This window comes from Molossus molossus, unplaced genomic scaffold (genome assembly GCF_014108415.1).
Source record: "Molossus molossus isolate mMolMol1 unplaced genomic scaffold, mMolMol1.p scaffold_m16_p_15, whole genome shotgun sequence".
In the NCBI taxonomy this organism is placed as follows: domain Eukaryota; kingdom Metazoa; phylum Chordata; class Mammalia; order Chiroptera; family Molossidae; genus Molossus; species Molossus molossus.
This window is the reverse complement of record NW_023425350.1, coordinates 1,665,074-1,809,252: the sequence shown is the minus strand read 5'-3', so window position 1 is coordinate 1,809,252 and position 144,179 is coordinate 1,665,074.

The window sequence follows — 144,179 nt, the reverse complement described above, 5'->3', positions numbered from 1 at the left end:
AGTACAGGCCAATATCCCTGATGAACATAGATGCCAAAATCCTGAACAAAATATTAACAAATCGAACCCAGCAATATATCAAAAAAATTATTCACCATGACAAAGTGGGATTCATCCCAGGGATGCAAGGCGGGTACAATATTCACAAATCAATAAATGTGATACACCACATAAACAAAATGAAGAATAAAAACCACATGATCATATCAATAGATGCTGAAGAAGCCTTCGACAAAATCCAGCATCCGTGTCTGATAAAAACGCTCAGCAATATGGGAATAGAGGTGTCATATCTCGATATAATAAAGGCCATATATGAAAGACCTACAGCCAATATCATAGTCAATGGGCAGAAACTAAAAGCATTTCCCTTAAGAACAGGTCCAAGACAGGGATGCCCACTTTCACCACTCGTATTTAACATAGTACTGGCAGTCTTAGCCACAACAATCAGATATTAAGAAAAAATAAAAGGGATCCAAATCGGAAAGGAGGAAGTGAAACTGTCATTATTTGCAGAGGACATGATATTATACATAGAAAATCCTAAAGACTCCATAAAAAATTTACTAGACTTTATAAATGAATTTGGCAAAGTAGCAGGATACAAAATTAACATCAAGAAATCGATGGCATTCTTATACACCAATGATGAACTCACAGAAAGAAAAACTGAAAAAATAATCCCATTTACTATCGCAGCAAAAAAACTACGATACCTAGGAATAAACTTAACCAAAGAAGTATAGGACCTATTTGCAGAAAACTACAAGACATTGAAAAAAGAAATAAAGGAAGATATAAAAAAGTGGAAGCACATACCTTGTTTATGGATTGGAAGAACTAACATCATTAAAATGTCCATATTACCCAAAGCAATCTATAGATTCAATGCAATCCCCATCAGAATACTAACAACATATTTCACAGAACTAAAACAAATACTTCAAAAGTTCATATGGAATCAAAAAAGACCCTGAATAGCCACAGCAATCTTGAAAAGAAAGGACAAAGTAGGTGGGATCACAATACCAGATATCAGGTTATACTATAAAGCTACTGTAATCAAAACAGCCTGGTACTGGCACAAGAACAGGCATATAGACCAGTGGAACAGAACAGAGAACCCAGAAATGGACCCAAGACACTATGCTCAATTAATATTTGACAAAGGAGACAAGAGCATACAGTGGAGTAAAGACAGCCTCTTTAATAAATGGTGTTGGGAAAATTGGACAGCTACATGCAAAAAAAAAAAAAAAAATGAAACTAGACCATCAACTTACACCATACACAAAAATAAACTCAAAATGGATAAAAGACTTAAATGTGACCTGTGAATCCATAAAAATCCTAGAAGAAAATGTAGGCAACAAAATTTCGAACATCATACACAGCAGAATTTTCACTGATACATCACCTAAGGCAACAGAAACAGGAAAAAATGAACACATGGGACTACATCAAACTCAAAAGCTTCTGCAAAGCAAAAGAAACAACCATCAAAATGGAAAGGCTACCCACTGTATGGGAGAGCATAATTGCTAATGATACATCAGATAAGGGATTAATTTCCAAAAGACATAGAGTACTCATACAACTCAACAAAAGCAAGACAGAGAACCCAATTAAAATGGGCAAAGAACCTCTCCAAAGAAGACATACTAATGGCCAAGAGACATATGAAGAAATGCTCAACATCACTAATCATCAGAGAGATGCAAATTAAAACAATTAGATATCATCTCACACCTGTCAGAATGGCCGCTATTAACAAATCATCAAACAACAAGTGTCGGCAAGGGTGTGGAGAAAAGGGGCTCTAGTGCACTGCTGGTGGGAATGCAGACTGGTGCAGCCACTAGGAAAAACAAGATGGTGTTACCTTAAAAAATTAAAAATTGAGCTGCCATTTGTCCCAGTGATCCCACTTCTAGCAATATACCCTAAGAAGCCTGAAACACCAATCAGAAAGAATATATGCACCCCCATGTTTGTAGCAACACTATTTACAATAGCTAAGATCTGGAAACAGCCCAAACGTCCATCAGTAGACGAATGGATGAAAAAGTTGTGGTACATATACACAATGGAGTACTACGCAGCTGTAAGAGAAAAATCTCTTATCCTTTGAGATGACATGGAGGGACCTGGAGAGTATCATCCTAAGCGAAACAAGCCAAACAGAGAAAGACAAGTATCATATAATCTCACTAATTTGTGGAATATAATGAACATAACAGTCTGAGGAATGGGGTAGTCCCAGAGATGTGAAAGTGGGGTACAGACTGACAATCCCTAGCAGAGGGAGTGGTGGGGGAGAGATAAACCACAGAACTTATATGCATGTGTGCATGAACAATGGACATGGACAATAAAGCTGGTGACAGGGCAGGGAGGAGGAGAGGGGAGAATCGGGGGGGGGGAAACATCTGTAACAAAAATAAATAAATTAAATTAAAAAAAAGAAAAGGCTGAAACCGCTGTTTTTGTGAGTGTAGCTGCGGTTACCGTGGTGATCAGGCATTCCTGGTATCAAGGGCAGAACTGAAGGGATGATGATGAATTTAAATACATCCATCATGGGAGAGGAGAGGGTCAGACCCCCTCCACCCCAAGACGGTGGCCCATTCACCTTGGTTAATTGCTTACACGGCGTCCGGCGTGGCTCCTGTGTTAGGGATAGGAGAACACATCTGGACGTGAGAAGCTGTCCTATTGGCTCTGTAGGGACCTGAAGGTTTGGGGAGGCCCCAGGGAAACAGCCCGTGTTAAGTCTCAGTCATGTCCATCCTGGGGGGCCTGTGAGTGAGCTTCCGTAAGCGCTCGGTGAGCCACCTTCGTGTCCAGCCCCTCAGGAGGCCCTGGTGCTGTCCACCTCAGCACCGCTGGAGGCCGCGGTCACCATGTCACCTGGTGTCCACCGCTTCTCTCTTCCGCTTTGCGTGCCACACAGACCCCAATCAGAGATCAGCCTCAGGACAGAGAGGGGACTTGGTGATGTTTTCAATGTCCTGGGTCCATTGAGATTCTCACTTATTTTTCTGCCTTGTTGATGGAATAGGTGGTTCTTAGTGCTCTTGGTTAGATGTCCGGGAACATCGCAAAAAACTATCCACATTCTGGACCTCTTATGGACAAAGCCTCTTTTCGAATGACTCCTACCTGCTACTGAACTTGTAAATTATTCATCTTTTGATTAACATGCTAATTAAAGATGGGCTGTTAAAAGGTACGAATATCTTCCATTGTTTAAAGTAATTAGGATGAATAATGACTTAAACATCGATTCTGATGATAAATAATTACTACTGGAGGGAAAAAAAGATATAAAAATATGTTTGATATAGTTTCAGCCCTTGAACCAAATGGCAACATTTTGTGTTGTTTATACAAATATATACATATGTTTGGAAGACTCTGACTTGTTTCCTTTTATATAAGTCATTTTGGCTTTTATTTCATTGATAACCTAGAAGAGAAATTTTGCTCCCCTCGTCTCTTAAAAAAAAAGGAAATCTAAGCTACTTCAAATGTGTGTTCTGTAACTGTGTATTTTATTTTAACGTTTATTCATTCTTAAACGGCTGTTATTACCAGGCACAATGCATGGCGTTAGGAATGCTGACTCAGTGCTGAGTCAGCGCTGACTGCGGCTTTGGAGTCACCGGACCTCTTGCACTTGGGGCCATTGCGGTCACCTCTAGAGGAGAGAGTCCTGCCCATCCCTGTAGACCAGCGATTTCAACCGCTGTGCCCAAGTATTTTAGAAGCCTGCAATACCCGGCTATTTAGTCAGGGGCACTGACCTCTTTGCCCTTAGACTGTCACGTTAAAAAATGACAACGGCCATCACGACAGTAGCCATTCTCTGTGCACGAGTCAAACGTATACCTATTTTTGTCAGATTAGGAAAAAATATATTTCTCAGCATGCCGCAGAATTTTAGTAATTATCTGGTGTGTGCCTTGAGGTGAATAGGGTGGAAAATCGGTGCTTTAGACACTAATCGAACGTCATGCAACCTTTTCGTCAACGTGTAACTTTATTTGTTAAAAAATGTGGTTCACACCTTGTAATGCATGCCCGTGGATTCTTAAAATAAATATATGTGCTATTATCATGAGCTAACATTTTTAAACGATTGTTGCTATACTAGTCTAAGTCTGGACACTCTTAAGCCTGCACTGTGATGGATACAAAGTTTCAGACTCGAGTCTTCATCCTCCAAGTGTTTTGGTCTCTGGGTCAGAACTACTTAATGTTTAGACTTAGCTTTACCTAGATTGCAAAGAAAAACATAAATGCTAGGTTTGAACAATTCATTGATCCATTCACCAGTGCATAACACGCCTATTTATTCATAAGTTCAGTACCGCAGTGCAAAATCTTCATACGAACCCTCGGACCCCTCTGAAACCAACGGGATCCAAAGTGATTGGGGCGGCGTCCAGCAGCCTGTGCTGATGAGCCCTTCCAGTGACCGAGGCACAGGCACACTGGACAGCCCCTGACCCATACACCGGACACGTCTGAAGTGTGACTTACCACAGTCCCTTTCGCACCACACAACTCCGGGACCTGCGGGTACCAGCAGGCAAGGACCCAGCCTGTGGTCGATCCAACACCTTCTCTTCTGACCCGTCTTTAAATGTTCAATTTCAACATGCATTGCTGTGTAGGTGGACAGACAGACAGGGATGTAGATGGTGTTAGATACAGAGAGGTATAGATCTGTGTCCCAGATTCAAACTCTTCACGTGTCCTAGACGATGCTGAAGCTGCCATCATGGGAGTGGGCAGGACCAAGTGGAATGTGATTCTCACAAACGTCACTCTTTCTTCTCTGCTGTCCCCCAGCCCTCCCCTCCCCACCCCTCACTGCTGGTGGCCGCTTCTCGCCGCTGGTGGCCGCTTCCTGAATACAGAAGAGACAAAGATGCAGATGAAGGGACCTCTCAGATGAAGGCCTCATACCCCTCACCACTCCATTTCTTTGATGGATGAGAAGTCCAGGACTCAAGGGTCATCCTCTTCCTCAGCTGGGTCTCTCCCTTCCAGTGTTCGGTGACCTGGAGCATGGCCACTCGCCGGGGAACTCCAAGCAAAGAGCGGCTGCCGTCCCCACCCGCTTGGCCTCCAGACTTCCTGATGCCAGACGGGAAGCCGTTACTCACAAAGGTGAGAACGGAAGGCTGCCCTCCGGCTCCGGGCTGTTGAATTTCCATCATGAATGAAATGCTTTCTGCATCCTGAGTGAAGTGCACTCCCCAAGTACCTCTTTCCAAAAACAAACGCACACTGTTCACACCGTTATTCTGGAGAGTGATTACATTAGAAATACTAGCCAACCTGCACGGTGAAAATTCACCAATGAAACATAGTTGTTGCTGTCCAGCCGGTGTGGCTCAGTGGTGGAGCATTGACCCTGCACCAGAGGTTGCAGGTTTGATTCTCAGTCAGGACGCATGCCCGGGTTGTGGGCCTGATCCCCAGTGGGGGGCGTGCAGGAGGCGGCCAATCGATGTTTCACTCTCTCTCTCCTTCTCACTTCCTCTCTCTCTAAAATCAATAAAGGAAAAAAAATTATTTAAAAAATAATAATTGTCGCTTTCTCATACGATAAAAAAAGAAAATATTTTCTGCACCAAACTTAATGAATAGAGTAGGAAACCGAATTCATGTTTTCCTCTCCAGAGACTCATATGACGTAATAGAGTGGATGACTGACTCCGTGAATACAGAATGAAGCACCCACTGGTTACTAGTTGAGTCCAATATCTATTCAATGTCCACTCACAGCTGCTTACCCCCACCACCTGTGACAGGTGTTATTTGAATCAACCAGTTACTATGGAGCGTCCCCTATAAGTGAATCCATGTCAATCAGCGGTGATAAATGTGACTAAGTAGCACTTACAGGTACTGAAACAATCCAGTTGGCTTGCTTTATTTTTTCAGGGGGGTCAAGAAATTCTTCCACCTGCAAATGAAATCGAAGCTTGTGCAGAAGGGTGGTGTGGGGTGCGGGGTGTGGACGTAAGGCTTGTTAGGTCTCCGAGGCTGCGCCCTGCGTCTCTCGCTGTGCTCATCGAATGAACAACATTAATCCAATTTCCAGAATCAAACCCAACAGGTGCACTTCTCGGTAGGTGTTCTCAGGAGGGTGCCCATAGATGCAGCACTGTGTCTCCCCACGCCGACTTCTGGATGTTTCCTCGGACCCGGTGCATAGGTGCCCTTGAAGGGCGACCCCTGCAGGATCTCATCCAGCCCTCGGGGAGCACGGGGTCCCTCGGGCAGACTGAGCCGACTTTCAGTGATAAGCAGCCTGGGATGTTCCCCTCCCAGACTGCCGGGCCCTCTCCACGGTGATGCAACACTATAGTTCTAGCACCTTCCACTGTTGCTGCTGTTGGCAAGGGGGCAGGAGGCTTCCCATGTGAGCACCCCGACCGGCAGCATCTCATCTCAAAGTCAACGTGGAATTGTTAGATTGCCGTGATGGCCACTTTGGGGAGGGAACACGCAGATGTGAGCCAGACTAAAGGGATACCCCTCAGCCAGACCCGAAGCCTGGAGCGCCGCTCGTGGGACATCCAACAGGTGCTGAGGTGAGTGTCCCCGGGGAACCGCCTCGTGCAAGCACGTCCTGTAAACATCCAGCCTCATGCTGAACGTGCGCTCGGACCAGGTGGCGAGGAGGAACGTGTGATCCCATGTGTTCGACACCGTGGGTTTGCGGGGTTATAGCACCGCCAGTGTGGGAGGCGCTGGACGAGGCTCGTTCTGAAAACCGTAAACACGACGCCTTTCTCCAGAACACCGGGCTCTCGCGTACCTCGACCCCCTTAGATTGGTCGGTTGGTGGGTCACATGACATCCCCTAAGATAATGTTTCCTGTGACAATAGACCAATGTTCCAGACGACAGGCCTAGTGGATACTCTATATCCCATTTATGTAACACCCTCTGAAGCAAATATCATCTCTTTTAGTGAGGAGCTGGGGGAACACAGGGTGTTTGAGATTTGTAATCCCGGGTTGTCGGGGAAAGTGCTGTGATGGGAACTCAGGCCATGTCAAAGCTCAGACGCCCGTCCTCGGGGTCCAGACCCGCAGGCAGAGGACACCTCGCCTCCTCGGCACGCACGCCCGTCCTGGGACTGTGACACTGGGCCACCCTGACCCTCTGTTTCTTCATTTACAAAATGGGGCAACAGCGCTCACTGCACGGGGTCATTCCGCGGGTGGACTGGCCAACGCCTGCCGAGTGCCCTGGGCACGAGATGGCATTTCTCCTCCTGCTTCCGATCGGCCCCTCGGTCGTCACAGCCTGGGATGGGCACGTCGGCGCTGTTTTTAATTCTCCGGTTCTGTTTATGATTCGTGAGGGGCCACCACCTCCCAGGCGACACACTGGGTTCCGGCTACAGAAAGAGAGATGGGGAGCAGTCCGTGACTGCAGGGTCTTCAGGAATCGAGAGCACAGGCGCCCACCCCCCCCAAGCTCCTCCGTGTGCTGAGGTCACGCAGAGGACAAGGCATTTGCACGCCAGTCCTGGGGCGACGGTGGCTCTGGCTTAACCCCTTCCTTTCCCTCTGCATTGCCTGATGCTGCCTCCATTCAGCTCACAGCCCAGAGATGCGGGTGAGATACAGTCGCTGGGTCTTGAGGGGTAGAAAGGGGGTCTCCTGTCACCATGGGGACACTGGCCTCCCCTCCCTTGGCTCAGTGCAGTGCAGAGCTGGATGCCTTTGGGGTCATTTTTCTCAAGTACAACCTGCCTCGTTCCCTTTTCGTGTGATTTTATGAAAGGCAGCTCCTTCACATGAGCGCTGGACTAGGTGGCCCAGGGGGATGGCAGCCCTGCCCTTGTCCCTTCGGTCCCCAGGCTGGGTCCCCTCCCCTGTGAGGCCCACAGACGCACTGTGGGTAAATGCTTGTCAAGAGCCCAGCACTCGGAGACGTGATTGATGGTGATTTTCTGTAAGTGAAGTGACTTCATTATTAAGTTAGTTTTAAGTGCAGTGAGCACAGACCTCAGCAGATGACAGTGCCACCTGGCTCGAGTCAAAGGAGGTGATGCCCATCTGGTGTGGCTCCGTGGTTGAGCATCGACCCTGCACCAAGAGGTCGCGGATTCGATTCCTAGTCAGGGCACATGCCCAGATTGTGGGCCTGATCCCCAGTGGGGGGCACGCAGGAGGCGGGCAATCCATGTTCTCTCTCATGGATGTTTCTCTCTCTCTCTCTCTCTCTCTCTCTCTCTCTCCCTCCCTTCCTCTCTCTCTCTCTCTTTCTAATATCAATAAAGTAAAAAAAGAAGGTGATGTTTGTAAGACTCGCCCATTGGTCAAGGAGCACAGGCAGCTCCCAGGAGAAAACAGGCTGATTCTCAAGGAGGGGGCTCACGGGCCCTTCTGGGGGGACACCGAGCATCTGCGGAGCGTTGGCAACTTACAACAAACAGCCGATCTCAGCAGGAAGTTGGTCCAGACAGACAGATAGATGTGTTTTTATTGATTGATTGATTGATTTTTCTTTACTGATTTTAGAGAGGGGAAAAGGGAGGAGAGAGAGAGAGAAACATTGATGAGAGAGAACATCAATTGGCCACCTCCTGCATGCCCCTCATTGGGGACTGTGCCCACAACCTGGGCATGTGCCCTGGCAGGGAATTGAACTGGTGACCTCCTGGTGCACAGGTTTACGTCAACCACTGAGCCACACCGCCAAGGCCAGATGTGTTTTTATCCTCACCTGAGGACATTTTTCGATATTTTTGTTCAGATAGAGTGGGAGATAGAGATATAGAAACATCAATGTGACAGAGACACATCGAGTGGCTGCCACCCACACAACCCAACCAGGGCCAGGGACAAACTGCAGCCAAGGTGTGTGCCCTTAGTAGGAACCGAACCCGGGTCTCTCTGGACCGCAGGCCAATACTCTAACTGCTGAGCCAAACCGGCCAGGGCCCAGGTGTGTTTTTAAATGAATCTGGAGTCATGAATGAGAACTGAGAGCATCCTACTCGGAAAGGGTCACTCAGGAGCCATCTCGGGAGAATCCGTCTGCAGAGGAGGTCAAAGCAGCCCGGCCCTGTGGCTCCCACATTAGCAACGAGAGAGCTCACCACGAACAAGAGTTGCAGCTGTTTGGAGCCCACTAACCTGCTGACAAGCCCACCGAGGACAGATGGGACGCAGAACCCCGTTTATCTCGGGTGGAGCTTGGCATGTCAACGCGACTGATAGGATGTGGGCCTCGGGCCCAGGGACCCGGGGACCCGGGGCCCAGGGAGGCCTCACTAGGGGCGCCCCCTGCTGGTGCAGATGCTGATCCGCCACGGCCCAGAGACCAGAGCTGCGTGAGCATCACTGAGTGGCTCCAGCATCAAGGCCACGGCGTGTTATGAACACGCGCAATGAGCTAAGGTGCCGTCGCTTTCCCAGCGGTTCTGAGAATCATTGTTTCTTTGCATTAGCTAAATATCGTCCTCGCCCACCTGGTTCTCAATCACCGCTAACGAGACGTCCCAAGGCAAACCGGGCTGACTGAAAATCAATAGAAAACAGAGAGGAAACGCTACGGCAGTCCTGGGGAGACCACACTCCTATGAATTACGCCGGGAGGGGCCCACAGAGCACGTGGGCTCCATCTGGGTAAAGCGCAGCGGACGCCTGAGGGGGGCCAACCGCGGCTCCGTCCTCACGTGACGCCCACGGGCACTGGTGGTGGTGTCTTCACAGGTCATTGATGGGTGGTTTCGGACTCTCTCCTGTTGGATAAGAGAGAATTAGACTAGTGAATAGAAACCGGGAGGACTTGCTTGAAAATATTCTGTCTGGAAGTGAGGCTTCGAAGGAGGTTGAGAGCCTTGTTCTGAGTCAGGAGCAGGACCTGCCGTCCGAACACGCCCCACGGGCTGCGCAGGTGGGGATCCCGTCCCCGGGGAGCAGCGTCGTCCCCGCAGACCCGAAGCAGCTGGAAGACACCCCGGTGCCCTGCCGTGCACGCAGGTGACAGGCCCACCGCGTCCCATCTCTTCAATGGGGACGACGCCTCGCTTCCTTCCACCGAAGACTACGTGTGTTAACAGAGGGAACCCCTCTTCCTTGCCATGAACTGCTGGCTTCAATGCCATCAGCCAGCTCCCCCTTTTTTCCTGCTGCTGTCAAGGCCACTTGGAGGTGACCCGAGGTGAGGACGGTTATCTGCAGAGCCGCAGACAGCAGGTGTCAGGACCCGTAGGATGGGGGTGGCCAGGCTGCTCCCTGGACTGGGGGGCGGCCAGGCTGTTCCCTGGATTTGGGGGTGGCCAGGCTGCTCCCTGGACTGGGGGGCGGCCAGGCTGCTCCCTGGACTGGGGGGCGGCCAGTATGTTCCCTGGACTGGGGAGCAGACAAGCTGCCAGACAAGTGTCCTCACAGTGTCTGAGGAGCTGACAGCAGCCACCACGGAAGCTGCCCGTCCAGTGCAAACTGTGCACAGGGTGTGCCCGCCACGTCCACGGGACACGTGCTGGGAGCTGTAACCTGGGTCCCCGGCCTGGCCCTGAGGAGGCCACCCACCGCTCGCCAGGAGGACTGCCCAACAATATTCTAAAAACAACCATCCGGAGGCTCTGGAAATGGTTTGAAGGACAAACAGCAAATAGGAAACATCTACTCCACACGATCTATACTTCAGGGTTAGCCGGTGTCAGAACTGAGGTCCTGTCTCCGCAGACGGCTCCCAGCCAAAGCCCAGGCCAGACCCCCTCTGCCCACCAGGGGCTCACTCACAGCCAGCGCCCCCTGCTGGGTGGCTGAGACTTGTGGGAGCTGCAGGCACACTCCCGCCCGGTGCCCCTCCCCCACACTCCCTTTCCCAGGGTCAGGTCCTCATGGGGCCCTGGGCTCCTCCGTCCCTCAGGAGCTCACTCAGCACCTTTTCCCTGCTGACACCATCTTGGCAACTGTTCCCCTTCCTCTTTGGATGTTCACAGGTTCAGCCTCCGTCCTGTGTCTACAGCTTTACCGAGATCAAGTTCAGGCTCACGCAATTCACCTGTCTAGGCGTGCAGGTCAGTGGGCGTCAGGACACTGCAGATGGCGCGACCATCACCACTCTCTGTTCCAAGACATTTTCATCCCTTTCATCCCAGGCCCAGCCATAAGCAACTACTAACTTATCTGCTGTCTCCACAGAGATCTCTGTGCTGGACAGTTGCTACCAGTATAATCACAGAGCGTGGTGTTTGGTCACTGGCTTCGTCCGTCCAGCGTCACGTGTCCAAGGTTCATCCCCGTGGTGAGAGGCATGAATCAGTCCTCCAGTCCTCCACGTGGCCAAATGAACTCAGCCGCATGGACATGGCGCCGTCCGTTTGCTCGCTCATCTGCTGACGGGCAGTTAGGTTGTCTCCACCTTCGGGCTCTTAGGAACGATGCCTCTCCGTGCATCCACGTACACGCGTTCTCGGAAACACGTTTTGTTTCTCTCGGGGCATCGCGGAGGAATTGCTGGGTCTCCTGGCACAAGGGAGGGGATTCTTAGGGAAGAATCCGGAGGGTGGAGTTTCTAATTTGAGTGACAGGGTTAGAGCCACTCACCGGTTAGTTAGAAGTGAGGTTTGGACCTGTGACTTCAAGGGGGTTTTGCATATTCATGGGCAGTGGCTCCTGGAACTGAGTGACCGAGGCAGAGGTGGGCACCTTGGGAGCCTTGGCTGTGGGTAACGCAGGCGGGTTCTCCCGAGCCGAACAGGGCGTTTTCCCTCCAGGGCACAACGTGCACACGGCTCCTTGTTTCCGCACGAGGACATCGCTAGCAAGGAGACGGCGCTGAAAATATCAGACACGAGGGGCGCGTGCTGGGTGCCGATCCCCAGCCGCCAATGACCTGTCCTCCTGCTGTGGGTTCCCTCCTTTCAAAGGTGGTTCTGGCGGGACTGTGGTTACAGGGCTTTGGGGATTGGTGGTTCTCAGCACGCACCCCCCAGTGGGCTGAGCTTGTCTTTGCTGTAGGGTCCGTGGGGTGGGCCAGCAGTCTGCTTCTCGCCTGTGGGGGACATCGGGGTGTGTCCGGTCCTCGGCTGTCATGAACAAACCATTGTGAACATTCGTGTACAGGTGTTTGGGTGGCCACACCCTGTCAGATGCCCCAGAGCATGATCACTGGGCGTGTGGCGTGTTTGGTTCAAGAACAAGACACACTGCAGACCTGTGCTGGGAGCGGAGGTGCATGTCACCTCCCAGCAGCGCATCGGGGGGTGCGGTGTTGTCACTGTTTTAGCTGTTTTTGTAGCTGTGCAATAATCTGTCTTTGTGGTTTTCCCCGGCTTTCTGGAGGTGTGACTGACAAGTACATCCTGAATCTGCGTAAGGTGTACACTGTGGTGCTTATATTTATATACACCGTGAAATCATTTCAATCAAGCTATTAACAAATCCACCGGCCACAGTTTCTGTGTGTCTGTGTGTCTGTGTGTGTGTCTGTGTGTGTCTCTGTGTGTCTGTGTGTGTCTGTATGTCTGTGTGTGTCTGTGTGTGTCTGTGTGTGTCTGTGTGTGTCTGCGTGTGTGTCTGCGTGTGTGTCTGTGTGTGTCTGTGTCTGTGTGTGTGTCTGTGTGTGTGTGTCTCTGTGTGTGTGTCTGTGTGTGTCTGTGTGTGTGTGTCTGTGTGTGTGTGCCTGTGTCTGTGTGTCTGTGTGTGTGTCTGTGTGTGTGTCTGTGTGTGTCTGTGTGTCTGTGTGTGTGTCTATGTGTGTGTGTCTGTGTGTGTGTCTGTATGTCTGTTTGTGTCTGTGTGTGTGTGTCTGTGTGTGTGTCTGTGTGTGCGTCTGTGTGTGTGTCTGTGTGTGTGTCTGTGTGTGCATGTCTGTGTGTGCGTGTCTGTGTGTGTCTGTGTGTGTCTGTGTGTGTGTCTGTGTGTGTGTCTGTGTGTGTGTGCATGTCTGTGTGTGCGTGTCTGTGTGTGTGTCTGTGTGTGTCTGTGTGTGTGTCTGTGTGTGTGTCTGTGCGTGTCTGTGTGTGTCTGTGTGTGTGTCTTTGTGTGCATGTCTGTGTGTGCGTGTCTGTGTGTGTGTCTGTGTGTCTGTGTGTGTGTGTCTGTGTGTGTGTGTCTGTGTGTGTGTCTGTGTGTGTGTGTCTGTGTGTGTGTCTGTGTGTCTGTGTGTGTCTGTGTCTGTGTGTGTCTGTGTGTGTGTCTGTGTGTGTGTGTCTGTGTCTGTGTGTCTGTGTGTCTGTGTGTCTGTGTGTGTGTGTCTGTGTGTGTGTCTGTGTGTGTGTGTGTGTCTGTGTGTGTGTCTGTGTGTGCATGTCTGTGTGTGTGTCTGTGTGTGTGTGTCTGTGTGTGTGTGTCTGTGTGTGTGTCTGTGTGTGCGTCTGTGTGTGTGTCTGTGTGTGTGTCTGTGTGTGTGTGTCTGTGTGTGTCTGTGTGTCTGTGTGTGTGTGTGTCTGTGTGTGTGTGTCTGTGTGTGTGTCTGTGTGTCTGTGTGTGTGTCTGTGTGTCTGTGTGTGTGTGTCTGTGTGTGTGTCTGTGTGTGCATGTCTGTGTGTGTGTCTGTGTGTGTGTCTGTGTGTGTGTCTGTGTGTGTGTGTCTGTGTGTGTGTGTCTTTGTGTGCATGTCTGTGTGCGCGTGTCTGTGTGTGTGTCTGTGTGTGTGTCTGTGTGTGTGTCTGTGTGTGTGTGTCTGTGTGTGTGTCTGTGTGTGTGTGTCTGTGTGTGTGTGTCTGTGTGTGTCTGTGTGTGTGTGTGTCTGTGTGTGTGTGTCTGTGTGTGTGTGTCTGTGTGTGTGTGTGTCTGTGTGTGTGTGTGTGTCTGTGTGTGTGTGTCTGTGTGTGTCTGTGTGTGTGTGTCTGTGTGTGCATGTCTGTGTGTGTGTCTGTGTGTGTGTCTGTGTGTGTGTCTGTGTGTGTGTCTGTGTGTGTGTGTCTGTGTGTGGGCTGAGAAAATTTGAGATCTGCTGTCTCAGCAAATGCACTGTGGTTGTCACTGGCGTTGCCTAGCAGCTGCCGAGGGCGGGATCGTGTTGTCCCAGAGTCATGGGCTGAAGTCCTGGCTCCCAGCGTCTGAGAACGTGACTGTACTTGCAGACGAGGACCTTGAAGAGGGGACGGAGTTAAAACGAGGTCTCAGGGAGGCCCTGACTCAACCTGACCGCTGTCCCTCTAAGCAGGGACCCCAGAGACGCCAGGATGTGCCCTCGGAGCACATCCGAGCGCTGGCTACAGACGCGGCGTTGATCTGTGTCGGTCTCGTACTCTGGACCGAATTGTTTTATTTTTGTTTTCTATCCCCTGGCATGTTCTACATCCGCAAGTGGGAGGAGCTCACTCTACCTCCTTTGTGCCAGCCTGTCACAGGGTGACGGGGTGCCCTCAGGTAAGTGTAAGGGGGACTCCTGAATGAGTCTCTGCTCCTTCCGACGCAGAATCAGAACATCGTGCGCTGAGAGTGAGCGCGGTCCTTCGTCATGTCGAAGGGCAGAGACCACGGTGTCTGCAAGACGCTGTCAACGTGACGTCGACGGACCGAGCACCTTGCGTCCACAGCATCTGGGACGGACCAGCGCCCTCCTGTCTGTGGGGATCGGCAGCCAGCAATTCCGAACCGGGAGAAACTGCCTAAGACAGGGAACTTCCTCCACGACATTCTGAACCAGCGAAACCAGTGGCTCCTGTCCAAACCCAAGTCCCCAGCGAGAAGGACACGGGCCCTGGGGACAGCTTCGAACCCCAACCTGATGGGAGACCTGGGGACGGGGACAAACAGCTGGCTCAGTCTTGATTCAAAAGCGGGATCTGTAACTAACGTGTGTCCGTCAGGACTCTTCATTGCAGGGACATCAACCGCTCGATGGGCTTCGACAAAAAGCAAAGCTCCCCTGCGGTTCAAGTGCCCCCCCGCCACAGCACCCACAGCACCAGGCGGGGCTCCCCGTGCCTCTCCCTGTGTTTCCGCAGAAGGCGCGGGGCCTGCTGGCCTGGCCTCGGTCTCAGCTGCTGTTTCTGCGGAGTCCGGTGCACTCGGGGGACTCACTTCAGCTCCAATGAACCCGTGAAGCATTTCCTGACTCCCGGCAGAGCCCGGCCTGGAGAAGGCGGTGACCCCCCCGAGCTCCTGTCCTGAAAGGGCAGCAGCGTCCTCCTCCGGGCAGGCCTGCGGGTTCTGAACCGGAGGACCAGCGGCCGGGGATAAGGAGGGACGTGTGCAGAGACGGAAGCACAACCACCCAGTGTGCCCGCTGCAGGCAGGGAAGCCGAGCTCAGGGCCACGGGCTGGCCAGTCTCCGCCAACCACCGGGCACACACGTGTACTGTGTTTACATGTGCATGTCATAGCAGTCCCAGGAGGTCTTGTTGAACCAAACCGACGAGGAAACACTCACGAGCACCTGTGCTGATGTCCAGGGTCCCTGGTCCCTGAGTGTCCCGTCCCTCCCCGCCCCGTGGGCCGTCTTCTCGATGTTTGCTTGTGGGACAGACGGCGTCGGGTTCTCCGGGCTGTGCTGTTCTGTCCATCCTGGCCTCAAAGAGCGCGAGAGCCTGTGCCTGCACGTGAAGATGGAATGAGGGTCTTGCCTCGTTTGCTCTTGTCATTCAGACCCCCCATCGCTGTGCTGAGCGTTGCCCCGAACCTCGGAAACTGCACAGGCCTTCTGAACCCGCAGCAGCGAAAAGCAGACGCCCCGGCAGTCTGCAGGGGTCGGGGGCCTAAACCTGCATCTGAACGCAGCTGCAGAGAGGGGTGCAGCACCCCTGGGCCCGCTGTGCCAGGGAGAGCATGGGGGCCGAGCCGGAGCGGGGGAGCAGAGGGAAGGGTGGCTGGGGTCGGGTTTGAAGTCTGAGGTCCTGCAGTAATACTTGCGCTGCGCTGCTGTATGTTTTTAAAATTTGTACTTAATTATGTGGCTGCCGTAATTACGGGGAGCTTTAAGTGCCTGGGTGGTTGCAGAGGCCTGCCTAACCCCGACTGCGTTCCCAGGGCTGCAGCTCCCCCTCCTGGGGGAGGGGGAGGGGGAGCGCAGGGCTGCTGGCTCCCCTGGGCTGGGGCTGGCTTGCAGGGGCTCCTTCCTTTGAAACACGCATCTTCCCGGCACCCGCACCCTAGCTGAGGGCCACCCATGGGCTGCGGCTCTGTGCCCAAGTGGAAAGGCCCCGCCGACCGCAGGGCGTCATTCCAGGCCAGACCCGATCCGCTTGAACTTCACGTGAGACGCGGGCAGAACGCGGGGATTTCAGCCCCTTGGACAGGAGCCGCTCTTCGCTGGGGAGGAGAGCGCTCTGGCAGTTAGCAGACGGGAGCGTCCACCTGTGTGCTGGTCGCCAGGGGCTCCGGGTGGAACAGCTGGCTTTTCACAGGTGCCAGGCTTCGCTGGGTCTTAGATCAGCCCGCTGCGCCCACACACCGCTCTCACGGGGTCAGCGTGTCCTCAGCCTGGGGGTCCCGGAGAAGCCCCGGGAGCTTCGGGGACCCCGTGCTGGGTCCCCACCCCAGTGAGCTCACAGCATCTCCCGAGGGGCCCAGGTGGCAGTGGTTTCGAGGTTAAAAATGAGAAAATGTGCGTGTGTTTGGGGGCTGTGTACTGCCGTCCACGCAGACGTGTGAAGCTGTTCTGAGGTCTTCCCGCCCACAACCTGAGAACCGCAGGTGCCTGAGGAGAAGGCCGGAGGAGGAGGGCACACGGCAGGTGGGCACGGAGGAAGCCCCGCGTGGGGATGTGCTGGAGCATCTCCATGGGAACGGAGTTTTCTAAAGCATCGCAGGTATGCGGGCGGGTGGACCGAGCAGCTGGTCCAGTGCAGAACTTTACAGGACCAGTCGGGGCATAACTGACCAGGGGAGACGACTTCAAGCACGAGTTCGCCCGGGAAAGGCGTGGGCATCTGAAATGGCCGGACAGGGTCAGTGACCGGCCCTGGGGCCCCCACTGAGGGTGTGAGGACAGCGGAAGGGGGCCAGATTCCTCGTGAGCAGAGAAACCTGTAAATGGACAGGAACACGTCTTCGGAGCTAGAGTCTGAGCCGGGCACATCTCGATGCTTCTTCCTGGGAAAATGTGGCTGTGGGGCCTCACGTCCGTCATGTGAGAGTGTAGAGCAGCCCCGGCCGAGCGCCGGGATGGAGCGAGTCCCGGCGGCTGGGAGGTCCGGTTCGATTCCCGGCCAGGGGGCCGGGGCACATGCCCAGGTTGCGGGCTCCATCCCCAGGAGGGGGCGGGCAGGAGGCGGCGATAGATGTTCTCTCTCATCAATGTTTCTCTCTCTCCCCCTCTCTCTATAAGCAATAAAAACCTACTTAGAAAAATAGAAAAGAAAGTGAAGTAGAACATAAACCTCTCCGTGTAATCAGGACGAACAAAGGGGAGAATGGGTGGAAATACTGTCCCCAGAAGCACAGTTCCCCGTGTCAGTGACGTCTGACCTCGCGTCACGTTGGCTTGTCCTTGTGGTTGAATCACGGCGAACGCGCCTCGCAGTGCCCTGGGTGAGTGGCCGCCAGGAAACTAGAATGACATTCATGCTACTGTCCTCTCGCAAAGCACCAAACGCAAAATCGTGGCGTGAAACTAACTGAGCATATTCTGGGGTGTTTTAAAAAAAAAGGATCTATGAGAAATGAAATTCCACCATTGTGCCCCGAAAAAACCTCATTCCAGAAACACACTTGTAATTAATTTAGGTAACTGTTAATTGGCTTTTCACACTCTACATTCTTCTTATTACTAAAGGTTGCAGGGGGCACCCAGAAAAATGTTGGGGGACTCATAGGAGAAAATTAAATACTTGTATCATAAACTTTTATTATTTTTACACTGAAGTCACCTGCGATCTTTTTTAAATGCACACGTTTGTGTTGCTGTTGGTGTTGACAAAGTCCTGTTGGTTTGGACCCCAGCTCAGGGACCTCTGGTTGGTCCCCACATTCAGCGTGGTGGCTGCCAGACAGATGTCTCTGGGTTCCCGCTGTCTCTGAGGCGACAGACAGCCCCACAAGCTCAGCCATCCCTATTCTGCTCACGTGTCACATAATCAAAACAACGACCCAGGAAGGGGCTAGTTCGCGGATGCACAATAGACGGAACCAACTCCTCACGCTCTGTTACGTGGAAAAGTAACAGCCACAGAAGTGTCCGTGGCATTGTTCAGCCCCTGACGGGTTTCACGGCCCGGTGGCCGCACGCAGGCTGACCGGCAGTGGCCTCGGTCCCGAGCAGCAGGACACCCTCGGAAATGGAAGGCACACCCCCGGCGCCTGTGACGAGCACAGACAGCTGTGCCCACGCGTTCACATCCGGACGAACACCCTCGATCGAACTCCGCAGGCCGGGCGTTTCTTTAAGTAGGTCAGCTCGTTAGACACAGACTAGACGAGGTGAGTGGGGTGTTCCCTGGGGGTGCGCACCGAGTCCACACGGGAGAGCCGATCCGATCCCATGGGTATCAGAGGGACGGCATCGATCGCGTCGGAGGGGAAACGTCAGACCGTCCCCTCCCTGCTGACTCGCGCAGTTCCAGGCACGAGGGCCAGTTCTGACCACTGCCTGTGCCCGGCACGGACATCTGCTTCGCTCTGACGTCCGGTCTCTCGGTTCCGCCGTCTGGGGTCAGACAGCAGTTCGTACCCTCGGCGCTCAGACATCTGGAGATGCAGAGCCGAGGTTATGTCCTGGAGCTGGACGCTGCCACTTTCTCCTCCGAAGGGCTGCTGCCTCGCCCTGGTCATCCCGGGGGGTGGCGTGGACATGGAGGCCTCTGGGCTCTAAGACCAGTGCTTAGTAAGTGGGGGAGCAGTGGGGGCGCCCAGAGAACGAGGGGACCTGGTTTCTGTTTCCGACTCGGAGCAGATGAAGAGAGTGAGACAGGAAAACGGTGATGCAGACGGAAGACGCCCTGTCGGCGGGCGGTTCCCTCCCCGGGCTGGCGATCCTGGAAACCAGGCTGTCCCCAGTCCCGTCCCTACGCTCTGGCCTGCAGGGTCAGAAGTGAACGTGCGCCGCCTGGGCGATGGGGCGACCTCCAGGCAGGTGCTCGGAAGGTCGCCCGAGGCAGCGCGGTGCAGTCTGACCCAGGCTCCCTTCTTCCCCTTCCTGCATGCAGCTCTCGGCCACTGAGCACCGTGTCCCTGTCCTCGCTGCTCCGAGCGGACCTGGGGCCAGAGGCCAGCACCCTGGCTGACTCCCGAACCCTCCGCCCTTCCCGGCTCACCTCCAGCATGGGGACAGTGCTCGCTGCCCGCTGCCCCGCCAGCCCCACCCCCTCGTGCTGCCCACCGCTGCCCACAGCTGCCCCGGGCCCACTCTCCTCTTCCCTCCAACTCCTTCTCGGAACCTCACACCACAGCTGCTCACACAACTTTGCGAGGTCCCCTTTCTGCGCCTGCGGTCCTCTGTCTTTGTGCTGCCGAACACGGCTCTCGGGCAGCTGAACCCTGGGCCGAGACCCGGGAACGGGTTCTGTGATCCGACTTGAGGAGGGGGCACGCGCGCCCCTGTCACAGAGCTCGGGGTCCCGGTGACGCAGGCCCCACCGTGACACAGCAGTCACGGATGGTGTTACCATGGGCGCTGATCCAGAGGGGCATCTGGAACACAACCCCAAAGGGTGAATTTAGAGAAAGTAGGAGCACAGCGGGTGGGGGTTGGCGGCAAGCGGGCCAGAGATCTTAGAGGAAAAACGGTGAGTCACACATTCAGATCCTCAACTCAAGGTGCACTAGGGACCGGAAAGTCCGAAAAGGAACCTGGTCTCCACCCACAGCACTGAGATGTCTGCAAACCACACTCTCCGGGCGAGTGGGGGGCTGAACCACCTGCAAATCCTCGTGTCTGCAGACAGGCGAAGGGCAGACAGTCTTAAGGGGCTGGGACCCTTGAGTTCCTAAATTAGGGACTATTATTCAGGCGTAGAAAAGAAGGAAACCGCTCGGCCGGTGTGGCTCAGTGGTTGAGCGTCGACGCTGCACCAAGAGGTCGCCTGTTCGATTCCCAGTCAGGGCACATGCCCAGGTTGTGGGCCCGACCCCCAGTGGGAGGTGTGCAGGAGGCGGCCAATCGATTCACATCAATGTTTTTATCTCTCTCTCCCCTTCTCTTCTCCTCTTTCTCTAAAATCAATAAAGAAAAAAAAATTATTTATTTAAGAATAAATAAATAAAAATAAATAAGAGCCCTGGACGGTTTGGCTCCGCGGTTAGAGCATCGGCTTGCAGGCCGAAGAGCTGAGGGTTCGATTCCGGTCAAGGGCACGCACCTCCGTGTCCCAGCCCTCGTCAGGGTCGTGCAGGAGACAACCAATCGGTGTGCCTCTCTCATGTCGATGTTTCTCTCTCCCTCCCGCCCACTCTATCTGACGATGGGTGGAAAAATGTCCTAGGTGAGTATTTAAAGGAAAAAAGCATCTGGCCCTTACTGTTTATCCACCCACAACCACCTCGCATTCCTGCGTTAATGGCCACGAGCTCCTGTGGGCGGGCACAGCGCCCGAAACCTTGCAACCAGGCGTGGACACTGCCCCTCACTTCCTAGTACCCGCCGGTGTTCACCTGCTACTTGCTTTTTACCCCAGCAACTGACCCCAGTTTTAAAATAAGATAAAACATCCCTGAACACGTTGCCCCAGTGTCCTGTGGCCACCGTGATGTCCTTCAAGGTGGCACGGCGTCTGGGAGAAGCTGAGATCTGTATTTCCCTTCGACTGCATCGCGGCACCGTGTGCAGGTACGGTGGTGCCCGGGGCACCTGGGCACACAGCGTGGGGCCGGTACGTCTGCACCCACAACCGGAGTCAAGCCCAGTGGTTTCCGGAGAAGCGGGAAGGAGGCAGCACCCATGGGGAGATGTAATGTAAGCTGAGGCGTGGGCGGGGTCGCCAGGTCATTTGAGAAGCACGCACAGGAGAGGACCCTGAGGGATCCACGTGAACCCCAAACAGCAGGTTTGGGTGCAGAACCAACTACTGCTCTTGTCTGAGCCGCTGAGTTTGGGGGGCTTGTCACCCCTCAGCAGGTTACCAGAAGCATTACGAGGCCAATCCTATCGCTCAGTTTATGTTTCAGACGGACCACGAGCTTCAAGGCAGAACGTGGATTGAGCGAGAGGTGGCGCGTTGCGGGGACACCGGGTCTGGGCCGCTCGGATGCCACGCGCTGGGCGTAGCAGGAGTGGGGTGCAGTCAGCTTAGGCCTGTGCGCTGAGTTTGCTTTCGGCCAACAAGCAGGTGCCAGTCAAGCAGTCAAATCAACGTGGGGACCTTTTCATGTGGCAAATGCGGGGGCCCAGCCTGGGGTGTCAGGGGGTCAGCATCGGTGATGTTTCTTCTCCGGGGTCAGGTGTGACCTGAGGTCGTGAGGACCTGAGGACCCAGCTGCTGTGGGGCGCTGGGGGCGCGGAAGAGGTTCAGAGGGGCGAGTGGTCCCGCATGGCTCACCCCAGGTAGGGGCGGGCCTCCGCCTACGAGGTTCCCTCGCGTGGGTCCTCCCCGAGCCGCCGGGCGACGGAAACCTGCGGCTCTGGCGCATGCGTCTCGGGTGGAATGTTGCTCCGGAGGCTGCGACCGGCAGTCTGGGGAGCGGGCGCACGTTGGCTTCGCCTCCATCTGAGCGAGTGGGGACACCCGCTGCCTCCTGCCCGTATGCCTGCTTGTCATATCAGGGATCCTGCCGTCACTTGTCGGTCTCAGCAATCCCCCTCGGTTCACCGGAGCTGGTGCGAGAGCAGATGGGCAGAGCTGCTTCCCGGAAGCCAGTCTCGTCCCCACGACGGAGCAGTGTGGTCCCCAGAGCGAGTGCCATTCATCACCACCCAGTGCACTGCGGCCTGCTGAGGGGACAGCGGGTCCTGGGTCAGTGTTCACAGGTGTGCGAGGGCGGGAGTGTTCACAGGTGTGCGAGGGCGGGAGTGTTCACAGGTGTGTGAGGACAGGGAGTGTTCACAGGTGTGTGAGGACAGGAGTGTTCACAGGTGTGTGAGGACAGGGAGTGTTCACAGGTGTGCGAGGACAGGGAGTGTTCACAGGTGTGCGAGGGCAGGAGTGTTCACAGGTGTGCGAGGGCAGGAGTGTTCATAGGTGTCCACGCAAGCTGCTGGTGAACACCTACCACACCCTGGTTCGGACCGGCAGAGCACCCCACTTCACCCCCAGCACCCCAAACCTCCGCACTGCTCTGTGAAGCCCACAGTAGCGTCCATGGCGGGGTCTGCACTTCGATCCCGGAGGCCGAGGTCCCCTGTCCCTTGTGCCATCTGCCGAGTGGGAAAGCAAGACCTGGCACCTCAGTGTGTCCAAGCACATTGCTTTTCAGAGGAGGTATTTAGAGAGCAGAGGGTTGATTCGGGCTCCCCAGGGCTCCCTGCCGCCTCACAGCAACAAAGGAAGGAACAGTTGTCCCAAAACGCTGGGGAAGCTCGGATGACCCGAAGTAAAATCAGGACTGTCTGGCGGGAACGAGGTGAGTCCCTCTCCTTTCTTCCCTGCATCGCTCCTTTCTTGCTCCTCTTAGCTTTGCTTCCTCTCTTTCCCCTCAGGGAATTCCAGAGACTTGTCGCAGCCGGACCGTCCTGCCAGCCCGTCGGGCCTCGTGCTAACACCGCTCCTCGAGCACTGGTCAGACGACAGGGAAGGGCCGGGCCTTCACCCACGGGAGCACCGATCACATCTGCTCCAAGTGAATCCGAAACTGTGGGGGCGCAGAGTCCGCCGGAGGCGGGAAGCGGTCGGGGCGCAGGTCACCACCACGGCCCGCAGCCGTCCAGCCTGGCCCTTCTTGGCCTGCTTCCCTGCGCGGTCATACTCACGGGTCTTTCACGCGTCACCGGGCCGACTGCGCCCACGCAACAGGACCTCCTGCGTGGATTTTCCGTCATTCTCTTCCTGTAGGTCCGGGTGCAATTTCACCTGACTTGCCGCCTCCTCCACGTTTTTGTCAGAACTCTGGCTTCCTGGCCCTTCAGAAAGTCGCGGGAGGCTGGGCTGTGTTCGCCCTGAGGAGGTGGACAGGGCAGGGGAGCAGGGGGCGCTCGTGAGGGGCAGGTCCTGGGAGGTCGCAATGAGCTCACCAGAGCACCCACGTCAGAGGTTTGAACTGAAAAGGTCTGTACAAAAGCGTCCCCTGCGCCACCACATGGCTCTGGCTGGTGAGTGCCCGGGGGACGGGAACCCATTAGACGCCACGAACACCTCGGCCCTCACATCCACGCGGCTCCAGCAGTCAGAACGGAGTTCTGGGGAGATGACGACGTCATCGTCAGCACTGCGGAGGGGAGTGGTACCTGTGCCTCCCGGGTATAATGGTAATGATAGAAATAGCCCGTAGGGTACTGGAGGCCTGATGATTAGTCTCCCGCCTGAAATCACGGTCGAGAAGAACACCAGCAGCTTTGAAGCCTCCTTTTAGGCTCTGCCTTCCGAGCTACTGACTGGAGGTTCCAGGCCTCACCATCTGGCTCTGCATCTCCCACACGTGGGGAAGACCCTGCTGCTTCTCTTGCAGCTACATCAGAGCCGCGGGATCCTCGTAGCCAATGGGTGCATCTCTCACACGTGGGGAAGACCCTGCTGCTTCTCTTGCAGCTCCATCAGAGCCGCGGGATCCTCGTAGCCAATGGGTGCATCTCTCACACGTGGGGAAGACCCTGCTGCTTCTCTTGCAGCTACATCAGAGCCGCGGGATCCTCGTAGCCAATGGGTGCATCTCTCACACGTGGGGAAGACCCTGCTGCTTCTCTTGCAGCTACATCAGAGCCGCGGGATCCTCGTAGCCAATGGGTGCATCTCTCACACGTGGGGAAGACCCTGCTGCTTCTCTTGTAGCTACATTGGAGCCGTGGGATCCTTGTAGCCAATGGGAAGTGCAGGGAGGCTCCCTGCTTCCTGTCTTGCCAGAGGCAGTTAACTACGAGGCCGACATTTTACAATATGTAGTGACATCCTTTTATTTACCCCCCCAAAAAAATGTTTTTATTGATTTTTTTAGAGAGAGAGGAAGAGAGAGATACATGGATCAGTCGCCTCCTGCACGACCCCTGCTAGGGATTGAGTCTGCAACCCGAGCATGTGCCCTGACTGGGAATCGAACCCCGACCTCTCAGTCCACGGGATGACGCTTCACCCACTGAGCCACCCCGGCCGGGCTGCAGTGGCTCCCTGGATGGAGTGGGGAGCTGGGGTCTCCGAGCTGTTCTGGAGAAGATCGGACCTTCTCTGGGTTTTACAGAAGCAACAAGCGAGCATGACCTTGTGAAGCCCGCAGGTCCGGATGTGTTGACCGCGGCAGCACCGCCCCCTGTCCTGAGTGAGACCATCCTGAGTGAGACCAGCAGGGGGAGCCGTGGTCCGAGACATCCGATGGCGGGTCCTGGGTCACACAGCCGGGAACCAGGAGACCAGGATGGGAAATCTCTTCAGCACCCTCTCCGCTTCACTCGGAGGGGAGCCAGCTCTGCATCCAGGACCAGAGAAGAGCGGGGTCCCCCGTGAGCAGGGCTGCAGGTGGTGTCCACGTGGTTCCCGGCAAGGCCGCGGGGACGTAGCTCCAATGTCCCCCTGCGCACGGTGACTTCCAGCATCAATTCCAGGCTACGTTTGTATAAGAAATAACTTTAAAAATATGAATTCACATCCTTCGCTAAGCTGATAGGTTACAACAAACCCGAGTACTGTTTTTTATGTTTATTGTTGCTTAGAAGCAGCAGTAACAGTCAAAATACTTGAGAAACAGTGCAGCGGAGGGGCAGCTGCTCAGAATAGCCCTGGCGTGACTTGGTCTGGGAGGACTGGTGTGGCCTCGTAGGCCAGGCTGGCCGGGCTCACGTCCCTCCGAGCCTGCACATACTCCTCTGGGGACCTTCTCAAGCTGAAGATCTAAGCAAAGGTTGGGAACCGGGGTAAACATGATTTGAAAACTTTGCTTGCTTTTGAAAAAAAGTAGTATGAACATGGAATAAGAGTTTCTTGTAATTTTCTTCTTTCTAAAAGATTACGGCGAGAAAAACTTTCTGTGTAACTGACCATTTTGGTTATTTGGACTCCTGATCATTATAATGTTGCCCATATAAGATAGGTTGGGAAAATACTACATCTGTATTCTTCGTGTTGATCCTAGAAAATTTGAGGAAAAGTCTTACTTGCTGTGTAAACATGCATGAACATTTAAAGCTTCAAAAGTGTGTGTGTGTGTGTGTGTTCACATGTACATATATACAATCGGTATACTTTGCAGATCGGGTACTTGCAACTTAAGATTGTAATTAAGCATTCATTTACCTTTTTGCCATTGCAAGAGGCTCTTTAAGTGATGCACCCAAGAGTAACATTTCACCCAAGAACGAAAGGACAGTTTGAGTCTTCCCAGTGGGGAGCTATGTTCCAGGGGGTTAGTATCAGAGTGTGGCTGACTTCCCACTGCAACAGAATCACTAGACACTTCCTGTGGTGGCTGGAGCCGTCCGTGACCGACTGTTCAGTTCTTGCCATGTGCGCTATCAGCCTGGCAAACCTAGCTGGGAGACAGGCAGGTGGCGCGGTTGGTGACATTGTCTCTCCAACCTTGGCTCTCGGGAGAAGGGGACAGGAGTCCTTTTCCGTCTCCCAGACATCACCTCACGCAAAGAGAGTTTGGCTGCCCTCCAAGCGCACCTGCTCCGTGGACGGTCCCTGGCGGGCCACTCTGTTTCATCGTAAAGGAGGAAGGAAGGAAGGAAGGAAGGAAGGAAGGAAGGAAGGAAGGAAGGAAGGAAGGAAGGAAGGAAGGAAGGAAGGAAGGAAGGAAGGAAGGAGGGAGGGAGGGAGGGAGGGAGGGAGGGAGGGAGGGAGGGAGGGAGGGGGGAGGGAGGGAGGAAAGAAATAAGAGAGGGGTGGGGAGAGAAATGTCAAAGGGGTAGATCTTGGTCAATATCCCACTTTTTAAAAATATGTGGTATTTTAGCAAAAGTCCAGTGGAGGACTCAACCTGTTCATTACACTTGAGATTTTTGTGGGTTTTTTTTTTTTTTTTTGCTTGTTTTTTGTTTTTTTTAATGTAAGACTAATAACTGCAAAACTGCAAATCCCCTTGGGGAAAGAATTTTTTTCTTACCCTCTTTCTTTCTATACTTCCTTTGCACATTATTCTTTTCATACATTTCCACCTTTTCCATCGTACTGGCATTTATTACACACACAGAGGTGAAGCAGGTGAGGTTTGGGATCCGATGAGGAAAGTATGTAAATAAACGTCTGCCTCCTACTAGTGCCTCCTTCTCCCACGCCCAGCGGTTAAATGCGGCCCCGCGGACAGGGCTAATTCATAAAGAGACAGTGGTATCATTGGTGATGCCCAGACCCATCTCCTTGGCGACGGCGGAGCTGTGTGGAGTGACCCGGTGGGGGACGGCTGTGCAGAGCCCAGGCCTCCAGTAGCCGAGGCCCATCCCCTCCCACGGTCTCCGTTGTTTCTCTTATGGTGATGGGCTCAGGTTCACGGGCTGATCTTCTGCAGGCGCTCGAAGTGCCCTTCTGTCCCTGTTGCAGTGGGTGTCCCAGCTGCTCCCCTGCCTGGCAGGGGCGAAGTGATGCAGGCGGCGGGCGTGGGGGGCGACGGCATGTACTCCAGCACCTCCCCTGGGCTCCATCCTGCTGCCCCGCTGGCCCCAGAGGAGGGGGCCCACCTGCCCAGGTGCCCTGCCATGTCCAGCTGTGCCGGGGCCCACCTGGGCTCTGATGCTTTGAGGCCCCTGGAGGTACCCACATTTCCAGTGTCAGCTTTGAGGATCACTGTCTTCATGATTAAAACGACCTATTTCAGGGATGATGAGCTGAAGAGTTACTTTGTGAGCCTGCATCATAGCAGAATATAAAATCCTTCTACAGCTGGCCTGAACCCCGTTCTGTGTCTTCTGGCTCCTGAATTTTTCCCCCAAATACTTGAATTATTTGCGCTACAAATATTTGCATTAAAAAAAAATCAAAGAAATCACTCAGAAGTAGGAGCTCAGTTAGAGCCAGTAAGAAGGGGTCCTGGGTGTCTCCTTGCGCTGGGTGTCTGGGGGTCTCTCCTGTCAGAAACGCTGAGAGGAGCACTGTTAGACCACAGACGCCGTGGACCGCGTCCGTCAGTGGAGACACGGCTCCTGAAGGACTCACCCCTCCCGCTTACGCGCGTCACCTAATTCTCCAGAAGATTTTTTCTATTTTACTAGATTTTTTTGAGACCTCGACATGAATTTTGTGGCAGTTCTACTGTCGAGCGGGGCCTTGTCCACCGCATTTGAGCGCGTGGAGAAAATGCCACCGATATGCGTGTGTTCCGTACACTGAACTTCTAAATTCTGGTCCCGGATGTTCTTCATGGGTCGTCACCATTTTTCAGCACGATTTCCACACCCGGGTTATGAGTTCTTATTTCGCTTCTGCTTTTCATCCACTGCCACACGCAGCGCGGATTCATCGGTGGCCCCTGGCCGCTGGCCTGCGCGCCGGGAGCCCCTCCCCCGGGCGTGAAGACCACGGTGCCCCTGGAATAAGGATGGGAAGCCGGGAAGTTTCGTTTCCCTGCCAACGTGGGAAGTGATGAGGGGGCCAGGGGGGAATGGAGAATGACTTCGAGTTTCCAACTCATGAGCCGTCTCCCAAACTCCCAGAGTCATGGCACAAGTTACAAATGTGATCTCTCAGAGCAAGTGATCGGTGCATTACTTATTTTCTTTATAAAACTCTTCCGGGATTTAAAGAGAAGCACTTACAAGAAACAACAGCAGCTTTTGTTTTGTTGGGCTGATCACACTTATTCTCACCTCCTCTAGGAACGGCAGGGAAGCAGCCAAGCCAGCTCCTCTCCGTTCTCGGAAGAAACAGCTCACCTGGCCAGGCGGTCTGTCCCGGGACTGTCCCCTGACGGCACCTGCTCTCGCCCAGCGACCGGACGAGCGCCCTCCGGATCCGCCCAGGACACCAACGAGATGGAAGGTGCGGGCCCAGGTTGCTCTCTAGGACACGACCTCCCCAAAGAGACTTCTAAAAGCTTCCTCGTGGGCACACCCTTCACGGCAGTTTCCTGGGCTCGGGACGTTCAGCTCAAGATTCCAGCTCATCCCCTGGAGGGGTGTTAGTCACACGCGGAAGCCACGTGGGCTCTTTCCGTCCCCCCCTTTCAACGCGGCCGTGGGCGGTGAGCTCACTCATTGGTCGGACGCTCTAGAGATAGCTGGGGGGTGGGAGCTACTGTTGTTCACACAGTTACCATCTGGAGACGCAGGACGCAGGACCCAGGAAGCCAACAGTTGCACCATCCTCCCCGGGGTGTTCCCCGTGGCAACAAGCCCGGCCCTGGGGGTGGGGAGGAGGGCCAGCGCACCCCTGGGCTCCAGCCACCGTCGGGGTGTCTCCAAGGAGGCACCTGCCCCTTCCAGGATGACAGAACCCACATGGTTTCCTTCCTTCATTTCATCTCCCCGGCGGCGCAGCCCTCGGCGGAGGGAGGGTGGGCTGAGGGCAGATGCCCGGCCCAGGGTCCCAGGAGACTGAGGAGCAGCATTTCCTGGAGAGCAGGCTGGCACCTGGCAGACCCGGCCACAGCTGCCACCCCCAGGGACCGCGCCCTGCTGGTTCCTGGCGCCCGCTGCCTGGCCCCTCTTGCTCTCAGGAGGACCCAGCTGTCTCGGCAGGAGGAGGAAAGGAAGACGGGGTGCCAGGCCCTGGGCAGGAGCCTTCGGCGGACAGTGGTCTGCTGACATCAAAGCGGTGTGGTCACGTCGGCCTGAGGCCGCAGCAGGGGCTGGGAGCCGAGACGTCGGGCAGGGTGTGGGGTCAGCGTGGAGGGCAGCGGGGCTGCGTCATCACCGCGCTGGGGACCAGGCACCCCCACCCTCTCACCTGGGCCCCACCGACAGCCGCTGGCCTGGTGGGGGCCGCCCTGCCCATCACTGGTGCCAGCAGCACCCACTGTCGTGACAACAGCCGCCTCGGGAGAATTTCAGTTAAACGCAGAGAGACCGCGGAGGACAGCCTGGAAGGGAGGACACAGTCATCGGGAGCGACGGACATCACCCCAGAAGCCACAGGGGTGACACTGCGTGTCCCAGGTACAACGCTGCTGCCCTCTCGCCCTGCCCTCCGCCCCCCCTCAAGCGCCATGGGGACCACAGCCCAGGACGCACGTCAGCACGTCCCAGGAGCTGATCACGCCTTGAGATGCCGGCTCCCCACCCCAGACAAACCGGAATGTCGGGGGGCAGGCCGGGCCTCCGCCCTCCGCGCTGAGCCTGGCGAGGGCTGGGGACCCCGCGCTACCTGCTGTCCCTGCCCACCAGGCCGGGCCGGCCGTTCCGTGCTTCCCAGTCCTGCCCGAACAGCAGAATGGCAGGGCCCTTGCCGAAACGCGACCTCTCAAGGGTCTCCCCAGAAGGAGGTCTCCCCAGAAAGACTGCACTCTTAAGAAGACCTCCTATGTGATTCTTAGGATGGTGAAAATTTGAAAATAACTGAAAAACGCAATTAAAACTTCAAAGTGGACTCCCGTGGCTCTTAGTACCTCGCCCCACACACGTAGCCGGTGGCCCTCGCTGGGGGCTCACCCCAGGAAGCTCAAGGAGCGCCTCCCCCTCCTGTGCCCTCCAGACATCTGGGAGAGTCCTGGTTCCTCTGTCTGAACATCCCCTCTCACAAGAAAAGTGGGGAGTCAGCGCCCCCAGCTGGAGCCGGCTCCTCCCAATTGCAAGTCCGTCCCGTTGGCGGCCTGAGCTCAGCAGTGGTGGAGTCTTTACACCAGGGCGAGAGGCAAGGACACACCGCTGAGCGCTTGCCAGCAAACTGCTCGCATCACCCGTCCCCGGAAGGCAAGAGGCGCGGGCCTTGCCGAGGTTCGGCCGGAGTGTGGAAAGACTCCACTTAGAGGATGCAGACCAGTCGGGAAACGGGTGTGGCCACAAGAGCCAGACATCTTGACACTAGCAGACAGACAAGTGCCAGAGAGGGAAGGTGTCCAAGCAGGTAGGCCCTCAATCTGAAAGGTCCCTCTGACCGCAGGGGCACCTGCCCCTCAGCCTTGTCTCCACCTTTACAAAATGCTTCCGCATCAGGCCCGGCCGGTGCGGCTCAGCGGCTGAGCATCCACCCTGCACCGAGAAGTCACCGGTTTGATTCCCGATCGGGGCACATGCCCAGGTTGTGGGGGGCATGCAGGAGGCAGCCAGTCAGTGTTCTCTCCCATCAAAGTTTTTATCTCTCTCTCTCTCTCTTCCTTCCTCTATCCCTAAAATCAATTTTTTTTTTTTTAAAAAAAGGAAAAAATTAATAAGAAAACAATGCTTCCACACTACATTTTACAGCTACTTCGCTTACATCTGGGTCATGTTTGCTTCGTGGAAAATGTTGATTTTCCTGCTCTGAAGGCTTAATTGAAACATTATCTCAGCAAATAGTTTATATTAACTATGTTTACACGCAAACTGTATCTTCACCATTTGTTTCTCTTTAATCCTTATCAGCAATGATAGCTACTTTGTGATCGAACTGTTCCATTTGGAGGGTTGGAGTCCTGAACATGTTGTTTTAGACATAAAGAGAAAACCCAGCTTTGAGACTTTGGACCGGTGGGCCCACCCCTGGCACCTAAAATGCGTGGGTGGCTGACGGGGGCAGGCTGTTGCCTCCTGCCCCGTTAACCTACCCACTCTCGAAATCTTGGGAAGATCATTTCTCTTACATGCCTACAGTGGACCACTTGGTACGGGTAAAACAGTAGTAAATCTTTACTTTGAAGAGTGTGGCGTCTCCTGGTGGTGACTGTCCCTGCAGGGGAGGTGTCGTGGGAAGGAGGTGGTTCCGCTGTGTGGCTGCGGCCCAGGAGAAGGCTGACCCTCACCCTGTCACCACAGCAAACACTCAGCGGATGAGCCCGTGTCGGCACCAACTCCATTCACCCGCGTGTGTCCATGACCACGGAGCCTCGTTATGCTCAGGATCGAGCGTCGAAGGCGCCATTCCTACCTTTGTGAGGCCCACTAGTCACGACATTTGGACAATGCTCCTCTGATCCCAATAATAGAGAAAATATTTTTAAAAATATTTTTAAAAATATTTAAAAAAAAATATTTAAAAAATCCTCCAATATGCTCTGTGCTGCTTTCGCCCAGTGACGACTACAGAGACGCCTGCAGCTTTTTGCCTGCTGATCAGGACCCCTCCGGCCTCGGGGACACCTTTGCATGGGACAGAGACCAGGAGGGCCCATGGGCACCCCCATCCACAAGGCCACGGGCAGCAAACTCGGATTCCTGAGCCAGGCGGGCACCCCCCAGTCCTCTCGCCGTGCTCGGTGAGGACGCAGAACCAAACGCGACCACTCGTGCAGTAGCAGGCGAGTCAGGGGTCCGCCCAGGGAAACACGAGGTATTCTTACTGTTATTGAAATGCCCCATGAGTGACTGCGCTTGGAGAAGCCTGGGGACTCAAGCCCCCGCCTCCACCCACCACACCCCACCCTGAACGCGGTAACAGTCCCTGGCGTGCAGATGCGCTGGGGCGTGTGTGCATGTACACATGCGTGCGTGTTGTGTGTGTGCGTGCATGTACATGCTGTGTGTAAATCTGCAATGGCCTCGTCTTCTCATTCGGCTTCTACGACTCAATTGAAGGAAACGGGAGCTTGAAGAATGATGAGTTCCATCACCGTCCCCTGAGGCAGTGTAACCAGACTGCAGCGGGCCCGGGTCCCCCGCGGACATCTGTGCTCTATGTCCGTGACGCTGCCTCTCGGGCTGAGACACGAGCGACACAGGAGAAGCTTTCGGCCCCCTCACAATGGGTTAGAGCGTCATCTAAACAAAATCCAGCGTGAAAGGGTTCTCGGTTCCCCTTTCAGGATGGAGATCACCCCAGCACCTCGCTTTGAGAACCTTTTCCCTGGGCTCTCTGTCCCCGGAGGCAGCACCGGGACAGTGAGCACAGCCGCCCGCCTGCTGCTCCTTCCCCCCGAGGCTGCCCCTCGACCGGTGTCCCGTGGCGTCCTGCCAGTTACTTTACACCAACTGTGTCTGGACCCCGGCAGGGCCGTGACGTGCGCACATCTCCACCGCGTCCAGTCACCCCCAGTTTGGTCTCAGAACAGTTACCTGCTCTCTCGTCCTTGGAAAGGAGACACGCATGTTTAAGGAACTGCAGTTCATTGCGTCTGTGAAGCTACACCCCTTTCTCTGTATGTCTGATCACTGTATTTCTGACATCAGCGATCAAATAACTTCACAGCAGTCGCAAACCAAACAAGTTGAAATCGTTAAACACGTTGCATTTCATTCGATTAACCTTTCCCTGAAGATAGGAGGCAGGAATAGACTGTGTGACAAGTTCGCGGATTTGCTTCTGTAGACAGCTCTCCGTTTACCACATTCTTGAAGCTACACATCACGTCATCTAATTCTTTTCTACTTTTAATACTGACTCCGTCATCCAGCAGCGATGCCGTGTTAATAGCACATGAGCCGCAGCCTTTGCTCCAGGTGTGCATTTCTTTGCCCAGGACCCGAGCAGGGAGGTGGCCCGTGGAGCGAGCTGCGGCTGTGTCGTGTGTTGGCGTCTGCAGGGTGGCGTCTCCGGCGCTTCCTCCTGGCGGGGCGGGGGCAGCGTTTCGGGTGGGCAGCTCACCCGGGCGTGTTCTCTGGGCTTCTACACCCTCGGAATGTTAGCCCCTCGGCATGTTGGCCGCCGAGGAAACAAAGGGCTAACAAAGGTGTGAGAAGTGTGTTTATATTCACGCCCGACTCTACTCAGCCACATCGTGGTTCCTGGCCATTCGATGCACGGGTTCAAGGAGCGATCGTCTAAGGTAGAATTTGATAAATAGCATATCCTTCAAACACTGTGTTGTAGGAATCTCACGTACTGTTTCTAAGAGAGTCAGAGCCGCCTTATTCTTTTAAAGACCATAAGAACGAGAGGGCAGAGCCTACGCATTTATTTCCTTGAATTTCTTCCCTTTGGAGTACTTATCTGCATGTGCGTACACACACACACACACCACACCCCTCATATATTTCTTTGTTTGGTTTCGTGATTCCTTCCTTCTTAAAACGGCCTCAGTGTTTCAAGTCCCCCGCCCCCCGGTTCTGTAGGACAGGTCATCACCAGACGGACCCTCGTCACGAGGCTTCACGGAGCATATGGTCGCTGAGTGTGTGTGGACGCCCTGCCTACCCACCTGCTAAATCACTTCTAAGGAAACGGAGGTTCTCTCTGACAACATAGCTTGTATTGGTTGGACGTTTACGCCTACTTGACAAAGAAGCTAAGTTCGTGTTTATAAGCAAAAAATATCTATTAGCAAAATCATCAGTGAGGGTCATCTTGGCTCCTTTGCAAAGGACGCCGCCGTTGACTGGCGGCTCCGCTGCTGAACCGGTCACGGTGGAACACTGAGCTGAGCATGTTCTCTGCCGGGATTTCCCAGGGGATTGAAACCCACGAGGTTTGACTCTTGCTAATAGGCCGCGGTGACTGCAGTAAACCAAGGGCTTAGCACCTCCGAGTCCGGTTCCAGCGAGCACCGAGAGATGTCCGTGAGCAGCGGAGGTGCGCACGCAGCAGCGTGCCTGCCGGGCTTCCCCAGCAGCCAGAAAGCAGGCGCTGAGCGGTGGTGTGTCGGCCCCTCGGCCGCTGGAAGCGCTTGGAACAGGCAGGCTCGTATTGTTTGCGGGATGTGACTTGGGCAAGGTTCGCGCGATTTTTCTTACGTAAAAGAAATAACAGCAGCGACGACCTCGTGGGTGGCCCGGTTCTGTGAGTGGTCAGGATCACGCCCCACACTGTGGCGCCTCCACACAGCCTGGCTGAGGTTAAAAGCGGTGCCGGAAGATGACCTGTAACAGAACTCGTGCCGTGTTTTCTGGAATAACTTTCTAATACTCATGGTTTCGAAACGTGATTGCCTGCAGGGAGCGGAGACGGCCCAGGAAGATGCTCCATGGAGAACTCGACAGGCTGGAATCCCACAGGCAGGCAGCGTGCAGAACCTGCCGAGACCGGGCAGGATAAACGCCAGCTTGGAGTTCCAGGGCGAGACAAGGACGCTCCTGAGGAGAGTTCAGGGGACATGGACAGCTCAGAGGAAGAAAAATACAGAGGTGGAAGTTATTGAAAAACAGAGCAACAGTGACGGCTGATAGAAGTTGACGGGCCTGACAATACCACTGCCGCAGGGTCCCCGATGATCTAAGGGAGAACTGGAAGGACAGATACTTTGCAAGCCAAGACCAGTGCAGCTGGAAGCGGGGGGTCATGGGGAAGACCCTGAACAGAGCCAGAAAAGTGGGAGTCGGAGCCGCGCCAGAGGAGTTGAAGGGAGGGGCCTGCCCCCTAGCTGACCTGTGCCTGTTTGCACCCAGAAATAGCACCCCACCCCAAATCCTCAAGTGGAAAAACGCAAGAAGGCTGAGAACGGGCTTGCCAGATGCAGCGAGCAGAGGCGCAGAGCCCAGCGCCGTTCGAGTCCGAGCAGACCACGGGTGATGTGCTCAGAGCCTGTCCCGAAGAGGGAGACGCGAGAACAGATGGGAGAGGAAAGAGATGTGATCACGTGAAAACAATATCACAGCCCGGCCGGTGTGGCTCAGTGGCTGAGCGTCAGCCCTGCACCAGGAGGTCACCAGTTCAATTCCCAGTCAGGGCACAGGCCCAGGTTGTGGGCCCGATCCCCAGTGGAGGGCGTGCAGGAGGCGGCCAGTCCACGTTCTCTCATCGATGTTTTTATCTTTCCCTCTCCCTTTCTCTCTCTCTCTAAAATCAATAAAGAAAAAAATCAAAATAAATTTTTAAAAAACAATATTGTAGGTGAACCACGGAGGCCAAGTCAACCAGGCGTGTGCAGGCGACGATGAAGAACCCAGCTCACTGACGGGCCTTTTCTATGCATTAGATACATTGTATCCCGTCCGCATTGACTCTTCCCATCAGTTCTGCTTGGTCAACATTGCAACTAAGCCCCGTTTCACTCAGAGGGAAACAGCTGCAGCAAAGTGAAGTCCCCTACCCCAGTTCACGCCAGACGTGACAGCCAGGCACACCCAGGACCGTCCAGCTAGAAGGGATGCCTTCTGCGGGTCCTGCACCTCCACGGAAGGAAAGGATAACCGGTAAATGAAAGACAAGATGTGGGTAACTAGCGTGGGCTCAGGTTCCAGAAGAATCCAAAGCAGAACATAATACATCAGCCAATGTGGGAATTTCTTTTTCCAAAAACAAACACATAACCATGTCCTCCAGCTTCTATCGCTGGCACTGGCCCCCAAATGGTCTCTCAGCAAATGCTTTCGGCTCCCCCAATGACGAGACGGCTTCTGGGTGTAGGGAGGCCGCCCAATGATGAGACAGCTTCTGGGTGTAGGGAGGCCCGTTCTGAATTCAATTCTCACTTCCCCACAGGTGCTAACTCCCAAATCCCTGATCAAACACAACTGTTAATTACGAATACCCCATGCAATTCTCGCCTCCAACACAGTTAACCCCAAACCCTGATCAAACAGAAATCTGGTACGATCCCCCCCCCACCCCATAACTGTTTACTCGAGAAGCTCTCACTTCCCCGGGGAGAGGTGGACGAACACTTCACTTTCTCCATTTGGGGGTAATTGTATTAGTTGTGAAATTCACCATAACAGTCTACAAGGAGATCAATTTTATGGAAAATCTAACGATTATAAAGCCGTGAAAAACACATTTGGGCGAAGCACCCTGCAGGATGAGGCTGCTGTCCCCTGGACGGCTCGGCCAGCGCCCCTGGTGGTGTGTCGGAAGTGACGGCGGGACCTGAGCGGAGCTGGGTTAGATCCGCGGCGGAGAGTACGTGCATGAGGACAAGGGCGCCACAGGCGTCTGCTGCTGCTGTTGTGTCCAAGGAACTGGACAACACAGCATGACGACAAACCGATGGGAGAAACACAGAGACGCTTCTGAGAAACTGCAAACGGAGAACCACTCGGGGTGTCAGCTCTGTCGGTTTCTTTCAGCCCTTTGACTTGAGTTTGGAGAATTACACGCCGTGGGGCCTTCTTTGGCGGACAGTGGACGGTGTGGCGGTAAGAAGGCGGGTTTGGACTGAGGCGACCTCGGTGCGAGCCTCCAGTCCCTCCTGCTTCTCCACGGAGTGAGCGGCTCATCGACTTCCCGCGGCGGCCGTGTTCTCTGCCCCGGGTGGGCCCGCGTGTCCGACCCCAGACTCCCTTCACCGCGGAGACGAATGCTGTTCCGCGAAGAGCGTTGTGAAGGGTCTAGGATGTGGACGTGCCACGTGAACCGGGCGGGCACCGCCGGGCACGCGGGCGGACTGTCTGGAAGCTTCCCAGCGGCAGATGTGTGATGAGGGAGACGTCACGGATCGGGCTCCTCCTGCTGCCGCGGCACAGAGGGCCCCTCTTTCCTCCCCGTGGCCCGCTTTTGGGGAAAATTCCACAATCCAATTTCCTAGCTTCCCGTTCAATCCTGGATCCACAGACAACGGACACTCAGGACCCCTACCCGGGGCTGTGCCCACAGAGGGGCCAGCTGCCAGGAACCACAGGGGTGGCTCAGCCAGGACAGGGAGGGGACAGGGCTTCAGCTAAGGTAAGGGTGTGATCTCCACGCTGCTCTTTGAAACGACGAAACCAGTGCCCACAGGCCCAGGACCCGTCCGGGCGCACTCAGGACCCTGCCCTGCAGTCCTCAGCAGACCTTTGGCTGAGTGGCCTGGGTGTGTACGTACAATGACACGGCCCACCAGGTTGGCCCTGCCTCGCATGTCTCCAACCCCCATGTTAGCCCCCCCCCCCAGGCCTGCGAGGCACTGGAACCCTGACAGAGGCCCGTGGGTTTCACTAAATCAAGGGGTGAAGACCTCTCTAGGGGCCACTGGAGTATGTCATCTAATAGGTTTGGGGCAGTGGTGTCCAAGTCATTTTAAATCTCAATCCCTCAGGCAAACGGCATGTTCTGTTTGCTATTATGTCCCAGGAGAGCAATCGGATGGGATCTCAGAAGAAAAGGCGACACTTTTGGATGTTGTGATGACTATAAGGTACAGCTGATGTGGTTATCAGAGGTGCATGTCAGTTTTTTCTTTTCTTTCTTTTCTTTTCTTTATTGATATTACAGAGAGAGAGGAAGGGAGAAGGAGAGAGAGTTAGAAACACTGATGAGAGAGAACATCGATGGGCCGCCTCCTGCACGCCCTCACTGGGGGTCAGGCCCACAACCTGGGCGTGTGCCCTGACCAGGAATCGAACTGGCGACCTCTTAGTGCAGGGTCGATGCGCAACCACTGAGCCACACCCACCGGGCACTTTTTTCTTTTTTTTTCTAATGTATTTTATGTCAGTTTCTGATTTCGTAGCAATAGCGTTGCTGGAAAAACCGGCTTAAAGCAAACAGCATTTTCTCTGAGTGTGTGCTCACTTGCCAGCCATATTTTACAGGAAAGAGAAATACATTTAGAAGGAAATACAAATGCAGAATGACACTGAAATCTCAGTGGAAAATGTACTTTTCAGAAACGCTTAGTAAATACTGCGGGTCACTGGGAGCTCTCCCAGAACTGTCCCCCAGTCGCCGCCTTCCCAGCTGCTTCTGAGCCTCCAGAAGGAGACAAGTTCACAAAAACGGCGGGATTTTCTCCTTCGGTCCCTGTTGTAAGAGATTTCTGCAAACTGCACATACTAGAAGGGTTTTAACGACGTGTTTCCATAACTGGTTTGGCTTTTTTCTCAAGTGTGTGAGCAGAGGCTGCAGTCGCTGGCTGCGTTGCAGCATGTAATTGTCCCGAGAGGCAAAGGACAGAGGAGGCTTCGAGAAGGGGAAGTTGTGCTTTAAATTTGAGGATTTCGCCCTGGCCGGTTTGGCTCAGCGGTTAGAGCATCGGCCTGCGGTCCGGAGAGACCCGGGTTCGGTTCCCGCTAAGGGCACGTACCTCGGTTGCAGTTTGTCCCCAGCCCTGGTTGGGTCGTGTGGGTGGCAGCCACTCGATGTGTCCCTTTCACGTCGATGTTTCTCTCTCTCTCTCCCTCTCACTCTATCTGAACAAAATATCGAAAAGTGTCCTCGGGTGAGGATAAAAAAAAAAAAAAAAAAAAAATTTGAGGACTTCGTAGATTGAATGCAAAGCAGCTCGGGTCCCGAGGGTTATTACACCCCTAAGAGGGGCCGCTCGCCCGAACCTCATGCCTGTTCACAGCAGTGGTCGTGTAACGAGAAGGAAGGGTCTGGAGCCGCGGTAACCGAAGGCGCGTTTGGGGTGGATGGCGAAGCGGGTGGCCAAGAGCCCGGATTTACAGGTTCCATCAGGCGACCAACTCTTCATGGCTTTTCTCTAGAAAACTTTCGTTTTCTTGAAAACTAGGTTTTAGTCCTTGGATAACATATTAAAATAATGAAAACACAGTACTGGCCCCTTTCCCAGGTTTTGTTTCTCGCGTTTGTCTCCTGTAGTCGGTCCCCTGACAACTGCCCTCCCCCTCCCCCACTGCCAGGGTGCCGGGCCTTCCTGTCCCCACAGGCCTGACCCTCCCAGAGGCCCAACGCCTGGGCTCACTCGGTGTGTGGCCTTGGCAGATGGGCTTCTCTCTCTTTCTTTTTTTTTTTTTTTCAGTTTTTTTTTTAATTGATTTTAGAGAGAGAGGAAGGAAGAGGGAGAGAGAGACAGAAACATCAATGAGAGAGAACATCCATGGGCCGCCTCCTGCATGCCCCCCACTGGGGGTCGGGCCCACAACCTGGGCATGTGTCCTGACCGGGAATTGAACTGGTGACTTCTTGGGGCAGGAGCTGATGCTCAGCCACTGAGCCACTGCCGGCCATGATTTATTGATTTTATACGGACGTCCAGGGCCCCACGGGGACAGGCCCACCTCCCAGCCCTCAGACCCTGTGCGGCTCCGCAGCCTCTGGGTCTCCGGGTCACTCGCCTTCCACGTGAGGCCTGACATGGCCACCCCACCAGCGAACACCAACACGGCACGATGAGCAGAGGCAGGTCGGTAAACAGGACTGCGAGTGATGAGCTCACGGCTCACACTGTGAGCACGAAGATCCTTTTGAGAGTTAAACATATGTGCTCAGCCCTGGCCGGTTTGGCTCAGCGGTTGGAGCATCAGCCTGCGAACCAGAGAGTCCCGGGTTCAGTTCCCGCTAGGGGCACGTACCAAAAATATATATATATATTTGTGGTCAGAATCGTGATTCAATCTGGACAGAGAAAGGAAGGGCGGGCTTTGGTGTGACTAGAGGACTCATTCAAAATCCCGTCAAGTGTTGGCTCCCTGTCCGCATCCACACGTCCGGGTGACCAGCGACCTCCACGCTCCGTGGGTCCATGAGCCTCTGCGGGGATCACACGTCCCCGGGACACGCCCTTCTCTGAGCTTCAGCCAGAGGACACGGGCCTCCTCACAGCCACAGTCCAGACCACTGTTAGCCACACGGCGGGAAAGCAGGGTACGCGCTCTCCCCACCCCAGAGACCTCCCGAGACAGAGGGAGCCCCCAGGACCCCGGAGTGGGGGTAGAAACCAGGGGACGGGGTCCCAGACAGAGGCTTGTTTGCGTGGGGTTTACTGACAAGTGAGGGCAGGGGACAGACGGAACCCCCTTTCTAGACTGGTTAGGTACGTGAGACTCTAGCCTTTATAAAGGTGATTGTTGAAAATGCATTTTTGTTATCAATTGATCACTGTTTTCACTCATTTATTGAATAAATATATGTGTTTGCATCTCCGCAGTGAACCTGTTTGGAACGAGCCGAGTACACTGGACAAACCGACAGGATGCACACCTGACATCCGGACTCGCTTCGTGTTTGAGGGTCCGACTCTCACACTGACTTACGTCATGATTTTATTCTGTTTCTTAGGAGACATTCAATATTAAAACATAGCCATTTCCTACTTGTGCACTAAGACACATTTCTAATATTTTATTTGCCATTTTAAATTTGAATTTGTTTTGCTTGAAAGTTTAGACAAATAGATGGTGTCATCGACGTAGCAGTCAAATTCTAAACTCAACAAGAACAGATCAATTAGAATTCATCTTCCCCTTTCTTTCTCCTGTTCCATCGTAGGTTGTTTCTTTTATATTTTTCTCTGACGACACACTTCTAAAGTATTTTCTTCTTAAAATATAAATAAAGAGTGCTGTTTCTAAGGACTTTAGATTATTCAAATACGTATAAAATGAGCATTAAAACTTATTAAAAATACCTTATAATCTTCAAACCCAGTGATTTTTTTTTATTAAATGCTAATGTGTATTCTTTTCACAGATACAAACACTACAACTTTGCTTCTCTCATGACTTCCAAAGTCATCTCTATGTTTCTGACTCCCCAGCGTGTATCTCCAGCCCGGACTCTTGCCTGGACTCCGCGTGCGCTTGCCCAGCGCGGACCTGGCCTCTCGCGAGCCGAGAACCGCACAGGCGACAGCCAGCCTCTCGCTCACTCCCCGTCACCAAATGCATTTCCGTGGCCACCTCCCTCCTCTCTGTCTTTCCAGATTCGTCTCTCAGGGTACATTGTTGTCTCTGGAGTCCCAGAAACCCAGAAGGTGACCGCTGAGCTCTGCCTGGGCTGCTGGCGGGGTCCGGCCCGCACCCTCCGGCCTCTCTCGCCGACGGCCCTGCTCCCGCTCGCTGCCTCTGCTTCAGGGCAGAGCGACGCGCCCTCCCGTTCCTCAGGGCAGAATTCCCCGACCTCTGCCTCCCACAGAAGTTCTAAGCGAATACGCAGCTGAGAGAGGGGGGTGGGGTGACAGAGGGCTGTGAACACCCCCAGAAAGCAAGTCATGGGAACGAGCCTCTGCAAAGCTCAAGGCTCTGCGCAGAGGCTGCAGTAGTGCGTCAGGAGCGTCCGCCGGGGCAGCCTCGCCGTCCGACGCTGGTGCACGGGAAGCCGGCTGCCGTGTTCCTACGAACGCGTCTCGGTCTGATACGGGCATCGCTTTACCTGCGGTCCCGTTGCTTCTCCCTGCTCCGCTCCTGGGCTGGTAGCAGGATTCTGTCTGACTCGGGAGGTAAGTGATGTCGAGTTCAAATTTGGAATATTTCTCTTTCCTTAATGGTGAAGACAGGTGCTGCCCAGATGCCTCAACACTAAGGCTCTCCAAGCAGTGGGTGCCAGAGACAGTCTGGGACTCGCATCCTCACCTTGGAAGATATACTTGACCTGTTTCCTCTTGGCCATGGGTCTGGAGGCTCGCAAGCCACCCACATGTCCTCTGTAATCCCACTGAACTTTGGAGTCAGTGTGACCTAGGTCAGAACACAAAAGGCGGGCGGGGAGCCACTAGTCACAAAGTGATCTCTGCCAACTCACCTTGTTGCTGAGGTCTCAGCCTCCTACCCAACTTGGAAACTGACAATGAAAAGAATATGTAGATGCAGATGCCTGGAAAGAGACACACGCCTGAGCGATCGGCAGGGCAGCAAGGAATGAGGACACCACCTGACGTCCAGGTCCCGGGACAAGGTGGTCGCTGGTCAGCTGCCTTTTCAACCTGTGACCCGGAGGAGGGCACGTTGGAGGCCAGCCCTTCCCTTGCTGTGTTACGGACCCAATGTTTGCGTGTCCCCGATTTCTAGGGTGCAGCCCTGACCCCCCCAGAGCATGATATTAGAGGTGGGGTCTCTGAGAGGTGATTAGGTTAGACAAGGTCATGGGGGGGCCCTCATGAGGGTGAGGACTTAGTGTCCTAACGAAAGGAGACCTCACACCTCTCTCTTCCTCTGCCATGTCAGGACTTGGCGAGAAGGCAAGATCATGACGGGGAACGGGTCTCTCATCCAATACGACTGTGAGCTCATAAAAGGGGGATTTGGACACAGGGAGAAGACAGCCCTCTGCAAGCCAGGAGAGAGGCTGGGACAGACCCTCCCGCCCCTCCGAAGGAGCCAGCTCTTTGGACGCCTGGATCTCAGACGTCTACCCCCCCCCGAGCTGTGACAGAAGTTCCTCTTGTGCAGCCCCTGAGCCATGGTTCTGCTCATACGGCCCTCGGAGACCAGTCCAGCCTACCCAGCTTTCACGGATTCCTTGGTGTCACCCTAACCCCACCACTGGGCATCACTAGAAGCTCAGGACTGTGTCCGACATCTGAGAAGCCCAGGGCGAAAACACCCGCTTCCACGTGTAGTTAACTATACTGTTCGTGTGCATTGATCTCCCTGTGTAGTGTTGCTTATGGAAGCCCTGGAACCTGCCGGAACAGTGCTTCCGCTCCGAATGGGCTTCCTGTCGCCACCTCGCCTTGGCCAGGGAGACAGCGCGAGTGTGATTACACTCTCGAGACTCGCTCTGACTCCTCCGCGCCCGCTGAGACTGTTTCCCTGAGAACCGTGAAGCACTTCTCCCTCTCACGATTCTCTCTCTAAGCCACAGACACGCACGTTGTGCAGCTAAACCCTCTGCCTCTCAGAGCATCCAAGCACCACCCTTTCATGTGATTAAATACCGCTGAGCAGCCGGCCGGTGCAGCTCAGTGGTTGAGCGTCTCCCTTGCACCAAGAAGTCTCCGGTTCGATTCCCGGTCAGGGCACAGGCCTGGGGTTCAGGCTCAATCCCCAATAGGGGGCGTGCAGGAGGCAGCTGATCAATGTTTCTCTCTCATCGCTGTTTCTATATCTCTCTCCAAAATTCAACGGAAACATATTTAAAAAATTGCTTCTGAGCGACTTGCAAGGTTGGACCAGCACTGAGTCCACCATGCTCCTGCCCGGTGCCCTGAATGGGACCACGTGGTTGATGCTGATACAGAAGGGCGCACCCCTTAGACTGAAGAATAAAGACATGTCCGTGGCTTTGAAAATCAGAAGAAGTGATCAGTGATGCAGTTTTGGTTGAAGTCACTGAATCGCGCAGACACACCTCTCCAAACGCTCACCAGCTCCCTCCGGGGGCCTCACCCTGTGGAACCTGCTGCTGTGGGCGGGCGCCTCGTCTTTCTGTTTCTTTACTCACCGTCACCGAGAATTTACAGCTCGGGACGTGGACGCTCCAGTTCAGGCCATTTATCTATTTATTTGGGGGGGGGAGGGGTTATGTCATGTACCTGCTCGCTGGCTGGTGGGTTTCGGGGTCCCGCAGCCCTGAAACTTGGTGGCGGCCCCACGTGAGCTGCCGCAGGTTCATGCACGGAGACTTCCGTGGTCCCCAGGTCCCCAGGGGAGACGCTGTCCTTCAGGGAGGCCAGCGGTGTGCCCCGTGGGTTGCCGCGCGTGGAGGATCTATGTCCGGTGAGTCTGAGCAGTGTCATTAACGTCCCTGCTGTTCCCAGGTCCTCACCATGACCAAGGTCAGAGACGAAGACTGCACTTGACCGTGGCAGGCATCACTCATACACGGTGGTTTCTGATTCCCTTTTCCTTGCAGAGTTGTCATTAACGCCCAACGAGACCCCACGGGAGGAGCACTTCACCAGTACCTCCGTGAGGATGGTTCTCGGGTGTTCAGGTCCATGCTGAGCAAGAGAAAAGCAGAACGCGATTCTTCCCAGCCTCTGCACCCTGGGGACCCCGCTATGAGTCACTCCTGCTCCGTCCTTGCAAAGTCCTCTTCGGAGCAGGCTGGGTAGAATTTCCTCACTCAAGCTACCTCGGGTCTGAGCAGAATGGCTCTATCAGTACCAACAGAATTCCGTTCAGACGAGGTGCCCGCATGGCATGGAGGACACGTACCCACTCTGTCAAAACCGGGAATTCCGCCTGTGTGTGGACTGGAAGCCGGACGTGTGGATGCAAGTTTCAATTAAGCTAATTATCATCTGCGCCGTGTCCCAGATCGTTAGTCCCACTTTTTAAAACAGCAAAGCTGGCAATGGCCACCGCTGTGGGGACTGTCATCACCGAGACATGTCCTCGTGTCTGGGGCTTGTTCCTTCGTTCCGCACAGCACAGCGTCCAGGACCTTTACGGACCGCCCAGCCCACACCCACCCCAGGTGAGCCAGTGCTCGTGGTGACGTTGGCATTTCCGTGATTCCATGTTTTTTCCAAAAACAAAAGTCATGATTTCACAGAAGGATGTGATGACTTCACGGCCCACCTTGGGGTGTGGCCAGGAGGAGACTGTGGGTGGGTGTAGAAGTGGCCTCTAGAACCAGCGATGTTGTGGACATACGGCCACCTCCCTGGGACTCATCTAAGCCTCAGGCGTCTTGTTTCCTGGGGCCCAGTTTTTCTTCCCTGTGTGCACCATGGAGATGTGCATTGTGGAGGTGTGCACCGTGGAGGTGTGCATTGTGGAGATGTGCATTGTGGAGGTGTGCACCGTGGATATATGCACCGTGGAGGTGTGCATTGTGGAGGTGTGCACCGTGGAGGTGTGCATTGTGGAGATGTGCATTGTGGAGGTGTGCACCGTGGAGGTGTGCATTGTGGAGATGTGCATTGTGGAGGTGTGCACCGTGGATGTATGCACTGTGAAGGTGTGCATTGTGGAGGTGTACACCGTGGATGTATGCACCGTGGAGGTGTGCATTGTGGAGGTGTGCACCATGGATGTATGCACCGTGGAGGTGTGCATTGTGGAGATGTGCATTGTGGAGGTGTGCACCGTGGAGGTGTGCATTGTGGAGGTGTGCACCATGGATGTATGCACCGTGGAGGTGTGCATTGTGGAGATGTGCATTGTGGAGGTGTGCACCGTGGAGGTGTGCATTGTGGAGGTGTGCACCGTGGATGTATGCACTGTGGAGGTGTGCACCATGGAGGTGTGCACCATGGAGGTGTGCATTGTGGAGATGTGCATTGTGGAGGTGTGCACCGTGGAGGTGTGCATTGTGGAGGTGTGCACCGTGGAGGTGTGCATTGTGGAGGTGTGCACCGTGGAGGTGTGCATTGTGGAGGTGTGCACCGTGGAGGTGTGCATTGTGGAGGTGTGCACCGTGGAGGTGTGCATTGTGGAGGTGTGCACTGTGGATGTATGCACCATGGATGTATGCACCGTGGAGGTGTGCATTGTGGAGGTGTGCACCGTGGAGGTGTGCATTGTGGAGATGTGCATTGTGGAGGTGTGCACCGTGGATGTATGCACTGTGAAGGTGTGCATTGTGGAGGTGTACACCGTGGATGTATGCACCGTGGAGGTGTGCATTGTGGAGGTGTGCACCATGGATGTATGCACCGTGGAGGTGTGCATTGTGGAGATGTGCATTGTGGAGGTGTGCACCGTGGAGGTGTGCATTGTGGAGGTGTGCACCGTGGATGTATGCACTGTGGAGGTGTGCACCATGGAGGTGTGCACCGTGGAGGTGTGCATTGTGGAGATGTGCATTGTGGAGGTGTGCACCGTGGAGGTGTGCATTGTGGAGGTGTGCACCGTGGAGGTGTGCATTGTGGAGGTGTGCACCGTGGAGGTGTGCATTGTGGAGGTGTGCACCGTGGAGGTGTGCATTGTGGAGGTGTGCACCGTGGAGGTGTGCATTGTGGAGGTGTGCACTGTGGATGTATGCACCATGGATGTATGCACCGTGGAGGTGTGCATTGTGGAGGTGTGCACCGTGGATTGTCATCCAGCTTCCAAGAGCTGGGGCTGGGGCACCGCCACCCACACAGGCAGATATTTGCTCCGTGTCTGTGGCAGCCTTCCCTGGGGCTCCACTAATTTCTGAATTATTCTTCCTGGAAAACAATGGAGAACCTACCGAAGGGGGCACCTGCTTCCTCCAAGCGCCAGGATGGGGATGAAAGACCTGAGGAGCCCATTCTGACGGTGGCCCTCGGCTCCCAGTGGACGGATACCCTCTGAGATAAGGGGCCGAGGCGCTCACAGGAGAAGAACATCTGATGTTTCCGAGAGCGAACGTCCTGTCCTTTAGACACGGAAGGAGATGAAAACCGAGTTTCAGACTTTGATCCCCAGTGGCTGTCTAGAAAAGCTAAAGGCACAACACATTAAGCCAAGACAATCAACTTCGGCCTGAAATCATTGATGGTGTCACACAGAACACATACCCGTCTCCATCGAATAGAGTCACAGTTCAACACAACCCGGCTTTACCGACAAGGCATTTTAAATGAGTCTCGGTCATCAAGGCCCAGCTGTGACTGTCTCCCCCCAGAGGAGAACACAATCTCCCATCTCCAGCAAGAAGCAATTCCATTCCTCCTGCGCTGGTGCCGCAGAGAGAAACGGGGTAGCACAGGGCTGGTCTGCGGCACCTTTACGGACCCAGCGCCTCCAGCTGTCCGATTTCAGAGCTGCAGCTACAGCCTCGTGGCACGGGGGTGTTTTGGTGACTTTGGGAGGAAGTGCTGACCTGGGACAAAATGGGCCTTTTACAGCCAATCCAGCCGTGTACAGAACGGCAGACCCTCCCCCGTGCACGGAGAGCCCTTTCGGAGCACCTGTGGGAACACCAGTGCCCTGTGCGCACACCGACCTGGTCAGACTCGCTCTGTGGTTACCCAGTGGCTGCCGGAGGACCTGCGACAGGGCACCTCAGCCCTACGAATTGGTTTCCTTAGCCGAAAAAGAAGAGAATACTTTCTGCGAAATAGCACCACACGCAGTACTGAGCAATGAAAAGTACCAATGCCTTTTTTTTCCTTTTTAAAGTAACTGAAGAGCATTTTCTCTGCTATTAATATTCAGCACAAGCCCCACGGAGACCCTGCTCATGCGTTATCAATTGAAATAAATGCAAATGGTCAAACAGAGGCACACAAAGGCACCCCTGGATAGGCAGGGCCCCCACCGGTGCTGTCACTCACTGCTCAGTACAATCAACACGTTTGAAAACTTGGGGTGTTTCTCACGCCGGGGGAATATGAATCCATCGATCTCACCGGATCTCCAAGATCACGTGTATCCATGGCCACAGACAGACGCCTGACACTGCTTCTCTGGGACCCGAGGTGACGCGTGCAGGCCCGCCACGCCCTCCCCTCAGCGCCCTGCACCCCTGACCAGGGCCAGGCCTCCAGCAGATGTCGGGGCCTGGCTGGGCCGGGGCCTCCTGCAGTGACCGTGGACTGTGCAGAGACTCCCGAGCAGAGCACTGTCCCTGCTCCTCCGCCCTGCACAGGACCACAAGGTGGGGGACAGCCCCCGAGGCACGTCCACAACACAGACACTGTCATCTCCGGTAAACCGACCACAGACATCGCAGAACCATCTCAGAGCTGCTGTGCGAACCACACTGACAGGTTCCCACCAGAGAACGCTGCTCAGCATGATGGCGTCACCAGGTGGCTGTTCCCAGCATGACTCAGCGGCCTTCTTGTCTTCCCTGGGAAGCTGCTCCACCTTCCTGAGGCCCACCTCCTCTGAGGCCCACGCCCCCCCAACCCCAAGCACACCTTCCTGTGCACACCTCCCCCCACACACCTTCCCATGCACACCTCCCCGTGCACACCTCCCCCTGTGCACCCCTCCCCGTGCACCCCTCCCCCCACGCACCCCTCCCCGTGTACACCTCCCCCCACGCACCCCTCCCCGTGTACACCTCCCCCTGTGCACCCCTCCCCCCACGCACCCCTACCCCTACCCCCCCCAGGCCCAGTGTCCTGTCTCCAGCCACCCCTCCCACGTGGGAACAGCTGGAGCAGGTTGTCACCGGCTGAGGACAGGAATTTTAATCACGGAGACAGGAGCTGTCCTTGTGGGGGGTGGAGCGTGCTAGGGGCCGGCTGTGTGCCGCACCAGGGGTCACCGTGCACTGGGACACTTTGTTCATGCCTGGTCAGCTCATGCAGTCGCATCTCCATGAGCGTCCTAGCAATAGAACCTTATTTGTTTAACAAAAGACGAAACTGAGGCTCGGGCAGCTGAGGTGAGTCACCCAACTGAGCGGCGCCCCCATGAAGCAGGGCCGGGGGTCCAACACGGCCATGTGCCAGATGTCACCTTCGGTTCCCTCCTCCCACGAGGTCCCAGGAGGGATTCTGCACACACATCAGTCTCCAGTCAGGACACACCACTGTCCTTCTCATGTTTGTCTGGATCTGACATAAGCCACAGGTAGCCGGGTGTTGGAGGAGAAGGTGTGAAGGACACAGGGAGGAGCTGTGACTGAGGTGGCCAGGGCGGGGCTGCGAGGAGGGGTCGGAGCTGGAGGGGATGGCGGGGGCGCTGCTAATGCTTGACACCCAATGCAGACTGTGTGTGCGCGTATGTGCGCGTATGTGTGCGTGTGTGCCCATGTGCACATGCATATGTGTGTGCATACATGTGCATATGTGTGCCCGTGTGTGTGTGCATACATGTGCATGTGTGTGCAGGCGTGTGTGCTTGCATGTCTGCTGGTGTATATGCACCACAGTACAGGGGGAGCTCATAGGTGTTTCAACCGGTTTTTTTTAACTTCTTGGAATTTCAGTGTCCTCTCCCAAGAAGGCAGGTACAGAATAAGAACATGCGGACACACGTGTGTGGTTTGATCCACCTCCTCTGCATGGTTATCTTTCTACGTCCGTGCTAAGATGGGAAGTGAAGACCCTGCATACGTTCTTTTCCTCATATCTGAGCTCTGGCTATTCGGATTCCCGTCCCCACCAGATTTAAACCTGCAAACCCGCTACTTCGGGGTCTCCGAGAACTGGGGGCGGACGCGGGCCAGAGCGCGGAGCAGCGGAGATCCAGGCGTTTCCCACCCGAGGCTCCACCTGCTCTCCCAGAGCGACGGGGCTGCTCCTGCAGACGGCGCGCGTGGACCACAAGGACAGTGCCGCGCACACGCGATTCTCCAGCAGCGAACGCGTGGTTCTGTCTAAAGCCACACTGACAACGTAGGCTGATCGTTTGGTGAGTTCCACAGCATAGCGGGGCTTTCACTCTCTCGCGTGTGAAGCAGACGCACCTCTGCCGGGTGTGACGGTCACAGGCAGTGCGTGGACACGTCCTAGATGTTTCATCACCTGCGGTCGCAGTCCTTACATCACTCACGGGGGGAGGGGGACGCTGCAATGGCGACAAAGAAACGAGAATGTTGCTGGACGTCGGGTGCAGGATACGCGGAGGACAGCGCGGGTAGAAGGACGAGGGGAGGGGGACGGTGAGGTAACAGCAAAGAGGAGAAGGTGAGACATCAGCTTCCGAGGTGACGTAATCGATCGAAACAACAAAGGTGTCTTCCTCTCTGTGCCCGTGAAGCGGGCAGAAGGCCAGTGCTCTGCTCTGGTCCCGTGTCCCGCCGTCCACGGAAGGCTGGCACCAGGCGGGCACAGAGGCAGCGGCCTCCGGAGGTGTGAGGACTCGCTGATGACGTCCAGGCGGGGCCGGGGGGTGGGGCGTGTGACTGGGCTCTGCGTTCTCTGCACTGTCATCAAAGCGAGCAAATGACCTGTGCGGCCTTCAACAGTGAGTACAATGAAGGCAGCACTGTCTGTCCTTCACACGACGTACTTGGGCCCCAGAGGTTCAAACCAAGGCTGCTGGGACAGTCTGGTGGAGGTGGGGTACCCAGCACACCTGTCACTTGACAGTCATCTGAAACCATCTCTCCAACACTGAGGTGACCGCGCTGAGCACCCCGTTCTGGGAGGTGCAGCGGGGTCCAGTTTCAAACCTGCCCTCGAAGAAAAGTGCCCTCAGTCCCTTGGATGCTCTGTCTCATCTACAGAGTCGCTGGCACCACCACCTCCCACGGTGGTATCGAGGAGCCAGTGTGGTAAGGCTGCGTGGACAGACCAGGGGCTCACTGTGTGTGGGCTCTGCCACACTCTGCAGGAGACACACACGTGAGCCAGGCAGGTGTGCACCTGTCCCAGGTCAAGGAGGCATGGCCCCAGCAGGTGTAGGTGTAGCTATACATGTACGTGTACCTATACATGTACGTGTACCTATGGACACTAGACAAACGTGGACACACATAGATGTACACAGACACAGACATAGATGCACAAATACATCTGAGCACCTGGCCATCTTAACTCATGTCCTCATCCCACATGGACATGGATGCAGATGCAGGTACGGATGCTGGGGCAGGTACGCACACACCGACGTGGGTACGGATGCTGGGGCAGGTACGCACACACCGACGTGGGTACGGATGCTGGTGCAGGTACGCACACACCGACGTGGGTACGGATGCTGGGGCAGGTACGCACACACCGACGTGGGTACGGATGCTGGGGCAGGTACGCACACACCAACGTGGGTACGGATGCTGGGGCAGGTACACACACACCAACGTGGGTACGGATGCTGGGGCAGGTACGCACACACCGACGTGGGTACGGATGCTGGGGCAGGTACACACACACCAACGTGGGTACGGATGCTGGGGCAGGTACGCACACACCGACGTGGGTACAGATGCTGGGGCAGGTACGCACACACCGACATGGGTACGGATGCTGGGGCAGGTACGCACACACCGACATGGGTACAGATGCTGGGGCAGGTACACACACACCAACGTGGGTACGGATGCTGGGGCAGGTACACACACACCAACGTGGGTACGGATGCTGGGGCAGGTACACACACACCAACGTGGGTACGGATGCTGGGGCAGGTACACACACACCAACATGGGTACGGATGCTGGGGCAGGTACGCACACACCGACGTGGGTACGGATGCTGGGGCAGGTACGCACACACCGACATGGGTACGGATGCTGGGGCAGGTACGCACACACCGACGTGGGTACGGATGCTGGGGCAGGTACACACACACCAACGTGGGTACGGATGCTGGGGCAGGTACGCACACACCGACGTGGGTACAGATGCTGGGGCAGGTACGCACACACCGACATGGGTACGGATGCTGGGGCAGGTATGCACACACTGACGTGGGTACGGATGCTGGGGCAGGTACGCACACACCGACATGGGTACGGATGCTGGGGCAGGTACGCACACACTGACATGGGTACAGATGCTGGTGCAGGTACGCACACACTGACATGGATATGGATGCTGGGGCAGGTACGCACACACTGACATGGGTACAGATGCTGGGGCAGGTACGCACACACCGACATGGGTACGGATGCTGGGGCAGGTACGCACACACTGACATGGGTACAGATGCTGGGGCCGGTACGCACACACCGACACGGGTACGGATGCTGGGGCAGGTACGCACACACCGACGTGGGTACGGATGCTGGGGCAGGTACGCACACACCGACGTGGGTACAGATGCTGGTGCAGGTACGCACACACCGACGTGGGTACGGATGCTGGGGCAGGTACGCACACACCGACGTGGGTACGGATGCTGGGGCAGGTACGCACACACCGACGTGGGTACAGATGCTGGGGCAGGTACGCACACACCGACGTGGGTACGGATGCTGGGGCAGGTACGCACACACCGACGTGGGTACGGATGCTGGGGCAGGTACGCACACACCGACGTGGATACAGAGGGAGATGGAGACATGAGCACGGCTTCCAAAGAGGAAGACACTCTATTAGGTGAAAATACCAGGAACAACTTGACGGGGTTTGTGAGACAGACTTTGAAATGAATCTTAAAAGATAGATGGCATTTTGAGGTTCAATAAGGAGGTGGAGGAGGGGTGGAGGAAGGGGGAGCATTTCAAACAGAGGAAATGCTGTGAAGCTTGGTTCCTTTGGGGCCCGGGACAGCGTGTTTGCAGTACTGATCCCGGTGGCTCTGATGGTAGGAGACAAACATAAACTGCGTTTGTATCTCGAAGGGAGTTGATTAGCAACTGACGCACTTGTAGGGTTGTATTTGCTAGAAAACACGTACTTGCAGGATTTCGAGTGGGGGGGGTGGAGGCCACCATCACGGAAACCAGACTCTGGTTCGAGAGGAACAGACTCGGTGAGGAGGGGGGGTCCTGTGGCCCCAACACGCCTCAGGCCCAGGGGAGCCTGCGCCCCTTCTCCTTAGCTTTCCCCGAGTGCTCACTCGCTCTCAGACTCGGCGCCGCCTCCGAAGAAAGGTGCGGCCGCATGTGAATCCGAAGAGGAAGTGAGAGATGAGGAAGATTCCTGCGAGTCCTGTGCCGGGAGACAAGGAAATCGCGCCCATAGAGGTGGCGCGCCCGGGGCGCAGCCTGTGGAGGTGAAGGTGCGAGCAGTACTTGTGCAGCCTGCGGGCTGATGCCGAATATTTGAAATGTTAAGTCGTGTTCCATAGTCTAGGGGCTGGCCTTCCTCACCACGCGGGTGTCTGCACCCATTTTCCTATTCCTCTGGCTCCTCTCCCTTCAACGAGGGGCAACTGCGTGAGGCGTTGCCTCTGGGGGGGTCTCCCTGTGTGTGCAGAGCCCCGCACATGCCTCTGGCCGGCCCGCAGAACCCAGGGTGACCGAGGAGTGTCCACGGAGCCTTCCTGGGCAGGTGTGGCCCCTGTGGTGGCCCGTCCTCCGTGGGACTCACGTCTCATCCCCTCCACAGGCTGCACGGCGGAAGACCCGTGTGCTGGGACCGGGTCTGAGTCGTGGTTTGTGCTCCGCCAACATGTTCAGTTGCATGTTTGTTAAGTGAATGTCCACTGGCCTCCCTGCTCCCCTCCCCCACTTACACCTGAAGACAGGCGTCCCCGTGAGCTGTTGTGCCTGGGCTGGCGCAGGGCACAGATGTCCTCTCCGTCCACAGCTGATTCACCTGGACGACTCCTCAGGCCTGCGGAGACGCAAACCTCCTGTCTGGGGGTCTGAGGACATCCGCAGTGAGATTCTCGCCTGAGACACCAGTAGCCCCGAGAGACCCTGCCTGGAGCTCAGAAAAGGCAGGGGACCAGCTGCCTGGTTCTCAATCCGGCTTCTACCAGGTTCTAACTCGGCAGCTTCCGTTAAGTCTTCTTACGTCTCCCAGGCTCGGGTTCACTGTGCCGGGGAAACCAGAGAGAGGGGACCCCGCCACGTCTAAAGCTACAATTTGCATCTGTACGTGTTAAAACACACAGTTTGCCTCGTGGCCGGGTGGTGTTTGACTCGCGTCTCCCGTCCCTCACACCAGTTTGAAAGTGATGAGTCACAGCTGTTGTATTTCTCCGCAGCGGACAGAGGTCTCGTCCTGCCCTCGGCCCCTCCCCTGGCCGGGACACGGCCTTCCCGTCTGCGCCGCGGACACCTCTCCGGTCTGGACCCCGCCTGGGGAAAAGTGTCTTCGCGTGAAGCTGACCATTCAAGCCCAGCCCGGGAACAGAGAAAGACTTCCACTTCCGCCTGCCGGTCTTGACGACACTTACAGCCTTGGGGAAGCCAGCTGCCGGCTGGAGAAGGAAATGAGCTGCCAAGCGTGTCCCCACGGAGTCCCCGTGTCCAGGGAGCCCGCAAGCCCGTTCCAGCGGCACACGGAGCACGTGTTTGGTCTCACAGGAGCCACGCGCTGCATCAGCTTCCGTGTGCTCACAAGTCTCCCCACATCAGTGAATGCCATTGCCACGGGTTTCGTTCGATGACCGTCGTCCCCAAGGCAGGCGCTTGTCACCTGGCCACCGTGAATCACGGGCTGGCTTGTCGTACGCAAATGACAGAGTGATTTATGCCCCTTCAAGCCCGATCCATCTCCAGAGCCGGCTGCACCATGATCGCAGCGTGTTCCCCTCTTTCCTTGATGACGTGAGCGGGTCCGCGGGGGAGGGAGGGGCGGGCAGGGGAGGCTTGTTGCTGGTTAAAAGCCACACGTGACTGACATGTGGGAGAACTCCTTGCTGGTTGCGCCCATCCCGAGGCGATACTCACACGCAAACAGGAAAAGGTCTCCTGAAGCCCACGCCCCGCCGGAGCGCGCTTTCTGCGTTTGGAAACGAAGGCCCTCCAGCCGCAGGGCTGGGACCCAGCCAGGCTCCGCGGATCCCCCCGCCTCCCGACACCGCACCCGTCTCCACGACATTTTATTGGTCCAAGCTCGATGTTTGCAATAAGCACCCTTTGAGCACACGAGTCCTGGAAGCAAAGCCCTAAGGCGAGTCCTCCACGGTCACCATCCCGGCCAAGAGCAGGGCTGCTGAGCGGAGGGAGGGCGGCCGGAGACACAAGCAGACGTGTCAGGACTCCCTGCCTGGGACGGGAGGGGTTCTCCGGGGAGAACTTCAGATCACTGGTAACGGGACGTGTGTGCACCTCGGGGGTGCGAGGGGCCAGCAAGGGGACGCTGTCTCGCAGGACAATGCTCTTTACTGGGCAGCACTAGGACAGGTTCCCCTGGTGAATCTTCTATCTCCTCCCAGGCTGCACCGCGATGTCCTGCGGCACCACTGGGTTTGTTTCATAGTAACATGTCATTGCTACAACGTGTTGTCAAAGCACGGACATAAAAACCGTACAGATTTCTTTGAAACATCACCAGGTTCTGAAGGAGACAGTGTATCGAAGCAAAACGAAACCCTGAAGAAATCTCTGTAAAGGTCAGGAGCAGAGTTCCATGAAGCACGAGGTACATTGTATATGCTCTTGATGAAATCATACACCAACATCCTTGTTCGCAGTAAAATATTTTGAAAGCACACGTAAGTGAAATGTAGATACCAGCCATGTATTCTCTTTACAAGACCTTCGCAGCTCCGGGCACACAGCCTTCCGGACGCCGTGCCCGGGTTGCAAGCAGAGGCTCGGAGTGTACGGCCGGTTTTATGAGCTGTTTTTATTCCGCTCAATATCTCCAGGTGTGGCTACACCTGCAAATATCCTCTGCCTCCAAGTGGCTGCCTAATGTCCCGTGTGAAGGATGTACCACCACTGACTTCGCAAATCCCTTATATTGAAAGTGTATGTTTCCAGTCTCTCATCATTATAAACAGTGAGTATCCTTGTAGGTAATTCATAGGTCGATTCTTACTTGTCCCTGGGATGACGTCCCGACCACAGAGACATCGCCACGCGCTGGCGTGGTCCATGCTTCCAGCTGGGAAGTCGAAGGAGCATCAGGTGCTCACTCCCCAGCAGCCCCGGGCCGCCGGCCTCTCCGGCCCTCCCCCAGCGTCGCATCACCTCAAAACCCGGTCACTGCAGTGTGTACAAGTGCAGTCGTGTTTGGGTGACAAGCTTTGTTGAAATGTACGTGTGTGTTTCTGTGTGTGCATGTGTAGAGGTGGGTATGTGTATACATCTGTACACTGCCGCGTACATACCATGTGCACAGGTGTGTATGCACACAGGTGCGTGTGTGTACATGTGAGTGAACTGTAGCATTTGCAGGTGTGCTCCCTGCAGAGCAGCGCTCTGTGGATCTCCACGTCACGGGGGTGCTGTCTCAGCGTGGCGTGAACATCGTTTCGGAAGCAGCCACTGAGTGGAGGAGGAGGAGGCCCACCGCTCCCGGCCCGGGGGGAGAAATCTAGATTGTTCCACCTGACAACATCCTGTTTGAGAGATGAGGGCTTTGGTTACAGCTGCCAGATTCACCCTCACCCTGGCTTTCCTGGGAATGTTCCACTTTTCCCCTGAGAGGACAGATGTCTTTACTTTCACTGTATTCCTGCTTTTAGAAATGTGCCCCGCACACGCTCCTGCCCAGGTTCTTGCCTTACTCCAGCTCTTTCCTGGCTAACCCAGCACACAGGCGTCTCATGTCACCTCGACACAAACTGGTGTCGCCTTAAGGTGTGGGGGAGGAAAGGAAGATGTACTTAGATGGTTAATAACTTTGACAATTACAGAGTCCTTTAAACTTATCTCTGCTTTTGCAAATGATCTTCCCAAGGCTGTAAGCACCTCTGGCCTCGCTCGCCACCCGAGCCCTCAGGCCTGCAAGGGCTTCGCCCCACTTGGCACCCCAGCGCCCGCCGCCGCCACCTCCCGCCGCCACCACGGTCAGGGAAATGGAATCCCCTGGGTCATCAGCGCGAGGCCGGGCTGCCGTCCATCACCACAGAACCGTGTCTTCTAGAAGACCGGTTGTTACATTGAATCAGGACCTGCTCTCATCTGACACTATGTCCATAATTCTCATTTTTTCCTTCCGATTTTAAATGTTGTCTTGCCAGCTGTGCTAGGATGACCCGAAAGAGGGATGTCAGAAATGCTCCTTCCCCGAGGTTAGGCTAGAGGCCATCTCCTGCAAGTGCGCCCCCTACTGGCTTGTCCTGATGCCCCAGGTCCTAGGCTCGGGCTCTGAGGTAGGATAGTGCTGGTTTTCGGGGTTTGCTGTACACACATGTGCAGGTGTGCGTGTGTGTGTGTGTGTGTGTGTCCAGTGCAGTAATGCGCCTACTCCCACATTCTGTGCACAGAATGGGCACCCCTCTATTATAGGGGTTTTGCCGCCTTTTGGGGTGCAGAGTTCACATTCATGCGGACGGAGCAATGCTCAGGACCGTCCCCCACGAGGCTGCCGTCATCTGGACTGGATTCTCCGTTAAGTCCTGAATCTCCAGTTCCAGTCAGGAGACACGTGGAGGGGTCTTCTGTGCCCTTGGGGGAGGGCGTGGGTGTTCAGGAAGGCCAAGGGGTGGCCCGTTCTGCACTTTGTTATAATTCTCCAAACACAAGGCCACAGCCCGTCAGGTATTTTCATCAGGGAGACACTCACAGGTGTATTTATCAGGGTCCACGTCTCGCTTTGATCTTTCCCTCCCTTTTCTCCCTTTTTTTTTTATCCTCGCCCAAGGACACTTTTTCCATTTTTTGTTCAGATAGAGCGGGAGGGAGAGAGAGGAAGAGAGAGAGAGAGAAACATCGATGTGAAAGGGACACATCGAGTGGCTGCCACCCGCACGACCCAACCAGAGCCGGGGACAAACTGCAACCGAGGTACGTGCCCTTAGCGGGAACCGAACCCGGGTGTCTCTGGACCGCAGGCCGACGCTCCAGCCGCTGAGCCAAGCTGGCCAGGGCTCTCCCTCCCTTGTGAGCCCCAAGGCCCCGTTCCCTGCCGTGTACAGACTCACAAACTTCTGCAGCTCAGAGGTGTTCCCACAGCACAACACTGCCCGTCACCCGGACCTGGACTTCCTGCCTACACTGGCCTTTCCCACGGACAGGCCACGTGACGGCCGGGACCCGTCGTGGTGACCGTGCTGTCAGCGCCGCTTCACGGAACAGTCCTCCTCAGCACCGTGAGCACAGATGAACAGACCGGTCCTTCTGAAGCATCCACCTGACCATGCGACCGCCGTCTCAAACCTCACGCGACATTCCAGCCCCACGTGACAGGGGACACATTCAGTCTGTGCGTTTTTCCCTTCCAGTCCTCTTCGTTTTTATTTTAACAAAACTCACATTTCATTATAACTATTTCCTTTTGCACCTTCACTTTGTTTGATTTCTCCCTGGAAGGCCCTACTTCTCGAAGCTCCTGCCCGGATTTTTCTTATCGTTCAAGGATACTTCCCGTGACCCATCTGTTAGACCCTCCGTGGTCCTCAGCATTAGGGCTTCCTGCCCTAGTCAGAGCCAGCACCTCTCTTTCCTTAGTGTGGAAATGCCCGCGTCTCCCCGGACGCCAGCACCTCCAAACCTACAATCTGTTAGCTCAGGAGGTGGGTGCTGTAGTGATGTGGACGTTGTAGTGACGTGGACATTGTAGTGACGTGGATGGACGGGTAGTGACGTGGATGAACGTGTTGTGATGTGGATGGATGGGTAGTGACATGGATGGACGTGTAGTGATGTGGATGGATAGTGTAGTGACGTGGATGGACGTGTAGTGACGTGGATGGATAGTGTAGTGACGTGGATGGACGTGTAGTGATGTGGATGGATAGTGTAGTGACATGGATGGATAGTGTAGTGACATGGATGGACGTGTAGTGACGTGGATGGATAGTGTAGTGACATGGATGGACATGTAGTGATGTGGATGGATAGTGTAGTGACGTGGATGGATAGTGTAGTGACATGGATGGACGTGTAGTGACGTGGATGGATAGTGTAGTGATGTGGATGGACGTGCAGTGACGTGGATGGATAGTGTAGTGACGTGGATGGATAGTGTAGTGACGTGGATGGACGTGTAGTGATGTGGATGGATAGTGTAGTGACATGGATGGATAGTGTAGTGATGTGGATGGACGTGCAGTGACGTGGATGGATAGTGTAGTGACGTGGATGGATAGTGTAGTGACGTGGATGGACGTGTAGTGATGTGGATGGATAGTGTAGTGACATGGATGGACGTGTAGTGACGTGGATGGATAGTGTAGTGACGTGGATGGACATGTAGTGACGTGGATGGATAGTGTAGTGACATGGATGGACGTGTAGTGACGTGGATGGATAGTGTAGTGACATGGATGGACATGTAGTGACGTGGATGGACGTGTAGTGACGTGGATGGATAGTGTAGTGACGTGGATGGACGTGTAGTGACGTGGATGGATAGTGTAGTGACGTGGATGGACGTGTAGTGATGTGGATGGACGTGCAGTGACGTGGATGGATAGTGTAGTGACGTGGATGGATAGTGTAGTGACGTGGATGGACGTGTAGTGATGTGGATGGATAGTGTAGTGACGTGGATGGACGTGTAGTGATGTGGATGGATAGTGTAGTGACGTGGATGGATAGTGTAGTGACGTGGATGGACGTGTAGTGACGTGGATGGACGTGTAGTGACGTGGATGGATAGTGTAGTGACGTGGATGGACGTGTAGTGACGTGGATGGATAGTTTAGTGACGTGGATGGATAGTGTAATGACGTGGATGGACATGTAGTGACGTGGATGGACGTGTAGTGACGTGGATGGAGGCAGCCTTTGACGCACAGTCCCACGTGCTGGGCATATAGCAGATTCCCTCTAGACAAGCTTTTTCCAAATTCGGTCCCTTCTGTGACATCAGGAGGACAACACGTACCGGGTCCTGCTGGCTGGTGGCTCCAACCTCTTCATGGTGGAGACTCCAGATGCAGTGTTGGTGGGTCAATCAGAACGACTCAGAATTGTGAATCTGCAAACAGTCCTTTGGGACAGAGGTGGCGTGTGACACACTGTCGTGTTGACGGGCTTCGGGTGCTGCAGCTGTGTGGTGACCTCACCACAGGCTGTCCTGGTCCTAGTGGGGCCAGCGGCTCCCTGGACGGAGGGTCTGTGCACAGTCACAGTCGCCCACCCTGACTGCAGTCCGGAGGTGTCACTCCTCAGGTCTCCGACAGTCCCCAGCCTACAGTGAGTCCCTGTGATCTGTGCTATCGACACAGGCCACACAACCATCTCCGGGAATGCCGGTGGCAATGCCCTGAAGTAACGCGTACAACTGCCTCTGTTGATCATTTGCACATCACAAACGCATTGTCTTTTTTCAGTTTAAAACCACCTTACTGCGTGAGCCCCACTTTTCTCGGATGTGGGGTCCTCCTGGCACAAGCTCATGGACAACAAGACCCGTGTGGCATCATCGCTCCGTTTCTCTCAGCACAAAGGATTTCTACGTGACTGTGTCCCCTGGCACCGTTTAAAACAAGAGAGAGAGGACGGGAAATAAGGAATATTTTCCATGCAACGAACACATTTTTATATTAACGAAACCCTGGACCAGTATAGGTTTTGACATGTTTAAAGAAGAAGCAGAGAAAGCCTTGTTGGTGCCTCTTGATTTTTGTAAACCTCAGTGACCAAGTAAGAGGCTAAGTGCCAGTGGTGTCCGCAGCGAAGGGTTAGTTTACTCCCTGGAGGCCTTGTCCTCGAAGGAACACCTCAGGGCAGGAGGAAAAACCCAACCCCTGTGTGACTTTGTGTTTCAGGAGGTTTGCTCTGCAGTCTCATCTTAAGCTGTGTTCTGAGGATAAACCAGAGGACATCTGCCCTCTGTCTAAATGTGCCACAAGCCAAGGAGGGGACAGGCCCTTTCTGTGGCCAAAGCAGGGACAAGGGCAGACGACTAACACAGCCCCGCCGCCCGTGCCCGGGCTCATCTGCCGGCCTCCCCGCCTCCCCGAGGGCTAGTTCACCTGCACACGCACAAGTTGTGGAAGCTCTGGTGGAAAATCAGCCCGATTCCTCTCCGTTTCTGGTGCTCTGGAAGGAATTATTTAGTGCTCTTACGGCAGCGTGCTGGCCTCTCACACGGAGCCTGAGCTCTGTGCTCCTGAATGATGATAATCCATTTCTTTCCGCACACACCGCGGAACCCGGGGTGACCCCATCTGACCCAAGTGAAATTGATTTTGTTGTTGAACTCCTAGCTGGTGCAAATTAATCTTAGATCCATACAAGATCAGGGAGGCAGGACAGAGAGGACAAAGACCTCAAGTCCTGGGGGAAATGAGTTCCGGAGAAGGCATTTGGAGTTTGGGGAGATAAATGGTCACCATGACGTGATAGGGTGCCTGTGGAAGGGGGAGAGGCCGGGCTCGGAGAGAGCCTGTAATTTAATAGCCTAATTTCCTGCCCAGTGCTGCACAGATATCTGCCCGCTCCGGAGAGCTGATGGAAATCACCGTGGGTTTGACTCGGTCCCCAGGGTGGGACAAGTTGAGACCCATCTCTCCCCAGACCCCTGAGGCAACGGTACCTTCACAACGGACAAGGTTTCTGCCTCCTTCTCATCATAAAGTAAACAACTGATCATTTTGCTAACTGTACCCAGACCCCTAGGTGGGATTGGCTGTACCTGTTTCCCGAAAACACCTACATTCACCCCCTTTTAGTGGAAGAAAGCCACCTTGTTCTGGGGTAACTTTGCCAACGTACAGCCGGGCTCGCTAACGGCTGAAGCAGGCCTCTCCCTGCGCAGGGTGCCCTGGCCCAAGCCCCAGCTCTGCCCACCCGACTTCTGGGATCTGTGGGGTCTCCTCGGACAGCGCACTCTTGGGGGCCTTGAGGTCCTGCCGTCCGTGTGGAGCCTCTAACACCCCTGACTCTGGTTCCCATGCGAACAGCAGGCAGCCAGGCCGACGGGACCCCGACTACAGACCTCGCAGCCCTGACGCGTCAGTGGTCAGAGCGGTGAGCTCAGAAGTCATGTTCTAACGAGATGAAATCGGGGCTCCACTCTTAATCACCCCGAACTTCATCAGCACACAGAGGCCATTGTCCTTATATTTCACTTTCGCTTCAACACTTTTTACACAAATCATTTCCAGAAACTTGTTAGTGGTATAATGCCACGTTAGAAGAGATGATGCGGGTTTAAAAGTGCTTTAACCTGTTTCATAGGAATGTTCAGCTGCGAGATGAGAGGGTGTTAGCACTTCTTTAAAAACATGACTTTATTTAAATTAAAAGCAAGATATTATTTCTTAAAATGCTTGATGTAATGGTACCAGCTAAAGACAAGAATTGTCACCGAGTACGTATATGTATCAAACTGAAGAGTTGAAATCATTGTAGCATATTTATTCTTTTCTTGGAATCATATGTTATCATTTCCACTATTCTATATGGATTTTATAATTATAGTTTGAAGGTGTTATAATATTCCATATCTTATTGTTATTTATAGTATTGGAAGAACATATTTATATTTCTCTCAAATGATTAGCTTTGAATAAACTACCAGGAGTTCATTAATAGATTGTTAAAGTGTAAACAAATACAAGATTCTTGCTATTTGTAGATATTTTCTTTTCAAAAGTTACATCAGTTTGCACAACCAACAACAAAAACCACTGGTTTATGCAAGCGTGTGCACATGTGTGTGAGTGTGTATGTGCATGTGAGCATGCATGCATGTATGAATGTGCATGCATGTGTGTGTCTGTGTGTATGAGTGTGTGTGCATGCATGTGAGTGTGCATGTGCGTGTGAGTGTGTGCATGTATGTGAGTATGCATGTGTGTGTGTGTGTATGAGTGTGTGTGCATGTATGTGAGTGTGCATGTGTGTGTGAGTGTGTGCATGTATGTGAGTGTGCATGTGTGTGTATGAGTGTGTGTGCATGTATGTGAGTGTGCATGTGTGTGTGCATGTGTGTGCACACAACCAAATCACAGTCATTTATATCAGCCCTAAAAATAAGGGCCCGCAGCACCTTGCACATCCTCGGCCACAAAGGCTCCACAGGGTGTTCAGGGGACTGTTGGTCTATTCAATGTTCCACCAGTGAAAACGCAATTCACATGGAAAAGTGCACTGGAGTTGGGGAGGTTCTGAAATAAAACCTCCAATTTGCCGGAGAGCAAGTCTGTGATGTCCTGATTCACAGAAATGACACCGTCTGCGAAAGCAGACCTGAGCCCCAACCTACATCGCTTGGGTGGATCCCTCCTGCTTCCGCGCGGGTTGCGTGCTAAGTTTATCCGAAGGGCTGTTTTAGAAGAATGAGTGAAAACATGTGAATTTCAGACACATCATAACCGCTAGGACATAGAGTGTGAAGATGGGGCCATTTGAAGAGAAACGTATTGTTTGGCTCCTAGAATTCTGCATAAAGGACCCTGAATTATAGGAAGTTTGTTCTGCCTAAGAGGTACCCCTGGGTTAACTGCCAAATTGACCTGCTTTAGTGGAGACGGTTCTGTCCTCTGAAAGAAAAAGTTTTTTAAAAGCAGCTAAAGATGAGGGAGCATTCTTTATGCAGAAGAACAGTAAGTAGAAGTCAGACCAACACAGTCCCTAGTGGAAGAAGGTGAACATACACTCCATCCGCCTGGAAACACTCATTCGGGTGGGACTTCAGGTTCTGCGTCATTCTTCTCAGAAGACTGAAACCCCAGCCCACATGCCTTGCACCGAGGCTGTGCAAGCCAGGCCTCCCTGGAGGTGCTCCTCGGGAAATGCTGGGGTGCAATGCTGAGCAAATTATTGGAATTGCGCTGGGGGGGTCAAACGTGTTTGATCGAAGTGGGACTGTGAACCCCCAAACCGGTTCCTTTATATTCGCCCTGTGTCCCTTTCTTAGCAGACACCAAGCCCCACTGTTGACCTTGGCAGCCTGCTCGTCCTCACCCACCTGCATGGAAAGAAGAACCCACAGGAGCCGGAAGCGACGCCCAGACACCCAGCGTCTCCGAGGACAAGCTCAGAAGGTGCGACCGGTTATCCTCCGGTTCCTCCTCGGACCGAAATGTTGGGGATCGATCATGGACGATCTTTGCTGACTTAACCGGCCACACGGGTTATGTTCCCTTCGTCACGCACTGGTCCGTCGGAGGTAATCGATACTGTGATCACAGCACATGAAGGAAAACGAGGGCCCGGGAGTCGTGGTGATCCACTGTACAGGATGTCTTTCTGCTGTCTCTGGAACATTTCCCAAAACAATTACGGCTCATTTTTCTACACTGTGTTTCCCTGCAGACGTAGGGCATGCGTCAGAGGGTTATCTAATTAGGTTTTGATTCTTTCAAAAGTGGCTGAGTGTCTCGTGTGCTCCTCGCAGCGTATTTGGGCGTCACGGGGCGTGAGACGAGGGCTAGGGGCCTAATCAGGGCTCCGGAATAGATCATGGGTACATTTAACCTTGGAATAGGAGGTGTGTACTTCATCATGTTCCGTTTAACCTTGATATTAAGGCCAAATGAATAAAATGCTTGCTAACAAGGAAAAAAATGAGTCATTGTTCTCCTATAAAACAGCGGTTCTCAACCTGTGGGTCACAACCCCTCTGGGGGCCCAACGACCATTTCACAGGGGTCGCCTAAGACAGAACAGTAGCAAAATTACAGTTATGAAGTAGCCACGGGAATAATTTTATGGTTGGGGGCGACCACAGCAAAAGGAGCTGTATTGAAGGGTTGCGGCATCAGGAGGGTTGAGAACCTCTGCTATAAAAGATCCACAAAATTAAATGTATATATACTTATAAACAAAGGGTTTTTTCGTTGGCATCGATCAATAATACATTTTGGGGAGGCCCATTGCTCTGTCACGGACCTTCTGGGTCACCTTGACGAACCCTACGGGTCCATCTCGTCATTGTTTCTTCAGTTCCGCAGGGAGTGGGTAAGTGACCCGGCAGGAGCACACGAAGAGCTTTCGGAGCTGTTTGGGCGTTACCGGGGCATAGTGTCCACGCCCTCACTGCAGGGGCGCCCGGAACACACAGCCAGCCCGGAGCGGCCTCGCCCAGGTGGGGTGCCGCTGCCCGTCCTGGGAATGTGGACAAGAGGCGTCCACGGACCCGTCTCCAGGCTCGGATTCCCTGACTCAGTGGTTCTACGTTACTGCCGACTGCTCTTGTGTCTCCTTCACTGTGCCTGGTGTATCCATTGAACTTTGTCCCGGCTGAGCCCACGTGGCCGTTCTCGTCCGGGAGCCCGTCCAGAGCACCCAGCCAGGGATGCCCTCAGCACACGCTGGTCGATAAACACGGGGGACCAAGGGGAGGCACAGGCAACACACCTGCTTTCAGGGGAATGAAGAAACCGGTTTACAACCACGAGTGTTCTGAGTGTGGAAGCAGCGGGCCCGGGCCTGCTCCCCATGCGCCTCTGCAAGCAGGGCGGGCTCTCTGCACCCCCATCACTGTGATTCCACAGCCTCAGAGAAGTGCGGCTGGTGTGCCGGTGCCTGCAGCCGGCTGTGTGTGTGCCGGTGAGGCTGTGTGTGTGTGCGTGCAGGTGAGGCTGTGTGTATGTGTGCGCAAGTGAGGCTATGTGTGTGTGTGCAGGTGAGGCTGTGTGTGTGTGTGTGTGTGCAGGTGAGGCTGTGTGTGTGCAGGTGAGGCTGTGTGTGTGCAGGTGAGGCTGTGTGTGTGTGTGTGCAGGTGAGGCTATGTGTGTGCATGCAGGTGAGGCTGTGTGTGTGCTGGTGAGGCTGTGTGTGTGTGTGCGCAAGTGAGGCTATGTGTGTGCGTGCAGGTGAGGCTGTGTGTGTGTGTGTGTGTGTGTGTGCAGGTGAGGCTGTGTGTGTGTGTGCGTGTGTGCAGGTGAGACTGTGTGTGTGTGTGTGTGCATGTGAGACTGTGTGTGTGTGTGTGCAGGTGAGACTCTGTGTGTGTATCAGTGTGTATGTGTACAGGTGAGTCCATGTGACAGTGTGTGTGTGTCTGTGTGAGAGTGTGTGAGTATGTGTGTGTGTGCGTGTGTGCATGTGAGACTGTGTGTGTGTGGAGGTGAGTCTGTGTGAGTGTGTTTGTGTGGAGTTTCTGGTGCTATCAGTCATTCTTTTTTTAAAATTTGTTTTCTTTATTAATTTTAGAGAGGGAGAGAAAGATAGAAACATTGATGAGAGAGAACATCGATTGGCCGCCTCCTGCATGCCCCCCACTGGGAATCAGGCCCACAACCAGGGTATGTGCCCTGCCCGGGAACTGAACCAGCAACCTCTTGGTGCAGGGTCGACGTTCAACCACAGAGCCACACGGGCGGGGCAGCCAGTCCCTGTTTATGATCGAGTTCTCTTTCTCCTGAGAATCACACATGAGGACACAATTCCCAGTGAAACCACTGCCCTCTAACATGCCGACTCGGGCGTGTGCGTCGGGCTTTGACGCACAGACACCGTCATCCCCACGCCTGTCCTCACGGTGTAAGGAGCCTGGGCTCAGCGAGGTTCGGGTTGTGTCTAGACTTTTTCCCGTTTCATTGAGCCATCACCCTATGTGCGCTGAAGGTGTACACGCACTGGTTGACGTTTACCTGTGATGCGCCTTGATTACCCCGTAAATGCCGTCGACGTCGATCACCTCACGTAGGGAACATTTTATACTTTGATTTCAGAAATGAGTGAGAAAGAGGCACTGCAGCCCATCACAATAAAGACAATGACTTCCCAAGACTCCTTTCCTTAGGCTGAAGATGACGCCAGGGGGTACGCATCATCGCTCACACTTCTGAGCTGGGGCTGACGACGGGGTTGGGGTTGGTGACCGTCCTGAAAGGCCCCGGACCGAGGCATCTCCCTGCCGTCTGGGTAACAGCAGCCCGGCCCCACCCGCACCTGCCAGGGCCCGGGGCCAGGTGCCCGGAGACCCTGCCGGGCAGGTGGAGGAGGACAGTCCTATCTTCCCACAGCCTCGCTGGAGGGTGGACGGCTTCACCAACACCCCGCCGTGTCTTCATGGCCTTAATGTGGGCAGTACGGGGCCAGCTGCCTCCTCATTTTCAGAGACAAACATGATTTTAATGCGAAGGGGCTTTGGCCGTGGATTGGACGTTTTTATCAGGTCCTCTCTGCTGTGAATCTGCACTTGTCTCTGCGAAATACAAGAGTCCGCCTTAGAGTCTTGGCTCAAACAGGAGAATGTGGTCTTGACAGTGATGGCATTTGCTCCCCATGAAAGGCATTTGTCACTCTCCCAGCTTTGCAGTTGGCGAAAGAGGCTCACCGACCCAGTGAAGGTGCGTGATGGAGCCCGGAACCGAGCGCGGGGACCGGAACCGGGTCCACCGCGTGCTGTTCGGCGCTTTGGGAGAAGATGTGGATCATGTTCTGGAAATGTGACCACAGGCTGCACCTGCACAGTGAAAGGTAGATCCTCCACCTGCCGACTTGAATTACTTCTGGTTTTTCATATAGGTCTCTAGGAAATAAAGCAGCTCCCTTCCTGAAGAGGCAATTTTGTCTTAATTATATGGAAATTAGGGATCAATTTGTTGATGAGGGGCATGAAGCGAAAACGTTGAGCTTCATGGTCGATTGATCGTTAAAAATATGTCTGGAGCCGGCACACGGGTCCAGAGCAATTAAATCGGCAGCGCGGGCCCACGGGGAGCAGAAAGTCGTCTGCAGCCTCGCCGTCCGCGGTCCACCAGCGAATTTCCCACTCACCACCAAAAGCAGCATTTTAGGAGGAAAAACATGGTGTAAGGTTTCACCGCTCACCACCAAAAGCAGCATTTTAGGAGGAAAAACGTGGTGCAAGATTGTTTTTCCCCAAAGTAAACTATCCTGTAGCAGTTACCATTGTAGGAAGTCAGAGGCGACGGAAAATGTCCCCACATCACGTTCCTCTATAATCTGAAGATGATACCTGGTGAAGTTGCTGGTCTACCTGAGCGTAAAAACCAAAACGCAGCTGAAATATTAGCTAAATCATCCAAAAGTGCAGCTCACGAAATGCCACCAAAGCCTCTCACGTGAGATCCACGGGTCCAGTTCCGACCTTGTGCAAACATGTCACGTGGTTAAAGGTCACACTTATCCTAAAATCAACACGTTTTCGTGGTGTTTCAAGCTACTGCGGAGCTTTGATGAGCTCGAGGCGCAGACAAGAACTCATTTTGGTGGGAGGTTGCCTCTCACGAGAACGGGAATCATACGTGTGTCCGGTCCCTCGGCACGAGGACACCCACCGAGCTCCTCCTCCTGCTACAGGCAGGTGGTTCTCTTGGACCTGCGCAGGCTGGACAGTCGTGACCGAGCTTGTGTGGACCCCGGATCCACGGTATCAGCACGTGTCACAGAAACTCTGCGTCCTCTTGTCCAGGCGCCGTTCAGCACTGCGGAGAGTCCGTGGGGCTCTGGGCTCGATCCGGGGCGCCTGCCGAGCCGCCGTGAGGAGCTGAGTCACTCCGACGCCACAGCGGTGCCTGGGGATGGCCGGCATCCCTGGTGCCCTGTGTCGTCACTGTCTGGCTTCTCTCAGTAGCGGCTCAGGGCTTCGGACGGGACGGGCGCCTGCCTCCCACGCCCATCCTCCCACCAGCCCCCAGATGCAGGCCGTGTCCTTATGCCCACCGTGTGAGGCCACGGTGGCTTCCGGAAGTAGCCTGATGCCCGTGGCCACACTCACAACCACAAGGACTGGAACGATGGAGTCTGGGGTCCCACCGGGCTCTGGGAGGGGTCCCAGTCTGAGCCGTCCTGCCACAAAGGCACACTCACACCCAGGTCCCTCTCTGAGTGTCATGTCCTCAGGGCCGGTGGACGAGGGAGTGTGTGTCAGATTCCCCTGGGGTGCAGGTACCAGGTGTGCTTTGCGTGAACTCCGGGGAAGAGGCCCTGGTCCCCTGGTGCTCTCCGCACCCCGATTTTAGCCCCCAGATGTCACCTAGCAACTTGTTGTCCTTGTTGCTACTGCTGAGGGTGCAGCAGGAACCTTGGTCCAATGTGTTTCCTCCTTGTCCTGGGTCATCAAAATGAGTGTTGCCCAGCGGTCCCTCTGTAACTCCACACTTCTGCAGCCTCTTATTTTTTTATTACTATTTTTTAATCCCCACCAGAGGATATTTTTCCATTTATCTTCAGATAGAGTGGGAGGGAGAGACGGAGAGAAATATCAGTGTGAGAGAGAAACATCGACGGGCCGCCTCCTGCACGCCCCCCACTGGGGATGGAGCCTGCAACCCAGGCATGTGCCCTGACGGGGAATCGAACTGGGACCTCTCAGTCCGTGGGATGACACTGTCCACGAGCCCCACTGGCCTGGAGGGGCTGCCTTTCATTTTTTACGGAAGTGACGCCAGCTGTCTGGCAACTATGAAATGATCCAGGAGAGAACCTTTGATCCGATCGGGTCGAGGAGCAGGCGGGCTGAGAAGCAATGAGGTGAGTCACGGGGCGTCTGTGAGTGGTCCGAGGGCAGCGTCCAGCAGGTCAGACATCATAAATGTCACCGTGAACTGTGAACACAGGTCTCCTGCGCTCTTTCTGTCAGTGATATTTGTCTTTTAAAGGATCGGCCCTTCTGCACACACCCCCCCGGCAATCCCCAGGGTCCTTGTAGTTTTCTGACCTTTGAGTAACTACCGGAGAGGAGGCTGTTGTCCCCGAAAGTGTCGCTCCGAGGGAAGGGCCGAGGCAGGTGTTAGGAGGTGGGATTTGAGGTACTTTGTCTGCAGTAAATGCTTCTAACTTGGGAGCAGAACGTGGGCGGAGGGCAGGCCACGGTGGCCAGCGAGGGGCGGGCGGGCGGCCGAGTCCAGGACACTGTCGAAGGCACACTGCGCGCTGGCCGGTGATGGTGCGGCTCCTCCCCGGCAGGGGTGTGGTAGAGAAGATGACGAGGGGACAGGAGCACCTCCAGGAGGAGAGAACGGGCCCCCTCCCGGAAGCAGGTGCCCGGACGGTGGCTCCGGCAGCTGACCCGACGAGCTCCATGTACACACCCGAGGGTCTCCCTGTCCAAACAGCAGTGAGAGTCTGACGTCATGTGAACTCTATGTGCAAGGACTTCTCCGTGTCGCCCGGGAACATAGCACATTCTTCTCTCACACAGTCAGCCCCTTGGGACAACCTCCTCCCGGCCGAAACCTAAGATGACACGAAGACCGGAAGCAATGGACAAACCACTGGCGTCCACCTCTTCCCAACGCGTCACCTCGCCGGGGCTTAGAGACATTCCCCAGCCGTGTTCCCTCCATTGCAAAGCTCCAGGGGCCCAGACAGCTCACGGGTTCGAGTCCTCTCAGTCCTGGGTATGAACGCACACCCACCTCGCTGCTGAAGGCGCGTTCGGGGAAGCGGAGCGTGAGGACTCGTGGGGAGACAGCGCCGGTGAGCCGCGGAGGCCAACAGTGGCGCCCTTTGGAGACTGGTAGCAGTGTGCTGTGCGGGTCTGCTTCGGGGTGCGGGCACGTCCCCTCCTTTCCAGAAGCAGGGCCCCATGACAGTCTTCCAGGTCTGGTCAGGCGCCCCCTGCTGGTGATGTTTGATGAACCCGCTATCCCTGGCGCAAGCTTCTTTTTTGCTAAGATTTCTTTTTCGAGAATTTGAGAGAGAATGGACCTGGCAGGTGATCTCAAAGGGACGACTGGGGATCAGGAGGAGAGATTGTTCCAGGAGCCGATGGGCCCTGACTTCAGGACATGGATGGCAACCAATGCCAAGGACTAGTTGTCACACGAGAATCCCTCACAGGAAAGGGCTCCGATCACTGGACACTTGTCAGCAGACACCACCAATGACGGGACAGAGGTGCTTCACCTCCACTTGGCAGAGTGAGGGAGCAGGGTGCTGCATTCGGGATGTCATCGCGCACACACACACAGACGCGCGCACACGCACACACCCACAGTGCACACCTTCCGCCGTGTCCTCCGTCACGGATGCTTCCACACGGGCCTGGATTCTCCTACATGCGAGAGGAGACTGCGTGTCCCCCCTTCACGCTCAGTGTTCCACCCCACAGTCACCCCTGGGGCCGCTCTCTTCTGTGCTGATTCGCATCAGCTGAGATCAGGCAGGACGAGGACTTGGGGAGTCCTCTTGAGGAACACGGGGAACCGCCTGGCTTGGCGGGGAAAACGAACAAAGAGCCCTCTGCCTGGAACCCCAGACGTGTCTGTAGTCCTGACGCCACCCACCCGCTCCGCATTCCGGGGCCGCAGCCTCTCGCTGTGAAGTGTGGGTGGCGGAGGAGTCGAGGGTCACGCTGAGATGTCGCAAGGCTGTGGCTCAAGGAAACACGACCACTAACAACAGGACTCCGGAAGGTGGAGGCCCCACGCCACAGGAAAAGAGGAACATCTAAGGCCTCTGACGAACCCTGACTCACTGCATAAGAATGAGAAAGGCCCAGCCGGTGTGGCTCAGAGGTTGAGCGTGGACCCTGCACCAAGTGGTCGCGGGTTCAATTCCCGGTCAGGGCACATGCCCAGGTTGTGGGCCCGATCCCCAGTGGGGGGCCTGCAGGAGGCGGCCAGTTGATATTTTCTCATTGATGTTCCTATCTCTCTCCCTCTCCCTTCCTCTCTCTAAAATCAATAAAGAAGATAAAAAGAATCGAGGAAGGGTGCACACATAAGTCTGAGCAGCATGAAGGGGTCTGACCGCCATTCTACAGGAGGTGGTATCTCCAGAGGTTTTACGCATGTTGTATAATATATGAAGTTCCACGTTGATAGGTTTAAAAATATGCTGAAAAATATTTCTCTAGGAAAATGCAAATAATCAGGTAGGAGTCTATGAAAAAGTATTTGTTTTTTATGTTGTAGGAACTCTTTGTAGTCTTCAAGGGACATTCATTTTTAAATCATTTCAAGGTTTAAAGCAGAGAAAGAGATCAAGACTTTAACAAGGTTGATGACCTAGATGCTATACTTGCATAAACACACACGCGCACACACATGTGCAAACGAACACACTCAGGGGCCATATCAAGGTTACAGGGATGCTTCAGTACTGAAAAAAATGAATGCATATTTCAAATAAATGTATATAATTCATCTAAATAATAGGTTGGAAGAGGCAATCCATTCATATTTTTGAGTGGCAATAAAACTCATTGTAACACGGAAAACATTTTCCTGATTAAAGGCCATGGCAGTGAGTTTGATAGGAAAGGGAAACATCTTAATATGATAAATGAAATACAGCTCAAACTGAATCCAGCATCCTCTTTAATGCAAAATGCAGTAGAATTCCTGTTCAAATGAGGGACCAAAAGCCTCATCATCACCATCGTCACTCAACATCGTTCTGCAAGTTCCGGCCAAAGCAGGAGGCAAGCAAGGGTCAGCCCGGGGCAGGCCATGGGAAGGAGACCCTGCCTCTGAAGACATGGGCCAGTCTGCACAGAAAGTCCATCATCACCGGATGAGGAGTGGTTCACATTTTTAAAAAGTAACAGGAGTACCCTGGCTGGTGTGGCTCAGTGGTTAAGCGTCAACCATGAACCAGGAGGTGGCTGGTTCGATTCCCGGTCAGGGCACATGCCCAGGTTGTGGGCCTGATCCCCAGTGGGGGGCGTGCAGGAGGCGGCCAGTCGATGTTCTCTCTCATCCATGTTTCTCTCTCTTTCTCTCTCCCTTCTTCTCTCTCTAAAATCAATAAAGGAAAAATTTTAATAAATAGAAAGTAACAGAAGTAAAATAGTGGCATCCTAATTTCACCCATTGCAGATCGACCGCACACACCACGCTCGCAGGGCAGGACTCACCCCGAGTTCTCACCGCTGAAAGGAAGCCGACGGCAACACGCAACAGCACGGTCGCCGTTACGTCGGTTATAAAATAACCACACGGTCCCTTCATGCAAGTACCAGGATCGTGCTGACCTCTGCCGTCACAAACAGCAAGCTTTCCACACGGGCTCAGTCCACGCCCTAAACCTTGCCCACCCTAACGTACCCCCATTTTCTGACCCCGACCTCAGAGCACTGCAGCCCCCTGGACGGAGCATTCTGTGGGGCTGACTGCCCCTCTCTCTGTGGGGCTGACCGTCCCTCTCTCTGTGGGGCTGAGCGTCCCTCGCTCTGGGGGACTGACTGACCATCCCTCTCTCTGTGAGGCTGACTGTCCATCTCTCTGGGGGGCTGACTGTCCCTCTCTCTGGGGGGCTGACTGTCCTTCTCTTTGTGGGGCTGACTGACTGTCCATCTCTCTGGGGGGCTGACTGTCCCTCTCTCTGGGGGGCTGACTGTCCCTCTCTCTGTGGGGCTGGCTGACTGTCCCTCTCTCTGGGGGGCTGGCTGACTGTCCCTCTCTCTGGGGGGCTGGCTGACTGTCCCTCTCTCTGGGGGGCTGGCTGACTGTCCCTCTCTCTGTGGGGCTGGCTGACTGCCCCTCTCTCTGGGGGGCTGGCTGACTGTCCCTCTCTCCGGGAGGCTGACCACCCCTCTCTCTGTGGGGCTGACTGACTGTCCCTCTATCTGGGGGGCTGACTGTCCCTCTCTCCAGCACGCACCTGACATTGTTTCCAAAAGTGCCCAGAGATCAAAGCCGAGTCCTTTGCCGTTTCAGAGCTGGTCCCTAACGGCCTGCTGCCCCAGCACGCTCCCTCTGTCCGTCTGCCTCTCGGGGATGACCCCGCACCACCCCTCCGTCCAGTGGCAGAACCGCTGCTCTACGTGTGTGCCCTCGAGAACCAGCAAGGCCAGTTTACGTCAGTGCCCAGAGCTAGTGGGCTGTGCCCAGTGCCCGTGAATACCTCCCCTCTGTGAGACCCGCCACCACGCGGTCTCTGCGCGTGCTGGGCACTGTCAACTGGACCCCAGGCATCGCGGGAAGCGGCTCTGCTGAAGGAGCAGCTGTGTGCTGGGCTCCGACCTTGTGCTCCTCCGACAGGTGCGGACTTGTCACATTGTGTCTGCTTTGGCTGCCAGCGAACTTGACCTCCGTCCGGGACCAAATTCCACACTAGAGCGTCTCTGCTGGACTTGCCCTAGTTGCCAGTTATTCTACCCCCTTGGGTCCCCTCACACCTAATTCTGTCTCCGGGTTCCCTTGTCTTACTGAGTTTTCCGAGTCGACCACCTGACTTGTTCTGGCCGGAAACTGGGCGCCGTGAACACACGTATACGTGCACATGTCACACTGTGCACGAGCCTCCCGCTTCCTTCCCTCTCCACGCTCAACAGTGTGCACCCGGCTGTGCCCATGTCTACCACCCCCATCGGAATACCCTGGTCAGGGGAATGAGGCTTCGTCACACTGCACGAGCCTCCCCGTGACCAGTGGGCTCCTCTCGTTGTACGTCTGCAGGCTCTGTGCCCGGAGCAGCCCCGAGTCTGAAGAAAGGGAAGAGGAGACTTCTCCTAAAACACAAGTGCAGACCGGTCCCTGGAGACCTTGGGAACGGCTGTTTGCTTCAAACACCGCTCCTGAAAGAGGCCGGGCGACGAGTCTGCGCAGGGTCTCAGCGGGGGGAGTATCGGTGGCTGGGAGAACGGCGGGGACACGAAGACCTTGAATGTGTCGTAGGGAAATCGAACGGAATATTAATATCTGAAAACTGGGTCAGACTTAATGAATGCTTTTTCCAGCGACCCAGCCTTCGGATCCCACGTGGCCCGGAGTAGATGGATGCGGGGCCTGTGCCCCGGCCGCAGGGGCCACGCGGGTGGCGGGTGCTCCTGTTACGTCACAGGTCTGTCCCCATGGAGACAGCTTCATGCAAATCTACATCCAAAAGGCCACACTAAGGACCCAGAGAATTAAAAGGCCTGATTCTCAGCAGGGACACATGTGCAGCGAAGACAGGGATTCTGCTGGGACTTGGTGTCATGAAGTCTGGGAAACAGCCACAGAGAAAAGAATTTGTCGCACATGCGCACACACAAGCACACGCACACACGCGCGCGCACACACGCTGCCACTGAGATGTCAGAACTCCCACCGAGCTTCTACCACAAAGTGACAGGCTCCCCCACTGCACTGGGAATGCGGCCCCAGGGCTGGGACGGGCTGGTTGGTGGAGCGTCCCCTGGGGGCGACCTCCCACACTGCACTGGAAGCTGGCTGTAGCTTGTAAGCAGGGCTCAGTCCATTTCCGGGGTGATGCTGCTGGCCCGGCTCTGGAAGGTGGTCTTCCCGGGGAAGATGGGCAGGCCAGGACCCTCACACCTGCCTCTGTTTGAGGCAAAGACCAGAAGGCTTGTGGACAGAGCCGTGATAACCAAGGCCCGGAGCGACCCTGCAGTTAATTGAACACCAGCAATTGGCTCCCACGCTTGGCCACAGGATGCTTGGCCGCCGGCTACACTCAGTGGCTTTAACCTTGGCTGGCACAGCCCCGCGGGAGGCACCGGGTTTGCGCAGGGAGAGCCGGTTCTGGAACCCAGTCAGCTCCATTGTCTGAGCTCTGGGTGCACAGAGAACACCCAGGGAGTCCTTCCAGCCACAGCTTAGAAATAACCGCAGTGATGGGGCCCCGCCCCAGACCAACCAAACGTGATGCTTTGCTGTTAGGGCCCAGACACCCTGTTTATTAAAAATATAAGCTCCTGAAGGCCTGTGTCTCTCCACGGCGAGGCTCATGAAATGAAAAATGAATGACACTAACTCAGGAGAGGGGACGCACACGGGGCCAGAGTGCTTTCCTAACGTAAAGGTTCCCCTGACAGGACTCGGGCAGATTCCTTGTGCAATGTACAAATGTACAGGCTCATTCACTCATTCATTCGTTCATTCATTCATTCGTTCATTCACTCATTCGTTCGTTCATTCGTTTGTTCATTCATTCGTTCATTTATTCATTTGTTCATTCATTTGTTTGTTCGTTCATTCACTCACAAGTAGCTCCTGAAGGCTTCCATGTGCCGGGCAGGTTTCCCCGCGCTGGGAGGCCATGCCAGGTGTCCACCACGGTAGACCCCACGTCCTGGAACCCACAGTCCTGCCCCACACGCGTCCACAGAACCCTTTCCAGAAAGAAAGTGGCCGTCAGAGCCTTCGCCCGGCTCCGAAGACGGGCATGGCGGGGCCATCGTCTGCGGAGCTGAAACTGAAGACAAATACACACAACACTTGGATTCCTGGGGAAATCAAGCCAGTGTAAAAATCAGTGAAAAAACGTTAAAAATAGAAGAACCGTGGGTGACATTTGAACAGAGGAGAACCCGAGAGCGCAGGGCCACGCGCCAGCAAAGTGGTCATGGGTCCGGGTGGACCGGCCAGGGGACCTCAGCGGGCACCCCGTGACCAGCACCGCCTGTGTTCTCCTGGAGACACGTTTCTGAGAACACGCCGTGCTCAAGAGGTGGGCGCCAGGGGCCGCGGTGTGCGTGAGTGTGCAGGGTGCGGGGTGACGGAGGCTCGCTCCTGCAGCCCCCCGTCCTTGCCAGGACGCGGACAGCGGCTCTGCAGGGCAGGGCGCAGGGTGCTTCCTGCCGAGCGCTGACACCCTGGCCGTCACTCAAGGGCTCATTAGCTGCGGACGGGAGGCGGCGGAGCCTGCTGCCATCGCACGGAGGGGAGGCTGGCTGCCGACCAAATCAGCCTGCTCGGGGAGTGTGAGTCCAGATGACATGTGATCTGAATGTTAATGGAAATCCCCGTGGCTCCAGGCTTCAGGCCCCATCCAGGGAGCTGTCATCCGGAGGACATCATCTTCCTCCTCGCTCTCTCGCTCCTTTTGATTTGAATTTGCCAGTTTACATACGTCGTGAAAATAAATTTCTAAGCAGCCGTGCGTGGACAACTGATGTTTAGTGAGTGATACAGCGGAGTCCGTGGTGGGGACCGTCTCTAGGAAGAGAGATTTCGCGGCAGTAATAAGAGTTCTCTGCCTGGACTTACGTCTGTGAAATAGGACAACTCATTCCAGGGGCAAACACTTGTAAAAAAGATGGGTCCAGTCATGACTGTTAGAAAGGATGAGGTCTGCTCCCTCCTGCACCTCACGATAGAAAGTGAGGATCATCCGATCTGGGGGTCAGCCAGCTCCCCTGGAGGGGGCTGCTCCCTTGCCGAGGCCTCTGTCAAATCACTGATGTCAAGACTGTTGATGCTTTGCTATCAAACATTTTAAGAACTGTGATTAAAAGTGAGTAAAATCGGGTCACCAGCGGTGGGCGGGTGTGGACTGACACAGAGACACACGCATGTGTTCTCTGACCTTTGGGCTCGTCCACGGGCTCCCCTGGGGTTGATGGGTCCAAGGGGGGAGACAGGAACACCTGCTCAGGGGCGGCAGGCGTGCGTTGCACTTGTGTGTGCGCGAAGGGTGGTTTGTTCGCGTACTCTTATTCATTTGTTCTCATTACCAACCTGCGTCTGCCCACCCCTGTGTCCATGAGAACAGAGAGGTGACTTCTCCGGAACGAAAGAGACCCAGCATGTCAGTTCCAGTTTTATAACCACCGGCAAATTTTGAAAATTTGAAGAAATCCTCGAAGGGCTCTGGACCGCAGTTCCCGTATTTGTGATATACAATGACAATTTGGGGTTTCACAATTCAAAGATGGTAATGGGGAAGTTCAGTCCCCGTGAGCTTACATGTGAACAATCGCGATGACACAGCGTCACGTCCCACCGGCCAGACCCCGCCTCGCGCCATGTGGGCCTTCCCTCGTCCACGTCCACACTCACGCCACCGAGTCATCTCGGTTTCGTGACGAGGACGCCGAGGCCGGCAGGTTTGAGTCACTTCCCCAGAAGTACAGGAGCCCGAAGAGCGTGGGTTCCAAAGACGCTTTATTAATCACAGACTCTGTTCCTCCCTCCGGGGTCCTGGACTTGGGAAGCTTCCCAAGGTAGTTGTTTTACATACGTCGACATATGTTCTTTAAAATATTTGGAGTTGTGGCGAGTTTGGTATTTGCAAATAATAAACATCAATGAATACATAAATCAGGTTAATGTGATAGGAGTCCGCGCTTTTTGAGGACCGTTTTGTTCAAAGTCTGGGTCACAGGGTCCCCCCCTGGCACTGGTTACCCTGCGCGGCCCGTGGTCCCCGCTTCGGGTGTGGCGGCACCGGAAGCTGTTGGCGACGCAGCCCTGGGTGATCTGACTCCTCCCCACAAGCCCTTTGAAATTATTGAAATTTCAAAGACAAGGAAACAAAGATCGAACTGGAATAAATAAGACCGTTGGAACAAGTTGCAGAAAAAGGAACTCTCGCCGGGCTCTGCGGGGATGTTTGTAATCAGGCTTCCTGGTGGGGGGGGGGATCAGTCTGCGCATAGACGCTCCTCTCCGCTGACCTCTTGCATCGCATTCTCCTTTCTTATCGCCGGTGAGATGACACTGATGCTCGAACCCTGAGCTTTCCCCTCCTGGGTCCTTTCGCGTTTGAAGCCCCGCTCAGCAGATGCGTTACCGCACTGAGCTGCCTGTCCTGAGGGCCCTCCCCTCTGAGACAGGCCTCCCGCCTTCTCTGGCCTTTCACGGACTTGGCTGGTGGCAGGAGCAGGGCTCAGGTACAGGGTGGGCTTCTCCTCCCCCGCAGGCTGTACATTCGGGTTTGTCCGTTCCTCCTGGCGGCTGCATTGGGTTCTGCTCCCTGCACTTTGCAGTTGTGCTATTAGGTGCACAGATGTTCGGGAACGGGGTGTCGCCGGGTGAACAGACACCTTCAGCTCCACGTGAGGAGCTCTGCACCCCTGAAAAATCATTTGCTCTGCATCTGAGTTGGTCAAGTGTGAAGGCAGCGCCCCAAGCTTTTCTGGGTGCCGTCACTTGTGGCATCACTTCTGGGCGCCCCCTGGGGGCATCTTTCCCACCAGCTGGTTCTCCCTGCCGTGGTGTCGGGTGTGCGTTTCCGGAAGCTGCAGGGCGTTTCTTTATATCCAGACCGGCCGTCTCTGCCGTTTAGTTAGTGCTTAGTCCCATTACCTTTGTGTAGTTCTTGATGGGTTAGGTTTAAGGCTACCGTGTCCCCATATTTTTCTTACTTCTATTCTTGGTTCCTGTTTCAACTTTTCTGCCCCTTTTTGGCTACTTTTTTAATATTCCTTTTATGTTGCTGTTGGCTTTTCATCCATAACTATTTTTGTTTGTTTGTTTTTTGTTTGTTTTGTTGTTGGTGTTGTTCAGATAGAGTAGGAGGGGGAGAGAGAGAGAGAAACATCAACGTGAAAGGGACACATCGAGTGGTCGCCTCCCACACGACCCAACCAGGGCTGGGGACAAACTGCAACCGAAGTACATGCCCTTAGCCGCTAGGACTTGGTGGGAACCGAACCCGCACTCTCTGGACCTCAGGCCGACACTGAACCCGCTGAGCCAAAGCGGCCAGGCCATAGCTATTATTTTAGTACGTGAATGCGGCCATTAGGAACTCGTGTCGACATTCTCTCGTTGTAGGGTTCAGGCACAGACCCAGAGGCCTGGCGTTGGAGAACATCTGAGGTACAGAGAAAGCTGCTGCCGGACCCCATGTCCTGTTACCACAGGCCAGGCCCCTGGGAACACACTCGTGTGTGGCTGCCCCCGAAGACGGCGTGCCCTTCCCGCAGTCCCCAGATGTCTGCTGAAGCACAGGAATCGCTCACAACACCGCTCAAATCACCCCGAAGACCTCCTGGCCAACGGCCTGCAGGGGCAAGGTTCTCCTCACATCGCATCTCTTTAGATTATTTAGCAGAACACACACCCTGTATGTTCTGGATCTGTTACGAGACTGCAGACATCTATGAACAGTGACAATATTTAGCATCATCGGGTTCGTGGGCCCACCTCGCACGCTATGAAAAGGTGTGATATGTTCTGGGGAGAGAGAGAAACGCCAGGCCCCGGACAGCGAGCTGGGGGCCGGCTGCTCCCCTCTCACGGGGGGGGTGGGGGGACAGCGTCTAAGCGGCCGCGGGCCAGGTGAGGAACGGCGGGACTCTGAGACACCTGCCCCTTCGGTGTCGGGGACACCGGTGTGCTTCGCCCTTTGCGGGCAAGAAGCATCACCTACCTTTGTGAGAGACGACAGCCCAGCAGGCGCCTTAGAATCCCACCTGCGCAGACGTGGCTGGAGAGTCAGCCCGAGAGCTGTGCGCCTGAAATCGGACACGTGAGTTTCTGTGGGAGCGCACCCCGACCTTTCCTCCCTGAAGCGCCGTCTCCGCATCCTCACCACGAGAACATGCGGCGCTCAGCGCAGAAGGAGGACGGGGTGATTTCGAAGTCATCTGATCCTGGCTGTCCCCGCCGTGGGAGGCTCGAATGAGCCGGGTTGGCTGTCATGGAAACCGCCGATCCATGCAGACCGCATCCCCACGGACAAAGGAGCTCTCTGGAGGCCGCGGGGGTCTCGCAGTTCCAGCCAACTCCCGCCCCCCCAGCATGCCCTCTAAGTACGCACCCCCTTTTCCACCACCCCCAGTTTTGCATAAATGGCCTCAATGCTGAGAGAAGGTTAGAAACAGAAGCAGTATGTGCACAGATCCACCGCCTCTGCTCAGCTGCAGGACCGGTCAGGAGAGGGATGGAAAACGTAAAGAGCTGGTCAGCCCGCGGGTCTGCCGGCCCCGGCACGGGCCTGGGCCTGCGAAATCAAAGGTGAACACGCAACCCCGCACGGCCACGGGGAGTTCTTTCGTTTGAGTTTTTCGCAAATTTGTATTCACAGAAAATGTTTAAATGTTATTCAACCAAAATGTAGTGGACGAGGCCCCGCGAGAGAACGTGAGCCGAGTGGCGCTGAAGTGGGTGACCCCTTTCTCTGAGGACACTTGCTGGCGTCGTGTGAGCAGATGCCACCTTGTGCCAGTCTCCCGACTGCCACCCAAGCCATCCACCCGTGTCCACCGAGACACGGCCCACTCTCTCAGGCTGTGGCGCGGCTCCGGGGAGACCCGAGGCCCGTCCTTCCATTGGTTCTAGTGATTCTCTAAGGGACTAATTAGGGAAACTGGGTTTTTCACACTTTTCCAAAACAGTATATGTTCTCCAGCGGACTTGACAAAACCGTTTGAATTGTGAAAACTTTAGGTTTAAGCTTTTAAATGAATAAAGTCTGATAAAAGTGCCTCGTGGGTTTCGACGTTAACAGACACACGTGGAATTCGAGTCTGTCTGAACAGAGATGAGAGTGTGGGGTGAAGTGCTCGCGAGACGGGGAGTCGCAGGAGCTGTCCTGCGGGTCCGCCTCTGAACGGCCCTTCCCGCGCTGGAGGTGAGGGGGAACGGAAACGCGGGGAGCGCTCTCCGCTCCCTGTCGCTCACGATGTGGATCCCGTGAACCGTCTTACAAGATGTGAGGGATTAAATGTGTCTGTGGACATGCAACAGTGGACACGTCCCTGGGCCTGTTGACACCACGTCAAGGGAAGTGCAGCTAAGAGGGGCCACGGGAAGAGCAGGTGCCCAGGACCCACCAGGGCCTTGACCCTGTCACGTGGGGTGCAGGGGCCACCCAGCGGGCCTCACGTAGAGACGCAATGCCCTCTCCTCACATCCTGTCTTCCCAGGACGCGTCCTCACAACCGTCTATTTCTCCTCCTGACCCCCATGTGATGCCAACTCCTGCCTCCCCCCCCCCCAGGGTGTGCCCCGCCAGAACACGCCCGCTGTGAACGGCCTAGGGCTTGATCAGCAAGGGCCCATCTATCTCACGGGGCACAGCCCCGAGGTCGGAAGGTCACGAAAGACTGGGGTGCTGCCGAAGATTTGCCGCTGAGGCCATGAATTTTAAAAGTAAAAGCAGCCTTTGACCCATTTGTTCCCTGAATGAACCCTGTGCTTTCGATGTACTGAATGTATGTTTCGAAGTAACAAAAACCAAGACGGTAGGTGCTTAGCGGAGGAAATAGATACTGTCCCTGTGTGAAAGGGATCTTGCCCTGGCCGGTCTGGCTCAGTGGAAGAGTGTCAGCCTGAGGACCAAAGAGTCTCAGGTTCGATTCCAGTCAAGGGCACGTACCTCGGTTGCGGTTTGTCCCCAGCCCTGGTTGGTCGTGTGGGAGGCAACCAGTCGATGAGTCTCTCTCACATCAATGTTTCTCTCTCTCTCTCTCTCTCTCTCTCTCTCTCTCCCTCTTTGTCTGAAGATAGATGGAAAAATATACTCAGGTAAGGATAAAAACATAAATAAATAAAAAATAAAAATAAAAGCCCTGGCCTGTTTGGCTCAGTGGTTGGAGAGTCATCCCAAGGACCAAAGATCTGCGGATTCGATTTCGGTCAAGGCCACGTACCTCGGTTGCCCCGTCCCTGGCCCTGGTTGGGGTCATGCAGGAGGCAACTAGTCGATGTGTCTCTCTCACATCAATGTTTCTCTCTCTCTCTTCCTCCCACTCTGTCTATAGATAAATAGAAATTATCCTCAGATGAAGATTTTAAAAACATTTTTTTTTTTTTTAATCCTCATCCGAGGACATTTTTCCATTTTTTGTACAGAGTAGGAGGGAGAGAGAGGAAGAGAGAGAGAGGGAAACATCGATGTGAAAGGGACACATCGAGTAGCTGCCACCCGCACGACCAACCAGGGCCGGGGACAAACTGCAACCGAGGTACATGCCCTTAGCAGGAACCGAACCCGGGTCTCTCCGGACCGCAGGCGGACGCTCTAACCGCTGAGCCAAACTGGCCAGGGCTTAAAAACATTTTTTAATAAATAAAAATAAAAAGGTGTTTTAATTCAAAAACCTAATCATAAGACCATGAATTTTTAAAATATTTTTCAAGCTTACACAGAGTTTTTCCTTTAAAATTTTTAATAATAAACTTGATTTCAAAGATATTGTAGTATCTCTAAATAAAACCAATATTCCCAGAGAATACAGCCAAGAGAATCAGAATAAACGTCCCAAGCTGCTGGGAGCTCAGGGGCTTGGCGTTCGCTGATAGTGGTCATGGTTGGTCCAGAGGCAAGCCCGGCGCAGCTCCCAGACCCCAGACCATCATCCCGCTGACATCAGAACCTCTGGTGTCCACTTCCATCACCACGATGACCGGCTCACCTGGCCCATGCAGGAGAGAAATAAACTGCATTTATGGTCACTGTGGACAGAGCTGGAGGGGTCATAGTAGGACTGTGTCCAAAAGAGGGTCGTGAGATCAAACAAGCCAGGTGTCTGGACAGGTGGTCAGAGATGAGCAGCCAGAGACGAGGGTCCTCGACCGGAGGCAGAGCCGGACGTGGGCAGGAACCGGGCCGGGCTCACGTGCGGATTCAGGCCTCGCTGTTTCACCGGGATCCGCCCCTCCAATCAGAGTGAGGGTGGGGGGAGCCTGGACGGGCGGCAGGTGCTGAAATCACCACACACCTGTCTCCCTGTTCTGCCTCTCTTTGCTCGGGTGATGTCTTGTCGCCTCTGTTCGTACACTGGTTACAGGAACCATGTCCGTGCATTTCCTTGGCTATGTTCTCTGTCCGTCGGCCTGTCTCAAACCTTTCTCAGAGGTCCACGTGGGCTGACAAGGCACAACAACGAATGCAATTTCCCATTTCTAACAGAATGAGATGTTTTCTTCCTCCCTTTGCTGCGCTGCTCTTTGAGCCTAGAACCAATGCCCAGCCGGGAATGCCCCGCCGCTCAGGATGCTTCCAGCAGACGGGGCGACTTAGCCCTACGGCCGTGGGGTGCTGGGGCGCAGCTCCGACGACGTGCAGTGCAGACAGCACTCGGCTGGATTTCATTCTGGGGTGTGCTCTGGCCTGTCCAGTCCTCGTTTATCAGCAGGGGGGAAGGACACCTTTGGAGCCTTCGGAAGAGGACCACTCGCTGCTCTGAACGTGGTGTTGGCGGTGGTCAGCTTTGGGGCAGCTGGCCCTCCACCTCTGAACTCTGGGAGCGAATCGGTGAAGACACAGCACAGTCCTGGGTTTCTCCCTGGAGGTCTGAGCCAAGGAGCAAGGTCACTGTCACCCTGAGCAGGACAGACAGGGAGCCGGCTTCTCAACCCACAGCCATCTGCCTCCTAGTCACTATCATGTGGGTCTGATCCTCGCTTTCGAGCTTGAGGGTTTTATCGTGTGACCTTTTCTCAGCTCTGTGCCACCTCAGTGAGAGGGCAGGTGACACCTTGCGAGTGCCCGAGAGATGACATCGGCCCGAGGCCAACGAGCGCGTCCCTTCGGCACGAACGCGTAACGGAAACCTCGCTTTATAGCGTTAGAAGGTGCACTCAGTCCACCCAGAATGCTTCAAACCCGGATGCCCAAGGCATGATCTTTGCTTTGGAAACGGTCGTGACACCTCTCGGGAACTGATGGAATGTTCTGCGCACTGTCTGCTCCTTAATGCCTTAATCAATACTAGTTTGGAGCTAATGCGATGAATTCAGGGCTAATTGAAAGGATGCGTGTTAGTAAGGCCAGACGTTCACCCCAGCTACACAGTCCAACGGGCTTCGTTTTCGAGATAAGCAAATTAAAGGTTAATTCCTGTGGCAGCAGACGGCCCGTGAGCGGGCTCACCTATTTATGCAGCGCACCAGCCCCTTTGGTCCAAAAGATGCATAGATTAGTAGCTAATGCACTCACGCTCGGACCAAAAAGTATCTAAATACAGCTTTTGCAACAACTCCGTGTTATTCTGTTATTTCTCCGGGGCTAAGTTCCACCCACAGTAACATAGAGACCGCTGGCTCCCTTCTAAGCCAGGGACACTAGCGGGATGAGAGATTCGGAGCTTCCCCTGTAGGTGACCTGGGAAATTTCTTGCTGCTGCCGTTGGCCACGCCCTCTGTCGGGAGCGGGAGCAGGATTCGCACTCAGCAGCAGGTGGTGCTGACAGGTGAGCCTTTAAGGTAATTCACAGCACACTTGGGAGGTGAACCAAATTCATTCTAATACAACAGGATAGTTGGATAAATAGCATATCAGTCAGGGTTTTCCAGAGAAACAGACCCATGGGACATAGATCCTCATGTGTAGTATGCGTATATTTGGGGGGATTCGTTGCAGGGAGTGACCCCCCAATCATAAAGCCCAAGAAGACCCAGGATCTGCATCTGTGAGCTGGAGACCCAGGGGCGCTGATGCTGAGACTCAGTCCGAGCCCAAGGCCCAAGGGTAAGACTCAGTCTGAGTCTGAAGAGCCAAGGACCAGGGGTGCCCATGTCCAAGGGCAGTGGGTGGGTGACCCAGCTCTGCCTTCCTGTTCTACTCAGGCCCTCGCCGGACTGGGGGAGGCCCACCCACCTGCGGGGGTGGTCTTCCGTGGTCGCTCTCCCACGCAAATGCTCGTCTCTCCGGAAACACTCACAGGCACCCAGAGATGCTGATTTCCCAGCTCAGCACCCACTGGCCCAGACAGGCTGACACAGAGGTGACCGTCTGTGACTCAATGATAATCCCCTTTCCGGTAAACGTAGCAGGAGAGATGAGGCTAAAGCCACCTTGACAGGTCTGAGATGTTAAGACCAGGAGAGTCCTTCAACCTAAACCTCACCCTTTCTGGCTTCGCGGGAAGAAAAGAGGAAGGTTTGTGGTTGAGACTGTGATGGATCAGAAAGGACACCTGTCAAAGAAAGAAACATTAGCCTTTTTCTTGTTGCGTCTTCATTCATTCATTCAGCCAGTATTGAGTATCCACTAAGTATCGGGGATAAAAGATTATAAAACATATTCTTTACCCGAAATCGTCACTACTGTTTTCTAAATAACAGACACAATGTAACCTTTATAAGTAAGTGTAGCCAGCTAGCTGGGATGTGGTGTAACAGTGTTTAATTTAGAACAGAGTTTTATAATCTGGAATTCTGGTTCCTTTCTATGTTGAACCCCATGGATTCTGTTGTCTCCTACATGTCTCATACATGTCTCATACAGGTCTCATACATGCTTCAGGCCACAGAAGTGAGGTGTGTGTGCCTTAGACAACGAGGTGAATTTCTGTTCATTAAGCATTTGCCAAGAGTTACTTGGAAAAGTCCAGCCATTCCCTCAATCCAATGTCTCACCATCACAGACATGGCTCATTCCGGGAAGGAAATATAGTCACGTCCCGTCCCTGCACCCTGGCATAAGTAGAGAAATAAATGACAGACAAACTAGTTTCCAGTGGGTGCCAACCACATGTCTCTTCCAGCTCCCGGTGCCGGGCAGGCTGCCGGCTGGCCCGAGGGGCCTTCTTGGAACAGAGACCTCGGGGCTGGATGTCTGGGCTTGGACGCTGCCCTTGCATTCGCGTGGTGTGACCTTGGGCGTGTTCCTTGCCCTTCATGGGACATTGTGTATGAAGCGGTGATGGTCCTGGTACTTGCCGCCCAGGGTTGCTGTGGGAACCAGATGGGCTCATTCCTGGAGAGTGTGTGGAGCAGGGCCCTGGTACCGGGAGAGCCAGCACAGGGGGCCACCCCCAGTCTGGTGGGGAACAAACTCAGGGGCACGCAGACGAGGGAGACGCGGAGGAAGCAGACGAGTGAGTGGAAGGCGCTTCAGCGAGAGTGCCCGGGGGCAAGGCCGGAGCTGGAGAGACGGGGCCAGAGCTCAGGGGACAGGGTCCGGTGGCCACGCCGCTCGGTCTCTCCAGCCCCTTCCGAGCCACACTCTCCCTGCGGCCCCACTGCGGCCCCACTGCGTCCCCAGGGCCTCCTCGCAGGTCAGGTGGAAGCAAAGTCTACTGTGAACCTGAACTTGGCGCCTCCAGTCTCTTCTGTTAGGACGGCCGCCCCCTCCCTCCGCGGCCCACCACCCTGCTCACAGCATCTTTCTGGGCGGCCTCTGCCTCCCTGCCGTCTCCCCTGCTGCGTAATCAACGTGGAGTGACAATCGCTCTGCAGACTCCGTGTCCCACCCTCCACGACGGCCTCCGTGTCTCACCCTCCACGACACCCTCCGTGTCCCACCCTCCACGACGGTCTCCGTGTCCCACCCTCCACGACACCCTCCGTGTCCCACCCTCCACGACGGCCTCCGTGTCCCACCCTCCACGACACCCTCCGTGTCCCACCCTCCACGACGGCCTCCGTGTCCCACCCTCCACGACACCCTCCGTGTCCCACCCTCCACGACGGCCTCCGTGTCTCACCCTCCACGACGGCCTCCGTGTCTCACCCTCCACGACGCCCTCAATGCGTCCAGGCAGAGTGTCTCTGCCCCTCCCCCCGGAAGGCACTCGTGGGGTACTTGTCAGAGGGTGGCTCACACTCACTCCCCAAAGCCAAGGGCAAAGCCCTCTCTGCTGTCACCCACGCACTGCTCCGTGATGTGCTTACGGTGTGGTCAGCAGGTGGCCTCAGGGAGCCAGCCTTCATCCTGGGCCGAGAGCCTGGGCCTCCGGTGAGCTCTGTGTTCTTCCCACGAAGGTCCTGATCACCACGCAGTAAGCACCACGTTCGCTGGGTGATTTCCTCCTTTAGTATTTCATGCACAAAAATTGCCTGACATCGCTGACGACCGGACCAGGCAACCCCGAGACGTGCCCTCAGCTGTCGGCACGGAGCTAGGACGGCTTCCGTGCAGAAGTTCACAAGAAGATCGGCGAGAAGGTAAAAGCGCAGGAAAACGTCCAGCATGTTTCGACGGACGAGGAAGCAGCCTGCCGTCCTGGCAGCTGGTGGTCACTGCTTGGCACACATCGTCCCTCAAACACTGAGATCTGTCACGCACGCCCCGCTTTGCAGAGATGTCGCAACATTCATTTCTCGGCATCAAGTTTAATTCGAAAGGATTAAGTTAAGTGTATTCATCGATTTTAAGCCAATCAAATCACAAGCCAATCCCCGCATTAATTTTCCAGCTCACTTAATTATACAGCCCCAAGCTCCAACTTCTCATCAATTAACTGAGCTGTGAAAATCTGGATCCCAATTCTGCAGCGTATTAATCAACACATGTGCCGTGGGGAACAGACCCGACGGCCGTCTCTGGGCTGACAATCAGACCAGGAGCCAGTCAGATCAATGTGGGTTTAGCTCTAAAACACAGTAATCCTTGCGTTCATTCTAAAAGGGGCGCTGGTGGACCAGAAGAGAGGACAAGACGAAGAGGGTGCTAGTGGCTGAGCACGAAGAACAATCTTGTTTGAATAAAGGATGAGAGACCGAATGATTGCAGCCACGTGTGGGCCACCAAGCAGCAAATGAACAAGCAGGGAAACCACGCTCGTAGCAGACAGCAGCGGGCGGGGGGCGGGGGCGCACGGGAGTCAAACACTGGGTGACGTGACGGAAGGAGACTAGACTCCGGGTGGTGAGCACCCAATAGAGTACATGGGTGTAGTATGATAACATTGTGTGCCTGAAACTTTATAATGTTCTTAACCACTGTCAACACCAATAAATGTAATTTAAAAAGAAAACAGTCACAGAGGAGGGATTTTAGCAGAAGCAAAGAGTTGTGTACGAGTGGCAAACACATGCCCTTGGACCCTCTCAGGAGAGACTGCACAGGCAGCCCTCCCTGGCCCTCCCTGGCCCTCCCTGGCCCTCCCAGCCCCTCCCTGCCCCTCCCTGGCCCCGCCCCCAGGGTCCAGTGCATTTGGTGTTGGCCTCCAGTTAGGCAGACTCGAGTCAGGAGCTGTTCTAGTCCCCGATTTTTATATCCTCTAGTTAGATCTTCCCCTACAAGACGGATGACAACTCTACTTCAGGCAAGATCAAAAGCTAAATAGTGGCCCTGGTCAGTTTGGCTCAGCGGTTAGAGCATCAGCCTGCGGTCCAGAGAGTCCCGGGTTTGGTATCCGCTAAGGGCACGGACCTCGGTTGCAGTTTGTCCCCGGCCCTGATTGGGTCAGGGCTGTGCAGGAGGCAGCCACTCGATGTGTCCCTTTCACATCAATGTTTCTCTCTCTCTCTTCCTCTCCCTCCCTCCCACTCTATCTGAACAAAAAATGGAAAAACATCCTCGGGTGAGGATAAACAACAACAAAAAAAGCTGAGAGTGGAGCTCACGAGATTCCATTAGTTCATTTATTGCAGACCCAGAAGTAGGGACTCCGGAGACACGGCAGGTACAAAGCCAGCGGACGCCGGCCTTTCGTGACGCGGTTCCACGTGGAGACCGGGTCTGTAGACTTGAAGAACAGAAGGGAAGCAATTTGGGGAAGGAATAAAAACTAATTTCCATAAATAGCAGTTATGAAACATTTGTTCACACTGCCATTTCCCAGACACACGTGACATTGAGGACAATCGTCCAATTGAAATGGGTCATGCACGGTGACAATTAGCACAGTGCCTCGGGAGGAGTTCCCAGGAACTTGCAAGGTGAAGTCACATTTCACCCGGAGGTCAGCTTTCGCGCAGACGGAGAATCTGCAGAGGAACCAGGATAGTCTGTTGTACCAGCTTTGCTCCTCTCCTGCTTCTCTTCACTTCTGTGGGGATCCAGTGACCACAAGATGAGAAAGCAGTAAATATCTATTGTAGTTATTTTCTAAAGTAGAAAAATAGATAACTTTTTATATTTCACTTAGAGCCAAGAGTAAGTATTTAGTCCCTTCCAGGAAGTGGATGAAGGTGCTGTCAGGTTCCAGCGTCCTCACCAATTCCCAGTGAGGTCCTGTCTCACAGGAATCAAGAGCTGTTTCACCCCTATTTTCTCCTCCGACAGAACCCAAATCACCCTTTGTCCCCTTCCTCAAGGAACTCGGTCCTTTATCTGTGGAAAATCCTTTCCTTCCTCTACCCACCATCACCATACTCCTTCCAATGGTCTCAAGCCTAAGAGACATAAAAAAAATTGTTCCTTCTCACACAGAAGATAAAATGAAATTGAGGAAATTCCATAAAGGTCCATTAGACTGAAGAGCTAGACTTCTTTTCTCTTCTCTTTTACCTTCATCCGATACAGCCTGCCTGCCGTCGTCACGGTAAGAATACGCTGTTTGATGACAACGAGACGACGCAACGCAAAGTGTTTCTCTGTGGATTTCGATGCTCATATCAACATCCCACAAGCGTGAGGCAGAGATGGAGTTATCCGTGTGCAGTCAAAGCCAGGAACTATACTGGGCACTGACACTGATTTAATTCCCGCGACCACTCTGGAGACCGGGGCGTTTCATCCTCATCCTCGACAGGAAGAAAGTGGCCTTCCACAGGCCACATGCCCAGCTGCACCGAATCCCCCTGGCCTGGGCTCAGCCCGCGCGCTGAGGGGCAGGACGTAGATTTCTTCACTACAGTTCACGCCGCACTTTCAAACCTCCCCTCGCTTTACACCTGGGCCACTTCCCCTCACTATCACCTGAAATTGGGGTTTAGGAAAGGCATTTATACAAAACTGGGAATTATTTGGGGACTCAAATAATATATCATTAAATAAAGATATCTGAAAATACAGTTGATGAGTCATGAGGACTTGGTTTCTTTTACCTTTCTTATGCTTTATAACTCTCCGATAAGAAGCAAGCATAACTTTACTGTGGACTATACAAACATTACTTTTTTTTTTTTTTTATCCTCACCCGAGGACAACAAACATTACTTTTTAAAAGGTCCCAATTTTGCCCCAGCAGGATTGGCTCAGTGGTTAGAGCATCGACCCTCGGAACAAAGAGCAAAGAGTCTCGGGTTTGATTCTGGTTGAGGGCATGTACCTTGTTTTAGTTCTATACCTGGCCCTGGTTGGGGTCGTGCAGGAGGCAACCAATGGATGTGTCTCTCTCATAGCGACGTTTCTCCCCCCACCCCAACTCTCTCTGTCCACCTCTCTTCCTCCAACTCCGTCTGAAAATCAATGGGAAAATATCCTTGGGTAAAGATTTAAGAAAACAAAGAGAAATACAAATAAAAGATCCCCATTTCACAGAGCCAATGTGTTACTTTGTTGGTAAGACCGAACCAAATAAAAGTCTTAGACTACTCCGAAATTGAAAACTGATTGAAAATGAGTGTTATGTATAAACACATATATACATATGAAAGTCAAAGAGATCTCGTTGAGTGGCTATGCAGGCTTTACTTGGCGAACAATAGGGGGAATGGTAGGGACAACGCTTCTGCCACTTGGCCTCAGGGACGCTGACTCATTCTGACTTCTCTCATCTGTAACAGAGGTACTGAGTCATCACAAGGCTATTTTGATACTTCAACCACTTTAAAAGAGACATCGTGAGCGAAGGGCTTAGCCACGCACTTGACACGGCCTGTGGAAGCTGTTGTGGGACAAGAAAAGCCATTGGAGAGGGCCCTTCACTCAGGAACACCACGGAGCAGCCATTATGACTCAGCGAGCAAATAATGGTCACGGCAGGTTTCAGAGGCGCGAGTTAATTTTGGAGTCATGTACTTCCAGGGCTGGGAAGGGCCCTGGAGATAAAGTCCAGTAATGGTCAGCACGGCTGTGTGGGTGGAAGGGCGTGGGGGGGCATCGGCTTTCACCCCAGAAAATCAGGCTGCCTGGGGATTGGGCACTTGTAATTGGAGAATTGCTTTCAATTTATTTATAGTCTTGATGATACAATCTATGTGAGAAAACAGTCCTGCACCTTCGGGGCTCTGGAGGGTGAGTGCAGGAGGAGGAGGAGGACACAGGTGTGGATACTCAGGCCCAGAGATGCTCGGTGAGGTGCTCCAAGCCACAGGGCACCCAGCAGCGGAGAGCCGGTCCCCGGGCCTTCTCATCTCTACCCTGTGTTTGCTGTTTTCGCCAGACGCCTGCTCCTTTTCCAAAGTCCCTTTTACCCAGAACGCGATTGCTCCCTTTTACTATCCACTTCCTCTGAAACTGTATTTTTCTCGCCTCGAGAATTACGAAGGCCTTTGGCAAAGACTGTTTTCAAACAAAACCCAACGTAAAGGAGGTGGTGGGACTCACAGTCTGCTCAACTTCGGGGAACCCTCTTACTCCACGGTGACAAACACAGAGAGGATCCGCTGTCTTCGATCTGAGCCGGAAAAGTCCTTCCTGACCACCACGCCGAGGGCTCGAGCCCGTGGGTATTTCCACATTATCTCAAAGTCAAGAGCGGTGTGTGTGCCCTTTGTGTAGGAGTGTGTGAGACAGAGAGCGGAGAGAGACGATTCTCAGTTGATTATTATTATTATTACTATTATTTATTGTTGAAAGTATTACAGATGTCCCCTTTTTTTCCCATTGACCCCCTCCTTCCCACTCCCAACAACCCCACCCCCGCCTTCCCCAGCCCAGTGTCTGTGTCAATGGGTTGTGTGTATGTTCATGTCAGTTCTTTGCTTTATCTCTTCCCAACCCCTCACCCCCCATCCCTCTGAGGTTTGTCAGTCTGTCCCCTACTTCCATGACTCTGGATCTCTTCAGTGGACAGCTTATTTTTATATATTGTGTATTCTGTCTGACTGCACAACAAATAGGTCTTGAAGAAAACAGCAGAAAAAACTTAAAATAGATTGTTGTTAACTAAGGCAATTGCTTCAATGCATAACTTGAAGGCTTTGCCACCAGGTGCGGTGAAATACGCGTCAGAAAACAACCCCGCCAGCGACGCTAAGCGCCCTGACCACACCAGGAGACACGGCCCTTCCGAAACCAGATGGACTGCCTCGAGCACCCTGGACCTTCCATTTACGTAAAGTTGGGTACTTTTCTGTTTCCTGAAAAACACATTGAAAGGAAAAAAAAATTAGGTTTCTTTCCAATAAGAGGGAATTCTAGGGACATGAACAAGCCAAGGATAACACTGTTTATTCGAGTCTGGTCCCAAAGAGTCCCTTCTCTGTGAGGTGTGTCATCATGACACAGAAACGGCAGCAGAGCTGAGTGCCCCATCCCTGGGAGCCTGTGCCCACAATTCAGCAGCACAGGGGTCTGGCTGCCTCTCTCTCCAGGCAGAGGACCAGAACCCATCCCTGCGACCCCTGCCCGCCTTCCAGGGTGGCCAGATGCTGTGTACTGAGCAACTGGTGTTTCAGCCACAGCTGTGAGAAAGGCTGTAAGTACCTCGTTCATGAGACTCTGTGTCCATTGGTTTACTGGAAAACAGTCCCACAGTGTTTAAGAACAATAACAAAGAAAAGGCATTTGAGGCCTCGTGGGAGAGGAAATTGTCCAAAGGCAAGTCCTCTGCTTCAGCGCTGTTACTGTCTACCGATGAATCCTACACGAGTAGAATGACGAGCTTCTCGCCGTCGGACAGCTCCGAAGGCTGGGGATCAGCTGGCCCTCGCTTCCGTCCCGGCCAAGTGGCCTTTTTTGTTGTTTGTTTTTTAACTTATCTTTATCACTGAGAGTATTAGAGGTCCCTCCTTTTCTCCATGGACATCCTCCTCCCAGCTCCCATACACCCTCCCTCACTTTCATCGCACTGTTGTCTGATAGGACCTTGGCAAGTTGGGTAAAAGTTTAAGCTTCGAAACATAAAAGCGGAACTGGAAAATGTAGAAAAGAACCAGTCAGAAATGAAGACGACATTGCAGGGAATCGACGGGGAGTAGATAAAGCAGAGGGTCAAATCAGAGATTGGGGAAGACACGGAAGCAGAAAGCACCCAATCAGGACAGCAAAAAGGGAAAAGAATCTTCCCCCAAAAATAAGGAGAGTGTAAGTAGCCTCTGGGACAACTTCAAATGTATCAACATTCACATCATGGGGTTGCCAGAAGGAGAAGAGAGAGAGAGGAAAATAAATAATGACAGAGCCCTGGTTGGTTTGGCTCAGTGGTTGGAGCCTTGGCCTGCAGACCAGAAAGTCCCGGGTTCGGTTCCTGCTAGGGGCACGTACCAAAAGAAAAAGAAAAAATAATGACAGAAAATGTTCTCAACTTGGTGAAGAAAACTGTCATGCAAATCCAGGAAGCACAGAGTCCCAAACAAGATGAACCCAAGGAGGCCCACGCCAAGTCACATCATAACTAAAATGCGAAAAGTTAAAGACAAGCAGAGAATTTTAAAAGCAGCAAGAGAAAAGCAGTTAGTTACCTACAACAGAGCTCCCATAAGACTGTCAGCCGATTTCTCAACAGAAACTGTGCAGGCCACAAAGGAGTGGCAGGAAATATTCAAAGTGATGAAAAGCAAGAACCTCGAACCAAGATGACTGTGTCATTTAGAATCGATGGCCGTATAAAGAGCTTTTCAGATCAGAAAAAGATAAAAGAGTTCATCACCACCAAACAGTATTACATGAAATGTTAAAGGGTCTTCTAGAAGAAGATAAAAATATAAACAACAAAATGCCAATAAGTACACATCTATGAACAATTACATCTAAAAGTCAAAATGAACAAGCAGAACAGAAACAGACTCATAGACAGAGAACATGTTGGTGGTTGTCAGATGGGAGGGGGATGGGGGAACCGGTGAAAAGGTAAAGGGATTAAGTACAAACCGGATGTTTCAGAATAGTCGTGAGGACGTGAATTACAGCACAGGGAACGTGGTCGACAATGTTCTAATAACTGTGTGGTGTCAGATGGGTTGCGAGACTTATCGGGATGACCACTTAGTACTGGCTAATCACTGGGGTGTCCACATGAAACTAACATAACATTGTATGTCAACTGCAGTTGAAATTTTTTAAAAAACCTTTTTTAAAAAAGGGTTTGGACTTTGGTTTCCGCCCCGTAAGGCGGGTACACACCAGGAACGACTGACAGGCGTGTGCTGCTGAGTCCAGCGCCCGGAGGCTCCTCTCTCCCGAGCTCTGCTTCGGGGACATCACCCCGGGAGCTGGAAATCCACCAGGGTCGCGGCATCTGCACCCTAAACGTTCGCGAATACTGTTTTTTTCCAGACAGCTGTTGCTAAGCGTCTACTGGTGTAAAACTGTTCTTCAGGGTGTGATAAATCGTGAACGGAACAGAAGGCTTAGCGCAGATAAGTGGTGAGTGATTTACGGCTGCCATGTGTCCCGGGAAGTTAGGGCTGTCCTCCTTCAGCCCTTCCCCAACAGGTTTCAGCCCGCCCCCCTTCCATGGGAACAGAAGGGCCTTCAGAGTCGGGAAAAGGGGGCAAGCGAGTACCTCAGCCGCAGACTCCCCTGCCGCGTGGCCACAAACAGGTGTGTCCCTCCGCGTCTGAGTGTGGTCCCCGAGAGAGGAGCGGTGAACCCCTCCTGGAGTGTGCGGAAGGGAGACCAGGGCGCAGGAAAGGTGTCTCTGCGCCCGGCGTTCACGGGAACGTTGAATTCCCCGTTGTTGGGTTTTTTGATCCTGAAATTCTAGAGGCTGTGAGTAGCTAAAATGACTCGACTGGGAATGTATTTCCACTTCACTTGCAATGCATTCCTGGGCGCCGCAGAGATGCTTGTGAGGGTTATCATCGCAGGCACACGTCAGCTCCCAGGTGGCTCTCTCCCCGCTACGTGCTCTGTCACCTGAGCACCTGGGGACACAGGTAAGTGCTGAGTGAACAGCTCATCTGCCAGGGCTCCCGGCGGGGAGGAAACTCAGAAAAGTGGAACCACGTCTAATCAGCTAAAGACCACTTTCCACGCTGGAGGACGAATGGGAGCCATTATGGGTATTAATTATCATAGGAAGAAATGTAGACTCAAAGGAGAGAGAGGAATTTGCCTGTCAATGATGCAGAAAATGGTGTCGGTAGTGTTTCGCCAATAAAACGTTCTGTGTCAGAAGAATAAACTCGAAGATCAGAAGGGAAACCAGGCAGCAAATCCGGGGTGCGGGTGGCTTCCAATTAAATGTTTGTCATAACAGGGATTTGAGCATGCCATTTTTTCGCTCTGACTTGTGGGACACCTCCTGCCCCGGTTGAAAAGGAGGTCCCAGCTATGTGAGAAGACTTGTCTCCCACCCGCTCACCGCGGTGGCTTACGCCCTGGTTTGGTCTGATCTCGCCCAGCCCTCCTGCTGCTTATCATCAATAACTCTTCGCAGGAAAATAAGAGGCTGCGGAGAATATATATCCTGTCGGCGTTTTGTGATAAAACAATCTCATTTACAAAGCTCTCTTCCCTTGCAAAGTTATTTGGGGAGCAACATAATTAAATGACGGCCATAAAATTAAGAGAATGTGTTTTCTAATCTCATTTGAGAAGTTAACTGGGATCTTAACGTAACTGCTATATATCGTTACAGTTTTTCTGCCTGTTTCTCTTTATCCTGTTGTCTCCCTAGTGACTCATCCTGGTCATTTCTTTTTTAAGTGTTCTTTCCACCACTAAACGCAGAGTGTTTTTGCATGTCTGCTTAAACAATCTTTGAAAATGACCATGCCATATGGCCGTTAATATGTCTAAAAACGAGTTAATCACCCCATATATAACTCGAGAAACCAGCAGAGAGACGCTCCTTTATTTTGCTCAAACAAGTTGAAAGAAGAAAACACATCACACTGCCCTGTGTCCATTGTGGAAGTTACTCAGCTTCCCCCCATCATTTCACGACAAATCCTGATTCTCCCAAGTGCACCGTCCCAGGGGTACACCCGGGACTCCGGGGTTCGGCCCAGGCACCTCGCGTCCCAGGAAGCTGGACAAACGTTTTGTGAAAACAAAGACAAATAGCTCTGTGCTCAGGGCTGTTTCTCTGGGGACATGCTTGCTTCTTTCCCCACATGGTGGTGACAACAGGTTCTGGTGACACTGCCGATGGCCTCGGGGCTGTCCCCACGTCTCCTGTTCTGTCCTCCCCGGATCTGCAGCTCTCGTCACACAGCAACCCGCCCTCACACACAGACTCGACTGTTCCCCGTGTGCACCCCCAGCTAGACTGTCACCCCGGGAAGGCAAGGGATCCCACAGAAAGTAATATTTAGAAACTAACGGGAAATAGTCCTGCAGGGACTTCGCTTGAAGAGAGTGTCTGGAAACGATCCGTGCTTCAAAACACGATTTTGGCACAAAGTGTGGGGGGCCTGCAGGGGTGAGTCTCAGAGTGAACAGCAGACGCACCAGTGACCGCACCCCTGAGAGACAGACCGGAACCGTCAGGTTCACGGACACGCCCGGGAGCTGTGATCTAGGGAACCGGGCGGGGGAGCCAGGGGCAACCCCCGAGCAGCTGCCGGTCCCTGCAGAGGGCTCCCCGCCCGGCAGGTTCTCTGCAAGCGTGAGAGCAGCCCAGGGGGCAGGACGACCTCCACGTCCCAGGAGGGGCCTCCAGTCCTCACAGGGTCCGCAGGGTGGGGACGAGGGGGGAGCCTGGGCAGCCGACCGTGGGCCCAGTCCTCCCAGAGCAGCTGTCACATGGCACCAGTCCAATCCCCACGAAACTCTGTGGCTGACAACTTCCGCCGAGGGAGAGAGACAGGAGCTTGAGGTTCGAGGAGAAGGGGAGCGAGTCACATCCAGAACACAGCGCTGGGTGAGCTACACCCCTCATTCCCCTTCATCCTTCCAGGAGATCTTCAGCGTGGACACGCTGCCATCCAAACCCCTGTTCTTCATCAACACTTTGTCCAAATACTTTTCAAATGTTCAGCATCCTGGCAAGTGATCCAAGTCACACTGATTTATTGACAGTGACTTTCAGAATAACTGATCTTGAGTAAACAAGATTCACGTTGCTCTGTTCATTCAAGGATAATTCCTCTCTGGGCTGGAAAACACATTGCCTACTTAAAATGCAAGTCTAGCCCTGGCCGGTTTGGCTCAGCGGTTAGAGTCAGCCCGCGGACTGAGGGTCCCAGGTTCGGTTCCCGCTAAGGGCACCTACCTCGCTCGGTTGCAGTTTGTCCCCAGCCCCAGTTGGGGTTGTGTGGGTTGAAGTGTCTCTCTCACATCAATGTTTCTCTCTCTGTCTTCCTCCCTCTCTCCCTCCCGCTCTATCTGAAGATAGATGCAAAAATGTCCTCGGGTGAGGATGAAAAAAAAAAAAATCATGCTTTCTGACACCACATGAAAGTGGTTCTTTAGGTTTCTATATGTAAAGACCCAATATTTTTCTAAAGGAGAACTGACTAACCTGTGTGATCCTCACTTTTACACAAATACACACACGCTACACAATGTCTTCCACCGGGTTATCGTTTATACTGAAAACACTTTTTAAAATATTGTCTCTATCGTACCAGTAATTCTCAAGTTATTGTGGTAACCAGAGAAAGTCGGATTTCTCAGGCCAGTAAAATCTCCGCTACACTTCCCGTGGTCACAGAGCACGTCTGTCCACGCCTCGCGCTCACAGTGACACCGGAGGGGGGGCTGCGCCACTCCGCTCGCTGACTGATGTGCGACCTCACAGACGCCTGAGCGCCTGTCACTCGAGAAAGGGCGAACCTCTCTTCCCGGGGCCTCCTGGGCTCGACGTGCGGGGTTTGGGGTCATTTGGCCTCTGTAAAAATTGTAAGCAGACAAATAAAGCGGAGCGACCTTGCCGGCTGACGGGGTTTTATCTGGACCGCTGACGCTCGGGAACGGACACTTCTGACAGGGCAGCGTTAGCAGGACGGGGCGAGGCTGAGCGGCCCTGAGATACGGGACCGGCCCGGCAGCTGCACCAGGACGTGGCTGCGGAGGTCTCCAGGGTGGCTTCGCTGTTAGAAGGGAAATGCTTCCTCTCTCCGTTTCGTCACGGAGCAGAACGGTTCACAGCAGGGACACCTAGAAACAGTCCGTCTGGCTGACGGGCGGCCTGGGTGTTCGGCGACAGACGTCCTCAGCGCCCAAGCTGGACGCGCTCGAACGTCAAGAAGACAGAGACCGGACAGCAGAAGAAATGCGGCTTGGACCTAGACAGGGAGGACATGCAGGTCCTGGAGGGCCTGCTGGCCTGGGCTCGTCGGCAGTGGGCACCCGAGGAGCCGGGAGGGGCCCGAGGGCCGGGGGACACGTGGGAGAGCTGGGAGAGGCCACCAGGAGCCTGGCGCCCGCGTCCCCGCTGCTGTGCGCGGACACGGAGGTGGACCGTGAAGATGGCTGATGGGGAAGGTTGATTCGTTTGCAAGATGGCGTTGGAGGAGAGCTCTGTGCAGACCCTGGGCCTCCAGAAAGACAGACAGCGGGTCCGAGAGCAAACTCATCCTGAGACAGTCCCGGGACAGAATGACAAAAAGGCCTCTGTCCTACTTGGAGCATGTTCCTCAAATTTGAGTGACTCCTAGTGACCTTCTCTCAAAGTAAGTGATTCCTTCTCCTGTTGGTCTAAGATGTTATGAGTAAGATGCACTGGATATTTTACATATTGTGATTTTCAGTTTCTAAGAGGGCACTTTGAATCCTTTACTTTTTAAATCTCTCCTGAAGTTCCCCATCTTTTCACTCATTTTACCTATTTTAACCTCTGGGTCACCCGGGGCCTGACTCGCTGGTTTCTCTCTCTTCTGTGAACATCGTCACCTGTTTTCTCTATAGCTCGTGAGCCTTGGCGGTGAGCCAGACACCGTCTCTGCCGGTTCTGTTAGCGAACACGCTTTGGCATCATGGGAAGTATCGGATTTTCTATGATCTCTGTCCCTCTTTCGATGGACATCTGTTTGGACATCTGTTTAGAGCCCCTGGTGAGCGGTTCACGGTATCACACTCCGCAGTGCCGGGGACGGACGCCGTAGGACAGGCCTCCAAGGACCTGGGGACAGTGCATGGCCATGGCTTCAGTGTATAAAACCCCCTTCTGATCCCCTTACCAACCAAGTCTTTACATGTCGTATTTCGGTCATCGGGCCATCTTAAAGCAGAAGAGACCTCCCCATAAAACTGTGACCGAGTATACACCCTTCCAGATGGGAGAGGGGGTGTCTGCAGCCCTGCTGCCTTCCAACCACAGCTGCAGGGGACGGGGCTTTGAGGAAAGGGTTGTCTCATCAACAGTGTCCTCGTTCACGGTTAGCGAGGTCCCCAAATTCCTTCCATTTGTATCAAAAGTAAGATTTGATTTTCTATAGAAAATGATTTGTACATTTTAGTGAATTCATATATGTGTCTGTATTAAGGGGCTTGGTTTGCTTCTATGACCCAGCACCATAAAAATATGAAGTTTCCAGCCTACCCTGCCGTCGGACTCTTCTGCCTTCACAGTTATCGAGGGTCTGAACTCCAAAGTCAAATGTTAGACTTCATGATACTGTTTAAACTGACTTTAAAAAAAAGAGAGAGAAAGAGATAAAAGATGGCTCTTGATAAGAGTCAGCTTCGTAATTTACCAGCTGCTATTAAAGTAATACGGCCTTTCATTTACGCTGTTTCTCTTTCGTATATTTGTCCATTTTAGCTGGTATTAATATTCTGAACTTCAGATTTCATTCTCCTTTAATCATTCTCTTCACGCAGGAACTTTATCATCAAAATTAAACCAACTAGTCATTTAGAATATAAAGGACGAAGCATACCTTAACCATGTTTGCTTTTATCTAACACTACTACAAGTGTGTTCAAAGTATCTTAAAATCAAAAGGCCCTGTGGTTTTAATTTGTACAACGATACTGGAGATTGTGACTACGTCGATGCAAACACTTGATGTGTATGAATTTAGAACTGCCTGTCCCGAGTAGTCTCTGCGGACCCGACGAGGTTTGGCTGTTCATACGGAAGTTACAGCGAAAGCGTCAACTTATCTATTAATGAGAAATTAGTCAAATGCACGCGAAACACGTTTATGCATGTTCTAATTTCAACAAGGTTGGAGGGATCATTATTTCCGGGACAATCCAAAGTACTTATTCACAGTTCTCATTATCTTAAACGAGGACAGATTCAGCCACAGCAAGGGACGTGGAATTGCCTGCATCTTTAAGGACGGCGTCGGAGCACACGCGCAGGCAGGGACACGCCAGCCCGGCCGGAAGGTGGGGGAGGGGGAGCGTAGCAAATGACTGCACGGCGTTCTGTGCGAGCCCGTGACGTGCACACAATGCAGAGCCGCTGAGGAGGGTGTCTGCAAAGCTTTGACGACAGTCCGAGCGGAAGCAAACGCTCCACCTCTGGTTATCTCAGGAAAACAGAAGCAGCCCTTGCTGCAAATGACTTGCCTTCCGTGGACAGAATGCCGTGTCCATTCAAGAACGAAGAGGACCCGTCTGCTGTCCTCCCCCGTGTGGGTGGGTCTCCTCCAGAGGAAGGCGGCTGGATACTTGGTGCTTAGAAATTATCGGTGTGGTGCCAGCCCTCCGAGAAAATAGACTTGCTTCTTGGCATATCCCAAGGAGGGCAGTTGTCGAGAGGAGTGTTAACGCGAAGCATTTGGGGTAATGTGATGTAAATAAGCAGTAGGACAGTGGCTTTGGCTCCTTTTCCCTTCTTGGTCCCCAGGGCCCTGCGACGTGTCCGGGAAGTTTCTGTTCTGTGGAGTCCCCTGCATCCTCATTGTTTCTTCCTGACGCTTTTCTTTTGGAGATGCAGCGGCTGCGCAACACTGATAAACCCTGAGAAGGCCCGACCGCCGCTGTCACCACGCTGCACGCCAGCGGCCACGGCAGAACCGCAGCTCAAACGCTCCCGCTGCCAAGACCCCCGCCCTCACTTTGCCGGCAGACGCGGCGTCTCCCCGGAGCACCTGTCCCAACACGGCCCTCTCCACCCTCAGGGACGACAGTCACGTCTGATCATAAACGTAGGTCTTAAAGACGATGACTCGTTAAATCATCAGCATGGGTCCGTAAAATATTCCTCAATAATGTCATTCTCTTTCAAAGTTGTCTCCAGCCTTTTTTCAGTACAATTCCAACCCACCTGTGGAGGTGTGAGTAAGAAATGCGTATCAGAAGAGGACGGAATTGTTCGGCATAAAATGATTAGTGGGGTCGTGGAGGAAAAGCTATCTACATCAAAAGGAAAAGCAAAAAAATTTTAATCGAAACAACATAAACATAAGAAAATGTGGGGGAATATTTGCGATGTGTTCAGAGAGAAAAACATGTCTAATAAATAACTCTTAAAAATGCAAATAGAAGAATGGACAAATGACTTGGACAGCCAATGTACTTAAAAAGATGTTTTAAAGAAAACACAAGTAGTCCATTAAGCGTAGAAAATATGCCAATAAGTTACAGAAAGTAAAACGCGGTCAGCCAACAGCACGGAGGGTGCACACACACACACTATCGACCTCCTGGTGAGACTGTCAAAATCATTTGCTTACCCTGCTGGAGGGAGGGCTGGTGACACCCTGAAAGCTTACTAAGGTCCTGGTTGTCCCTTTTTATTACAGTTCTGTTGCTCTGCAGGAGTGTGTGCGTTCCAGGCGTGCACACAGGGGAGCGGGTGGAGCAGAGAGTGGGTGTTCTCCGTGGCACGCTCAGACTGCAGACGGGCTGGGGGATGGGTACGTGAACAGCAGCATGGCCCCTTGAGCTTCCACGTGACAAACTTTTTCAAGTATGTCCTCAAAGAATACTTCGCAGCAGGCTTGCGGGACGAACTGGTGTAAGGGTAACTTGTGTAAAGGTGAGTGTGTCCCAAGGGACACAGGAGCTAGCACGTTTTTCTCAGTCCTGACTCGGGGGATGTAGTTCACATAAGAATACATTTGTATCACCCAAGATCACTGTATTTCGTTACAGTGGCACCGGCATGGACAATGTACTCTGTGGTCACGGTCTAGTTGCAGGACGGAGGGAGAGAGAATGTTCGAGCAGCCTCGGGAGGGGGAGGTCTGTGGGCACAGCCCAGAGGGGTGTCAGCCGGGTTCCCATTCACCTGACACTGTCTTGCTGCGCGCTAAGCCCTCAGCCCCTGGCTCGGCTCTGAAAGCGGTACTCGGAGAGCTGCCTGGGCCGGGGCCTCGCTTGTCATCTCTGCAACCTCAGGGGCGAAGAATCAAAACTTCTGCTAAGTGCTCACTGGCTTTGTTTTTGTTTTCTCCCCTCCTGGAACAGAGGGTGCCCGAAGTCGCTCCTTCAAGAACACGGTCACTGACGCGAGAGGCACATTTGTGTCGCCTGTGAACACACTGCCCGGTGGCCGCGAACTCAGACTGAGCTCACTTGTTCACACGAGATGTGGGCTCCGACCCCGCTGTCCTGAGGGAGCCCTGACCGGCGCAGCCCACCTGCTGTCTCCAGTCGGCTGGACACCGCCACCCGGTCCCCGCCACCCGGTCCCCGCCCCTGGTCACTGCGCTCAGCGCCGGGGCCGCACCAACAGCCTCGAAAATATCTTGAAAATATCCGCAATGATCTGACTCTCCTTGCAAGGATTTTTGAACCATTTTATTCAATTAAAATCTGAAATTCATTAAATGTCCTGTCTGCATTATGGTGGCAGCTGCGAAAATTATTCCCCTCCAGTCTTGTGTCTTTCCAGTTCATTCAGGCGACTGTGGGTTAAACGGTCTTTTGATGTGCAAGCAGGACCCGACCCTTCCTGTGTTTAGGGTTTAGGGGTACATCCATACTGACTGATGCAAAGTAACACGTCCCTTTATTTAGTTAATTTTTAATAAATGAAGCTGTCCAGCCCTGGCCGGTTTTGCTCAGTGGTTAGAGTGTCAGCTGTGGACCAAAGAGTCTCGGGTTCGATTCCCGTCACAATCAGGCATCTCGGTTACGGTTCGGTCCCTGGCCCTTTCCCGGTCATGCGTGAGCCAACCAATCGATGTTTCTCTCTCTCCCTCCCTCCCTACCACTCTATCTGAACATAAATGGAAAAGTATCCTCAGGTAAGGATTTTTAAAAAAATAAAAATAAAATAAATAGACGAAGCTGTCCTGCTGCCGGCAGCCAACGTGTGCACTGTAGCTGCTTCTATTGTAGGTCTGCACGTCTTATTCTGAATCTCATCTGCATTTTCCAGGAATATTTTAAACATCCAAATTCTGCTCCAGTAAATCTACGGCTAAAGATTTGTGTGCAAACATTTAGAAATTAAAGGCATAATAACCCCAACTGGAAACCTCCCAAAGGTGCGTTCCAAACGTCTTAAGAAACTGTGATATATCCATATAAAGAAATAATGCAATTGATCACCATACTGTTGATGAAAAAATATTTAACGATGTGGAAAATAATTAGGATACAATGCTCATCACAGCGATTTCCCACCCACGTATAAAAATGAGGCATTTAGCTCGGCCGGTGGGGCTCAGTGGTTGAGCGTCGACCCTGAACCAAGAGGTCACCGGTTCAATTCCCAGTCAGGGCACATGCCCAGGTTATGGGCCTGATCCCCAGTGGGGGGCGTGCAGGAGGCGGCCAATCGATGTTCCCTCTCATCGATGTTTCTATCTCTCTCTCCCTCTCCCTTCCTCTCTCTCTCAAATCAATAAAGGAAAAAAAATGAGGCATTTGCCGAAATGCTCGCTGTCCTGATTGTGAGCGAAGACACCTCGTGTGACATTTTCTTCTCCTCTGTGGTTTGTGTGATTGTCACTAGTGGCCTTGTGTGTTTCCAAATGTCCTAACCCTTGGCTTTGGCTGTTCTGACCGTTGTGGGGGTGGGGGGGCAGAGTAAGAAAATAAAGCCAGTTGAGCACAGTATTTCTCTGCCAACCCTTCCTCACGTCAGACGAGGGTGACACTGATATCGGAGTGTCCTTGACCATGTGCAGAGGCCCGTTTAGTGAAGACGGGAGTCGGGACCCGTGGACGGAGCTCTTCCCCCCTGTGTCCCGAGCAAGTCCACCAGATGAAAGACATTGCCACACGAAACCCTTTCCTTGGAGAATCATCCGTCTTGCTCTTCCCACTTTACTTCCTATCGAGCTGCCTCCTGCGTCGCCAGGGGCTGCGGGTGCGCAGTCGAGCCCGTCCCGGAGGAGGTGCTCCGCGTGGGTCACAGAGCGGGCCGCCTGCTTCCGTGTCTGAGCAACCCCAGCCCCTGCCGCCGGGCTCGCGGGGACTGCTCCCTGGGCCCTCGTTTAATTCCACAGCTCTCGGCCTTGAAAAGCACTAACGTGGTCGGTCAGATGACCGGGCGTCATGGGCTGGAGACTGGTGTCTGCTGTTTCCCTACAAACCTGGAACGATCTCCATTTTCCCAGGAGTCTCCCCTGTGTGCAGCGGTTCCAAATCTCAGTGATGATAAGGTCCTGGGATGACCGAAGACCCAGGGCCGTAACCTGCAGCGGGCCTGATGCTCAGTCCTCCGGGGGACACCTCCACACTGTCCGAGCGGCACACTCAGGTGCGTCCCGGCTCAGTGCGCCCGCAGGTGGAGTCCCAGCCGGTTGTGCTGGAAGCCGAGAGCAAGAGGCGAACGCAGGGACGGTGGCGCAGCAGGCGGGCTCTGGTCTTCGTCCCCGCCGCCGCAGGGAGCCCGTGTGGGGTGCGCCGAGGTTGGGGGCAGGGGACTTTGCCTCCACAGCTCAGTTAGAATCACTGATTCTGCACACATATCCTCTTTTAACAAATGTCTTTTCAGCTCGCAGTGGACAGAATGGGGAGCTGAGTGATGAAGAAGCTGGTCGGTACACGACGCGCTGCGTGAGTGGACACGAAGCCCGAGGGGTGTCCCCGCTATGGAACTGTTTTCCACGTTCCCAGAGCACCGGCCCACAGCGTCTCCCCGGGAAATGAGGAACCGAAGAGGAAATGATGCGCGTCTATACTTTCCTTCCTCCTTTCTTTTCCGTTTCTTCTTAAACCAGGACCATCACGACAGCCTTCCCCAGACCGTGGTGGGCACGTCCTGTCCTGATCCAGTCCAGGGGAGGGTTCTCCAGTCTGTTTCGAGGTCAGGGCCGGGATGAGGGAGAGACTGAGCAGGACTCGGTGGTCCCCCGAAGGTCCCCGGATGGCCACCCTCGCATTGGTGGCTTTGGCGGCCTTGGCGACCCTGGGCGCCTTGGCTGAGGACCGCTGAACCCTGGACCACTGAACCCTGGCCGGGCAGTACGTGCGCAAGGGTGCTGCTCAGCCCGACTGTAGGCTGACAACAGGGGCGGGACATTGAGGGGTTGGGGCAAGGCAACTTCCGGTCCTGAGGCATGAAAAGGGGACGTGAGCAGCCGAAACCTCGGGAGCCATCTGCTTGCCCAGCTGCGGGCACAGGGCGAGGGGCTGCGTTCTAGTCCCCACGATGCTCTGGATTTAGATGAAGCATTTCCCTGTGAGAAAATCCTACCGCAGATTCCCACCTTCAGGCTCTGACTTCGCTGCGGAGGTGCCTCGGCGCAGAGGGGGTGGAGTTCGGCTTCGCCGTTTGCCGGCTGGCGATCCAGTGAATTCCCAGGCCTCGCCCTGCCTCTGTGCCGTGTGCCGTGCGTGCCCAGCGCACGGCGGCGCGAAGTGGATCAGGTAACCAGGGACCGCGCTGGCGCAAGAACGACGTCGATGATCGGGTTCCTGCCCACCGCTCGCTGACACGGAAATCCGTGACCCTCCCACGGCTTCCAGTGTGCTCTGGTCTATACAGCGATTTCTGGACGGGAGGGAGCGGTGTGTGGTTGGGGGCACCGGGGACATTCACTGAAGGGAAGCGTTTTAAAGGAGCAACAGAAGCCGAGGACCTGCTGGCACAGGGGAGCCGGCGGGCACAGGGGAGCCGGTGGGCACAGGGGAGCCAGTGGGCACAGGGGAGCCAGTGGGCACAGGGGAGCCAGTGGGCACAGGGGGCCGGCGGGCCCAGGGGAGCCAGCGGACACAGGGGAGCCGGTGGGCACAGGAGAGCCAGTGGGCACAGGGGAGTCAGCGGGCACAGGGGAGCCGGTGGGCACAGGGGAGCCAGTGGACACAGGGGAGCCGGCGGGCACAGCGATGGCCAAGTTGGAGCCAGCTCCTTCCAGAGCATGAATCGCTCAGTCTCTCCAGGACCAAGGGGCCACATGCTCAGGAGACGTGAGAAAAATCTAGGGTATGAGTCAGAATATGTTAAACAGTCCACGTACCAAGCGGACAACTTTCTCTGGCAAATCGGCCACTGGACACTGCTGTTCACTCCGGTGCTGATGTCCGGGCACAGGCGGGAGCCCAGAACCCTGTGCCCGGACGTCGTAAACAATGTGCTGTTTAATGCACTAATGCTTCTGCCTAGAAATCACACAGCTGCAAAAAAAAGATCCAATAGACGCTTTTATTAACTCTAAAGTGAAGCTGATTTCTCCTTTCTTACAACAGTCCGAGACCGGAGGCAACAACGGACCCTCAGATCCTCCCCTTCGTCCATCCATCCTGCGAGACTGATCTCACGGGGGAAATCAGAGAGAGGAAGAAATGGGGAAAATGACTTCCTCGGGCTGTTTACAGCCAAGAAAGTTGATTGGGAATGATCCCGGTTACCTTCCTGAGCACCTGGGGTGTCCGGTAGCAGGAGTGAGTGGGATCAAAATGACCTCTCGGACTAAGGAGACTGAAACCCAACTTTTCTTTTCTTTTCCAACTCGGGTTTCACATCTCAGACTCTGACGCACCTGTCAGACACCCAGTGACGTCTGTCCTCACAACGGGGGCGTCCCTGTGCCTCTCAGACGGGGTGGTGACATTTGGGTCCCGTCTGTGTTGACAGTGCAACGCAGCTGGGTTTGGTGTAGAGAACAGTGTGGCCCCGTTTGAATGGCTTGTCTGTCTGCGGATGGAGAAGTGGTCTCTAAATGCAGCTGGGTTAACCGCTGTTAACCGCATTCGCGAGAAGCTTCAGAAGAATGCACACCGGTCGAAAGGGTGTCTTTTCACAGAGTAATAAAACAGTCTCCTGTACCTGCTGGGTCTCTGGAAGGTCGTGTGTGGTTCTCCTGTGGGCAACACCGGCGTGATTGAATACTGGCCACACCCCAGAAGCGAGCAACCATGTACCCCTTTGTCGCTGAGTTCCCCGGAGATTGTCACCATTTGCGTGTAAGCCATGTGTGTCCAAATCTTCCGGATGCACTTGACGTGGATTCAAAACTTCAGTGTGACTCTCTCATCCACGAATAGTTGGCTCATTCACGCAGGTAACGACAGAGTCCTCGCAGCACCCAGTGACCTGCGTGTCCCTGAGATTCGAGGGCACATCTAAGCCGGTCCCTACCTCTTCGGACGACGGGAGGCAAACCTGGGTCCGCAGAACCCCAAGCTTAGATTTACGGACTAAATCGACAAAAGTAGACGACGGACAACCACCACCCGTCCCGCCCCTTGTCCTCCTGCTTGAAGATGCTGAGGGCTCAGGACAGCGATCATCTGGGGGCATGATGGACAAGAGAACCGAAAGCCATGTGGTCTGATTCCGAGCTGGAGAGACTTCAGCTCCGTGGGCTCGCTCTGCGCGGCGTAGACCTCCCTGCGTGGACGCCCCCCTTGAAGACAGGCGTAGACCTCCCTGCATGGACACCCCCTTGAAGACAGGCGTAGACCTCCCTGCGTGGACGCCCCCCTTGAAGACAGGCGTAGACCTCCCTGCATGGACACCCCCTTGAAGACAGTCGTACACCTCCCTGCGTGGACACCCCCTTGAAGACAGGCGTAGACCTCCCTGCGTGGACGCCCCCTTGAAGACAGGCGTAGACCTCCCTGTGTGGACGCCCCCCATGAAGACAGGTGTAGACCTCCCTGCGTGGACGCCCCCCTTGAAGACAGGCGTAGACCTCCCTGCGTGGACGCCCCCTTGAAGACAGGTGTAGACCTCCCTGCATGGACGCCCCCTTGAAGACAGGCGTAGACCTCCCTGCGTGGACGCCCCCCTTGAAGACAGGCGTAGACCTCCCTGCGTGGACGCCTCCCTTGAAGACAGGCGTAGACCTCCCTGCGTGGACACCCCCTTGAAGACAGGCGTAGACCTCCCTGCGTGGACACCCCCTTGAAGACAGGTGTAGACCTCCCTGCGTGGACGCCCCCCTTGAAGACAGGCGTAGACCTCCCTGCGTGGACGCCCCCCTTGAAGACAGGTGTAGACCTCCCTGCGTGGACGCCCCCTTGAAGACAGGCGTAGACCTCCCTGCGTGGACGTCCCCCTTGAAGACAGGTGTAGACCTCCCTGCGTGGACGCCCCCCCCCTTGAAGACAGGCGTAGACCTCCCTGTGTGGACGCCCCCCTTGAAGACAGGTGTAGACCTCCCTGCGTGGACGCCCCCTTGAAGACAGGCGTAGACCTCCCTGCGTGGACGTCCCCCTTGAAGACAGGTGTAGACCTCCCTGCGTGGACGCCCCCCCCCCTTGAAGACAGGCGTAGACCTCCCTGCGTGGACGCCCCCTTGAAGACAGGCGTAGACCTCCCTGCGTGGACGTCCCCCTTGAAGACAGGCGTAGACCTCCCTGCATGGACGCCCCCTTGAAGACAGGCGTAGACCTCCCTGCGTGGACGCCCCCTTGAAGACAGGCGTAGACCTCCCTGCGTGGACGCCCCCTTGAAGACAGGCGTAGACCTCCCTGTGTGGACGCCCCCCATGAAGACAGGTGTAGACCTCCCTGCGTGGACGCCCCCCCCCTTGAAGACAGGCGTAGACCTCCCTGTGTGGACGCCCCCCTTGAAGACAGGTGTAGACCTCCCTGCGTGGACGCCCCCCCCCCTGAAGACAGGCGTAGACCTCCCTGCATGGACGCCCCCTTGAAGACAGGCGTAGACCTCCCTGCGTGGACACCCCCTTGAAGACAGGTGTAGACCTCCCTGCGTGGATGCCCCCCCCCCTTGAAGACAGGTGTAGACCTCCCTGCGTGGACGCCCCCCTTGAAGACAGGTGTAGACCTCCCTGCGTGGACGCCCCCCCCCCCTGAAGACAGGCGTAGACCTCCCTGCATGGACGCCGCCCCCCTTGAAGACAGGCGTAGACCTCCCTGCGTGGACGCCCCCCTTGAAGACAGGCGTAGACCTCCCTGCATGGACGCCCCCTTGAAGACAGGCGTAGACCTCCCTGCGTGGACACCCCCTTGAAGACAGGCGTAGACCTCCCTGCGTGGACGCCCCCCTTGAAGACAAGTGCTGCCCGGAGAACTGGCCCCCCCCCTGGCAGCCAGGTGCCCCTCATCCTGGCCTCAGGAAGTGCGTTCCGCCTCCTCTGCCCGCTCAGGCCTCAGGACGCAGCCTGGAGAGAGTCACGTGCTGTGAGGCCAGTGGACATACACGGCTGAGCTCAGCTATGGCCTCTGCATAAACCTTTAGGACCCGGGGTAGCTATTCCGAGCACCTGCTGTAGACTGACCCCATCTGGGTTTGAGGTGTCTAAAGACCGCACCCCCAGCTCTTCTCTTCTGAAGTTTATCATCCACGTAGGCGGTGGGTCGATTGCAATGCGGTTGGTAAGAGACCGCAGTCGGAGCGTCCCAGCCATGGGCGGGACCCCTCAGCCTGACGGAGCGCACACAGGGGAGCGGCAGGTGCAGAGACAAGATGTGGCGATGATGGGAGAGGCACCTGCAGGAGAGCACACTCGGTCCGAGGCTGGAGAGCAGACTGAGCTGCAGCACTTTTCCGAGAGAGAAGGGACAGGGCCCGGCATGGGAGACGGTGCATGATGAATGCGCACGGCTTCTCGGGGAAGTGCACACGGTTCCTTCACACGTGCGCTCCGGCGGCAGCACAGTTCGTGTGGGAAAGCGTGTCGGGAGTTAGGAAGGGTGAGGAGACCCTGGGCAGAGCGACAGAAGCAGAGTGTGTGGCTTTGAGACTGTGTCCCATGAACCTCAACACAATGAAAAGACTCCTCAAGGCGAACACTGACTCAGACTAAGCAGAGGGCTGGTCAGAAGGGGTGATCGTGATGAACTAGGGACTGTGTCAGATTTACTCTGGACCCCAGGGACTCGGGTCTCTGTGTGACCCTCCATGTGCAAACGTCTGTAAGTATTAAGGAAATAAGAATACATATAGAAATGTAGGACCAAACAGTCATCATTCAAATACATTCATGTCCGTATTTGCAGTTAATTAAAATAATGTCCCCAATCCATCTGCTAATGAAAACAAGCATCTGATGACACTGGCGTATCACCTCGTGACACCCCTAAGGAAAGCGGTAACCCAAGACCAAAATTCCAGAAGGGCCCGGTGTCATAGGGGTGACTCAGTGGTCCCTCTAAGTGGACTTGCTCCAGCCGCACTGGTGTGTCTTTGGCTCGGGCCCTGGAAAGGCCCAGGTAAGAGACGGGTCATCCCCGGGTGAGCATTTCCCCGAGGAAAGGAATGTGGCGAAGCAGTCTGGGTTCATTCTCATCAACATTTGCTGAGGTGTCTGTGTGATTGGTTTTCCCCCAAAATACTGTTCTAACCGTGTGGCATTGATTCAGCAAATAGTTATCAGGACCGTCCCTGTGTTTGGACACGGAGAGGTTACAAAGCAACGCACGAGGCTGTCCCTAGAAGGAGGTGCGGCCCCAACAGGTGGCAACGTCACATTTCCTTGCACAGGGGCCTGGCCTGCGCCGGGGGCGGAGGGGCTGGATGGTTCGGGCTGAGACAGTTGCTTCCTGCTTCTTCCAAATGTCTCTCCCTCTTCCAGCATCAGAGACTTCTTGTTTGAAACCACAGCTCTGACCGTTCATAGCTCTCGTAACTGTCGTCCGCGCAGTTTGCGGTCACCCTTTCCTGGGGCTGCTCGCGAGGTGTGTCCGACGACGGGACGAAGAGGCGAGAACGCACCTGGCTGCTTTGCCAGGATGACCTGGCGCTTGTCCATCCTTTACCCACTTGCTCCTCTGTTTCCCCAGGGGACTCGTTGCTAGCGTGCGAGGTGATCAATCTGGACAGTGATTTGCTAGAATGAATCAATCAAGTCTAAGAATGTTGAATAGGTTCTGCCCCTGAGGGACCAGTTAACAAAACAGTGCTCACAAGGCCGTCAGCCATTCCAGAAAAGAGGCTAAAGATGCTGTTTCTTTCTCCAAATACAGATTTTTTCATTTATTCTGTACTCAGCCCTCGGATGTATATGCTGCCTCAGAGCATTTGAAAGTGTTACAGTAGAAACGGCTCACAGACTGGCTGCCTTGCCAGCCCCAGGCTGCAGCCCAGACCCCTCTGCCCCCCAGCCCCCAGACTGCTACAGCCCAGACCCCTCTGCCCCCCAGCCCCCAGGCTGCCTGCAGCCCAGACCCCTCTGCCCCCCAGCCCCCAGGCTGCCTGCAGCCCAGACCCCTCTGCCCCCCAGCCCCCAGGCTGCCCGCAGCCCAGACCCCTCTGCCTACTGAGGTCCCGCAGGCCTGCTCTCTGGACAAACAGGCACAATGCTGAAACATTGTAACACCACCTTTCAGAAAAAGTAAAACATTGAACATCTATCAAATAGCCCACACTGCATAGATGTATGTTACAAAGCGGAACACCAAGGGACAGCAGGGCATTTATAACTCTTAAATATTACATAATATAACCAAATATAAAACTCTATCCGTGAGCGAGACAGAAGCCAGACCAGAACCAGAGCGAGGCTGGAGTCAGCGCACTGACGTGGGCTAAGTTTATCCTTTTCCGTCAGAGGAAAGACAACAGTTTCACCACAGATTCCTGACTCATTCTAATTCCTGGCTCTATCCACTGGTGTGGCCCAATTAGTCTTTACAATTTCCTTTTAAAACCAGACACACGCCCTGGCCGGTTTGGCTCAGCGGTTAGAGCGTCAGCCCGCGGAGCAGAGAGACCCGGGTTCGGTTCCCACTAAGGGCACCTACCTCGGTTGTAGTTCATCCCTGGACCCAGCTGAGGTCGTGTGGGTGGCAACCAGTCGGTGTGTCCCTCTCACGTCGATCTCTCTCTCTCTTCCTCCCTCCCACTCTATCCGAAGACAAATTCAAAATTGTCCTTGGGTGAGGATAAAAAAAAAACAGAAATATTCAATGATCAAAATGCATATTAACAAATGGGAATACCCCTAGAATTGTTTTAATGGTTTTTGAATTAAGATGACCTTTAAATGCCTGAGTAAAATGTTTTTAAAAGACGTCACAGCTGTGGAGTCTGGTTTCCTCCATGACCGAGTGCAGCCGGCGCTCATGCAGGTGGCGGGAGCGTGGGGACCCCAGGAGGAGCTGGGTCGTTTCGTGACGAGGTGTCTCGCCCCTCGGAAGCCCAGCCATTGCGGCAGAGAGGGGAGCAGCCTTATATTTTCAGACCATCCAAGTACTCAGCTTACGACTTCCCAGAATTTGAACTGAGGGGTAAGATCGGGTGAGGGAGCAGCAGGAACTCGGCAGGGCCAAGGGCGGAGAGACCAGCTCCGCGTGGGAGCCAGGACCTGGCTGCTCTGTGCGAGTGTCCGGGTCGCTCAAGCACTCTGGGCGGGTGTGCAACAGGGACACTGCCTCCCGCCCAGGGGTCACAGCGGGAGACAAGGGCTCGCTTCAGCCCCAGGTGACGATCCCACTGCTCACTCCGGGAGGCTCCAGTCCCCACCCAGGCAGAGGCCGTGGGACCTCGAGGCGGGGACGGTGGGCTTGGCCGGGGTCTCCTGGTCACCAGGCCACACTGGCAGCCCTTCCAGACGCCGCACAGAGCCCAGGGTTTGGGCCTGAAGTTGGTTTCGACTCAATTTCTCTCTACCCAGGTCGTGAGTTGCCTGTGGGCATAGCGGCGCCGTCTTGCTGAGACGGGGTGACACGGGGAGGGGCCTGGCGCGGGGCAGTGGCAGCTGCGCGCCCTCCGCTGTGGGCGCCGCCACCTCACCGAGCTCGGGGACTGCCTGGCCCAGGGCAGCTCTGAAGGCACCCGTACCCGCGCCCAGGGGGCTTGACACGCGGACTTCACACCAAGGTGAGATGCCCCACGTCCTGCCCTGCAGCAATGGCCACTCTGCACTACGCTGTGAACGGTGTGGACGCTGACCATGGTGTGAATGCTGACAGGTGTGGACGCTGACCGCAGTGTGGATGCTGACAGGTGTGGACGCTGACCGCGGTGTGGACACTGACCGTGATGTGAATGCTGACCGAGGTGTGGACGCTGACCGCGGTGTGGACGCTGACCGCGGTGTGGACGCTGACCGAGGTGTGGACGCTGACCGTGGTGTGGACGCTGACCGAGGTGTGGACGCTGACCGAGGTGTGGATGCTGACCGTGATGTGGACGCTGACCGCGGTGTGGACGCTGACCGAGGTGTGAATGCTGACCGCGGTGTGAATGCTGACCGCGGTGTGGACGCTGACCGAGGTGTGGACGCTGACCGCGGTGTGGACGCTGACCGCGGTGTGGACTGCTGACCGCGGTGTGGATGCTGACCGCAGTGTGGACGATGCGACCACGGTGTGGATGCTGACTGACCGGTGGATGCTGACGCCGATGTGGTGCTGACTGCTGACCACGGTGTGAATGCTGACCGCAATGGGATGCTGACTGCTGACCGCTGGTGTGGACGTGACGAAGGTGTGGACGTGACCGTGGTGGGGGAGCTGACCGAAGGTGGACGCTGACCGAGGTGTGGATGCTGACCGAGGTGTGGATGCTGACCGTGATGTGAATGCTGACCGTGATGTGAATGCTGACCGAGGTGTGGATGCTGACCGCGGTGTGGATGCTGACCGTGATGTGAATGCTGACCGTGATGTGAATGCTGACCGAGGTGTGGACGCTGACCGCGGTGTGGACACTGACTGCAGTGTGGATGCTGACCACGCCCAGTCCACACAGTCATGCCCTGGATCTAGACCGCTAGAGGGCCGACCCATTACTCATGCAACTTCTTCTGGACTACAGACCAGGGAGATGCACTGACTAAGTGGGTCCCCCCGTGAAGAAGGGGCTCAGAGAGGCCGACGGGAACGAGATTCAGAGAGGTGAGCAGTGACCTGGAGCACACAAGATGACCAGGATGGAAGCCAGTCACCAAAGGACTGGTCAAGAGTTGCAGGTACTTTCTGGGACGTCCGCAGAGAACTTTCAGAGGAAATCAGGGTAAAATCAACCTGGCGACTAAAGGAGAACCTCTATCCAATCAGGTGCAAAAGTTGGGGACACATGCCCAGCCGGTGTGGCTCATGTCAACCCATGCACCAGGAGGTCGCTGGTTCAATTCCTGATCAGGGCACATGCCCAGGTTGTGGGCCCAATCCCCAGTGGGGGACATGCAGGAGGCGGCCAATTGATGTTCTTGCTCATCCATGTTTTTATCTCTCTCTGCCTCTACCTTCTTCTCTCTCTAAAATCAAAAAAGGAAAAAAAAGTTGGGGACACAGGCAGGAAGATGCTCCACCAGTCAGCCCGGCGCATTCACTCAGTTCTGATGTCAATGTGTGCATTTGGGCCGGACACAGCTCCTCAGACAGTTTCTAGAGTCCAGGCCTCCTCCTGAAGCCTCTTCCTTACCCCTGGGTAACTGTGCCCAGCTTCCGTCTGGCTGGAATCGGGCCTGTAACGCAGCGGCCAGGCAGGGCCACTGCAAAGGCAGGTTTCGCCAACACTTTACATTGTACCTTTAATAGCAGTCGACAAGCCCTGGCCAGTTTTGCTCAGTGGTTAGAGCCTCGGCCCGCGGAGCAGTGAGGCCCGGGTTCGGTTCCCGCTAAGGGCATGTACCTTGATTGCAGTTTGTCCCCGGCCCCAGTTGGGGTCGTGTGGGTGGCAGCCACTCAATGTGTCTCTCTCACATCAATCTCTCTCTCTTACTCCCTCTCTCCCTCCTGCTCTACCTGAAGATGAATGCAAAAAAAAAAAATGTCCTTGGGTGAGAATAAAAGTAAATAAATAAAAGCAGTCAACAAATTCCAGAAAGCGAAGACAAGGTGTCTTCCCTGTGTCCAGCCAACCAAGTCTGCACAGGACAGCTGAGCTTGGACAAGGCGGGTGGAACTGTGCAGGCCGGTTTATGGAGGGATTATTTTTTCAACTGATCTGCTCAGATCAAACCCACGTTGTTCAAGGATCAGCCAGAGGTTGGAATCCACGTGGGCAGAGGGCCGGCTTAAGTCACAGGTGGGTTTCGCCTGTGGGACCACGTGGCACCCTCGTCTCCACATTGCAGTCTTCTTGTGAACCTCAAAATTCCCTTTCCCTGCCCCCACAAACCCCAGCAGGTGCCGTTTCTGTGGTATGACCACCGCCCCAGCCGTCTCTGCTACAGACAGCGCCCCAGCGCCTTCAAGGACAGTGTGAGTGTGAGTGTGTGTGTGTGTTTATTTTTCACAGAGTTTAAAATCCGTATCTGTTGGAGACTTTGCCTCCTGCACACTATTCCACCGTCACCGGAACAGAAGCACTGCCTCTTTAAACCGAATGCTGTTTCTTTTTGATTAGGAGGAGTCTCTCCATAAAATTTTCTTCTGGACTCATGTTTCGTACGGACAAGACATTCCCTGAAATCAACACTAAAGTAGACAAAGGATGTTAGAAGAACCACTTGCCACAGAGCCCTTGAAGTAACGCAATGACTATTTTTCCGGTCATTGGATTCGGTTGAATTTGAATATTTACTGGATATGTGCTCTGTGCGAGCTGGGGGTGTGGCGGGGAGTGATCCGGCCTCCAAGCCGCTCGGACCTCAAGCGTCTGTGGAACCTGCACGGAGCTCACTCCAGCACACGGCACAGCGTGAGCCGTGCTGTGGAGCCGGAAGGCAGGGAGACTGATTTCCAGAAGAATCACATCAGCGGTCACGAAGTGGCTGCAGATGAACTGGGCGGGCGGGCGGCGTTGGGAGACTAAGGAAACTGTTCAGGTGGAGGGCAGGTCACGGGCTGTAGCTTCCAAATCAGCCCACAGACTAAGGAAACTGTTCAGGTGGAGGGCAGGTCACGGGCTGTAGCTTCCAAATCAGCCCACAGACTAAGGAAACTGTTCAGGTGGAGGGCAGGCCACGGGCTGTAGCTTCCAAATCAGCCCACAGACTAAGGAAACTGTTCAGGTGGAGGGCAGGTCACGGGCTGTAGCTTCCAAATCAGCCCACAACCACAGCAGAGCCAAACACAGAGAAATAAGAAGACAGGAGGTCAACCTAGAATCAAGCAGCATGACTGTGATTTCCAGCTGAACTTGAAGGAGTTCCAATAACGTTCCGAGTGGCAGTTTGTCTCATTTTAAGATCTTAGGACAACACCTGTGCCGCAACATTGCTGTGAGAAATAAGTGAAAGTGTTCGTGCGTTAAATAGACCATGAATCTCTGAGCGGATGTGAAGGATGTAAGTCCGTCAGCCCCACGACCACATGCACACATAGAAACACACAGGCACACACACACAGGCACACACACATGTAGGCAAACAGAGAAACACATGCATGCAGACATATATACATGCAGGCACACATACACACATATGCACAGACACACATGCAGGCACAGACATGCACACACATACACACACATGAATACACACAGAGAAACACACAGACACACACACACACATGCACACACACACATATACACAGGTACTATGGGGAAAGCAATAGCAAATATGACTTATTTATGGTTGTTTCTTGAGACATGACACAAACCTCGCCCCACCCCCACATCTGGGAGGACACCTCCCGAAGCAGATGTATGTGTGGTGATGTGCTCACCCGCAGTGAGTTTCCTAAACAGATGCTGACTCACCCACCGCCGCCCGGAAGCGATAACATAAACTGCCCCCCAGAAAGTATTTGGGGGCAAGAGAGGCCGCATCATGCCCACGGCTTCCCAAAGCCTCGTTCTCCCTCAGGGGAGCGTCACACAGGCCGTTCTCAGAGGGGCGCCCCGTGGAGGGACGATGCTCAGACCTGGGGACCGTCTCTACGTGTCAGCCTCTGGGTGAAGTGTGTTGAGAATATGTGGACGGAGGACTCCTCTCTCGGGCTCATCAGACCTCGCCAGCAGAGGGGCTGCTTGCTTTAAATATCCCTTTCCTCGGGTCTCGAGAAGAACGTGTAATTTGTACCGATCACTGGCTCATGAATGCGCACCGTCGCCAGCTGTCACCCGCCCGATCGGCAGACCTTTCATCTGCGCTCGGCGGCGGTCAGGATTAGGGCCAGAAGGCAGCGCTCAGCTCCCTGGTTTCCTGACTCAGACCAAAGGCAAAGAGGTGCCTGTCTGTGCTGGTCGGTGTGTGATCAAAGCGGACGCGAGTTGTCAGGAGCCTGTCAGCCTCTGGCCTGACTCCTCCCGCGTGCGCGTCTGCCTGTGATGTGCGGCCGCTGACTGGTTCTGTTTACCTGAGAAACAGTCATCGGGCAGCAAACAGGCGAAAGTGCCATTTTCTGTTCTGAAACGGGGTCTGCCATCTGACAGAACTAGGAAATGCAAACTCATTCTGTCCTCTGCGTGTGTGTGTGTGTGTGTGCGTGTGTGTGTGCATGTGTGTGTGCGTGCGTGTGCGTGCGTGTGCGTGTGTGTGTGTGTGTGTGTGTGTGTGGCTCATTCAGTAAGACAGAAGCTACCATCTTATACCTTCAAAGCTTCATCAGATAACTTCAGTGATGAGAATGCGGGTAGAAGGAGATTATTTCTCTTGGAAATTTTTTAAAAACTCAAGTAACTGATCTTGGATTCAAACGATTTCTGTCCAAACCTGGGGTCTGTCATTCTCTGGCCACGAGCATTGAGACTCATGTTCACACACAAGCTCCGGGGTTGTGGTCTGGCCCGCGCGTGTGGGTTCGCTCCTGGGGCCCTGTGATCAGGGAGCACACGGTGATTGTGGGCAACAGAGACCGGGGGGCGGGTGTTAACATCACGCACCCCTCTCCTTCCCAGGTTCGAGTCTAGAATGCGTGTTACAGGACATAATGAATTAAAGTATGACGAGCATTTAGCTCAGGGTCTAACACGTGGTAAGAGGCCGGCAGGTGTTAGCACTTCTCTGGTTGTGTATATTAATTCCGGGTGAGGGGCTCTGTCCCCAGGGCACCTCCGCCTGCATTCCACAGGACGGCCCCTCCCTGGGGGAGAACCCAGTGTCTCATCTCTGCAGTAAAGTCGATCAAGCGAGTAGGTGAGCAGGTAAGTGGGAGCCGAAATAATGAGATGTGACCGAGAACCGAAAGAGCAGAGGGCTAAATTCCCAAAAAGCCATGTGTAGCCTAGACTACTCTGATTACCAGAGAGTTGCCCGCACTCAGCCTTAGTGCTCACACACACACACTCATACACACTCACACACTCACTCACCCACTCACATGCTCACACTCACACACTCTCACACACTCCTCTCACTCACACTCTCACACTCACACACTCACTCTCACTCACACGCACTCTCACACACTCACTCACACACACACTCATACACACTCACACACCCACTCACCCACTCACATGCTCACATTCACACACTCTCACACACACACTCATACACACTCACACACCCACTCACATGCTCACACTCACTCTCACACACTCACTCACACTCACACTCTCACACACTCACACATGGTGCGATCGTTATCGGAAGACTCTTCTTCCCACCGCAGTACTGGGAGTAGATGGATAATTGATTAATTTTCTTTTTCATTCCTCGTGAGCCAGGGCGTCCCGTTGTGAGAAGTGGGACTAGAGTTGGGGACACCACTCGTGCTGAGGGTCTCTGGACTCCCTCTTTCAGACACGCTCTGGGCCCGGGACCCCATCACCCCTCGAGAGGGCGCCCCGACCCTCCAAGCCCTCGTCTACCCCAGGTTGCCCAGAGGGGGCGGAACACCAGGGGAGGGCAGAGGAGGAGCCGGGCTCCTGTGGAAACGTCCCGTCACTGCTATCTGAGGGAACTGCTACCTCGCACGACACCGGAAACATTTATACTGTACGATACATGTTGCTTCAAAGAGTCCTTCCTTCTTCCTTAATGCTCTCGAGGGGGAAATCACTGCCATTTCTAAATACATTTAATCATAATTATTTGAGTGCATCCCTTATCGTCACCTTGAAACTCTGCGCTCCCTGATGTTGGGGAGCAGAGGCGCCACGTCTGGGCAGGACTGTTTGATCAGCCTCGGTACCAGGAACCCCCACACCTGTGAGGGATACACACCCCGGAGACTGGCGTCACATCTGCTCCTTTCGGGGTTCCAGATGGGCCCGTGGCACCCACAGGTCCATGCGCACCCTTAGTAACCCTTCCTGAGCTCGTTCCAGAAAGCACTATTGCCAAGTCTTTGCCCAGTTCTCCTTGGGTACGTCTGGCTAGTCCACCGGCTGCAGGCTCTGCTGTCCCGGGCACCAGCCACGGGGGCCTGGCCCAGAGGGACACTGAGCCGGACAGGCTGCGTCTCAGCCTGAGCTGTGGGTCCCCGGCTGCCACAGTGGTGTGTCAGGAATAACATCTCCTCCAGCCTCTCTCTGATATGATCAAGACACGAAAACAAACCTTTAATCCATCGAAACTGGAGATGGGGAAAGTGTGGTTCAGTGGACAAGACCCCGAGCTCAGAACCAAACAGACTGAGACTCGAATCCAAGACCTGCCTCTGGTTTCTTTCCTCCGGCTGCGGTCCGGAGGCGTAAGTTCCCTAGATGCTGTGTTCTTGTCTACTGAGCAGAGTCAATGACATTTTCAACCTGGACCTGGGAGAGTAGACATCAGTACTGAGAGCTTGCTAACATACAGAGAACGTGAAATACAACGTTCTGAGAGTAGTTACATAATTACTGCGGTTCCGAAATGAATCCAAGGCATTTGTACGGACACAGCGGAGTCTTTGAAAGCATCTCTGTGACCGCTAACATGCCCGGTAGACAGGCAAATCGCTGTGCGGAGGAGGAGCCCACCATGGAAATCCTCGACCTTCTTAGTGTTTATTTGTAGGGAGCGGGCCATGGGGAAACGGGAGGGAGGCTCCAGGCGGGAACTGGGCTGGGCCACTCTCGGGGCGCCTCGCTACGGGGCTGGGCCTGGCAGCGAGTGGAATGGCCATCTCTGCTTTGGGTCTGAGTTCTGCTCCTCAATCCCTGTGACGGAGGCCAGTCCGGGAACCCTTCCTGGGCCGACTGTGGAACTAAACAAAGGCATTTGGACCAACTGGTGAGTATGACCCTTTCCCCAGGAAATACTAAGCGCGTGGCTGGGTGGCCATCCTGAGCTTAGACCCCCATTCTGCCAAGCCCATCTCCCACCATCCAGTTCCAGTGGCTTTTCCGCACTGCGCTGGGGACACCTGGATGGATAAAAACAGCACCAAGGTCAGGAAGGGAAGGGAGGCCCCTCACGGTGGGTGTCGGATGTGGTTACACACGGTACCCCCTCCCGGGAGAGCCCTGTGCAGGTGCAGAGAGAGGTGGGGGTGCGGGAGGGGCAGCTTCTTGGACGCTCTAGCAAGCGGATGGCGCATAGAGCGACCGGTGGCCCGGCCCTCGCACTCCCTCAGCCAACCCCTACTTCCCGAATCTTTTCTGAGTCCTAGGCCTTGCCCTGGGCACGCGCAGTCACCAGGAGGACCATCGCTGGCGACGTACAAAGTCCTGGGAAGTACGGAAGGGGCCCGCGACGTAGTAAAAGGAGGGCTTTCCCGTCGACGGCGGTGCGTGCGTGCTCATCGCCAGGCCACTCGGATTCGAAAACCCGGGCGCTTCCGAAGTTCCTGAGATTTCTGTTTATTGTGCTCCCGCCTCTTGGAGCCTCTAGATTCAGGGGCAACTTTAGGCAGCGCAGACCCATGCCCCTGGCCGGGGACGCGTTCAGCGGCGGTGTGTGGGGACAGGGCTCACGCTCCCTGAAGCCCCATCTCAAACCCACCGCGTGAGCAGCGCCTCAGGTCTCCTGACCTAAGTTTCCCATCGATGTTCCGCCGACTCCTCGCAGAAACCCGCAACGTCCATCTCATGCCTCCCGCTTCACCCGCGAGGAAACCGAGGATGAAGTCCGCCCTGAGCGGAGCAGCCGCCTGCCCGGGCAGCGGCGCTGGGCACTGGGCACTGGGCAGCGCTCCTGCCCTGCTCCGGCACCCGCAGGGCGAGCCCTCGGCTCCCTCCCCACGCTGCTCAGGTGGCTCTCTTGACTCCTGGCTGCGCTTGCCCCTCAGGGAGCAGGGGCGGGAATGAGGCGGGAATGAGGTGAAGGCTTAGCGTCTCCTCCCTGGCTCTCCCTCTGCGGGCAGGGTGGCCCCTCCTCAGGCTCCCAGCTCTGCCCCCGCCAGCCGGGTCCTCCCCGGGTCTGCTTCTGGGTGCTGACCCCCACCCCCTTCTCCCTCGAGGTCCTGGTGAGTTAAGAAGGCAGTGACCCCAGAAAAGGGCAGCATCCCCGTGGCTCCCCACTCCTTAACCACCCGTGGTGACAGTTTAATCCCTCTTCCATCTGTTTCTGCCAAGACGCAACTTTTATATGAGGGTCCAAACCACGCAAAACTGACATTGATCGAATTTTCCTGCAACTCTGGTAGAGCAAACTCCTCAGAGGTCACTACTCCACCCAAACCCAGGCCCAGCTCATTCCCCTTGAACCCGCTGCTGCCCCATCGTCCTCCTCATCCTCTGCTGGGCACACGTCTGCACCATGATGTCTCCTTCCTACCTTCATGCACACACACACACACACGAACACACGTGCACACGCACACACACGTGTGTATACGCACACGCACACGTGTGCATACACACATGCGTGCATATGCACACCCATACACACGCACACGCACCTATGCACACACATATGCACACATGCACACACACATACATGCACACGCACAACTGTCCGCTTCCGAACGGGCACTCAGCGCTCTCCTTTCGTCCTGAGAGGCCTGTGGTCCAGTTGTTTGGGTAATTGTTTCAGAATTAATTATTTTGGCTGGTTACAATTTTAATATCGCCCTGAGAAGTGTTTCTCTGTTTGTTTGTTTTGCTTTTTGTAATAGCTCATAAAAAGAAATATAAAGCCCACTAGGGGAAAAAGTACTGGGTCATCTCAGATGTCAAATTTCTACAATTTTTAAAATATTTTTTTATTGGTTTTTTTTAGGGAGAGAGAAAAACATGAATGTGAAAGAGAAACATGGATCGGCTGCCTCCTGCACGCCCCCTACTGGGGATCGAGCCCGCAACCCGGGCATGTGCCCTGACCGGGAATCGAACCCGGACCTCTCAGTCCCTGAGATGGTGCTCCAGCCACTGAGCCACGCCAGCCGGGCATCTACAGATACTTTTATAAGCAATGAGGTCCAATCTGCCTTTGTTCCTGAGCTGCTCCCTCCGATGACGGTTCACAAAACCCATTCCTTGATCTGACGTTCATGACGCCCCCGTGAGGAAGCGGCCATCACAGCCCTGGACGTCGCCAGAGCTCCGCGTGTGTGTACGACTCCCTCGAGGACACGTCACGAGGAAGTCAGAGCCGGGCTGGCCCAGGTGGCCCCCGTCCGGTGTCCTCTCCACTGCACTGAGCAGGGGGCCAGGGCAGGGGATTACCGGGTTTCTAATTAAAGAATCTCACTCATTTGTCTCAATATGCTGTCATAATGCAACATGACTGCAATTACCACGTCAGGCGGAAACTGTCTGTCTTCTCATCTGACGGACGCGCCCAGAAAACCCGAGGAAGCGTGTTATTAAACAAGCCCGGAACAAGTCTCCGTCGCGGCAAAGATGGAGCTCGGGAGGAGAAGCCATCGGATCCTTGCTGGTTCATTTGAAACGTCCCAGATGCTCAGAGAGACTCCGCCCTGGGCCGGAAATCTCGTGATAAGCAGAAGTGGGATGAGACGGGATAAAGGAGGTATGCGCCTCCACTCCCAAGGCCGGGTTGTTGGCATCGACGCGGACGAGAGCTGAGTCCACGTCGGTAATCAGGCACCCACCTCCGCGAGGACCCCTCCTAAAACACCCGTCTCTTTAGCCCCCCCCCCCATGGCACCTGGGAAGAAATGATAAACATTCATCACCTAGAAGATTTCAAAATTTATTTAATTAACATTTGCAGACTGTTGGGATCCCCTGAGTAGGATACTGCAGAGCAGGAAAGCAATCACCGCGACTCATCAGAAAGGTTCTGACTTGAAACCAAAGCTTCAGGGCCCCCCGGGGAAGCTCTCTCATGACGGGAATTGGTTTTCACGGGGTCTGTCTGTGCTCAGAAACTCACAGGCACAAGTAGGACCCGAGGGCGCCACCTTCACGACCAAAGCACCTCCCAGTAATCCCATCTCCCAATACAATCACCATCGGGGTGAGGTTGGGGGAACACAAACCAGGGTGTGGGCCCCCCTTGCCGGCCTGTTTCTCACCTGTGAACAAGGACCCGAGACCACGTCATCTCTGGAGCGCCTTCTAGCATGGACACGTACACGTTCAGATTGGCCCTGCTCTTCACTGAACCCCCTCTTCACCTCCGACCTGCCAGTCTCCCCACCCCTTCCCCTCCCCCAGGCTCAGGACAATTAAGGTATTTGCTCACATTCATAGAAATGGAAAATATCTGAGTCATTACTCCAGGCCAGGGGGACATGCCTCTACTGAGGATTCTGGGATGAGCCGCGGCCACCACCACACACACCACTGACAGAGACTTCCAGAAACCCCGTCTGCCCGCGGGCTTTAATTCACAGACACACTTGAAAGACCACCCCTAAATGACGTCTTACTTCCTGGGGCTGGAGCACTTGGCAGTGGCTGGAACCAACAAGTTCACTCTGTGAAACCAACACGTCCTGACTACCTTGTTGTCGAAAAGTAAATACGTTGCTCCAAGGTGGTTGGAGTGGGTACCTCTGGCTGGCTTCCCCTTCTTCGGAGGTACCCTGAGAAGGTCTACCTCTCCTGTTCACCCCCCGCCCCCCGCCGGCAGGCCCTGAATGCAGCCCTGATGTGAGAAGGAGCGTGAAGTCGGATGCAGGTGCTCCGGAAGCAGGAGACTGAAGACCTACTCACACTGAAGGACGACGCTGCTTCCGTTTCAGCCTCTCTGACGGACCTCTATCCGTGTGGGTCTCCCCAGTACCCCTCCTTCCTGCGTGTGCTGAGAGACCTTGCCTCCTCTCTGGGAACCGACCTCTGCTCCTTTGCAAGGACTGTGGCGACCCCGGAAGCGGAATTGACTGCGTTACACCTGGTCCAGGAATTGGTAGAAGAGTCTAACTCCCCGGTCCTGTGCCATTTCCAGGGGGATCGGGACCTGGGGGCAGTGCTCATGGATAAGCGCTGGTGCCGAAGGGCCTGGGGAGGCACCCAGTGCACGTTTGTCACTCTCTGCCGACCAGATCCCCGCTCAGCCTGGTCTCTGGCGTCTGCGGGTTCTGTATTTCCTCCACCTCTGTGGCCTCCGACTCGTCTCCCAACAATTCTGCTTGGTTTCGTTGTCTTACTCATCTTTGTTAGTTAGAGGAGAACTGGTTTCTGTTGGTCGCATCCAAAAAGAAACTCCAAAACCACTACATACTCATCCCTTTAGCAAATACTTTTCTGAACAGAGAGCATGCTCTCAGCTTCTGACCTCGGGAGCCCGGGTGACTGCGGCCCCCAGAACCGCCCACGGCGGCGCCCACGCCCCCCGGAGGGCAGGAGACAGGAGCCACCGCAGAAGCCAGTGATCCGCCCGACGCTCACATCCCAGGAGGGCTCATTTCTAAGGCTGGTGCTGGGTACAGGGGGTATCTTGAGTCCGAATCAGGGAGGACAATGTTGCCCTTTCGAGACAGGCGGACAGAAGTAGCCTCTCCCGTTTCCGTCCAAAATACCAGAGGCCGTTCTCAAGCAGGACTTTGTTTCTACTCCACCCTAAGCTCTTCGCGGCAAGAAAGTGACGGAGATGACGGGCCACGGAGACAGACGTCAAGGAGCCAGAACCATGTGTGACCTTGAGGATGCAGAGGCCACAGGTCTGTGAGGTGATGATTCGGGGGGAGGTTCCTGCATACTGAGTGTCGTCCATGAACTGCCCTGGGCACTTCCTCCTGACATGACGTGTGACTGGTCGGCACGGATCCTCCTGCTCCCCCGGGGCTGCCTCTGAGAGCCGAAGTCTCAGTGCCCCCGACACGGGTGGCAACTGCCTCTCGGCGTGGTCGTGACCGTAGGCGCACACGGAACACGGGTGGGCACCGACCGTAGGCACACACGGAACACGGGTGGGCACCGACCGTAGGCGCACACGGAACACGGGTGGGCACCGACCGTAGGCGCACACGGAACACGGGTGGGCACCGACCGTAGGCGCACATGGAACACAGGTGGGCACCGACCATAGGCGCACACGGAATTACCGTCTACCTTTCTGATACCTCAGATTCTTCTTGTCCAAATACTCAGCTTATAAAATTTAAAGAGAATTGTTTTACTGTATGAGCCCAGAACGGGTAGTCTAGAAGAAGTTAAATATATTAAAAAATTAATCACCATCTTAGGAGACATGGATAAAATCGATCTCAGGAAAATAAGAGGGTTAAAAAGAGGAAGGTGCATGCCCTGGCCGGTTTGGCTCAGCAGTTAGAGCGTCAGCCTGTGGTCCAGAGAGACCCGGGTTCGGTTCCCACTCAGGGCATGTACCTCGGTTGCAGTTTGTCCCTGGCCCTGGTTGGTCATGCGGGTGGCAGCCACTCAATGTGTCCCTTTCACATTGATGTTTCTCTCTCCCCCCCCCCATCCGAACACAATATTTAAAAAAAAAAAAAAATGTCCTCGGGTGAGGATTTAAAAAAAAAAAAAAAAAGAGTAAGGTGCATAACTCCTGGGTGTGTGCAAAGCATGTCCATGGGATTCAGAGCATTTCAGGATAGAAGGTCCGGGACCCTGGCTGGGGGCTCTCTCGAGTAGCTGAGGCACCTCCTTCTCTACATGCTGCTCCAAAAACGACCAAGACGCGCGATACTGGGGTTTGGGATCTCAGTGTGTTTACCTCTGATACTCTTAATCAGAAAGAGACTTAGATGAAAGTTGACACCTTGCTGGGTCTCCTCTGATACACCTGCAAGGTGATACTCTGTGGCTTCTTGATTTCGCAGGATGACTCCATCCTGCAGAACACGTTGACTTGAGCACCTGTAGATTTAAACTATCTGATGAGAACAGGTCCTCAGCTCCCGTGATTCCTTTTGGCTTAGACGACGCGAAATACTGTCACCACACCCAGCCGTTCTGATGAGAAATGTCCTTAAGGTCTTGCTAGTCTGCCAACGACCGATCCATGACCTCATCTGCTTCTGAAACACAATCGATCCGCTGCGTGGATCCTTCAGTATCTCTCCTTTGTTGCTGACCTCTGGCTCTTTATTTTGTTGATGTGTCACCGGGAATGTGGGTTTTATTGTTTCCCGGTAAATGTCACACCCAATCCAGCCTGGAGTTCATTGGTGTAGGGTAGAACAGAGTTTCTGGAATGTTCAAGCTCCCCAGGAGCAGTTAACATTCTACCTGCCCTGGTCCAATCCTCCTTGTTACAGTTCTTACAAAAGATACTGTAGCCTTGTGGACAGAAACACACGTGAACCATTTCATAGGTCGCCCTGACATTGGCAACACAGGAAATCTTCTCGATTCCATACTCTAGACGTTCCTGGGCCCCAATTAATTTTTACCTAAGTTATCATCTCCAGTGTTTTCCTAAGGATTTCTTTTCTCCAATAATGTAAATGTGTGACAGCAAAAATGTGACACACGATGGCAAGTGTGTACTAATCACCTTTGCAGAGAGAAGCTCTTTCGCACCCCCCCCCCTCCCTGTTCTCCAGGTGCCGGCACCGTGGCTGGGTGCTATGTGTCAATTAATATCAAAAAGAGGTTTATTACAGCAGCCTTTGCTGGAGGAAACTAACACCGTTGGTTCCCATCATGATTATAGGTGACCAAAGTCTTTAGATGTTGCTAATATTAAAACTAAATATAACCCTGGAAAACAGATTCGGTAGAAGTATTTTGTGTGGTTCTAAATTAATATTTTCTTATTCTTTCTGCGGTAAGCCAGGGGTAAGCTTTAATCTTTCTTACCTCCTAGTTAAAAGATTTAGGATATGTCCATGTTACCCTACATTTTCCTCCTCGGGAGTTTAGGAACCGAGTGTGCCCTAATTAGCGTGTAAAATGTGTGTGCTTTGGGATCTGAAAACCCCGTGGTCAGAGTTAAACCTGTTCGCACCTTTGGAATCTCGGATGTGTGAAGGAGCCAGGGCCTGAAAGCCATACACGGTGAGGTCCCCGGAAAGACAAAGACAAGCATCTCCCCTGATTCTTCGTAAGACCTGACCTTAGGGAACTGGGCAGGGAGGATGGGCTGGGGACAGGGTTGGAGTTGGGGATGACGTTAGCTGTTGGGTCCCAGCTGTAAATACATTTCTGAAAATTCACCCGTTGGAATCAGGCTTTGTGTGGGACAGCCTGGTCCCAGGATGGGACTCAGAGGAGGAGGACCACAGAGAGACAGCCCTTCAGCCTCAGAAGAAAACATGTAGGAGGAGCACCGCCTGGCTGGCTGGGGTCGCACTGTGCTGAGAACGGGAATCGGGGTCGGCTCTTCCTGCTTCGTCTTCCCTCCTCTGAGTCAGCTGGGACAGGGTCTATTCAGGATCGGGGAAGAAATGGATGCTGCATGGATTCTTAAAAATCAGCACAGCCCTGGCCTCCCGGAGGGCGGCTGCATGCCCTTCGGAATCACCCATCCGTCCGAGTGCCGACGTTCCAGCAGGAGCGCGGTTTCGGTTTCCTCCTGCAGACACCTGCCTGGGTGGGATGCAGCACCTGCCCTGTCTCTCCAGCCCCCCCCCCCCCCCGGGGCTGGTGGTCTCGCCTCAGGCCCCTTGATCACCAGGCTCCATCACTTCTCGTTCTTTGAAACTTCACAGATCCTCAGTTTATCCAAGATTTCCATTCCTGGAAATAGGTATTTCAGGCACGTTTCACATCTGTATTTCCATCTTTGCTGTGTACCTTCATTTTTTGTTGTTGTTGTTTATTGTAAAATCTAGGAGCGTGTCCTTGGGCACGTGTCCGGGTTGCAGGCTCAATCCCCAGTAGGGGGCGTACAGGAGGCAGCCGATTGATGTTTCTTTCTCACATTGATGTTTCTCTCTCTCCCTTCCTCTCTCTCTAGAAAGTCAATAAAACATATTTTAACAAAGAAATAAATAAAAAATAAAGTAAAAGTGAGGCTCCTCCTGGGCTGTGTTTGGAGCGGATGGGGCGGCCCTCACAGAAACATCTGGGTCACTGTCAGACCAAGGACAGAGACCCGCACGGAGCTGGCTGAGACCCCTTCCCCTCTGCCCCACCCACCTGATACCGTGCTCAGTAGGAACTGGACCCATGGGGGTTTCCTGAACCGTAGGGGAGATGCCAGACTCTTTGTTCTATATGCCGACAACTCGTGGGTTTTCATGTAACTGACAGCTGGTAATTTTGCCAGTTTTCCCTCTTCTGCATCAGCACCTCACTGAAATGGCATTCACAGTCAGAAGTGCGGGAGGTCATTCCTCCTGCTCTCCCTTGCCCCGATCAACGCCACAGGCTGGCACCCATCCTGAGTACCTGGCACATTAATCAGAAGGAAATCGTTTGAACTCAGAAGGGGGCATGGTTCCACGCCTACCTTCGCAAAAATGATTACGGTGATCCCCATATAACTGATGGAGTGCGTACGTTTCGAATTTCAGTCTCAATAACGGTTCGGCACCATGCTCTGAAGACCCGGTCCATGTGATCAGCTTACCTTCCGACCAGGAAGAGAAACAAAGGCGATCCCGTGATGCATGAGAAGGGAACTCTGCCCCTCGTCACGTCCCCCACGGTCCCCGGACCCTCCCCCTGCCGGGGCTCAAGGCCCGTTCTCCGTGCATCGCCGTATTCACCTGGCTGCCCCCCTCGCCGCTGTCTCCCTCACACAACACAGGGGTGAGTGTGTTCCCTCCAAGTTACACACTCGATGTTTCCATTATTGCTCATTTCAATGGTCTTGTCTCCAAATCAGAGGAGTCTCAGGTTCCTCTAAACATGTTTGCCCCCCTCTCCTCCCCGTCAAGATCTTCGCCCCAACGCAGTACTGTATGGACAGCGCTGTATTTTCGGGTCAACAGACTTAAAGATAAAGGAGCCCAGTGTCTTGTCTCCAAATCAGAGGAGTCTCAGGTTCCTCTAAACATGTTTGCCCCCCTCTCCTCCCCGTCAAGATCTTCGCCCCAACGCAGTACTGTGTGGACAGCACTGTATTTTCAGGTCAACAGACTTAAAGATAAAGGAGCCCAGTGTCTTGTCTCCAAATCAGAGGAGTCTCAGGTTCCTCTAAACATGTTTGCCCCCCTCTCCTCCCCGTCAAGATCTTCGCCCCAACGCAGTACTGTGTGGACAGCGCTGTATTTTCAGGTCAACAGACTTAAAGATAAAGGAGCCAGTTCGGGAAGGTGCCCGGGTTGGGCCCTGCGCACAGCAGCCGAGAGGCCCTGTGAGGAGAGCCTGTGACATTTCAGCCCGCAGTGGTGAGCCGTCTGCTTGGCCCTGTCCAAAGGCGTGTTTGCAAAGAGCGAGGGTGGCCTAGCGTGTGCTGGGCTGCAAAGGACGGGCACAAATCACTCCAAGGTGCACATCAAGCCCGGCGGGCGGCTCAGTGGACCGAGCGCCGTCCCCGGGACTGAGGGGTCCTGGTTTGATTCCCGGTCAGGGCACAGGCCTGGGTTGCGGGCTCATCCCCAGTAGGGGGCATGCAGGAGGCGGCCGATCCATGTTTCTTTCTCCCATTGATGTTTCTATCTCTTTCTCCCTTTCTCTTTCTCTAAAAATCAATAAAATATATAAATATATTTTAAAAAGATATAGATCAAACCCTGGCCAATTTGGCTCAGTGGTTAGAGTGTAGGACTGTGAACCAAAGGATCATGGGTTCGATTTTGGTCAAGGGCACGTACCTGTGCTGCAGGTTCAATCCTTGGCCCCAGTCGGAGGTGTACAGGAGGCACCAACCCATGTGTCTCTCTCACATAAAAGTATCTCTTTCTCTCTCTCTCCCACCCTCCCTCCCTTCTACTCTCTCTACAAGATGAATGGAAAAATATCCTCCAGTGAGGATTAACAACAACAACAAAAGATATAGATCAAAACACACTTAGAAGTCCTTTTGGGGGAACTGTAGTCAGTATTTACATACAATTTAATCTAAAGTAATGATTTAAAAGGTAGCTATACAATGGACTAATTTTAAATTTTTCTTGAGTATATATCATAAAGAATACAATTTTATACAAAGTTATCTTGCAATTTATTGACAAATAATACTTTGCAGTATAAAATTGCCCTGCTTTATACAACCTGTAAAAATGTAAATTTAAATAAATGTTAAGGATCAACTATTTCACCAGAAGTGTACCGGGTGATTCCATTTTTCACAGTTGTTTGTGACCAGTGCATCCGCCGTGAGAACAAACAATCCCGTGAGCTGCCGGGCACAACGAGTCCGATCCGAGGTCACATCCGCTGCTCGGCCCTCTGAGACGCGGGAAGCATTGACGCTCCGCATCCTCGGTGCCTCCCCTAACCGCTCATCTAAAACGGCTTCTTCCCACACTCTCTAAGTTTTGTCCACAAAGAAAGAACCAGGAACAGAACACTCCGCGTGCCAAAATGTCATCTCTGAGGAGCCTCCAGCCCCAAAGCTAAGTCCCGAGGAGTGAATGGTCAAAAACCACAGAGCAAAATAGAAGCACCTCCCCTCATAGCCCCTGAGGACAGTGGGCCCGAGGCAGCTGTGCTGGGCCCCACCTGTGACTCCAGGGCCCCGTGAAACTCGGTGCATGAGCACCTCCAGGTGCCAGACGCCCCGGCACCCTCAGGCCGGCCTCTCCTCCCCGCACCCATCCTTCCGGGCATCTGGCTCCGTCGGCTCCGAAAGACGGTTTCCACTTTCGCTCAACCTCCTGCCGCTTTGCTGCTGCGTGGGGGACGCGTGCGGGAACCCAGTACGTATGGATGCTGCCTCTTTATGACTAAGCATAGGATGATGTTACTCTCTTAGTACACGATGCCCCAAACTAAACTCGGGGAGAAGAGTGGATTTTTGGGGTGTCACTGTCACCTTCGAGTGGGCTATCACACTGAACCTGTGTGACGCCCACGGTGATCTCCAACCTGTGGAGGAATGAACTGCATTCAGAAAGGTAGGGAGACAGCCCCCAGTGTCACAAAGCCAGTGTGTGATGAAGACTGCATCTGGTCTCCCCCTCGGGACCCTGTGTTCTCTCCACTCCTCCCCACGGATGTCACTCACGTGAAGGGCAGAAGGGAGGTGACCAGTGGTCATCTACACGAGTTGGCCGAGCTACAGAAGGGCTGGTGTGGCCACCAGGAAGCTTAAGGTGACGCAGGGCCAGGGATCCAGGACCTCAGGGTCCCACCGTGGCGTCGAGCTCCTCAGAACATGTTTCAAAAGGCAAGAGAGTTCAAAAACTAGTGTTTCTAACTCGTTCCTTTCCCCCGATCTTAACACCTCATTTGTAATACCTCACTTAGCAACGGAACGTGTCAGCACCGCATTCATTATCCAGCCCTTCCCAGGTTTCTGCAGGCTTCAATTAGCAGAGAACTCTTCCGGACAAGTTATAATTTGCATGCCAACGAGTCTGTTTATAAATCACACTGCGGAGCTGGAATTCGGTCCTGCCTCACCTCTCCTTACGTAACCGAGACCAGCCGGAACTCAGTGAACATCGTGTTCTGTCTGCTTTATTTACCCTAAACCTAGGAGCACAGTCTCGTCTGAGTTTCCTTCTGCAGATCTATTTGTGCTGGTGTCAGCCCAACTGTCAAGCCAAAGTAACTGCCCAAAAACAGACAAATGTTGTCCTTAAAATCTTAGCTATTTCCATAGAATTAAAACGGCTTGGACATGGCCACGTGGGGCCCAGCCAGGAAATAACCGGCGAGCGTCGGGTTACTGAGGAGATGCTGGAAGCAGGCTCACGTCCGGAGGCAGAGGAAGAAGACGGGATGGAAGGAGCCCTCTGTGCCCTGACCGCAGGGCCGCAGATCACGTGACGCCCAGTGTGCATCTCCGCGCTTGTTGTAACAAACGCATTTCCTGAGAGGCACGCGGACTTCCTTACTCTAAACGGAACCACGTACATCCATTGTGAAAACCATCCTACTTAGCGTACATGTTCTTCTTGTCCTCGGAAGAATGGACCGCCCCAGGGAGTCCGTGCTCCTGATACCAAATTCTGCTTTAAGAATCGGTCCCTCGGAAATTAGAGCAGAGATGATCTTACGCATTTTAACTCCTCTCAAGCGTGGCCCTGTTCGGTGGTGTGGCCCCGTGGTCCCGGTCGCCTCATGGAGAGACATTCTATCTGGATGTAGAACGGGTGTGGGGGAAGCGACAGGCGCCACCTCACTGATAAATGCACGGAAAGCCTGGTGCCCTGGACACATGGGTGATGAGCTTGTGGTTCGAGAACGTCAGGTCTGTACGGGCCACGGGGTGAATGTCTGGAGGCTTCCCAGGGCAAGGGAGGAGCCGAGCAGCTGTGGTGGCAGAGGACGGGGCTGGGACTGTCCTGCTCTGGGAGCTCAGACCTTCCGCAGACTCAGCGCGAGCGACAAGTCTCCTTTTCTGAGTGGCTTCTGGTCAGGGACTCGGCCGCGGGGAGGGTGGAAGCCAACCCCAGGGATGCGTCCCAGCATCAGGGTCTGCAGGAACCTGCTTCTCTTGTCTGGAAACTGTGTTCCAGACACGGGCTCCCGATGCTCCTCTTTCCTTCAAAGAAGTGTGGGTGCCCCTGGCTAGCAGCCCACAGCCTTGCATTTGACCAGCATGCTAGTGGTGAGCACAGAAATCCCACCCAGGCTCAAACATGGGCATCTGGGCACCTTCCAGTCCTCCCGAGTGGTGGGCTTAGTTATTAGCTAGTTATTGTTCTCCTCCCGTGTCGTCCTTCTCCAGAAGAAACTGGCACGACTGGACATCTATGTGCAAAGGGCGAACTGAGGTCCCTGACTCCCACTACCCCTCAGAACAGACCACAACAGATGTAAGTGTTGAAACTATAAAATGCTGTGAAGACAACCACGGAGAAATCCATGTGGCCTTGGGCTACGCAGGGTCATCCGCTGATACACTAGCAAACACAATCCATGAAGAAGAAATCGCTGGTGCGTAGGACATTCACACTTTAAAACCACCATTAACGAATTGAAAAGTCAAGCCCCAGACTAGGAGAGAAGATGTTCTAACTGTGGATCTGATAAGGAACTAAATGTCTTGTACCCAGAAGAACCAACACAGCTCAGCATCCTGGACGCGGCCTGACACAAAAGGGACATACGCCTGGCTAGCGTGCACAAACGAACGGGACATACGCCTGGCTGGCGTGCACAAACGGGACATACGCCTGGCTGGCGTGCACAAACGGGGCAAGCGTGCACAGACGGGACACACGCCTGGCTGGTGTGCACGTGGGAAGGGCTCACCGTCATTGGTCTTTCCGGAAATAAACGCCCAAACCACAGTGAGCCTCCATTTGCAATCCCTAAGCTACCGTTCACAAAGAGAAGGTAAGAGGAGGAGAGGGAGGGAGGAGGAGAGGAGGGGGAGCAAGCTGGAACCTCGCATGTCACTGGTGGGATGAGAAATGGGACAGCCACTTTGGAAACGGCCACCGAAAATGTACACAGGAGGCCTGGCCAGAGTGGCTCAGCGGTTAGAGCGTTGGCCCGCTGACCAAAGGGTCACAGTTTGATTCCTGGCCAAGGGCTCATACCCGGGTTGCAGGTTCAATCCGGGCCTTGGTTGGGGTCATGTGGGAGGTGACCAATCCATGTGTCTCTTACACATCGATATTTTTCTCTTTCTCCCTCTTCTTCCCTCCGACTCACTCAAAAAAAAAAAAAAAAAAGGAAAAATATTTTTGGGTGAGGATTAACAAAAAAAAACATGAATTTTCCCTTGACCAGCAGCTCTGCTCTGACTACCTGGGCACGAGACATGAAGACACGCCCACAATGTTCGTAGCAGCATTGCACACGGCCCAAATGAAAATACCCTACAGCTCCATCGCTGGGTGAAGGGACCAATGTCAACCATTCCCCAGGGTATAATTCAGCAACAGAAATAAACGACGGAGACAGGCAAGCACACGGGTGTGCCTTGAGCCCCAACGTGAAGTCACGGGGACCCGAGACCAAAGTATGAGTGTAGCCCAGTCCCACAGGTGTGATCGGAAGGGGCCCACCTGGGGAGCCAGAGCAGAGGCTGAGCTGGGAGCCAGGCCTTGGCTGCCCGTGGGCACGGAGAGAGAAACGTGGGAAGATGAGGCTGCGGTGAGGCAGGCACAGCTCAGTCTGTCTTCAACAAGTCCCTGAATCACGACTACCAAAGAGCGTGGAGTGAATGGGAGCTACACAGACCATTTCCCAGGACCAAACCAGAACTACAATTAAAGACAAATCATCAGGAAAAATGGGAGCTACACAGACCATTTCCCAGGACCAAACCAGAATTACAATTAAAATAAAGACAAATCATCAGGAAAAAGCAACAGAAAAGCAGCAGGACAGGACCATACAACCAGGGACGCTGACTAGGCTTGTGGAGGTGCGAGAGGGGGCTGGGAGCCCACGGACAGCAGGGGTCTTAGCTGTGAGCAGCGCCCTCGGGATACACTCCCAAGCGACTCCACAGTGCAGAGCAGGGACACACACTGAAATAGCCACAGCCACTCACCTTGGGCTCCAGCAGGGGGAAGGCAGAATGGATAGGAACTGTGTGGGGACACTCGGGATTTGGAGGGCGCTCAGAGCTTTGGCTGAGTTGCAGCCATGCAGGATGGTGGCCATCTTACTCCTTCTGAGGGCTCTGGGGAGAGGCAGCTGCCCATCCCTCAGAGATCCAACCCCACCCAGGTGGGCTATTGAAATGCAAATTGAGGCTCATTAACAACCAGCATCTGCCCACCCTAGGGAAATACCCTCACTCTGAACACCTGAGGGAGTTTTTCATTCAACTGAGAACCCAAGTAACCACTACTGATAGCCTCCAGGCAAAAAGCTACAGGATAAATGAACCATTCCTGGGCTAGCAACTCCAACCAGGAAGGTAAGACTTGACAGTGGTGATTAATGTGGGTCGCCCTCACTCATCCAAACCAAGGAGAGGGAACCACAAACAGCAGAACACCAACACCCACAGGGAAAACTTGGCAGGCTCCAAAGCCCACTGTGATAGCCAAAATGGTGAAATACAGAAACAAAAGCCAAATGAAAGAACAAGAGACCTCTACTGAAGATGAGATAAATGTGGAACAGTTAGGCAAGTTAACAGAGCTAGAATTCAGAGCCATGATCTTGAGGAAGCTCAACAGCATGTGTAAGGACATGAGTACCATGAGTAAAGACATAGACATGTTGAAAATCAACCAGTAGGAAATTAAAAACCACTAAGAAGAAATGAAGAATGACATAGGAGAAATAAAGAACACATTGGAAGGTCTAAAGAGCAGAATAAAGGAAGCTGAGGACCGGATCAGTGAATTGGAAGAGAGGGTAGAAAAAAATCAACCATTCAGAAAACCAAAAGAAAAAAACAATTAAAAAAAAAGGAAGACAGCTCAAGAGAACTGTGGGGCAACTGGAACGTAATAATATTCGCATCATAGGAGCCCCCGAAGAAGAAGAAAATGAGCAAGGGTTAGAGAATATATTTGAAGAAATATTGACAGAAAACTTGGTGAAGGAAGAAGGCATTCAAGTTCAAGAAGCACATAGAGCCCCAAGTAAGAAGAACTCAAACAGGCCCACACCGAAACATATAGTAATTAAAATTTCAAAAATTAAAGACAAAGAGAGAATCCTAAAAGCAGCAAGAGATAAGCAACAGGTTACCTAGAAAGGAACCCCCATAAGGCTCTCAGCTGACTTCTCAACAGAAACACTACAGGCCAGAAGGGAATGGGATGAAGTAATCAAGGTCATGAAAAACAAGGATCTGAATCCAAGACTACTCTACCCAGAAAGGTTGTCATTCAAAACAGAAGGTCAAATAAGGAGCTTCCCAGAACAAAAAAAAAAAAAAAAAGGCTAAGGGAATACATTAACACTAAATCAGCACTGCAAGAAAGGTTAAAAGGACTGCTGTAATTAGTAGAAGAAATAGAAAGAAAAATATAACAACAATAAACAAAAATGACAATGAATAAGTACATATCAATAATCACCTAAATGTAAATGGACTAAATGTTCTGATAAAAAGACCCAGAGTAGCTGATTGGATAAGAAAGCATGACTCATACATGTGTTGTTTACAGGAGACCCACTTCACAAAAAAGATTCACATAGGTTGAAAGTGAAAGGATTGAAAAAAAATCTTCCAAGCAAACAGAAAGGGAAAAACAGCTGGGTTAGCAATACTCATATCTGATAAAATAGATTCAAAATGAAGGCCATAACTAGAGACAAAAAAAGGCCACTACATAATATTGAAAGAATCTATCCAACAGGAAGATATAACCTTGATAAACATATATGCACCCAATATAGGAGCACCAACATATAATAAAAATCTTCTAGAGGACTTCAAAGGAGAAATTGAGAGCAATACAATCATAGCAGAGGACTTCAACACCCCGCTGACACCACTGGATAGATCCTCTAGACAAAAAATTAGCAAGAAAACACAGACTCTAAATGAAGCACTAGACCAAATGGATTTCATAGATATCTACAGAGAATTACACCCCAAAACTAGAGAATTCACATTCTTCTCAGTGCACATGGGACATTCTCAAAGATAGACCACATGTTAGGACACAAACTAAGTCTCTACAAATTCAAGAAGATTGAAATCATATCAAGCATCTTCTCAGATCACAATGGCATGCAACTAGAAATCAATTGCAACAAGAACAGGCAAAGACATTTGAACACATGGAAGCTAAATAGCATGTTATTAAACAATGAATGGGTCACCGAGGAGATCAAGGAAGAAATTAAAAACTTCCTGGAAAACAATGAAAATGAACACACAACAACACAAAATCTATGGGATGCAGCGAAAGCAGTTCTGAGAGGGAAGTTCATAGCACTACAGGCCTACCTCAAGAATCAAGAAAAATTTCTTATAGACTATTTAACCTCAAAACTTAAAGAACTAGAATGCAAACAAAAAGAAAACCCTAGAGCAAGTAGAAGGAAGGAAATAGTAAATACTAAAGCAGAAATAAATGACATAGAGACCAAAAAAACAATTCAAAGGATCAATAAAGCAAAGGGCATGTATTTTGAAAAGATAAACAAGATTGATGGAGCCTTAGCTAGACTCAGCAAGAAACAAAGAGAGAGAATCCAAGTACACAAAATCAGAAATGAAAGAGAAGTAACAACTGACACCACAGAAATACAAAGGATCCTTAACAACTACGTACTATGAACAATTATATGGCAACAAATTCGACAATCTAAGCACAATGGACAAATTTCTAGAAACACACAGTCTCCCAAACTTGGACTTGGAAGAGATAGAAAACTTGAACACACCAATAACAACTAAGGAAATTGAAGATGTAATCGAGACTCTTCCAGCAAACAAAAGCCCAGGCCCAGATGGCTTCACGGGGGAGTTTTACCAAACATTCAAAAATGTTTCTCCTAACACCCATTCTCCTCAAAGTATTTCAAAAAATTCAAGAAGAAGGAAGACTTCCAAACTCATTTTATGAGGCCAGCATAATTCTAATTCCAAAACCAGAAAAAGACACTACAAAAAAGAAGACTACAGGCCAATATCCTTGATGAACATAGACACCAGAATCCTGAACAAAATACTGCCAAATCGGATCCAGCAATACATCAAAAAAATCGGATCCAGCAATACATCAAAAAAATTTTTCACCATGACCAAGTGGGATTCATCCCAGGGATGCAAGGCTGGTACAATATTCACAAATCAATAAATGTGATATACCACATAAACCAAATGAAGAATAAAAAACACATGATCATATCAATGATCACAAGGGCACGTACTTCGGTTGCAGTTTGTCCCCGGCCCTGGTTGGTCGTGCAGGTGGCAGCCACTCGATGTGTCCCTTTCACATCGATGTTTCTCTCTCTCTCTCTCCCTCTCTCTCTCCCTCCCACTCTGTCTGTACAAAAATTGGAGAAATGTCCTCGGGTGAGGATAAAAAAAAAAAAATCCTCACCCGAGGATATTCTTTCATTTTATCTTCAGATAGAGTGGGAGGGGGAGGGAGAAAGAGAGAGAGAAACATCCATGCAAGAGACACGTCAACTGGTTGCCTCCCGCACGACCCCGACCAGGACCTGGACTGAACCACAACCGAGGTACGTGCCCTTGACCAGAATTGAACCCACAATTCTTTGGTCCGTGGACCGATGCTCCAACAGCTGAGCCAAACTGGCCAGGGCAGGTTTCATTAATATTATTGTTTAAATACAGCAGGTCATTATACATTATCTGCCCCAGTGAGAATTACTATTCAACACAACTTCCACAGGATCATTGGGTAAGCTTTTATTTTAGTATAGTAAGTGTATTTAGTATGAAATATACTAAGCAAGTAATTGGTTCTTTTCTCAGTTCAGAATCAGATACAATAAGCATTTTCCCCCAGAAATGTATCCAAAGAGTGAAACCGTTTGAATCACAACCACTATTCTTTAGACAAGCCTCAAATTACTACAACTTTGTAAAATACCCTAGGTTCTAAATCGATACAAGGACCACTTCATCTCTTGATGAATAGTAGCAACATTCAATGCATACTGCTCTTCCCAGAAAAGGTCGTGGGTTCATTTCAATGTTAATTCATAGTCAGAGTTTTAGAAAATTATAAAACCTTTAAAAGCTTAGAATCATCAGCATTGTTCTTCCTTGTCTGGAACTTTTAAAGACTCACAAAGGACAAGTACTTGCCTGGTGAAGTCCCAAACGTAGGGAGAATCATTAGTCTTCCACGGTTCCGGAAAACTAAATCTCAGTCCCCGATCCGAAACAATAGCTACTTTTCCTTAACACGTTTGTGAGGTGACACACATGTGTAACTCCCCTCCGGTGGTTGTATAAACTTTCCATAGTTCTGGAGTTACAAGTCAAAGAATGAACAATTATGGATACTTAGATATCTTATATGCCAAATGTTCTTAGAAAAATAAAAGTATAGCCCTGGCCGGTTTTGCTCAGCGGTTAGAGCGTCGGCCTGCGGTCCAGAGAGACCCGGGTTCGGTTCCCGCTAAGGGCATGTACCTCGGTTGCAGTTTGTCCCCAGCCCTGGTTGGGTCATGTGGGTGGCAACCACTAGATGTGTCCCTTTCACATCAATGTTTGTCTCTCTCTCTCTCTCTCCCTCCCACTCTATCTGAACAAAGAATGGAAAAATGTCCTCGGGTGAGGATAAAAAAAAAAGTATTTTCAGAAATATATGCAAAGATTTAGATAAAAGAGTATGTTTGGCCTCCTTATGACAATAACCAAAATAAAATAGAAATAATCCTCATGTTCTCAAAACAGAGACTTGACCAAAACCCCGTGCTCTCTGGAGTCACTGAAAGGTGGGTGATCCGGGAACTGCTGGCCCGAAAAATGCTCAAACTACAGCCCGAGAGGGAGGAGGCCGTGGCCACGCGGGGTCGTCTCGCGCTGTGTCGGTTTCTCTGGATGTCGAGAACGTGCGGCCGCTTGGAGGCATAACGAGGGGGAGCAGAGCGAGACAGCTCGTCTGGAGAGCTCGTTGGGGTCCTTTTGTCTTTCGCCTGACCACGAAGACGTCACCTCTTAGTGGACATCTTGGGCAAATGGCCGTGCTTCTTGCCACGTGGTAGGAAGGAACTCCCGAGGGAACCCTGCTCCCCCGACTCCCAGTTCATCTCCAGACCGAGGGGACCTTCCGGAGCCCTCTCCCCTCCTTGGCCAGAAGTGGGCAACGGGGACCTTTTTCCTCTCCTTTCTCCTTGCCGCGACTTGGCAGCTGATGGTACGTGTCTTTGTGGTTGGAGACGAGAGATCCACCCTCCCGGTACTGTCATTACGGAGCTTAAGACCCCTGAGACGCAAGACGCGCTGGCCAGTGACTCCTTCTGCGACGGTTTCAGACAGAAAAGCACCAGGTTGTCAGTTCTACTCATTAGTGGCGCATTTATTTATGGTCCAGATTAAAAGCGCTGCCCCAGCAGCTGCCATTCTTCTTCCAACACAAAAGGACGTATCAAACCGCACCTCCCTAAACCTGCGGGCACCGTGCTTGCTCTCGGTGGGGTTGCGGGCACCTGCTTCGGCGTGGCTCTTCCACGCAGTGGCCTTCGGTGGAACAGGGTCCGGAGCCCAGAGATAAACCCTCGCAGAGGTCGACAGACACGCGGCCAGGGGCCATGAGCTCTCGTGGGGAAAACGCAGTCTCGCCAACAAAGCCTGGAGGGCAGAGTGGACAGCCACAAGCAGACCAGGAACTCGGCCCCGTCGTAACCACTCACGAACATGACCGTGAAATGAACTGAGGACTTCCACGCGAGATCTGACACCACGGAACTCCCAGGAGGAAACACAGCAAAGAAGCCCCTTGACATTGGCCTTCCCATTGTTTGGGGGGGGGGGGTGACTATATTCTGTCCCTGAGATTATGCTTCTGACATTGGGGGGACCGTTCCTTCTCCTTAATGATGCCAGCACCAGCCACCGAGGACCTTTGCTGTTCTTGTAGGTCCATCTTCCGCTACCTGCTCAGCGTGACTTCCGACTGCAGACCTTGACCTTTGGCCTCCTCAGCGCATTCTGGATTCGGTTGCTACCGGCAGCCCCCTTTCCAGCCAGCGTCACCAACGGTGAAGACCAGAGGACAGGGGCTTCCTCCTGCCTGCGGCACACCGCGGAGTGAATGACAGGCCGTGGGGTTTCCCATCCATCTCCCATCTGCCCGTAACTATGGTGATGGGAGGAAGCCCCTCTGTGCTGGCTCCATCTGGAGCCTGTCCCGGGCTCTCAGAATGCCCTCACACCCCACGGTCTGCTGTCCCGAGGCCTGTGTTGTCTTTCAGAGTGTGTGTCATTGACCCCAGAGCAACTTGTCGTGTGCAAAGGATCCGTCCGTCACTCACTTCCAGGGATGGTGCTGAAGCTGCCGCTCCCTGGGGCCCAGCCGCCCACGCCAGCCGGAGCTCTGCGGCCCTGGCTCCGCACCTGCAGCACCGGTGACCGCGGCGGTCCAGCCTCTGGAGAGGAGGGCGGGGGGCCGCAGAGGAGGGTGTGGGGCCGCAGAGGAGGGCGTGGGGCTGCAGAGGAGGGTGTGGGGCCGCAGAGGAGGGTGTGGAGCTGCAGAGAAGGGGATGAGGCTGCAGAGGAGGGTGTGGGGCCGTGGAGGAGGGTGTGGGGCTACAGAGGGGGGCGTGGGGCTGCAGAGGGGGGCATGGGGCTACAGAGGGGGGCGTGGGGCTGCAGAGGGGGGCGTGGGGCTGCAGAGGGGGGCGTGGGGCTACAGAGGGGGGCGTGGGGCTGCAGAGGAGGGTGTGGGGCTACAGAGGGGGGCGTGGGGCTGCAGAGGGGGGCATGGGGCTACAGAGGGGGGCGTGGGGCTACAGAGGGGGGCGTGGGGCTGCAGAGGGGGGCGTGGGGCCGCAGAGGGGGGTGTGGGGCCGCAGAGGGGAGCGTGGGGCTGCAGAGGGGGCCGTGGGGCCGCAGAGGGGGGCGTGGGGCTGCAGAGGGGGGCGTGGGGCTGCAGAGGAGGGTGTGGGGCCGCAGAGGAGGGTGTGGGGCTGCAGAGGAGGGTGTGGGGCTGCAGAGGAGGGTGTCAGGCTGAGCTCCACAATGGGAAATCAGCATTTCCTGCAGGACCCCCTCCAGGCTGTAATGGCAGGAGAAGAGCTTGTAATATTACTTCCGTGACTTTATTCGCAATACGGTCTGCATTACCTGGGGTTTCCTTCACTTAGAATTCCTTTCTACTCTGGCAGGTCCTCACCCCAGGGCAGGAGCACAGGGCGACCTGACCTCCTGCTGTTCCCAGAATGTTGCTAGTTCTCATTCCCAGCACCTCTCCCTCCTCCAGGAAGCGTTTGCCCCACCCTCCGGGCTCCCTCCCTGCCTGGGGGGCTCTTAGCAGCCACTGACTCAGGTTGTGGATCTTTGTGCCCCTGTTCCTCATGGACCCACAGCTCCCGGGGCACTGACTAGTGGTCATGCCAGAAGCTGGCAGTTACCTCCCCTGCCAGGCCTCACCTGCTGCTGGAGACAGTGCCCCAGGCCAGTAGGATGGGGGGTTAAGGTGGAGACAGTGCCCCAGGCCAGTAGGATGGGGGGTTAAGGCAAAGACAGTTCCCAGGCCGGCAGGAGCAGGGGTTACACCGGCATCTCCATCGGTTCCGGCTGCTCAGGGCAGTAACCGAAGGCTTTGGTGTCAACACTACGACCCCACTTCAGTGGTTCAGCATTACACACACTTAAACACTGCCCACACCACCTGTTCCTGGAGACCTCACAGTGACGGGGAGACCGGGTCAACCAAGAGTATAGTGAGGCATTCAGACGCCCAACAATTAAGGACAAAGGAAGACATATATTAAAAATATGAATATATTATTTTCAGGAAGTGCCACGGATGACAGGTTAGGATGGGTCACCAGTCCTGGTCCCCAGAGGAGCTGCTCTGCTCGGTCTCCCCCTGTCTACGCTCTGTCCTCGGGTGGGGACAGGCCAGCTTCCCTGTGACTGACTCCTAGGCGGCGTGAGCCCTGGGCGAGAAGAATCACAGTTGGGACACCAGTAGAAAAGAATCCTGGACTGTAAATCATCGGTGGTCGAATTTTTGTTGAAACAGTTAATGACTGAAATCTCAACTCCATAAAGTACGTGCCGGGCACGGAGAGCAAATCGGCCTTCACACTGGACACATGCACTCCGCCCATCGCCCACTTGTCTCCCTGTCTGCTCCCCACTCCTACCTGTGACGTCTCCTGGGTCTCGACGTAATTGCGCAGCACACACGGTCATCGTTCACGAACGGTGTGTTGATCGTGATTGGCCAAATATGGGAATAAATAAATGACTGAATGAAATGTTCAGTAAATATCAGAGCAATACCAGATTCATCTGATTTCCAAGCACATGACCCGTCTCCAGGGGCACCTTTCAGAATGAATACATTCAGGCACGAGGAGAGAAACACCTGACATACACAGTCAGGTCTCCTCTCTCTCTCTCTCTCTCTGTCTCTCACACACACACACACACACACACACACACACACACTTCTCTACACGCAGCAGGAACATCACAAGGAAGTGGGAGCCAGGTGCTCCTCTAACAGAACGTGTCATCGTACATAACACAGAAATAATATGAGAGCACGACACGGGAATTACAGTAACCGTGTGGCTGGGGGGGAGCATACATGTCCCCTTCTGGGGCTCCTGCATCTTCTCAGTCACAAAGCCAGCAGAGGTCTCGACCTCGGGAGGACGGTGATGGGCAGAATCTTTCATAGTCACATTTGAAAATTATCTGCACCATGACATTACCTCAGGTCGAAAGTGTCCAGGTAAAAATGTCAATGACTCACGCTGGCTGAAACGAAAGCCAAAGTGGGGGTGGCCGGGTAAGAGGCAGGTGTCAGGTGTGACATTTTCCCCAAGGCTTCACGGTGACGTCAGGGCTCAGATGTCCTCTGAAATATTTTTGTGGGTGTTTTGTAGATATTAGCACGGTATTGAAATCTAGAGCGCCCAGGAGCCTACAACCATAGGGTTGACTCAAACGCTGATCTCTGAGTGTCCAGTCTTGTTCTCGGGGGGTCTGGCCACCCTCTCTTTGTTTCTCTCCCTCCCCTTATGCTCTTCGAGGTCCTGTCTTTCCTCCACGAGCGGAGGAGAGCTGGGCTCGCATCTCACCTTGCGGTTCGCACAGTCCTTGCTCAGCACAGAGTGCCCGCTGTACACCAGGGCAGTGTTCTCTGTAAGAACCAATACACAACTGAAGGGAAAGTATTGATCAGTTCAGATGCACAGACAATTCTAACCTCAGTTACTAGGTTGAACCTGCACTGGCCTCAATATGTCCTCTGGATGTTATTTCTTATGTGATGAGTTCTTTTCAAACACTTAAACAGAATTCCAAATATGAGTTTTTATATTTTTTTTATAAATGGAGGATATAAGAAAACAATATCTCAAAACTTCCGGTTCATTGGGAAATTGGTCTTCAGATATTGCAGGAAAAAAAAAAGATTAGCCTGTGCATGTGCCTTGTCAGACCCCAGCAGAGTGGATGGTAAACACAGGTCCCCGGTCCCACTCCCGAGGCTGGACACGGCCCCGGCTCTGCCCACGGTCTGCCACCAGCTGACACGTGCCTGTTCCCCCGCTGACTCAGTCCTGGTGGATTTCAGGAAGGGAAAGGTTATGGGGAGACCAATTCCCACTAATCTCTGCGCTCACCTCTCCCCAGCCAGGAAACGCCTCTTGCCAAGAGCTAATGTCTACAGTGAGGGATTCCTGGTACATCTTTCGGAACAGATGACGCTCTAGTCTTAGGAATCATCTTCTGGGAACTGCTGAGCCTCATCAGAAGCAACAGAAGTTCCTAAAATAACTGCTGTGCCAGAGGTTGACTGACTCTGCGAAGCTTGTTCTTGTTTTTCCCGGAACATGTAGAGAGGACTTCATGGCGCTCCCGACGCCAAGTCTGGAGTCGAATTAAAAACAAATAATTAAAGTATCTCCTTTCCCCATCAAAGCAGGTTGGGAAATGTCGGAGGAAACCCGAATGTGACATGTCATGTTGTGACAGGGTGTCGTCTTCTGTCATTTTAAGAAAACCAGTCATATTGTTAGAAGTGCTGTATTTTCTTTCTGCGGAACGCCAAGTGTCAAGTCACACTGGAGCGTACCTGCCACACCTGTGACATGAGGAAGGCACAGTCTGGGGACACGGGGAGGCAGCAGAGACTCACTGGGCACAGGGTCATCGAAGACAAACAGATGCTGAGAGCTCTCTGGGTGGGGGGGAGTGGGGTGCTCACTTTCCCCTTAAAGTCGTGTTGACTGTAGCTGTCCAAGAATTATTCCTCAGTGAGCAAAGACATTTTCCAACGTTGTTTTCCTGTTTGATGAGAGGTTGATGAGTTTTTGTTGAAA